Genomic DNA, 141,622 nt, shown 5'->3' on the forward strand with positions numbered 1-141,622 from the left:
CTACACGCTCCACAAACCTGCTTTCCCAGCGCCCTCTCCACCTGGGGGATGTCACCCCTTCCAGGGGCTCTGGTCCTAGAGCTCTGAATCTTTCCAGTACTTTCCAATGAATCACAACTTTCACCGAGAGCTGAGCCACTGAGAGGCCAGCCCGGTGGATAAGGGAGGGATAGAGCTGACGTGCCATGGGGCAGAACCAGGCCTAGCTTTCCTAGCGGGGGTGGATCTTCTTTTCTGGGGTTCAAAAACTGCTTCTGATGCAAAACACGCGCTTCCCAAGCTTCCGAGAAAGTGACCTTCATTTCAATCAGAATTTTTTTTTGTTGAGATGGAGTTTTCTCTGCCGCCCAGGCTGGAGTGCAGTGGCGCCATCTTGGCTCACTGCAACCTCCGCCTCCCGGGTTCAAGTGATTCTTCTGCCTCAGCCTCTCGAGTAGCTGGGATTACAGGCGCCCGCCACCTCGCCCAGCTAATTTTTGTATTTTTAGTAGAGACAGGGTTTCACCATGTTGGCCAGGCAGGTCTCAAACTCCTGGCCTCAACTGATTCATCTGCCTCAGTCTCCCAAAGTTTTGGGCTCACAGGCGTGAGCCACCACGCCCAGCCTCAATCAGGAGAATGTTGACACAATCATGAATTTGGGGTCCCGGTCAAAGTCAGTGCAATGGGGACGGCAGCAGCTGGCTGAGCATTCAGGTGCAGACGGCACCTCACTCGTCAACGCCTGCTTCCCGTTTCTACCTCAGCAAGCTCCCCCCAGCCCTGGGCCTCTGCAGGGCGCCTCAGCCAGGGGCTGGCCCCTTCTTCCATGTGGGAGACTGTGCTGGGACCTGAGGCCCTTGGGGCCTCCTCCTGCTGCTCCACAGTGCCTCTGCAGCCCCTCAGTCACCCCTCGAAGTGCTTGTCACCGTCACAGCAAGTTGCTTTGATACCATCTGTCAGGTGGGGTCATGTTCTGAAGCATTTTTGCCCCTGCAATTATTTTTTCTTCTTTAAATAAATTATGCAGCTGAAGCAGCTGCCCACCTCGGGGTGAGTGATGATAACTGAGCAGAGAACAAATGCGGCAATTTGGAGCATGGAGTTCCTAAACTGACCTTTAAAACTGATGGCAATTATCAGTCTAAAAGAAAAGGTTTCGGAACAGTCCGTCTACTGAAGGATTCAGAGCACGTTATTCTTGCGGACGCTTGGTTGGGAGCTGATGGAGACTGCCCAGCCCTGCCCTCCCCTATACTCAACAAAGATCTCCTGGCTGGGGCAAGAGGCAGGAGGGAATGTCCCCCAGTGGGGCCCCGCCAGGCCCTGCCCCACTCTTTGTGGACAAAGGGCCTCAGGGCCCCTCCACAGCTCCCTTGGGGTCAGTGAACACCGGTCTCAGTGACCCGGCCCAAACCCCTGCACCAAGTTGGCCCCCAGGCCCAGGGCTCTCCCTGGGCAGGAGGAGGGAGGGAAAAACCAGGATGCAGCTGAGAAAATCCAGACAGGATTGAGTGTCTGTCATCAGAAGGGCCCCCAGGATGGAAACAAGCCAAGTTGCTTTCTGCACCCCAAGTTATAGTCACAAATGTTTTCAGGGTGTGGCTGGCCCCAGGAGAGGACTTGTGACTAGAGTCTTCTGAACCTTTCTGTGGGGCAGTCCCTCTCAGAACAGGGCGTGGAGCAGGTGGACAGGCCCTGCTGGGGACAAGAAAGAAGCTGCACATCACTCATTCTCCTGCTTCATTAGGAGGGACTTTCAGGACCCCACAGGTGAGACCTCAGACAGCAGGAAGAGGCAGAGGGACTCAGGAGCAGCTGGGCAGCCAGCATCCCAGGGTCAGACTTCCTTCCAGAGCCATGTGGCAAGACAGCTAGGACTCCTCCAACCACCACCCTGCCTGGACCAGATGGTTTCAGATCACATCATGCAACCCCAAATATATTCCTGGTCCTGCCTCTCCCCTTCAACCCAAAGAAAAATGTCAGTTCAGCGGGTCGGGGGGCGTGCAGTAGAGATCTGCCTTTGGCTAAGTCTAGAGTTCTTCCTCCTTAAGCTGGGGTGATGGGGCCTGGAGGGGTCCTCCCTCCCTAAGGTGGGTGATGGAGCCTAAGCTCCTGAGACTATAAGAACAGGAACATCAAAAAGCTCAGCCAACCTTGGGCCATGAATGCCTTCCCTTTGTCTTCCCTCCTACCTGACCCTGCCTCCAGGGCAGCCCAAAGCATCTCTGTCATATACGGCAGAGAGGCCTGCCAGGAGGGCCCCAGAGCTGGGGTGGATTAGGGGTGTGGGCAACCCATGTTCCCTTCAAGGGCCATGATGGGAGAGTGGTCAGAGCAGTAAGGGGAAGGGCATAAGGACAAGAAAGTCGTCCCAAAACCTCTCCAAAGGGTAGTGGGGAGGTGGCTGGTTCAAGTTGTCACTTCCCAGTGGGTCAAAAGGAACAGAAGCTGAGGCTCTAACACCAGCCTTCCCCCACAGGGCTCCTGTGACCCTATAGAAACTTGGCCTTGGGAGAAGAGCAGAGGATGGGGGACCCTGCTCTGGGGCACTGGGGCAGGTGCGGGAAGGAGGCACTTGAGAAAGCAGCCGAGTGTCTGGAGCCCATCTCCTAAACCTCACCAACCAGAGCAGGTGGGTGGCCCAAGGAGACCACCACTAAGGCCCATCTCCTAAAGCCTCACCAACCAGAACGGGGAGGTGCCCCGAGGAGACCACTGCTAGGGCCCACCCTTCGAGGCGCAGGCTGAAGTCATGCCATCCTCTGCCTGTCTTCAGTGCAGTGGAACTGCCCCCTTACGAGACCTGAAGCTGGGTCCCAGGGGGCAGACGCTAGAGGGTCTTGAGGCAGGCCACAGCCTTGAGCTACACACGTGAACAGCATTTATTTTTCATGCACTCAACACACGTTCAAGCCTATGGACTCTCTGCTGGGCCCTGAGCAGGGCCCTGGGAACAGAGGTGTGAGAAACCTCTGAGCTGGTCGAGGCCAGGGCCGGTATCGTCCCCCAGCACAGAGCCTGGTGGCCGCTGTCACCTAGTGAGTGTTTGCTGAATACAGAGAAGGTCGTGTGGGGTGAGCAGGTTGGGCAGGGCAGCTGGAATAAGGGGTGCTGCGGCTGAGACCATGAAGGGGGCTCATCCCCACCTGGAAGCACCTCAGTCGCCGGGTTCCCGTCCTCCTTGCTGATGGCTGCAGACTCTGGGAACAGGGAACTCCCCTCTGCCTCAGAGAACTTGCCTAGGGAGTGGAGGGCCACCAGTCCCCTGAACAGTGGCCTCAACTCCTCCCTGTCCTGAGCCCCTGGGCTTCTGGTAGCTTGGAGCCTGCTGCCTGAGGTCAGGCTGAATGGCCTGGGACCACATGTCTATGTCCAAGCGCCCAGAGGGCCCAGCCCTGCCCTGTGATCAGGTTAAGGCCTGGCAGGGCTGGGGAAGGGAAGGGACATGCAGCAGGAGGTCATGGGGCCCAGGAGTCTCGGAGGGACCCCCAGAGCAGCGTACTGGCCCCACAGGCCCCGAGCTGGGAGCCCTGAGGTCAGAGCCCCAGAGGAGCCCGAAGCACAGTCCAGCTCAGCAGGGCCGCTTGCTGTCCAGAATGGCCTTCCAGTCGTCCGCCCATGAGTGTAGCCTGCGGCGAGGGGGCTGCAGCTGCAGGTGCTGGTTGTGGCAGGCGGTGAAGAGGACATGCTCCCAGCTAGGGGTTGGCTCGGCCCCTGTGGGTGGGAAAGCAGCACTCAGCTCAGCAGTGGAGACCTGGAACGCAGCCACCTAGGGTGGAAATGTGGGTAATCCAGGCAGGCATCTGGCCTCACCGAAACCAGTTTCCTCTGTAAAGTGGTGACTGCACGCACGCCTGCCTCGCAGCAGGTGTGAGGATGGCATGAGATGCAGCAAGGAGGCCCTTAGTACGCACAGCTAGCACTCAGTCAACAGGGACTGACTGTGCAGGCCGCCGTCACCACCAGCGCTGCCAAGGGACATGTGCCCCGCCATCCTGATGGCTTATACCACATGGTATTCCAACTTCCCTCTCCGTGCCCCGCCATCCTGATGGCTTATACCACACGGTGTTCCCCCGACTTCCCTCTCCGTGCCCCGCCATCCCGCTGGCCCAGTGTGGGAAGGTCAGGTGGCACTAGCTCTGTAGCTCACCAGCTGCTGACCACAGACCCCCTGCAGCCTTTCCAGGCCTCAATTCCCTCGTGTCCACACTGGTGCTGCTGGTGAGACGCCACCCCTTTGGGTTATACACCCGCCCCCAGCTCCCTGTGGCTGGAGATGGAGGCCAAGTCAGCCTTTGGGCCCTGAAGGTCACGGCCCCCACAGGCCACTGTCTGCCCTGACTCTGGCAGGAATCCACGAGGCTGGGGAGGGTGGGGTGGGGTGGGATGGGTACAGCCATGGAATCCACCCTCTGGACACAGTGACGGAGGTGGGCATGTTTCCCAAGCCAGTGCTAAAACCATCAGGGGAAAAATAGAATGTATATTCCCACTGGGGTGTCCAAAAGACTAGACCTGAAACTACCGATGGCTACGAGGAGGACGTCGGGAAAGCAGGCCAGGGCAGAGCCAGGAGGCAAAGCAACAACACTCACGGGCAGTTTCAACGCCTAGACTTGGCTGGCCAAGGCCCTCCTCAGCCCTCTTTTCAGTTAGGTAAATCATACACTTCCCGTCTCCTGTGTTGTGTTGTGTTGTGTTGTGTTTTGTTTTCTTGAGACAGGGTCTTACTCTGTCACCCAGACTGGAATGCAGTGGTGCAATCACAGCTCACTGCAGCCTCTACCTCCCCAGCTCAGGTGATTTTCCCACCTCAGCCTCCAGAGTCACAGGGACCATAGGCATGTGCCACCACCACTGGCTAATTTTTTGGGGGGTTTTTTTCGTAGAGACAGGTAGTCTCACCAAGTTGCCCAAGCTGGTCTCCAACTCCTGGGCTCAAACAGTCCTTTCACTTCAGCCCCTGGAGTAGCTGGGACTGCAGGCAGGCACTGCCATGCCCAGATAACTTTTGTATTTTTTTGCAGAAACAGGGTCTCGCTATGTTGGCCAGGCTGGTTTCACACTCCTGGGCTCAAGCTATCCACCCGCATCAGCCTCCCAAATTACAGGCGTGAGTCGCCACGCCCGTCTCCCTCTCCTTTCTACGGCAGTTCAAAGTTGACTGGCTTGCATGTTTTTTGGGAGGGGGGTCTTCTGTCCCAACCCACCTTCCCCGCAGGAGCTCTGTTGTGCCCTCTGGGTTTTGCTGCTAAAAACAAACATTTGGAGACCAGAGTTGAGTCCCCGTGTTACATGAGGAAAGCAAGGCTTTGATGCTGAAGGGACTTCCCCAAGGCCACCCCTCAAGTTAACCCTAGAGCTGGCACCCACTCCTCCCAGCTCCCAGGAGCACCAGGCCACAGCCCATACAGAGGGGCCTTGTCTTCCCGAAGGGGAGGGCTCAGTGCCTGGCAAACAGCTGAGGACTAAGTGGGGCAGGAAGCAGCTAAGTGCTCACTGCCCAGGAGAAGGCGGCCAAGGCTCGGGCCCTCCCCATATGCTCCTCACCTGCCGCAGGCCACTTGCCTGTGATGTCCGGCCGGTCGTCTATGAGAAGGTCAGCAGAGACCACGGTCTTGTCTCTGGTGAGCACAATCTGCTCCAGAAAGTCAGGGCCGAAGTGCTTCTCCACCCAGGCGTACTGGACGCGAGCAGGCGGGGGCGGGTGGTGAGAAGAAAGTGACATCAGACCTGGGAGCCGACCCAGAGCCGAGGGTAGGGGTCAGCCTAGACCTCAGCTAACAGGCAGGGAGGGACGGAAGCCTGACGCCAAAGCCCAGCGCCAGGCAGTCAGTGCTGGGAGGGAGTCCAGCCCAGGACGCCGGCACTCAGGGAGCACGCATGGCTGGGCCACACCCCAGTAGCTAGAAAGCAGCAGAGTCATGACAAACGCAGCCCTGTACCCCCTTCACACCCAGCGAACACTGCACAGCACAACCCAAACAGAGGGGGCAGAGGACGGCCGTGTCTGCCACCCCCGCCACCTGCTGGGCCACTGCCACCTCCTGCCCCACATGCATGCGGGCAGTGCGTTCTGTTAGGCACTGAACAAAGAAAACCAAGACGAAAAGCAGCTCCTACCCTCAGGGAGCTTACAGCTGAGGAGACAGCGGTCAAGGCCCTCTTAAACAATGAGTTACATAACACCTGGGACAGGCCTACAAAGAAGCCACAGGCTGCCCAAGGAAGACTTTCTTCAGGACACGCAAGCTGACCACAGGGGCACTCCTAGCACACAGCGCATTCCAGGCGCTGACGGAAATGGGGTGGGGTGTGTCTGGGCCAACGGATAGCAAGCTGGGGTGCTGGTACTCCCCAGGGGCGGGGAGCAGACCGGGGCCTGGCAAGCCACCGGCACCCTGTCGCCACTGGTGGGCTCTCGGCATCTTTTCCCTTTTCCTCGATTCCCTGGGGAAATTGACTTTTTCCTATAGGTTAGCAGGTCCTGGCTGCTCTCACCACCCCAGTGCAGCCAGGGGTGGGCGCGGCCTAAGCATGGCACCTGCTCTGGCCCATGGGCCCCAGGCACCCTGACTGAGCCCTGCCCAGCTCCAGGCTGTCTCTACAGCCACCCAGATTCCAACACCCTTGTTGATTTCTGACACTGGCAACCAACACCTTAACTCACAGACCCTGTTACAACTACAGACGTTAACCAGCAGCAGATTTTAAGCAGAGGACGGGCAGGACTGGATGCACTTTTTCCCAAAGCTCCCCTGGTTCCTGCATAAACAAACAGAAACACTGAGTGGCCCAGGCTGTGCAGGGAGCTCAGTGCATCAGCTGCCAACCTGGGGCAGAGGCGGGCAGGTCCTTGCCCTCTCAGGGACTCCGTTTTTCCCTGTATATGACAAGGGGATGGGACATGGGTGCCTTGGGGTGGCTTTCTTCCAGTTGGAGGTTGCTTCAGGAGCCCCACTTCACGAAGGCAGACACTGCATGACCTTCTGCAACTGGCCAGCACACAGGACATTAGACAAGGGCTGGATGTGCAGAGCAGACCAGCCCTACAGCTGTCCCAGCGCCGCCTTTCCCTGTGGCCACCTCGCTTACCGCGCCCACCCACAGCGACCTCCTCTCAGTGCTTGACCGTATTATGCTTTTTCCTGCTCAGAGCCTCACATGTGCCATTTCCTCTGACTGGAACATTCCTTCATGGACACGTGTGTGCACCCATGCACACACAAGAGAACACGTGCACACACACACATGCACACAGGGCCCTTCTCCTAGCCCAGTGAGCACCTATCCTTCTAAAGCTGTCACCTCCTCAGCCTTCCCACTCTAATTGTCCTTCCTAGCAGTGTCACAGTTGGAGCTATACATCTCTATAACTTACTTCACATCTGCCCCACAGGACTGTAAGTTGCTTGTGAAGGCTGGATGCGGGGCAAGAGCCTGGGGCTAATGTTTTTAGCAGAACTACTCCACAGGCACGCAGTGTCCGTCATCGTATCTAAGCCTCACAGCAACCTTCCAGGTAGCCAAACTTTCCTTACTCGTGGAGTAATTTAGCCAATATTGCATAAGGTAGAGTTCCAGGAACCGGAGAGACGACGGTCAACAGGAGACCTATGGAATGCACATAGCAGGAGGAGGCACACAGGCCACAGACAACCCCAGCCGGGGGGCAAGGGCTCTGCAGTCAGCACAGAGTTCCAGCCTCACACAGAGGCCTCACCATAACGGCGGCATCTGCTCTGGAGCCGACTGACAAGGCGGCTGGCTCTCCGTAGGTTGGCAGGAACATTTCAGGCAGAGGAACAACAAACACTGATGTTCCAAGGCAGGCTGGTGCTCAGGCGTTTGAGGAATGGGGAAACCCTGGAGTGAGGCTGGAACATGGAAAATCTGGGAGTGTAGGAAGAGAAGGGTCAGGTTTTGTTTTTTTAATTTCCACTGCACTGTGACCAACGCTTTTGTAAGATATGAAATCAAATCATGTGGCTGAACACTGCATCACTGTCAAATTGCCATGAACGTTTCCAATCACAAGCACCGAGTTTCTGTTTCATCTTGGACCGGCGCCAGTCTGCAGACAACATACAGAGCTGCTCTGCACAAAGAGTTTGTGTGGGAAAATGATGCACCATGACAGTGGTGACGAGATCCCGTACAGATGAAGAAACAGAGGCTCAGAGAGGGTCGGTGACTTCCCAGGGGTCACACAAGTGGCAAAACAAAGTGGGCTGTTTGTATTGAGTTGTGAGAGTAGTTTATGTATTCTAGAAAAGAGTCCTTTATCAGACAATGCATTTTGCAAATATTTTTTCATGATCTGTGATTTGTCTTTTCATTTTCTGAACAGTACCTTTTGAAGAGCAGAAGTTTTATACTTTTAACTTATACATGTATATATGTATTTATATGTATTTACCCCATTTGGGGCTTTTTTTTTTTTTTTCATTTTTTGAGACAGAGTCTTGCTCTGTCCCCCAGGCTGGAGTGCAATGGCGTGATCTTGGCTCACTGCAACCTCCACCTGCCAGGTTCAAGTGATTGTCCTGCCTCAGCCTCCCAAGTAGCTGGGATCACAAGCATCCGCCACCACGCCCAGCTAAATTTTTGTATTTTTAGTAGAGACAGGGTTTCACCATGTTGGCCATGCTGGTCTCAAACTCCTGACCTTATGATCTGTCCACCTCGGCCTCCCAAAGTGCTGGGATTACAGGTGTGAACCACTGTACCCGGCCAGGGTTAAATTTTATATATGGTAAGAGGTAAAAATAGAAGAGGGCATGGGGTTCCCCCTGAGCCTCCTGGAGCCCAGCCATGAGCACTTATGTGGCCACTACTCATAGATACCACCAGCTTCTCATGTGAGTATCTCTATCCCTCAGCAGGTTGCCCAGTCCCTGTGTGGTGACACAGGGATGAGAACAGCATCTACCTCGTGGGGATTTAGTGGAAAATTGTGCATCAAAGTCTCAGTACTGCACCTGTCACACAGAAAGTCTTCAGAAAAAGGATTCTAGCTTTTTGTCTTACCCTCAAAATTAGGCCCTAAGTCTCCCCTCTTGCCCCTGTGGTTCTGATACATGTGAGCTGGGGACCTTGGGCCAGCCAGTGACTTCCACTGTGAGATCAGTTTCCTCACAGTGTCGCTGGTATGATGAAATAAAACACTGTGAGGACACCTGGAGTAATGCCTGATACAGATGTTACTAAATAAATGTAATTATTATAACTAGACTTTCATAGCCCCAAATTGTCTACATAAAGCAAGTAGAACTATTAATTTGGCAAAGTAACAGGATAAGGTCAATATACAAAAATCACATGTATTTTTGGAATAAAACTAGAAATCAATAAGAGGAATTTTGGAAACTACACAAACACACAGACATTAAACAACATGCTCCTGAATGAAGTGGGTCAATGAAGAAATGAAGGAAACTGAAAAATTTATTGAAACACATGATAATGGAAGCACAACATACCAAAACCTATGGGATGCAGCAAAAGCAGTACTAAAAGGGAAGTTTATAGCTATAAGTGCCACATCAAAAAAGAAGAAAATGCTTTTGTGGGGGCCTGAATTCTAAAAAAATTAAAAAGAAGAAGAAAAACTTCAAGTAAACAACCTAATGATGCATCCTAAAGAAACAGAAAAGCAAGAGCAGGCCGGGCGTGGTGGCTCACGCCTGTGATCCCAGCACTTTGAGAGGCAGGCAGATCACAAGGTCAGGAGATCGAGACCAGCCTGGCCAACATGGTGAAACCCCATCTCTACTAAAAATACAAAAATTAGCTGGGCGTGGTGGTGGGCACCTGTAGTCCCAGCTACTTGAGAGGCTTAGGCAGGAGAATGGCTTGAACCCAGGAGGCAGAGGTTGCAGTGAGCTGAGATTGTGCTACTGCACTCCAGCCTGGGTGACAAAGCAAGGCTCTGTCTCAAAAAAAAAAAAAGAAAAAAAGAAAAGAAAAGAAATAACAAAAACCAGAGCAGAAATAAATGAATATGAAATATAAAAAAATACAAAAATTGGTTTTGTGAAAAGAAACAAAAAGTTGGTTTTTTGGAAAGCTAAACAAAATGACAAACCTTTAGCCAAACTAAGAAAAAAAGAGAGAAGACCCAAATAAATAAAATCAGAGATGACAAAGGAAACATTACAACTGATATTACAGAAATTTAAAGGATCATTGATGGCTACGATGAGCAACTACATGCCAATACATTAGAAAATCTAGAAGAAATGCACAAATTCCTAGACACATGCAATCTACCAGGATTGAACCATGAGCAAATCCAAAACAAACAGACCAATAACAAGTAACAAAAATTGAAGCCATAAGAAAAGTCTCCCAGCAAAGAAAAGGCTGAGACCCAATGGCTTCACTGCTGAATTCTACCACTTACAAAACTAATACCAATCCTACCTAAACTACTCAGAAATATAGAGAAGGAAGGAATACTTCCAAACTCATTCTATGAGGCCAGTATCACCGTGATACCAAAATCAGACACAAACACATCAAAAAAAAAAAAAAAAGAGAGAGAAAACTGTAGGCCAGTATCACTGATAAATATTGATGCAAAAATCCTCAATAAAATATTAGCAAATCGAAGTCAACAACACATTAAAAAAAGATCATCCAGCATGACCAAGGGGAATTTATCCCAGGGATGCAAGGATAGTTCAGCAAATGCAAATCAATTAATGTGATATATCATATCAACAGAACGAAGGACAAAAAACATATGATTATTTCAATTGGTGCTGAAAAAGTATTTGATAAAATTCAATATCCTTTCATGATAAAAACCCTCGGCTGGGCGCGGTGGCTCACGCCTGTAATCCCAGAACTTTGGGAGGCTAAGGCAGACGGATCACAAGGTCAGGAGACCGAGACCATCCTGCCTAACACCGTGAAATCCCACCTCTACTAAAAATACAAAAAATTAGCCAGGTGTGGAAGCACGCGCCTGTAGTCCCAGCTACCGGGGAGGCTGAGGCAGGAGAATGGCTTAAACCCAGAAGGCGGAGCTTGCAGTGAGCCGAGATGGTGCCGCTGCACTCCAGTCTGGGTGATAGAGGGTGACTCCCTCTCAAAAAAAAAACCCCTCAAAAACCTGGGTATGGAAGGAACATACCTCAACATAATAAAAGCCATATATGGCTAGTATCATACTGAATGGGGAAAGACAGAAAGCGTTTCCTCTAAGACCAGGAACATGACAAGAATGCCTGCTTTCACCACTATGATTCAACACAGTTCTGGAAGTCAGCCAGAGCAATCAGACAAGAGAAAGAAATAAAGGGCATCCAAATTCGAAAGGAAGAACTCAAATTATCCTTGTTTGCAGATGACATGATCTTATACTTGGAAAAATCTAAAGACTCCACAAAAAAACTACTAGAACGGATAAAGTCAGCAAAGTTGCAGGATACAAAATCTGAAAAAAACAACAATCTGAAAAAAAAAATTAAGAAAGGAATCCCATTTAAAATAGCTACAAAATAAAATAAAATACCTAAGAATTAACCCAAGTGAAAGAGCTCTACAATGTAAACTATGAAACATTATACAAGAAATTGAAGACACAAAAAGTGGAAATATATTCATTCCATGTCCATGGATTAGAAGAATAAATGCAGTTAAAATGTTCATACTACCCAAAGCAATTTACAGATTTAATGCAATCCCCATTAAAATACTATGACATTCTTCACAGAAATAGAAAAAACAACGCTAAAATTTGTGTAGAACCACAAAAATTCCAGAATAGCCAGAGCTATCCTAAGCGAAAGGAACAAAACTGGAAAAATCCCATTATCTGACTTTAAATTATACTGCAAAGCTACAGTATCCCAAATGGCATATTACTGGCATAAAAATACACATAGATCAGTGGATAAGAATACAGAACCAGGCCAGGTGCGGTGGCTCATGCCTGCAATCCCAGCGCTTTGGGAGGCTAAGGCAGGCGGATAGCCTGAGTCGGTCAGGAGTTCAAGACCAGCCTGGCTAACATGGTGAAATCCTGTCTACTAAAAATACAAAAATTAGCTGGGCATGGTGGCGTACACCTATAGTCCCAGCTACTCCAGAGGCTGAGGCAGGAGAATCGCTTGAACCCGGGAGGCAGAGGTTGCAGTGAGCTGAGATGGCGCCACTGCATTCTAGCCTGGGCGACAGAGTAAGACTGGGTATGGAAGGAACATACCTCAACATAAAAAAAAAAAAAAAAAAAAGAATACAGAACCCACAGATAAATCCATATATCTACCATGAACTCATTTTTGACAAAGGTGCCAAGAACATACATTGGGGAAAGGACAGTCTCTTCAATAAATGGCACTGGAAAACTGGATATCCATATGCAAAAGAATGAAACTAGACCCCTATCTCTTTCCATATACAAAAACTACTAAAAGAAAACATTGGGGAAACTCTCCAGGACCTTGGTCTGGATGAAGATTTCTTGAGTAGTACCCCAAAAGCACAGGCGACCAAAGCAAACACAGACAAATGGGATCACATCCAGTTAAAAAGCTTCTGCACAGCAAAGGATACAGTCAGCAAAGTGAAGAGACAACCCACAGAATGGGAGAAAGTATTTGCAAACTATCCATCTGACAAGGGATTAATAACCAGAATATATAAGGAGCTCAAACAATTCTATAGGAAAAAAAATCTAATAATCTGATTTTAAAATGGGCAGAAAATCTGAATAGACATTTCTCAAAAGAGGACACATGGTGGCTGGCTGTGATGGTTCACACCTATAATCCCAGCACTTTGGGACGCTGAGGAGGGTGGATCAAGAGGTCAGAAGTTCAAAACCAGCCTAACCAACATGATGAAACCCCATCTCTACTAAAAATACAAAAATTAGCCAGGTGTGGTGGTGCACGTCTGTAGTCCCAGGTACTCAGGTGGCTGAGGCAGGAGAATCACTTGAACTCGGGAGGCGGAGGTTGCAGTGAGTAGAGATCATACCACTGCATTCAAGCCTGGGCAACAGAGTGAGACTCCGTCTCAAAAAAAAAAAAAAAATGAGAGCCTGTCATTGGCAACAACATGGATGGCACTGGAGGTCATTATGTTAAGTGAAATAAGCCAGGCACAGAAAGAGCTATATATGTTCTCACTTACCTATGGGAGCTAAAAATTAAAACAATTGAACTCATGGAGAGAGTAGGAGGATGGTTAGTAGAGGCTGGGAAGGGGAGTGGAGGAGTATTTAGAGGGGAAGTGGAAAGGGTTAATGGGTACCAAAAAACAGAAAGAATGAATAAGACCTAGTATTCGCTAGCACAACAGGGTGACTATAGTCAAAAAAAATTTAATTGTTTATGGCCAGGCGTGGTGGCTCACGCCTGTAATCCCAGCACCTTGGGAGGCCAAGGCAGGTGGATCACCTGAGGTCAGGAGCTCAAGACCAGCCCGGCCAACACAGCGAAATCTCATCTCTAATAAAAGTACAAAAATAAGCCAGGCGTGGTGGCACGTGCCTGTAGTTCCAGCTACTTGGGAGGCTGAGGCAGAACTGCTTGAACCGAGGAGGCAGAAGTTGCAGTGAGCAGAGATCACGCCACTGCACTCCAGCCTGAGTAACAGAGCTAGACTCCATCTCAAAAAAAAAAAAAATTGTTCATTTTAAAACAACTAAGAATATAACTGGATTGTCTATAACACAAAGGACTGAATGTTTGAGGTGATGGATACACCATCTGCCCTGATGTGTTTGTTACATGTTGCATGCCTGTATCCAAACATCTAATGTACCTCATAAATATACATACCTACTATGTACCACAAAAATTACAAATTAAAATTTAAAAATCACTTGTATTCCAAAAATTAGCCGGGCGTGGTGGTGGTGGGCACCTGTAGTCCCAGCTACTTGGGAGGCTGAGGCAGGAGAATGGCGTGAACCCGGGAGGCAGAGCTTGCAGTGAGCCGAGATCGTGCCACTGCACTCCAGCCTGGGCGACAGAGTGAGACTCCATCTCAAAAAAAAAAAAAAAATCACTTGTATTCTATACATTTGGACATTGCAATTAAACAAAGTTTATAATAGCATTAAAAATGAAATAAGCTTAACTGTACACTTGATAAATTTTATCATGTGTATTTACCACTATAAAATATTAAAAATCATTTTTATAAAGATAGTCTCTACGCCAAAAAAAAACCACACCATGACATACAGACAAAGTTAACACAATATGTGCAAGACTGGTACACTGAAAGCCACAAAACATTGCTGATAGAAGGTAAAGGTGGCCTACATAAACGAGGATGTGTGTGTGCCTGTGGATCAGAAGAGCCAATATTGTTAAGCTTTCTAGCTACAATGCACTTGGAATCAAATTCTCACCAGCTTCTTTGTAAAAACTGACAAGCTTGTTCTAAACATTCTATAGAAATGCAAAGGCCCCAGAATAGCCAAAACAATTTTTAAAATGAAGAATAATTTTGGAAAACTCACGCTGCTTTCAAAAGTTACTATAAAACTACAGTGGCCAGGCACAGTGGCTCAGGTCTATAATCCCAGCACTTTGGGAGGCCGAAGTGGGCAGATCGTGAGGTCAGGAGATCAAGACCATCCTGGCCAACATGGTGAAACCCCATCTCAACTAAAAATACAAAAACTAGCTGGGTGTGGTGGCGCGTACCTGTAATTCCAGCTACTTGGGAGGCTGGGGCATGAGAATCACTTGAACCCAGGAGGAAGAGGTTGCACTGAGCCGAGATCACACTACTGCACTCCAGCCTGATGACAGAGGAGACTCCATCTCAAAAAAAAAAAAAAAAAAACTACAGTAACTGAGACAGTGTGGTATTTACATTAGGTGGGACACTCAGATCAGAGAAGCAGGATACATTCCAGAAATGGACCCCAGGCTACCACAACACTTCAGTGAGAAAAGGTGGCCTCTCCAACAGAGGCACAACTGGATCTATATGCAAAAAAAACCCCTCTATTTTCACCTCCTACCATATATGATAATTAACTCAAAAGGAGCCAGGTACGGTGGCTCACGCTTGTTGTAATCCCAATACCTTGGGAGGCCAAGGCAGGTGGATCACCTGAGGTCAGGAGTTCGACACCAGCCTGGCCAACATGGTGAAACCCAATCTCAACTAAAATTACGAAAAAATTAGCTGGGCATGGTGGTGGGTGCCTGTAATCCTAGCTACTTGGGAGGCTGAGGCAGGAGAATGGCTTGAACCCGGGAGGCGGAGCTTGCAGTGAGCCAAGATCACACTGTTGCACTTATCCTCTTCTAAAGACTCTGTTGAGAAAACTCACCTGTAATCTCAGCACTTTGGGAGGCTGAGGCAGGAGGATTGCTTGAGTCCAGGGGCTCAAGACCAGCTTGGGCAACATAGCAAGACCCCATCTCTAAAAAAAAAAAAAATTGTTTTAAAAATTAGCTGGGCATGGTGGCACACACCTATAGTCCCAACTAGTGAGGAGGCTAAGGTGGGAGGATCACTTCAGCCCAGGGGGTCACAGCTGCAGTGAGGCGTGATCATGCCATTGTGAAGTGACAGAGCAAAACTCTGTCTCTCAAAAAAGAAAAACAAAAAGAAAAAGAAAATTAAAATACAAATCACAGACTGGGATAAAATATTTGTAAAACACATTATCTGATAAAGAACTTGTTTCTAGCATATCTAAAGAACTCTCACAACTCACAAACAACTCAATGAGAAAGTAGGCAAAAGGCTTGAACATTTCGTTACAGAAAATATATGAAGGGCTACTTGCTTAAAAAGATGTTCAATATCATTAATCAAGGAAATGCAAAGTAAAACAACAAGACACTGCTACATGCCTATGAGAATGGCCAAAATCCCGAGCCCCGACAATACCAAATGTTGACAAGGATACGGAGCAAGAGGGACTCTCATTCGCTGTGGATTTTTTTTAAGACCCTTTATTTTTTAGAGCAATTTTAGGTTTACAGCAAAATTGAGCAGAGGTACAGAGTTCCCATACACCCTCTGCTCCCACACAACGCACAGCCTCCCCAATCATCAACACCACAGAACGCAGGATACCGGGAGTGAACCGTGACGTAAACTATGGGCTCTGAGTGACCATGGTGCATTGAGGTAGGTTCATCAGCTATAATCATATGCACACTGACACTGGTGGGGGTGTTGTGCCTTCAGCTCAGATTTGCCTGACAAGGGTAGGCTTGGACAAGGAACTGTCTGTTAAGTTTATCAGCAGCTATTTGGAAGAAGGGCTGTTTATCACCTGATCACCATTTTGGTTCCTGAAAGCTCTGGGGAGAAAATAGTTCAGCCCAGATTAATGTAAAGGTATCCAAGCATAAAGCGGTGCTGTGGTTCTAAACCAGAATCAGGAAAAATGCCTGCCATGGAACCTAAAACTACATGTAGCTAAAGAATTACTGGCAGGACTCCCAGGGGAGGCCCTCTCTCCAAGACCTAGGAGTGCAGGCAGGAAGTCTATGAACCACCTGGAGAGCAGAGTTCAGTGATTACCAAGAAGACACAGGAGTAAAGGCGGATGCTGGCAGAGGACAGTGCTGGAAAAGATCAGAGGGGCAGATGGCTGGCAGCTCTCGACCCCACCTCCCTGCCTTTCCTGTGCCATGTGGCTCACAGGCCCACGACCAAATGCACACATCAGAAATAGAGATCTATGAGCTAGACACGGTCCCTGGCAGGCAAAATGTTGGAAGGGACAGAGTCCTGCTCCACTCAGCTGAGCAGATCCAAGATAGGCCTTAAATCAAGGAGGGTGGGGTATGCAGGTATGGGAGGTGGGTGAATGACACTCTTAGAAAAATAATACCATAGGCCGGGCACGGTGGCTCACACCTGTAATCTCAGCACTTTGGGAGGCCGAGGTGGGCGGATCACGAGGTCAGGAGATAGAGACCATCCTGGCTAACATGCTGAAACCCCATCTCCACTAAAAATACAAAAAAATTAGCCCAGCGTGGTGGCAGGCGCCTGTAGTCCAAGCTACTCGGGAGGCTGAGGAAAGAGAATGGCATGAACCCAGGAGGGAGAGCTTGCAGTGAGCCGAGATTGCGCAACTGCACTCCAGCCTGGGCGACAGAGAGAGACTCCATCTCAAAAAAAAAAAAAGAAGAAGAAAAAGAAAAAGAATACCATAAAACTGGAGGTTTTCAGAATGAATGGCTTGATCTAGGACACTTGAAAGGTATTATGACCAAGCACGATGGCTCAGGAGTTAGAGGCTGCAGTGAGCTATGATCATTCTACTACAATCCAGTCTAGGCAATAGAGCGAGACCCTGTCTTTAAAAAAAAAAAAATTACATAAATAAATAAAGGGATCATGCACTTTTGTCTACAATCCCTATTACAATGATAAAATGGCCAGATCTAACTAGGAGTGAGTTAGTTTGGGAATTATTAGCCATCTGAACAGCCAATTTTATTTTTTTTTGGAAATGTAATTCACATACCATAAAATTCACCAATTTAAAGTGTACAATTCAATTGTCTTTCGTGTGTTGACAATGTTACACAATCATTACCGCTATCTAAATTCCAGAATGTTTCCATCACCCCTAAAAGAAACCCCATGCCAATTAGCATTTTTGGTAATTTTTGAATAGACTATTTTAAAAATAAACACTGGTATGGGACAGAAACACGCCAAGAAACACCATGAGCCCCACTGGGGTTCAGGAGCTCCAGGGAAAGCTCCTGAATGCTGGCAGTGTGGCCTCCATGCCACCCCCAAAAGAACCTAGGGTTTCTTTACGTGCCAAGAGAAAGTGCCGAGCCTTTTAGCATAAGTCCTACAGGGAGTAACTGGAAAATGTACTGGGAGCAACTGGAAATTCAATGTAAAATATGCAAAGGCCAGGCGCAGTGGCTCACGCCTATAATCCTAGCACTTTGGGAGGCTGAGGCAGGCGGATTGCCTGAGCTCAGGAGTTCGAGACTAACCTGGGCAACATGATGAAACCCCATCTCTACTAAAATACAAACAATTAGCCGGGTGTGGTAGCACGCACCTGCAGGCCAAGCTACTTGGGAGGCTGAGGTAGGAGAATTGCTAGAACCCGGGAGACAGAGGTTGCAGTGAGCCGAGACTGCACCACTGCACTCCAGCCTGGATGACAAAGCGAGACCCTGTCTCCAAAAAAAAAAAAAAAAACAAACAAAAAAAAAATATAATTCATTATCTTAAGTTTAAAAAAATATATATATATATGGTCTATGTTGGCCAGGCATGGTGGCTCATAACTGTAATCCCTTTGAAGGGCTGAGGCGGATGGATCACCTGTGGTCAGGAGTTCGAGACCAGCCTGGCCAATGTGGCCAATGTGGTGAAACCTCGTCTCTACGAAAAACACAAAAATTAGCCAGGCATGGTGGCAGGTGCCTGTAATCCCAGCTAGTCAGGAGGTTGAAGCAGGGGAATCACTTGAACCCAGGAGGCCGAAGTTGCAGAGAGCTGAGATCATGCCATTGCATTCCAGCCTGGGCAAAAAGAGCAAAATTCTATCTTTAAAAAAAAAAAAAGTCTACATTTTTACATTTTTATTTCAGGTTAGAGGAAGAGGCTCAATTAAGGAGTGGGTTTTTGTTTTGTTTCTGTTTTTGTTTTTTGAGAAAGGGACTTACTCCCAGGCTCAAGCAATCCTCCCACCTCAGCTTCCTAAAATGCTGCAACTACAGGCACACATCAGCATGCCCGGCTAATTTTTTTTTTAGTAGAGATGGGGGTCTCACCATGTTGCCCAGGCTGGTCTCGAACTCCTGGGTTCAAGTGATCCTCCTGCCTCAGCCTCCCAAAGTGGTGGGATTACAAGTGTGAGCCACTGTACCCGGCCTGAAGGGGGAATTTTTGACATTTATTCTAAAAATCAGTGCTGAATCGGGCAGACATATCATCTGGAAACCAGACTTCGAATCAGAAGAGCACAAACCCCTTCGCACCCAAGCCCCTCCCTTAATTTGGCTTGTGATTACTCCCCTTGTTGAACTGGAAAATCTCAGAGTAAAATGTCATGCCTGTGCATGAAGAACCTGACATGGATTTTCAAATCTCTCTGCGGGGTGAAAAGGTACAGGTCATGCTGCTTAAGTTCCGAGTCAGGGAGTCCGAGAAGAGACAGCAAGGCTGAGGAGCAGAGCCCGGGCTCTGAAGTCCGACTCCCCACTTTCTGGCCACTGACCCTGTACTTCACCTCTCTGTGCCTCAGTCTGCCCATCTGTAGAACAGGGATGATAAAAACACATATTTTGTAGGGCTACTATGAAGGCTAAATGGATCACTACAGGGAAAGCCCTTGGAGATGTATACTACCAACCTGGCTACTGTTAACTATTACTGAGTGATTTGGGTTCAGAATGTTGGGAAACCTTCTTTCCAGCCAGAAAGAAGGTTCTGGCAACCTGAATGTAACCCAACTCAACTCCCTCTGTGTGGTGATAAAGCGAGACACCTCATAGCAGTCAGGTTTCCATCCTCTGACTGGGTCTTGAAAGAAAATCAACCAAGGAGAAAAGTTTCCACTTCTGGCAACAAAGGCTGATCCTACTTGTGGACAGGAGCTGGGGAAGGAACTGTGAGTGCTCTGGGGCCTGAGCCTAGACCAGGGCTACCGTGGAGGAGACCTCTGTCCTGTGCAGACATATCCTGAGACCCACCTCCAGCCCTTCCTTGCCTCCCCCAGGCATGGAGCAGAGGAACCATTAATACCTGCCCACCCTCAGCCAGGGAAGAAGTACCAGTCTGTAGGGGTGGGAGAGGCACAAACGGTGGGCGAGGGGGTGCTCGGGGCAACCTTCACCTTACTCACTTCTCACCCACACTTCTCCCTTTGTCTTAGTTCTAGGTTTAAAGGTGGTGGTGTGGCTAAACCATGAGGACAGCTGGGAGATTTGGATAAACTAATCCATTTCACCCGGCCCAACTCCACTCCCAACCAGCCCCTGTAGCTACCAGCCAACTAAATTCACCTCGAATTCCTCAGATCTGCTGCGCACTTTACTGTCTTCGTGTGTTTGTTCAACGGCCCGCTTCCTCTATTGACTGACCCTATGTGGCCCAGCCTAGACCCCGGCAGGAGGAAAGGGCCCTGCCCACGGTGGGTACAGTGGAAATGAATACAAGTTTCTATGTGATACATACCCGAACCCTACCTTTCCTCACATGACCCAGGAATTGTATTTCTTGGAATTCACCCTAAGAACATGACCATACAGAGGCTTACTCACAAGACGTCTTCAGCTGTTAACAATATCATGTTTCTGGCCGGGCACGGTGGCTCACATCTGTAATCCCCGCACTTTGGGAGACCGAGGCGGGCAGACTACTTTGAGACTAGGAGTTTGAGACCAGCCTGGCCGATATGGCGAAACCCCATCTCTATTAAAAATACAAAAAATTGGCCAGGCGTGGTGGCTCACGCCTGTAATCCCAACATTTGGGAGACCGAGGCGGGCAGATCACAAGGTCAGGAGTTTGAGACCAGACTGACCAACATGGCGAAACCCCGTCTCTACTAAAAATACAAAAGTTAGCTGGTCATGGTGGCACGCACCTGTAATCCCAGCTACTCAGGAGGCTGGGGCAGGATAATCACTTGAACCCGGGAGGTGGAGGTTGAAGTGAGCTGAGATCACGTCACTGCACTCCAGCCTGGGCAACAGGGCGGGACTCTGTCTCAACAAAACAAAACAAAACAAAATACAAAAAATTAGCCAGGCATGGTGACACACACTTGTCATCCCAGCTGCCTGGGAGGCTGAGGCACAAGAATCACTTAAACCCAGGGGGCAGAGGTTGCAGTGAGCCAACTTCAGCACTGCACTTCAGCCTGGGCCACAGAGCTGGACCCTGTCTCAAAAAAAAAAAAAAAATCATGTTTCTGAAGAATGTTTGATGACAGAAAAAGGCTAAAAATATATTAATAAGCAGAAAAGGATAACTATATTGGATGAAAGATTTGTTAAAATCTGTGTATTATATTTAATACACATCAAAGAAAAACGAGGGCTGGGTGCGGTAGCTCACCTGTGATCCTAGCACTCTGGGAGGCCAAGGTGGGTGGATCACGAGGTCAGGAGCTTGAGACCAGCCTGGCCAACATGATTAAACCCTGTTTCTACTAAAAATACAAAAAAAAGTAGCCAGGTGTGGTGGCGCGTACCTGTAATCCCAACTACTCAGGAGGCTGAGGCAGGAGAATTGCTTGAACTTGGGAGGCAGATGTTGTAGTGAGTTGAGATCACGCCACTGCACTCCAGCCTGGGTGACAGAGCGAGACCCTGTCTCCCCAACTCGCCCCAAAAAAACTAGAAAGAAACAGATCAAAGTGCTAAGAGCATCTCTCTCCAGGTGGTGGGATTGTAGATGTGGATTCTTGTTGCCTTTGCTCTTTCGTTTAGTTTGATCAGGACATCCACCATCAGTGTGCCCCTTCTTCTGGCAACAGCACCTCAACTCCTCTGGGAAGCCACGCCTCTGCCACCAGCTGCAGCCTTTTAGGACAGTCCATCAGGGCGCCCAGGTATGGGTGTGGGACCCAAGCTCAGCTGATGGGCCTCCCTCTCCTGGGGACTAGGAATCTTGGGCAATGAAACCCAAGGATGGAGAAAGGGTGCTCCAGCATCTTGGGCTGTTTGCTGGAGAGACGGTCTGCGGGCTCTGCCCCCACGGCCTCAGGCCTGCTTCCTCAGGCTGCCCTTTGATTCCCTGAGCAAAGCAACATCCTTCTAATCAGTCCCGCCTTTGTTCAAGTGAGCCAGAGACTGTTGATGTTGCTGTGAGTGGGGTCCTGACATCCCCTTCCTCTTAAATGTGAGCTGTTTCCAAATCCTCTCCAGTGAATGCACGCTACCTCCAGGGGAAGACACTGGCAGTGGGCACAGGCTCTAGAAAGGCAGACCCAGAGCAGGCCTCACTGGCTGGCCAAGCGTCAGGCCTGGTAAATGAGCTGCCTCATCCCTCTAAGCCTCAGTTTCTTCATCTGTCAAATCAGAAGAGTTTTCTTGTTTCACAGGCAGCTGTTGTAAACCTCAAAAGTGATAATAAAAGGACAGTGCCTAGCATATCAAAGGTGTCAAATGAATGGCAAGCACTGTTACTTGCAGGTGTTTAATAACTCTGCTGGACAAATGAATCTACTCATTTAACAACAAACACCGAGTCCTCCCAGCGTGCCACCCTATGCTGGGTGCTGGACTTGACAGTGGGCAGGAGGGTGAGAGCCCAGCCTGCACAGGTCCCAGCCCAGTCAGGAGATGGACCAAGAATAAGCCACAGATGAAAACACAAACCCATTTCAAGTGGTGGGAAGTGTTATCCAAAAAACAAGATGGAGAAAGAATATATTTCAAATATGACGGTCACAAAATGTGGGGAGACTTCTGGGCTGAAGCCTCGTGGACAAGAAGGCACCAGGCCTGGGGGTGGGAGAACATTCCAAGCCAAAAGCTGCTTGAGAAGCACACAGAGAGGGGGGCACAGTGGGTGGAGAGGCAGGCAGGCCCTGCAGGTCATGCTCAGGAGGGTGTACGTGGTTTTTATAGGGAAACCATTCAGAGGTCTCAAGTCAGGAGGTGCCATGATCTGCTGTGTGAGAAGCCTTGTCAGCCTGCGTGGGACCAAAAGGAGCAGGCAATTTAGGAGGCCCCGTCAACTGTCCTGGGAGGAAATACCAAGGTGCTGGCAATGAGAAGAGAGATAAGCAGACAGGTGCCAGGCACGTTTTCGAAATCGGTCCCACAGGACATGGGACTCACCAACAGGCTGGAAGTGAGGGCTTAGAGGAAGACGTCATCAGGACAGCCCCTGATTTCTGACCTGAGGCCGCCAGACAGCACTGCCATCCACTGGGAGGGAAGGAAGGACATGCACAAGGAAACCAGCACCCCAGGGACAGATACGTCGGGTCTGAGTGTCTGGAGCTCAGAGGGTAGTCCCAGGCCGAGGCGACACAGGTGGGACAGCCGGCACAAAGACGGTATCTAAATCTCCAGGAACGGATGAATGAGGCCATGTTGTTCATCTCACTCCCACAACTGCTGGTCAACCACCATGGCCACCCAGTGAAACTCCAGCTAAAATAGTGACTCCAACCCCACAGTCCTCAAACTTGAGGGTGTATGAGAATCACCTGGCAGGCTCGTTAGGCCCACGTTGCTACTCCCAGAGTGTCTGATTCGGAAGGTCTGGGGTGGAGCTGCAAAATGTCCACTCTTAAGGAGTCTCCAAGGGATGCTGACTGTGGTCTGAGGACTCACTTTGGGATCACTGCTCGACCAGAAACGGTGGGCCTGGCCCTCACTCTGACTCCACATTGACTGGCTGCAGGTAAGACACTCCTGTCTCCTGAGTGTAACTGAACTCGTGCTCCTCGCGTGTTAAAAGGGGGTCAGCAAAAGCCAGCCATGGTGGTGCGTGGTGTGCGCCTGTGTTCCCAGCTACTCAGGAGGCTGAGGTGGGAGGATTACTTGAGCCCAGGAGTTCAAGGCTGCAGTGAGCTGGGATGGCACCTGTGAGTGGCCACTGCACTCCAGCCTGGGTGACAGAACAAAACCCACTCTCTAAAAACACGAGGGATGTCAGGGTAACTAGGGAATAAGGTGTCATGAGGACATGATGAAACAGTGGGCACCAAGCACCCATATAATGCCAGATCTACTGTTCAGCAAGTGTAATTCCCACTGAGCACACAGAGGGCACGCTATGTTGGCCGAATGTGTGAATTTCTTTTTTTTTTAATTAAATTTTTTTGTGGGGGGAACAGTCTTGCTCTGTCACCCAGGCTGGAGTGCAGTGGCACAATCTCGGTTCACTGCAACCTCCACCTCCCAGGTTCAAGCAATTCTCATGCCTCAGCCTCCTGGGCAGCTGGGACTACAGGCATGCACCACCACACCCAGCTAATTTTCGTATTTTTAATAGAGACAGGGTTTCACCATGATGGCCAGGCTGGTCTTGAACTCCCAGCCTCAGGTGATCTGCCTGCGTCGGTCTCCCAGAGTGCTGGGATTACAGGCGTGAGCCACCGCACCTGACCATGAATTTCATTTAAATATGGAATCCAGGCCAGGCACGGTGGCTCACGCCTGTAATACCAGCACTTTGGGAGGCCGAGGCAGGCAGATCACCTGAGCTTGAGTTCGAGACTAGCCTGGCCAACACGGCAAAATCCTGTCTCTACTAAAAATACAAAAAAAATTACCCGGATGTGGTGGCAGGCACTTGTAATCTCAGCTACTCAGGAGGCTGAGACAGGAGAATCACTTGAACCCAGGAGGCGGAAGTTGCAGTGAGCCGAGATCGCACCATTGCACTCCAGCCTGGGCGATGACAAGAGCGAAACTCTGTCTCAAAAAAAAAACGGGAAAGGGTCATGTGAAGAACAAGAAAGAACTCATGCCTGAAGGTTTGATGCCCCCAAAGCAGGAGGGGCTCTGGGCTGAAGATCTTGCCTTCCTCGGCTTGGGAAGAGCTGTTCTGATGTCCCCAAGGAGGGCCGGCCCTGACCCCTCCGGCACGAGTGCCCTCCTCCAGGGCCACAGACCTTTCCTCTAGGTTTGGCAACTGCAAGTTCCCAATTTCCAGAAAGGTCTCAATGTCACGCAATTCTAATTCTTTTCAATAAAGACAATAAAGTGAGTACATAGAAAAATGAACTTTACCCACCTCACCTTTTTAAGACTTTTCATGTTAATGCATCCACGTGCCTCCCCAGGCATGATTCTCATCCTTTAAAGGCCTGCTCTGGGCCAGGCTAACCTGACACAGTGACAGACACCCTTCCCGGAGAACCTGTGTCATAATGAGGCTCCATCTAGAGCCTCGGGCTGGGGCTGGAGAGGGCCTTGGGGAGCAGGAACCGCTGTCACAGAGGTGGGGGAGTGCTGTGAGGGTCCATCCCCTTTCCACAGGCAGGCTGAGCCTGTACCCCTCACTATGATGCATGGGGTAGGGCCCAGCGGAGCAGACACACGCCTTACCTTCTCATAGGGACAGTACTTGAACATCTTGATGGGGCTTGTGCAGATGAAGACGTCAGTGCTGTCAACAAGAGAAAGGGGGTTGAGCCTGCAGCACCACGACTTCACCACCCCGAGGCCTTCACCACCTGCCCTGCCTTCACAGGGTTGGGCCCTCTGAGTCTGAACCCCTCACCTGCTGTGGGAGACCCACTCCCCTGTACTACCTCCACACCAGAGGCGTCGGCCTCACGTGTCTGCCCTATCCCATGGCCCTGGGCAGCCAATGACCCTACCCTGCCCATGGGCAGCCAGCTCTGGACTGGACATCTGACTGAAGGGCCTCCTGCAATGCAGAGTGGTAAGTCGAGAAATCTATGAGGAAGAAGGATTCTGGTGTGCAAGTCCCCTGGCCTGGGGAACACAGAGAAGGAGCCTACTCCACGCCGGGCTGAGCCCCGCAGTGATCGAGTCCCTGAAAGACACGATTGGCTTGGCTCCGTGTGCTGAGCACCACGTCCCGGCGTCGCAGTGCTGTGCTGGATCCATGGGGGAGCTGACCCAAACGGCCTCCCAGGTGCATGCACCCTCATACCCACAGGGCCCCAGCCCTCACTAATGAGGCCACCTGGTCCCAAACACCCTCATGAGGCTGGCATTTGCCACTGGAGCCTGTGCCTCCTGTGCGTCTTGCTGAGCCTCTGGAAGACGGCACTTTGCTGACGCTTTCTCTCTGGCAAACGCGTCCCCCAAGAGGCAGAGGTGAGACTGCCGCATCCCTGGGCACAGGGTATGCCCTCTCGTTTCCTGATACTTGGCACTACTTCCACCAACCGCGCCATCCCCTCTCCTAAAGACTCAGCCTCTCCCCAGCATCCTCACTCCTGCCCCAACCAAAACTGGCCTCACACAAAGGACGCACCTCCCCAACTCGCCTCTGAGTGACAGCTGCCTCTTCCTCACCCCCCACAGACTTTAGAGATGGCAGGTGAGGATGGCGTCTGCCTTCTCCACTGCTCCTTCCAGCTCCCTGACGCCAATGCCCACACCCTACAGCACACCCCTGCAGCCCTTCCTGGCCACTGTCACCTACCGTTGCCAGTTACCGTCCCTCATGCACCTCACTCGCCGGCTGGCCATCCTCTCCACTCCTGCTCTATCACCACCCTCAGTGACCTGACACACATGTTCACATATATGTGTGTGCATAGGTGCAGATCCGACACCTTGTCGCTCAGTTCCTAACCCTCTCCACCTCCAAACACCTTCCCCTCCACCTCCAAACACCCAACCTCCAATACCTCTCCTACTGTCATCCCCGGAGCTTGAAATCACTTCCCCCTGAATCCTCGTCTCAGGCTTTGACTCCCTGGCCACCACCCACGATGCTTCAGCAAATGCGTTCTCTCATCCTGCACTCAACTCTTCAGCCTCGTGGAGACACCCTCCTCGTCCCAGCTTGGCGGCCTGCCTTCATCCAGCTGAGGCCCAACCTTCGCTGCCATCCTCTGCTTGTGCTTCTCGTCCTCCACCCAGGCCTGTCTCGCCAGGCCCTGAAGGAGCCCAGCTATCCCACTGCTCCCACCTGCACCCAAGCAACTGAATGTTGCCAGAAAAGAAAATTCACATCATCAGTTGGACCCGTTTCACCTTCACTTCCTGACCCCAAGCCAGGGCCTGCAGCTACCTGGCAGCTCTCTCCAATGCCCTCTCTGGTGCTCTGGGCACAGCCAGGAACCACCCACCCCATTTCCTCAACCTTCTTGTGGGCGAGACTCCGAGCGCACCTCATCATGGATCGGGAGACTCACCTGCCACCGGGCTCACTTCCTCCTCCCTTCCTGCTGCACAGGAGGAAGCCATACTGCTCCCCTCTCCTGGGTTCCACCTGTGCCCTGGATCCTCCCCCTCTGCCCTTCACAGACACTATGCCCTGCAATACGCGCTTGCTATCCTCCTCCACAATCCTCATTCAAACGTATGCTGGCACCTCCCAAATACCTGCTTGCTATCCTCCTCCACGATCCTCATTCAGACGCATGCTGACACCTCCCGCCTTAGATATATACACACACAACCTTGACTCCCACCCTCCAGCTGCCCCCTTTGCAGCAGAATGTCCCCAACAAGCCGCCTCCACCTGCCAACCCCACTCCCTCACCTCCTGCTCCTGCTTCAACCCACTGTAGACTGGGCCCGCCCCTTCACTCCACAGAAATTGCTCCTTGTCACCAAGGACCCTTGTATCCCTCTGTCCAATGCCCACCTCGCCATCTTCACCCACAGGCACTCAGCCCAGCCGGCCACACCAGCTCTCCTGGGCTCCCCTATTCTGGGTCCTGGCCTGTGCTCCTGGCCTCCTTCTCCTTGCTTCCCAGCCCAGACTCCCCGTCTACTCCTCTTCTGACCGCTCCAGGTTGGGTCTAGGCCCCCAGGGGCTCTCGGCCTGCGCTCCTGCTTTAAACACCATGTGCATGCTGATGCATCCCAACCTCTCTCAGCACCAGGTTTCCACCCACCTGGACGCTTCACACACCTCGCACAGGACTTCCAATGTGGGACACAAAATCCCCTACTCCTAGAGCGTGTCCCTCCCCGAGTCTTCCCTCAGTTCCTAGACTATTTTAGATAAGCAGAGACTATATAGACGGAGCTCTGCTCAAGCAAAACACCTAAAACTCACCTATTTTTCCTAGCTTTATTCCACCCCCAATATCAGATCCATCCCCAGGTCTTATGGGTCCCACCAAAGCACATGTCATCTACCAGGCTCTCTCCACAGACCTCACCCCAGTCAAACTGAGCCATCTCCCACTGAGCAGCTGCAACCACCTCCACTGACTCCTCAACTTCCAGTTCTCGCCCCTCCGAGCCATTTCCACCCAGCATCCAGACTGACTCTTTTTAAACAGCTTTACAGAGGTATAAATAATCAACATGCAATAGACTGCACATATTAAAAGGGTACAATTCAATGAATTTGAACATAAAGACACACATGGGAGGCTGGGCATGGTGGCTCACACCTGTAATCCCAGCACTTTTGGCGGCCAAGGCAGACAGATCACCTGAGGTCAGGAGTTCAAGACCAGCCTGGCCAACACGGTGAAACCCTGTCTCTACTAAAAATAGAAAAATAGCTGGACGTGGTGATGAGCACCTGTACACCCAGCTACTAAGGAGGCTGAGGCAGGAGAATCACTTGAACCCAGAAGGTGGAGGTTGCAGTGAGCCAAGATCACACCACTGCACTCCAGCCCGCCGAGAGAGCGAGACTCCATCTCAAAATAAAGAAATATGAAATAAGTAAAAGACACACATGGGAAACCCAGATCACCACAATCAAGAAATAAACACACTTGCCACCCCCAAAGGTTCCCGTTATCTCTCCCAGCTGCCCCTCGTGTCCCTCCCTGCCCCTGGGGCCCCAGGCAACCACCCATCTACTTTCCATCGGTATAGATTGGATAGTATTTTCTAGAATGTTACATAAAAGAAAGTATAGTCTATACTCTGTTTTGCCTGGCTTCTTTCATCCAGCAAAACTATTCTGATATTCATCATATTGTTAAATAAATGGATCAAGAGTGTGTCCTAATTGTTAAATAAATGTATCAATAGTTTGCCCTAAATTTTTAAATGTTTGAGTAAACACTTCTTAAAAGTTTTATTGAGATAGAATACATATATCCTAATATTCACCTATTTTAAGTGTATAATTAAATAAACGTTAGTATATTTACAGGGTTTTACAGCCATCACCACAATCAAATTTAAGGACGTTTCCATCACCCCAAAAAGAAGCCCCATTCCCATTAAGCACTCACTCCCATGGCCCCTCCCCACAGCCCGGGGAACCAGAGGCTGCCTAGCTGTAAGGATTTGCCTCTTGTTCAGAATTTTTTTTTTTTTTTTCTCTAGAACAAGTTCTCACTCTTGCCCAGGCTGGAGTGTAATAGCTCGATCTCAGCTCACTGCAACCTCCACCTCGTGGGTTCAAGAGATTCTCCTACCTCAGCCTCCCAAGCAGCTGGGATTACAGGCACCCACCACCATGCCCAGCTAATTTTTGTATTTTTAGTAGAGATGGGGTTTCACCATGTTGCCCAGGCTGGTCTCGAACTCCTGACCTCAGGTGATCCACCTGCCTCGGCCTCCCAAGGCGCTGGAATTACAAGTGTGAGCCACCGCGCCCACCCCAGAATATTTCATATAAATAGAATCCTACAATATGTGGCCTTCTGTGTCTGGCTTCTTTCACTCAGTATCATGTTTTCAAGGTTCATTTATGTTGCCACATGAATGGGTAGGTAGGTCACTCCTTTTTTTTTTTTTTTTTTTTTTTTGAGACAGAGGTCTGCTCTTGTTGCCCAGGCTAGGGTGCAATGGTGTGATCTCGGCTCACTGCAACCTCCTCCTCCCAGGTTCAAGGGATTCTCCTGCCTCAGCCTCCCAAGTAGCTGGGATTCAGGCATGTGCCACCACGTCTTGCTAATTTTGTATTTTTAGTAGAGACAGAGTTTCTCCATGTTGGTCAGGCCGGTCTCAAACTCCAGACTTCAGGTGATCCACCCGCCTCGGCCTCCCAAAGTTCTCGGATTACATGCTTCAGCCACCGCGCCCAGACTTTTTTTTTTTTTTTTTTTTGAGACAGAGTCTCACTTTGTTGCCCAGGCTGGAGTGCAATGGCACAATCTAGACTCACTGCAACCTCTCGTTTCCCTGGTTCAAGTGATTCTCCTGCCTTAGCCTCCCAAGTAGCTGGGATTACAGGTGCCTGCCGCCAAGCCTGGCTAATTCTTTTTGTATTTTTAGTAGAGACGGAATTTCGCCACATTGCCCTGGCTGGTTTCGAACTCCTGAGTTCAGGCAATCTGCCCGCCTCAGCCTCCCAAAGTGCAGGCATTACAGGCGTGAGCCACCATGCCTGGCAGTCATTCCTTTTTATAGCTGAAACATATTCCATTGTGTGGCTACCTCATATTTTAAATATCCATCCATCACTGAGTGGATTCTCGGGTTGTTTCTACTTTTCAGTTGCTGTGAACAGTGCTGCTGGAACATTCGGGTACTAGTATTGGTTTGAATACCTGTTTTCAATTCCTTTGGGTATATACTTATGAGTTGAACATACAGTAAGTAAGGCTCATACAGTAAGTCTATGTCTTTCTTTTTTTTTTTTTTTTTTGAGATGGAGTCTCAGTCTGTCACCCAGGCTGGAGTGCAGCAGCATGATCTCAGCTCACTGCAGCATCCACCTCCCAGGTTCAAGCGATTCTCCTGCCTCAGCCTCCCGAGAGCTGGGATTACAGGTGCCCACCACCCATGCCCAGCTAATTTTTGTATTTTTAGTAGAGACAGGGTTTCACCATGTTCGCCAGGCTGGTCTCAAATTCCTGACCTCAGGTGTTCCGCCCTCCTTGGCCTCCCAAAGTGCTGGGATTACAGGCCTGAGCCGCCGTGCCCGGACTAACATTCCGAGGAAATGTTTTTCAAGGTGTTTTTCCATACTGGCTGCACTGTTTTATATTCACACCCACAATGTGAATTGTGGTCTTTTTAGAGACAGTCTCACTATGTTGCCTAGGCTGGCCTTCCGGCCTTCTGTTGCCCTCCTCAGCCTTCTGAGTAGCTGGGAGCACAGGTGAGCACCACTCACTCGGCTCCCTCCTTGTGGTTTTGACTTGCATTTCCCTAATGACTGACGATGTTTTCATGTACTTACTGGCCATCTATATATCTTCACTGGAAAAATGTCTATCCAAATTCATTGCCCCAAATCCACATTTTAAAAACCTAAGTTATGGCCGGGCACGGTGGCTCACACTTGTAATCCCAGCACTTTGGGAGGCCGAGGTGGGCGGATCACGAGACGAGATCAGGAGATCGAGACCATCCTGGCTAACACGGTGAAATGTCGTCTCTACTAAAAATACAAAAAATTAGCCAGGCGTGGTGGCACATGCCTGTAGTCCCAGCTACTTGGGAGGCTGAGGCAGGAGAATTGCTTGAACCCGGAAGGTGAGGTTGCAGTGAGCTGAGATGGCTCCACTGCATTCCAGCCTGGGTGACAGAGCGAGACTCCGTCTCAAAAAAGAAAAAAAAAAAAAAACAAAAACCTAAGTTATGGCCGGGCACGGTGGTTCACACCTGTAATCCCAGCACTTTGGAAGGCCAAGGAGGGCGGATCACCCGAGGTTAGGAATTCAAGACCAGTCTGGCCAACATGGTGAAACCCCATCTCTAATAAAAATACAAAAATTAGCCAGGCGTGGTGGTGGCTGCCTGTAATCCCAGCTACTCGGGAGGCTGAGGCAGGAGAATCGCTTGAACCCGGGAGGCGGAGGTTGCAGTGAGTCAAGATCACACCATTGCACTCCAGCCTGGGTGACAAGAGTGAAACTCTGTCCCAAATAAATAAATAAATAAAAACCTAAGTTACAGTTGGGCATGGTGGCTCATGCATGTAATCCCAGCACTTTGGCAGGCCAAGGTGTCAGGAAGTCAAGAGGTTAAGAGGTCAAGACCAGCCTGGCCAACATGGTGAAAACCCATCTCCACTAAAAATACAGAAATTAGCCAGGCATGGTGGCGCACACCTGTAGTTCCAGCTACTCCGGAGGCTGAAACAGGAGAATTGCTTTTACCCGGGAGATAGAGGCTGCAGTAGTGGGTTGAGATGGCACCACTACACTCCAGCCTGGGCAACAGAGTGAGACTCTGTCTCTTTTTTTAAAAAAAAAAAAAACAAAAAAAAAACCCAAGTTAGATCACATCAATCTCTCTTCAACCTCACCCTCTGCCCCACCCCCTACCACTCCCGACATGCCCGACATGCTTCCTAAGTTCCAGTTCCAGCTGTCCAGTTCCTTTATGTTACTCAGACAAACAAAGGCCTGGCCTGGCTCAGGCATTGGCGCCTGCTCCTCTCCTGGCCTGCAAGGCCTGTCCTGACTCCTCACTGGCCTGTTCATTCTTCCTCTTCAGGTCTGAGGTCAATTCTCAGCTCCCTAGAGCCAGTTTCCCACCCCACCCAAAGCAGCCTCTTCCCTGTTTCCTCTGTAGCACAGCCCCCTGTTTAGTTCCTTCACTAAGCTTATCGCAATTGGAAATTATTTTAGTTTATATGTTGTCATCTTCCCTGCTGTGATATAAATTCCCTGAAGCCTGAGACCTTAGGTGTCTTATTTACAAATATATCTCCAGTACTAGCATAGTACTGGGTGCATGTTAAGTCGTAAAATATATCTATTTAATCAACCCATGAATAAACTGCCTCTTACTCTAGGCTCCACAGCAGTGAGCACCATGTTAAAATCAGGTTTAAGTTCTTTTTTTTTTTTTGAGACGGAGTCTCGCTCTGTCGCCCAGGCTGGAGTGCAGTGGCGCGATCTCGGCTCACTGCAAGCTCCGCCTCCCGGGTTCATGCCATTCTCCTGCCTCAGCCTCCCGAGTAGCTGGGACTACAGGCGCCCCACAACCGCGCCCGGCTAATTTTTTTGTATTTTTAGTAGAGACAGGGTTTCACCGTGGTCTCGATCTCCTGACCTTGTGATCCGCCCGCCTCGGCCTCCCAAAGTGCTGGGATTACAGGCGTGAGCCACCGCGCCCGGCGGTTTAAGTTCTTATCCTTCTAAATGAGTGGTTTCCTCCAAAATTGTTTTAAAAAAATGTTTTTAAAAAATCAAAAATTACTATGGGATTATGCACATAAAGCTATTCATTTGGCAAATACTTTTGAGTGTGTGATGTGCCAGGCATCATTCTAGGAACTGAGTGAGAAGAGTCAGAACCAAGACAATCCCTGACCTCAGGGAGATGACATTGGAAAGAGGAAGGGACAGACACAGACGTGCAATTTCAGCTTAGAGGACACACTCAGGGTCATGGGACAGAACGACCAGGAGGGGAGGGCAGAGATCTCAGCTGCAGTGGTCAGGGAAGGCCTCTGTGAGGAGGCAACATGCAAGGTTCTCAGTTTGAAAGAGAAAAACAATCTGGCTGTGTAAAGAACTAGGGCAGAAACATTCTGGGAAGATGTAACAAGAACAAAGGTCCTAAGACCAGAAACACACGTGGCACATCTAAGGGGCAGGAAAGAAGCCAGTGTGACAGGAGCAGAGGAAGACAGAGGTTGGAAGGGAAGGCAGGGCCAAATGGCAGACAGCCTTCCCAGCCTGGCCGAGGGAGAGCAGGATTTTAGCACAGTATGAAGCCAGCAGAGGGCTTTAAGCAGTGGGGCTAACATCATCTGAATTTGGTTTAAAAAAATATCACTCTGACTGCTGGGTGGAACATATAGATTTGTAAAACTATATCTAAATATGTAGGGGGGTGCACTTCAAAAGGTTTGGAAGCATACACACCAAATTCTTAACTAGAGCAGAAAGAGTGGGCCAAGGCGGGTGTATGCACGGAGATAGGGCAACTGACAACTTTCACACATGCTCACACTATTTGAGTCTTTTATAAGAATATATTCGGCCGGGTGCGGTGGCTCATGCCTGTAAGCCCAGCACTTTGGGAGGCCAAGGCGGGTGGATCACCTGAGGTCAGGAGTTCGAGACCAGCCTGGCCAATGTGGTTAAATCCCGTCTCTAATAAAAATGCAAAAATTAGCCGGGTACAGTGGCAGGTGTGTGTAATTTCAGCTACTTGGGAGGCTGAGGTAGGAGAATTGCTTGAACCCAGGAGATGGAGGTTGCAGTGAGCCAAAATTGTGCCACTGCACTTCAGCCTAGGTGACAAGAGTGAGACTCCATGCCAAAAAAAAAAAAAAGAAAGATAAAGAATATATTCATGGCCGGGCACAGTGGCTCACGCCTGTAATCCCAGCACTTTGGGGGGCCGAGGTGAGCAGATCACTTGAGGTCAGGAGTTTGAAACCAGCCTGGACAACATGGTGAAACCCCGTCTCCACTAAAAATACAAAAAAATTAGCCAGGCATGGTGGTGGGCACCTGTAATCCCAGCTACTCCAGAGGTTGAGGCAGGAGAATCGCTTGAACCTGGGAGGCGGAGGTGGAGGTTGTAGTGAGCCAAGATCGCGCCACTACACTCCAGCCTGGGCGACAGAGCAAGACTCCATCTCAAAAAAAAAAAAAAAGAGAATATATTCATGTATTCCTGAACAATAAAAAGAATGGTCACCCTGAAGATATTCCAAACCAAGCTCCTCAGAACCTGAGGCTCTGCCCAGGGAAACCCTATCTCACACACAGAGCTGCCAGAACAGGGCAGGACGTGCGACAGACGCCGTCTCAGGAGAGTCCCCTGGGTGTCTGCTCAACTGTTCCCCTCCTACCTGGAGTCCCCTTGCCCTTCACTACCTGGCAGGTTCCTTTTCATTCCTCAAGATGGCAGCACAATGGTGCAGCCTCCCAGGGAGAAGCAGCTCCTGCCTGCCTGCCTGCACCCCAACGCCACGATTACTTTGAGAGCTATGTTCCAATGCCTGTTTACCAGGGAACTCTTTGAAGGTAAGAACTCTCTTATTTGCGTGTCTGCAGTCCCTGGGATGAGGCCGAGCATGCAGCAGGTGCTGGATAAACAGTCATGAGGGTGACTGATCAGCCTTGGTCTCTACTGCTGGGCCCACATCTCTTGTACTCAGAGTGCCCACTTCAGCACCAGATACACAGTTATCCACTCAGTTACTGACGAGTCCCTTCGCTTTGTCTCGATACTGGGCACAAACTGACCATAGGAATCTTCTAGCAAGTTAAGAGCCAAATGGAGATGAAGGACCACTGGGTATGGTCTAGATTTGCCTTCCCAAACTGGAATTTCTGCAAAGGTGTTAATCGAGAAGCTATGAAAAAATGATCCAGGCTAGAATACCTTTTTTTTTTTTTTTTGAGACAGGGTTTTGCTCTTGTTGCCCAGGCTGGAGTGCAATGGCGCAATCTCGGCTCACTGCAACCTCCGCCTCCAGGGGTTCAAGTGATTCTCCTGCCTCAGCCTCCCAAGCAGCTGGGATTACAAGCATGCGCCACCACGCCCGGCTAATTTGTTTGTATTTTTAGTAGAGACAGCGTTTCTCCATGTTAGTCAGGCTGGCCTCGAACTCCTGACCTCAGGTGATCTGCCCACCTTGGCCTCCCAAAGTGCTGCGATTACAGGTGTGAGCCATGGTGCCTAGTCGTTAGAATACTTTTGAAGAAAGCTGCATCCCTTACTACCCCAATGGAGTGTAACAAAGCACACAAGCAGTTAAAAGCTCTGAAAAGTTCTATGGTGAAGAAGCCAATCCATTGTTTCCCATACTGTGGTGAATTAAGGATGCATTTCTTGTGATATGCCTATTAAATGTAACAGAACAGCAATAGCAGCAGCTAGCATTTGCTGAGCACCTGCTATGTGCCAGGCACTATACTGAGGACTTTCTCATTATCTCCATTTTACTGAAACCCAGAAAGTTTAATAACTTGCCTGACATCTGGGAATGAGATTCTGGGGAAGTGAGGATGTGAGCCTGGGCAGCCAATGTCCAGAACCCCACTCCAAACCACCGTGCCCTGCAGCTCCCCAGGATACAGCCATGTGGCTGCAGGTCAGCACGTGCTGATCCAGGCCGTAAGCAGGGTTTTGAAAGCTTACGTGTAAATGCTGTACACATATTCTTTGCCTCTCAGACTCTTGCTACAGGAACACTACACATCAAGTTCATACCATAAGCCAGAACAAAATTCACTACTCTGCAGGACTTGGACTCACATCCAAAGATAAATTACTACCAAATAAGGTCTACGATTCAACTCAAACTCTGTATTTTATGTTTCTCTGACACCTACTTATCATATTAGAACTTTGAAAGTTGACAATTTTTTGAGGCATTTATATGACATAATGAAGGCCAAACCATACCTTACGTTTGATTTGTCATTCAGGTTGCTAAATTCAAGCAAAAATGTGGCCGATAAAAGTTATCCAAGTCTAGAAATAAATCCTTGTATTGATGGTCAATTAATTCTCAGCAAGAGTGTTAATACAATACAGTGGGAAAAAAATGGTCTTTTTAATAGATGGAACTGGGACAACAGGATATCTATATGCAAAAGAATGAAGTTTGATCCCCTACCTCATACCATATACAAAAATTAACTCAAAATGGATCATAGGCTTAAATGGAAGAGCTAAAACTAAAACTCTTAAAGAAAACACAGGGGCAAATCTTTGTGACCTTGGGTCAGCAACGGCTTCTTCATATGACACAAAAATACAAGTGACAAAAGAAAAATACAGATAAATTGGACTACGCCAAAAGTAAAAACTTCTGTGTGTGTGTGTGTTTTTTTTTTTTCTTTTGAGACGGAGTCTTACTCTGTTGCCCAGGCTGGAGTGCAATGGTGCAATCTCGGCTCACTGCAACCTCCGCCTCCCAGGTTCAAGAGATTCTCCTGCCTCAGCCTCCCGAGTAGCACGGATTACAGGCGCCTGCCCCCACGCCCAGCTAATTTTTGTATTTTTAGTAGAGATGGGGTTTCACCATGTTGGCCAGGCTGGTCTCAAACTCCTGACCTCATGATCCGCCTGCCTCGGCCTCCCAAAGTGCTGGAATTATAGGCGTGAGCCACTGCACCTGGCCTGTATGTCATTATTATATGTCTATAAGGCTGTTTTAAAAAAGCTCTCAGGGAAGCACATCCTCTGTAATTGTCAACAGGTCACTGAGTGGGGGCTTCAGTCCATAGAACTACTCATTTCACCAGAACAAAACAGATATCTCAAGCAATACCACTTCTCTTTCCTTAAACGCTTTTTCTAAATGAGGTTTCCCACTGAACCTCTTTTCCTTCAGCTCTTTGGACAATCTGAGATTGTCTTCATTTTGTGATTCTTTTTTTGAGATGGAGTTTCACTCGTTGCCCAGGCTAGAGTGCAATGGCACGATCTCGGCTCATCGCAACCTCCACCTCCTGGGTTCAAGCGATTCTCCTGCTTCAGCCTCCTAAATAGCTGGGATTACAGGCGCCCGCCACCACACCCAGCTAATTGTTTGTATTTTTAGTAGAGACAGGGTTTCTTTTTTTTTTTTTTTTTTTAGAGATGGAATCTCGCTATGTTGCCCCGGCTGGAGGGTAGTGGTGCGATCTTGGCTCACTGTGCAACCTCTTCCTCCCTGGTTCAAACAATTATCCTGCCAGGTAGCTGGGACTACAGGTGCATGCTGCCACGCCTGGCTAAGTTTTTGTATTTTAGTAGAGATGGGGTTTCACCTTGTTGCCCAGACTGGTCTTGAACTCCTGAGCTCAGGCAATCCACCCACCTCAGCCTCCCAAAGTGCTAGGATTACAGGCGTGAGCCACCGCGCCTGACTGAGACAGGGTTTCATCATGTTGGCCAGGCTGGTCTTGAACTCCTGACCTTAGGTGACCCACCCACCTTGGCCTCCCAAAGTGCTGGGATTACAGGCGTGAGCCACCAAGCCCAGCCACTTTGTAATTCTTTTTTTTTTTTTTTTTTTTTGAGACGGAGTCTCGCTCTGTCGCCCAGGCTGGAGTGCAGTGGCCGGATCTCCGCTCACTGCAAGCTCCGCCTCCCAGGTCTACGCCATTCTCCTGCTTCAGCCTCCCCAGTAGCTGGGACTACAGGCGCCCGCCACCTCGCCCGGCTAGTTTTTTGTATTTTTTTAGTAGAGACGGGGTTTCACCGTGTTAGCCAGGCTAGTCTTGATCTCCTGACCTCGTGATCCGCCCGTCTTGGCCTCCCAAAGTGCTGGGATTACAGGCTTTAGCCACCGCGCCCGGCCGCCACTTTGTAATTCTTTAATGTCTGCTCTGTCTGAACTGGAAGCTCCATGAGGGCAAGGACTATACTTTGCTCGTTGCTGAATCACTGGGGCCTGCACTATCTAGCAGAGTCAGTACTGAGATATTTGCTGAATAAATGAGCTTTGAACACCCAGGGAACCAGATCAAATTAAACTGGGTATTTCCTCAAGTTCCTGGATCAAAACATCACAGCCCACAAACCGAGATCATTGTATTCAGTGGTTTTCCCCAGGCTCAGCAATGATGAGGCAAGTGCAACCTTGTGCAGGGCCAAGGGGAGAGAAAGGAGAAGGCAGAGAAGGGAAGAAGCAGGAAGGAGGTACAGGGCTCAGTGGCCCGGCTGGGCAGGGCTGGGAGGACAAACTTACTTTTGTAGGTTGGCCATCTCCTTCACAGCTTCCACAGCCCCTGGCAGGGGCTCAAGTTCAAAAAAGAAATTCTTTGACTCCCAAATGCTGATGGCCTTCTCCTGAGAAGTTGAGAAAAGCAAGTTACTTCTAGGGTCCTCAGCACCTTACTGCCCTCATCTTAGGGAGTATATCCAGGCTACAGGGGAAGTGGTTCTGCATTCCTCACTCCCCCAAACACACACCCAAGGACGTATTTCCTGGGGGAAGTGCAGAGAGTATGTGGGCTTCGAACACCTTTCCAGAAAGGACCTGACTTCGTCGGGATCCAGCAGAGACTAGCTAAGGTGTCAGGCCCATGGACTCCTACACCTGCCGGAGCTCTCTGGGACCTGAGGCCAATCGTCAGGAACTGCGTGCTTGCTAGGCTGGATTCGAGTGGCCAAAAGAACTGTGGAAACTGAGGCTGGACCAGCTCTTACCATGGCAGTAGAGTCCTTAAACTTGAGAACTGGAGGGACTCAGAGATCTTTAAGGGCACTGCTGTGTCATGAGGGATAAGTGGGAGGGGAAGACAGGGTAAAAGGACAATTCAGGGAGCTCTAGGATCCTCCCCACATTAACCAGAAGAGCTCTGCTTTTATCTGTTTTACATGTTGAGGTGCCAGTAAGTACATTAAAAAAAAAAAAAAAAAAAAGGATTTCGCTGCTTTTAGAGTTGCAAAGCAAAAATGCAGATCCTCATTTTACATGTGAGAAAACTGAGGCTCAGAATGGGGAAGAGATCCACCTGATGTCACATAGCAAAACAGCAACTGAGCCGGGAGGAGAACCCCCAACACCAACCCTCTCCTCCCCACTCCCCAACCCCCGCTGCCTTTCTCCTTCCCCTGTTCTGCTGCAGGGCCAGAATGCAGCACCTTTTCTAGGGTCAGGCAAGGGGAAAGTGACAACCAGAGGGGAGACACATTTCTGCCTAGGAGAAGTAGAAACCTAAAGCCCATAAGTGCAGTGCAGGCAGTGGCGCTGCCAGCCGTTCGGCATGCTATAGAAACAGTCACCCTGTCACATGGATGGACGGAGGACGCTCTGACAGCACACCAGCAACTCTCAGGAACCACAGGGACTAGGCAAATGCGTGCTTATTACTGAAACACATTTAATCCTCACATCCCACATGGGGTACTGTGAAGATCAAAGGGAATACAGATAGAGCAGAATTTTGAAAAGTAGAAATGCCTACATACACATAAGGAGCCACGTGTGGGGGAGGTTTGTTTTAACCACTTGGTTAAACAAGTGGTTTAACCAAGGGACCAGCTTGGCCAAGGGATGTCCGCAGCAGCAAGCCGTGCCTGGGGAAGGGAAGTAGGGGAAGCCAGCAGATCACTCCCAGGGCACCCTCCTTATTTTGCCTTGTGCTTGGAAACCAGTAACCCTGCACATACAGAGCCTACATATTTGCACAAAGAACTGGAAAAGCTGCTGCACTTTTCAGAATTGGGGGTGGGCTTGGTTTCCACGTTAATAACACTCCTGGGCAGATATATGGTGTCCAGACTCCCGATGCCGAGCGCTGTCTATAAATGAACACTCGCGGCACACTGGAGCCTATTCCTGAGGCTGCAGAAAGTACTAGGGCATTTTCTCCGGTTTAAAGTTTATCATTAGGCATTGGCCCTGGAAGAGCTCAGCACACTGGGCTCTGTGAAAGTCACCTTCTGAAGTGCCTGGTGTTGATGGAGACAAATGGTACTTGGTTTCCTTTTGTTATTAACACGTGTCCCTCAACAAACCACATTACTGATGAAGTATCTTTCCGAAGTCAGAAGAAATGTCACTTGTTAGAGACAGCAGGTGAGAAAACAGGACTTTGGAGTGGGGAGCACTAACTGTGCTTGGGAGGCAGACAGACTTGGGTTTGAGTCCTGACTGAACCCCTGAGCAGCATGTGACTTGGGGCAAGTTTCCTCATCTGGAAAACAGAGATAATAATATCTACCTAACAAAAAAGAGGATGCAGTGAACTTGTGGCTAAAAAACGGGCTCTTGTAACTTCCTTCTCCTCTTTATCAAACCCTCCGGCAGCAACCCTAGGTGACCAATCAAGGGATGCCAGAAAACAGCCTCTTTAATTTTGTGCATACCAAAATCCCCTGTTCCTTTTGCAAAATACTTCAAATTTACCAACCAAGATCTGTGTGTAAACGTCCCTCCTTGGATCTTTCCCCTCTATCCATCCTGGACAGAACACCTCGGGAGTCGGATGGTAGGGGTTGAGCTCAGGTGTTCAGGAAGGCCAGCTCTGCAAGGGGATAAGACATGAGGTGGATCCCACCTCACCTGGACCAGACTCACTGTGTGACCCCCAGAAAGTCACACAACCTCTCTGGGCCTCAAATACCCCTGGAAGCTATGCTTTGATGGACAACAGCAAAAAAGATGGGTAAAGACACCCATCAAAGCCCTGGGGACAAAGAAGTGGGAATGTGATTGCGGTCGGGGTGAAAGAGGACAACTTATAACGTTTATTTTTCTAAAAATTTAACAAACGACTTGAGGCCAAATATGCCACAAATTTTAAAGTCATCTTTAGATGGAGAGTTAGGTATATTAACACTTTGTACTCTCCCGCATTTTCAGAAGCTCTGGATGGCAGCCAATAGATCTTGAGCGCGGGGCCGCGTCTTCCCGGCTCGCTGTGGCCCCGGTACCCCCGCCCCAGACCCTATTCTACCAGAGGGCCACCCCGAGGCTGGGGCGCTGACCGTCCAAGGTCACCCGCGCAGGGGCGGGGTCTGAGGCTCGGGGAGAGAAGGGGGCCCGGCGCGGGGCGGGGCGGGGACGCTCACGCTCAGCCCTGGCCGCAGGCGGCCGTACTGCTCCGACACCCAGAAGCCGCGCCGGTCCTCCAGCGCGATGAACGGCTGGTCGGGGAAGCGCGCGCGGAACTTCCTGAGGAATCCGCCCTCGAAGTCTGCCAGCACGCCGTCCATGTCCACCAGCACCCGCAGGGCGCGGCCTCCCGCCAGGCCCTGCCCGCCCGCCGCCCCGCGCCGCCCCGCGGGAACCGCCGCGCTGCAGAGCCGCCGCGCACACCAGCCGCCCGGCTGGATCATGGCCCAGCACGCTGGCCCGCAGGGGGCGCGGGGACCTGGGTCGCGCCGTGCTGCCGGGGCCGGCCGGACATGCCAGACGCGGAGAAGACCCCAACGCTGGGCGCGCGCAGGGCGCGGGGCGGGAGGCGCGGGGCGGGGAGCGCGGGGCGCGGGCGCGCAGGTACCAGCCCCAGAGCGAGGCCGCGGCGCGCGCGGTCCTTAAAGGAATACGCGCCGGCGGAGGCGGAGCCCCGGGGCGGGGCTTCGAGGACGGACAGCGGTGGGCGCCGGGCGCCTCTAGAAGGTCCGCGCTCTCGCGCTCTCCATTTGCGTCTTCTCAGTGGACCCTGGGCCCGGGCTGCCTCCTCCCACTGCACAGACTACCGTGGAGGAGCAGTGCAAACCGAGAAGCAGGCCTGTGTCGTTAGACATTTTTGAGCCCTTACTGTGTCGAGTGTGAACCAAATAGACAAAGTTCCTGCCGTCCTGGAACTTAGGTTTTAGAAGGGGAGCCAGACAACAGGATGGAGGAACCAAAACGGTGCACTCTGAAAGCCTCTCTGCTTTATTTACAGCAAGTGTCCGCGGAGAGATTGATAGAACCAATATCGTGCTAACATATACAGCCTTAGTAAAACTGATGATACTCAAGTAAATACATGAATAAATATTATGTACCCCTGTATAGTCTTTTTTTTTTTTTTTTGGAGACAAGGTGTTGCTCTGTTACCCAGGGTGGAGGCAGTGGCGTGATCTTGGTTCACTGCAGCCTTGAGTTTCTGGGCCCAAGGGATGCTCCTGCTTCCGCCTCCTGAGTAGCTGGGACCACAGGGGCCTGCCAGCACACCCTGGTTTTTTTTGTTTGTTTTTGTTTTTGTTTTTTTTTTTGAGACAGAGTCTCGTTCTGTCTCCCAAGCTGGAGTGCAGTGGCACAATCTCGGCTCACTGCAAGCTCCACCTCCCGGGTTCACGCCGTTCTCCTGCCTCAGCCTCCGGAGTAGCTGGGACTACAGGCGCACGCCGCCACGCCCGCCTTTTTTTTTTTTTTTTTTTTTTTTTTTTTGTATTTTTAGTAGAGACAGGGTTTCACCATGTTAGCCAGGATGGTCTCGAACTCCTGACCTCGTGATCCGCCCGCCTCGGCCTCCCAAAGTGCTGGAATTACAGACGTGAGCCACTGCGCCCGGCTTTTTTTTTGTTTTTAGACAGAAGTCTTCCTATGTTGGGTCAAACGATCTTCCCACCTCAGCCTCCCAAAGTGCTGGGAAAACAGAAGTGAGCTACCACGCCCAGCCCACTTTTTTTCTTTCCAAGAAAAAAACAAAACAAAACAAAAACCACATGGCGATGGGATGGTGGAGAGAGGTGGAGGGATTAGCAGGGGTGGGCAAGGAGGGCGTCTCCTAGGAAGTGATGATGGAACAGAGACATGAGGAGGAGAAAGAGCAGACAAGAACCAAAGAGATTGGCCGGGGCGCGGTGGCTCACGCCTGTAATCCCAGCACTTTGGGAGGCCGAGGCGGGCGGATCACAAGGTCAGGAGATCGAGACCATCCTGGCTAACACTGTGAAACCCCCGTCTCTACTAAAAATGCAAAAAATTAGCCGGGCGAGGCGGCGGGCGCCTGTAGTCCCAGCTACTCGGGAGGCTGAGGCAGGAGAATGGCGTGAACCCGGGAGGCGAAGCTTGCAGTGAGCCGAGATCGCGCCACTGCACTCCAGCCTGGGCGACTAAGCGAGACTGTCTCAAAAAAAAAAAAAAAAAAAAAAAGGAACCAAAGAGAGACAAGAGGCCCCATCCACAAGGGCAGCAAACTCAAAGGCCTGAGGGCTCAGGAGGGAGAGAAGGCCAAAAAGAGCATAATTTTCTTTTCAACTTTTATTTTAAGTACAGGATACACGTGCAGATTTGTTATATAGATAAATTGACTGTCTTTGGGGTTTAGTGTACTGATTATTTCATTACCCAGGTAATAAGCATGGTTCCTGGTAGGTAGTTTTTCCATCCTCACCCTCCTCCCACTCTCCATCCTCAAGTAGGTCCCTGTGTCTGTTGTCCCTATCATTACGTCCATGTGTACTCAATGTTTAGTTCTCACTTTTAAGTGAGAACATGAGGTATTTAATTTTCTGTTCCTGTGTTTGCTTAGGATAATCGTCTCCAGCTCCATCCATGTGGTTGCAAAAGACATGATCTTATTCTTTTTTATGACTGTGTAGTAGTCTATGGTGTATATGTACCACATTCTCTTTTTTTTTTTTTTTTTTCTTTCTTGATATGGAGTCTTGCTCTTATTGCCTAGGCTGGAGTGCAGTGGCAGGATCTCGGCTCACTACAAATTCCACCTCCCAGGTTCAAGCGATTCCCCTGCCTCAGGCTCTGAAGTAGCTGGGATTACAGGCGCCCACCACCACACGCAGCTAATTTTTTGCATTTTTAGTAGAGACAGGGTTGCACTATATTGGCCAGGCTGGTCTTGAACTCCTGACCTCATGATCTGCCTGCCTCGGCCGCCCAAAGTGCCGGGGTTACACGTGTGAGCCACTGCACCCGGCCGATTTTGTATTTTTAGTAGAGACAGTTTTACCATGTTGGCCAGGCTGGCCTCGAACTCCTGACCTCAGGTATTCCGCCCCCCTCGGCCTCCCAAAGAGCTGGGATTAAAGGCGTGAGCCACTGCACCCAGCCTGTGTTACAACTGTTTTAGCCCCACCATTTGGCAGGTACCGAATTCTTGTCCTGCATCCAGGAAGAATAAGGTAGGCAGACAAGTGGAGATTGAGCAAGAGGAAGAGGAGCTTTATTAAGCAACAGAATTGTTCAGAAGAGACCCGCAGTGGGCAGCTCCTCTCCATAGCCAGGGTTTCCCCACAAGTGTTCAGCTTTCTGCAGAGAGGATAGCTCCTCTCTGGCAGGCAGGTCATCCCAACAAATGTCCAGCTCTCAGCAGAAGGGGTACTTCCTCTCTGCAGTTGGTTTTCTCCCCATCTCCCCTCCTCTCTTTAAGTCTGGCTGAGTCCAGTGTTTTTTATGGACCTCAGAGGGGAAGAAGTAAGTGCTGATTGGTTCATGGGCGGCCATTGGTGGCCATAAGCAGGCCTGGGGAAAAGCATCACAAGTTCCTCCCTCTGGTATGGGGAATGGTGGCCTGGCCCCCAGGCTTCAGGCCCTTCCAGGATTAAAGATGGGGCTTCACCAGCGACCCGCCCCCTTCCACCGAGGAGCTGTCTGCATCCTGCCGCTGTTCATGGTGCCCAGGCTGTTCATGCCAAGGGGTACCTGCAGGCCAGCACCAGGCTGTCCTCATACCCACCTCGGCCTCTCTCCGGTGCTTGTTGGCGCCCAAGTCCGGAGGGGACCAAGGAGTCAGGGGGCTGGCGTGTCGGTGGTGCCCCGAGCGTGTGCACACCCGGCCAGGCTGTGACAGCGCCCAGGCTCAGCCCGACTTTGCTCCGAGATTGGAGCAGGCACCAACAGCAGGGAGAAGCCACGCAGCAGGAGCAGGCACTTCCGAGCCTGCGAGGGGCAGTGGAGCCTTCCCAGGTTCCCAAGAGCACAGAGATGCCGGCCAGAGCCGCAGCAGGGTGACTGCAGCTGCACCTGGGGAACTCCGGCCCCGCCAGCTCAGAAGGGGCGGGGCTCCTGCTGTGCCTTCTATATTGAGTTGCCTTTGCAGTTTTTTAAAAACTCCATCCAGGCCGGGCGCGGTGGCTCACGCCTGTAATCCCAGCACTTTGGAAGGCCGAGACGGGCGGATCACGAGGTCAGGAGATCGAGACCATCCTGGCTAACACGGTGAAACCCCGTCTCTACTAAAAAGAAGTACAAAAAACTAGCCGGGCGAGGTGGCGGGCGCCTGTAGTCCCAGCTACTCGGGAGGCTGAGGCGGGAGAATGGCGTAAACCCGGGAGGCGGAGCTTGCAGTGAGCGGAGATCCGGCCACTGCACTCCAGCCTGGGCGACAGAGCGAGACTCCGTCTCAAAAAAAAAAAAAAAAAAAAAAAAAAAAAAAACTCCATCCATCAGACCGCGCACGGTGGCTCACCCCTGTAATCCCAGGATTTTGGGAGGCCGAGGCGGGCGGATCACCTGAGGTCGGGAGTTCGAGACCAGCCTGACCCACATGGAGACACCCTGTCTCTACTAAAAATACAAAATTAGCCGAGCATGGTGGCGCATGCCTGTAATCCCAACTACTCCGGAGACTGAGGCAGGAGAATCGCTTGAACCCGGGAGGCGGAGGTTGCAGTGAGCCAAGGTCACGCCATTGCACTCCAGCCTGGGAAACAAGAGCGAAACTCCGTCTCAAAACAAACAAACAAACAAAAAACAGAAAAAAAAAACTCCATCATGTTTCTGTGAATCTATTTCTAGACTCTCCTATTCTGTTCCATTGATCTATATATTTCTCCCTTTGCTATTAGCAAACTGTCTTGATTACTTTAGCTTCATAGTAAGTCTTTTTTTTTTTTTTTTTTTTTTTTGAGACGCAGTCTCATTCTGTCGCCCAGGCTGGAGTGCGGTGGCGCGATCTCTGCTCACTGCAAGCTCCGCCTCCCGGGTTCACGCCATTCTCCTGCCTCAGCCTCCCAAGTAGCTGGGACTACAGACGCCCGCCACCACGCCCGGATAATTTTTTGTATTTTTAGTAGAGACGGGGTTTCAGTGTGGTCTCGATTTCCTGACCTCGTGATCCGCCCGCCTCGGCCTCCCAAAGTGCTGGGATTACAGGCGTAAGCCACCACGCTCGGCCATAGGAAGTCTTAATAGTAAGTATTGTAAGTCCCACAACTTTTTAGTAAGTCTTAATATTAAGTATTGTGAGTCCCACAACTTCTTTCTCAAAATTTTTTTTTTTTTTTTTTTTTTTGAGACGGAGTCTTGCTCTGTCGCCTAGGCTAGAGTGTAGTGGCGCGATCTCGGCTCACTGCAAGCTCCGCCTTCCGGGTTCACGCCATTCTCCTGCCTCAGCCTCCCGAGTAGCTAGGACTACAGGCGCCCGCCACCACGCCCAGCTAATTTTTTGTATTTTCAGTAGAGACGGGGTTTCACCGTGTTAGCCAGGATGGTCTCCATCTCCTGACGTCGTGATCCGCCCCCTCGGCCTCCCAAAGTGCTGGGATTACAGGCGTGAGCCACCGCGCCCAGCTCAAAATTGTTTTAACTATTCTAGCTTAATTGACTTTCCATATAAATTTTAGAATGAGCTTATCTATATCTACACACACACACACACACACAACTTCCTTGGTTTGGTTGGAAGTGCACTAAATCTGTAGATCAATTTGGAGTGACTTGACTTCTTAATTAGGTTGACTATTCCAATCCATGAACACAGTATATCCCTCTTAAGTTTTCTTTGGCTTCTTACACCAATGTTTTGTAGTTTTCAGTATACAGATCCTGCATGTGTTTTGTTGATTTATACCTAAATATTTCACTTTTTGTTTTTTTGGTTTTTGAGACGGAGTTTTGCTCTCATTGCCCAGACTTGAGTGAGTGCAATGGCACAATCTCAACTGACCGCAACCTCCCCATCCCAGGTTAAAACAATTCTCCTGAGTAGCTGGGATTACAGGCATGCACCACCACGCCCGGCTAATGTTATATTTTCTTTAGCAGAAACGGGGTTTCTCCATGTTGGTCAGGCTGGTCTCGAACTCCCAACTTCAGGTGATCTGCCGATCTTGGCCTCCCAAAGTGCTGGGATTATAGGCGTGAGCCACTGCACCCGGGCAGTATTTTTTAAATTTAAATTATTTTGGTTGGGAAAACTAAGACACATCATAATCAAATTGCTCAAAGCCAGAAATACACAGAATCTTAAAAGCATCCAGAAAAATCAAGAAACATTATACACAAAGGAACAAAAAAAGAAAAGGATGGGCCGGGCGGAGCTTGCAGTGAGCCAACATCGCACCACTGCACTCCAGCCTGGGCGACAGAGCAAGACTCCATCTCAAAAAAAAAAGAAAGAAAGAAAAAAAGAAAAGAAAAGGATGACAGCAGACTTTTTGTCAGAAACAATGCAAATTACATTAAAAATGAGCAACAAGGCTGGGCACAGTGGCTCACACCTGTAATCCCAGCACTTTGGGAGGCCAAGGCAGGTGGATCACCTGAGGTCAGGAATTCAAGACCAGCCTGGCCAAGATGGTGAAACCCCATTTCTACAAAAAAATACAAAAATTAGTCAGGCATGGTGTTACATACCTGTAATCCCAGCTACTTGGGAGGCTGAGGCAGGAGAATTGCCTGAACCCGGGCAGTGGATGTTGCAGTGAGCCAAGTTTGCACCACTGCACTCCAGCCTGGGCAACAGAGTGAGACTCCATCTCAAAAAAAAAAATGAGCAACAGATTTGGATAGGCATTTCTCCAAAGATATACAGATGGCCAATAAGCACACAGAGAGAAACTCAACATCACTATTAACTAGGGAAATGCAAATCAAAATCACAATGGGATACTACTGCGTACCTATTAGGATGTCTATTACAAAAAACTAAAATAAAACAGAAAATAACAAGCATTAATGAGGATGTGAAGAAATTAAAACCTTTATGCATTCTTAGTGGGAATGTGTATGGTACAGCAACTGGGAAAAACAGCATGATGGTTCCTCAAATAATTAAACATAGCATTACCGTTTGATCTACAAATTCCACTTTTGGGTATCTACTCAAAAGAATTGAAAGCAGTCTTGAAGAGACATTTCTATACTCATGTTCATACCAGCATTTTGCACCATAGCCAGGAAGTAGAAGCAACCCAGTGTCTATGAATGGATAAATAGATAAACAAAATATGACATACATAATGGAATATTATTTAGACTTAAAATAGAAATGAAATTCTGACACATGGTACAACATGGATGAACCTCAAGGATGTTATGCTAAGTGAAATTAACTACTCACGAAATGACAAATACTATATGAGTGTTAGATGAGGTATTTAGAGTAGTCAAAGTTATAGAACTAGAAAGCAGAATTGGGCGGCCGGGCGCGTTGGCTCACACCTGTAATCCCAGCACTTTGGGAAGCCAAGGTGGGTGGATCATGAGGTCAGGAGATCAAGACTGTCCTGGCTAACACGGTGAAACCCCCGTGTCTACTAAAGATACAAAAAAATTAGCCGGGTGTGGTAGCGGACGCCTGTAGTCCCAGCTACTCAGGAGGCTGAGGCAGGAGAATGGTGTGAATCCAGGAGGCGGAGCTTGCAGTGAGCCGAGATCGGGCCACTGAACTCCAGCCTGGGCGACAGAGCGAGACTCTGCCTCAAAAAAATAAAAAAGAAAGTAAAGAAAGTAGAATTGGGAGTCCCAGGAGATGAGGGGAGACGAAATGGAAAGTTATTTAATGGGTAGAGCTTCAGTTTTGCAAGATGAAAAAGTTCTAGAAATAGGCTGCATAACAATGTGAATATAATTACTACTACTGACCTGTATATTTAAAATAGTTAAGATGATTATTTTTTTTTTTTTTTTTTTTTTAAGACAGAGCCTTGCTCTGTCACCCAGGCTGGAGTGTAGTGGCACTACCTTGGCTCACTGCAACCTCTGCCTCCTGGGTTCAAGCAATTCTTGTGCCTCAGCCTCCTGAGTAGCTAGGATTACAGGTGTGCGTCACCATGTCCAGCTAATTTTTTTTATTTTTAGTAGCGGTTTCGTCATATCGGCCAGGCCAGTCTCAAACTGCTGGCCTCAAGTGACTTGCCCACCTTGGCCTCCTAAAGTGCTGGGATTGCAGGCGTGAGCACCTCGCCCTCCTAAAATGATAAATTTTAAGTTATGTCTGTCTTGCCACACTTAAAAATAAAAATTAAAGAATGAAATTCTGACATATGCTACAACATGGATGAACCCTGAAGACATTATGCTAACTGAAGTAAGCTAGTCACAAAAGAACAAACATTATATGACTCCACAATATAAGGTACTTAGAATAGTCATGTTTATAGAGACAAAAAGTAGAACAGTGAATTCCAGGGGATGAGGGCAGGGAGGCATGGGAAGTTATTGTTTAATAGGTACAGAGGTTCAGTGTGTGATGATGAAAAAGCTTTAGAGATGGAAGGTAGTGACAGTTGCACAATATGAATGTGCTTAATGGCACTGAACTATATACTTAAAAATAGTTAAAATAAGCCCTGCACAGTGGCTCATGTCTGTAATCCCAGCACTTTGGGAGGCCGAGGCAGGTGGATCACCTGAGGTCAGGAGTTCAAGATCAGCCAGGCCAACATGGTGAAACCCCGTCTCCACTAAAAACACAAAAATTAGCCAGACACGCATGCCTGTAATCCCAGCTACTCAGGAGGCTGAGGCTGGAGAATCACTTGAACCCGGGAGGCAGAGGTTGCAGTGAGCCAAGATCACACCACTGCACTCTGGGCAGCAGAGCAAGGTGTCTCAATGAATAAATAAATAAATAAAAGGCCGGGTGGGGTGGCTCATGCCTGTAATCCCAGCACTTTGGGAGGAAGACAGACAGATCACTTGAGGTCAGGAATTCAAGACCAGCCCAGCCAACATGGTGAAACCCCATCTCTACTAAAAATACAAAAATTAGGCCAGGCGTGGTGGCTCACGCCTGTAATCCCAGCACTTTGGGAGGCCAAAGTGAGTGGATCACCTGAGGTCGGGAGTTCAAGACTAGCTTGGCCAATATGGTGGAACTCCATCTCTACTAAAAATACAGAAAATTAGCTGAGCATGGTGGTACACGCCTGTAGTCCCAGCTACTGGAGAGGCTGAGGCAGGGGAATTGCTTGAACCTGGGAGGTGGAGATTACTGTGAGCCAAGATAATATCACTGTGCTCCAGGCTGGTGACAGAGTGAGACTCCATCTCAAAAATAAATAAATAAACAAACAAACAAATAAATAATTAGGCCAGGTGTGGTGGCTCACACCTGTAATCCCAGCACTTTGGGAGGCCGAGGCAGGTGGATCACCTGAGGTCAGGAGTTTGAGACTAGCTTGGCCAACATGGTGAAACCCTGTCTCTACTAAAACAATCCAAGAATTAGCTGGGATGGTGGTGGGCACCTGTAATCCCAGCTACTCCAGAGGCTGAGGCAGGAGAATCACTTGAACCTGGGAGGTTGCAGTGAGCCAAGATTGCACCACTGCACTCCAGCAACCCGGGCAACACAACAAGACTGTCTCGGGGCCAGGCGCAGTGGCTCACGCCGGTAATCCCAGCACTTTGGGAGGCCGAGGCGGGTGGATCATGAGGTCAGGAGATCGAGACCATCCTGGCTAACACGGTGAAACTCCATTTCTACTAAAAAATATAAAAAATTAGCCAGGTGTGGTGGCGGGCACCTGTAGTCCCAGCTACTTGGGAGGCTGAGGCAGGAGAATGGCATGAACCCGGGAGGCGGAGCTTGCAGTGAGCCAAGATCGTGCCACTGCACTCCAGCCTGGGTAACAGAGCGATACTGCATCTCAAAAACAAAAAAAAAAATGAGACTCTGTCTCAAAAAATTATAAACAAACAAATAAATAAAATAAGAGTTATAAATTAGCCAGGCATAGTAGTGTATGCCTGTAGTCCTAGCTACCCAGGGGTCTGAGGTGGGAGAATTACTTGAGCCCAGAAATTTGAGGCTGTCGAGAGGTATGATGATGCCACTGCCTTCCAGCCTGAGTGACAGAGTGAGACCCTGTTTTTTTGTTTTTTGCTTTTTTTTTTTTTTTTTTTTTTTTTTGAGACGGAGTCTCGCTCTGTTGCCCAAGCTGGAGCACAGTGGTGTGATCTCAGCTCAAGCTCCACCTCCCGGGTTCATGCCATTCTCCTGCCTCAGCCTCCCGAGTAGCTGAGACTACAGGCACCCACCGCCAGGCCTGGCTAATTTTTTGCATTTTTTAGTAGAGATGGGCTTTCACGGTGTTAGCCAGGACAGTCTCCATCTCCTGACCTCGGTGATCCGCCCATCTCGGCCTCCCAAAGTGCTGGGATTACAGGCGTGAGCCACCGCGCCCAGCCGAGACCCTGTTTTTAATAATAACACTAACAATAATAGACTTCAATACCTTCCTTCAACGAGTGGTAGAACAACTAGGCAACAAGGAAATAAAAAACACAAATAACACTAAACCAACTAAACATAATAGACATCTACATCTATAGAACAATACTCCACCGAACAACAGCAGAATACATGTTCTTCTCAAGCGCATATGGGACGTTTTCCAGGATAGGCCATATGCTAGTCATAAAACCAACCTCTATACATTTTAAAGAACTGAAGTCATGCAAAGTAAGTACTCCAAAACATTGCTTACACTGGAAAGCAATAACAGAGAAAACTTTGGGGAATTCACTAATATGTGGAATTTTAATTACATACTCCTAAATAATAATGGGTCAAAGAAGCAGCCACAAGAGAAATAAGAAAATAATTGGAAAAAAAAAGTAAATGAAAAAACATCATCCCCATATTTATGCAACATAGCCAAAGCAGCACTTAGGAGGAAACTTATAGCTGTAAATGCCTATATTAAATGAGGATCTCAAATTAATAACTTTTCACTTGAAGAATCTAGAAACAACCAAATCCAAAGCAAGCAAAAGGAAAGAATAACAAAGATTAGAGCAGAAATACAGGCAACAGAGACTAGAAAAATCAAGGAAACCAGAAGTTGGTTCTTTGAAAAGACCAACACAAATTGATAAACCTTTAGTTAGACTTACTAGGAAACAAAGAAGAGAGGACTCAAATTACTAAAATCAGGAATGAAAGAGGAACATCCTTACCCACCCTAGAGAAACAAAAAAATATATATGTGAAAATATTATGAGCAATTGTATGCCAAAAATTATATAACTCAGATGAAATGAACAAATTACTAGAAAGATACAAACTACCAAAACCCATGACTCATATTCATATTTTCTTTTTCTATTTCAAGGAGAAATAGAAAAAGAAAATATGAATATGCATATAACCACTAAAGAAGATTGAATGAGTAATTTAAAAAACTTTCCCAAAATAAATGTCTAAGACCAGATGGCTTAACTGCTGAATTGTACCAAATATTTTAGAAGAAATAGTAGCAATCCTTCGCAACTCTCCCAAAAAATCGAACAGAAGGGAACACGTCTCAACACATCCTGTGAGGCCAATTTACTCTGACACCAAACCAGAGAAAGATATCATAAGAAAAGGAAATCACATAGTAAGATCTCATTTCTAAAAAAAGATTTTTTGGCCAAACTTCATGGCTCATGCCTGTAATCCCAGCACTTTGGGAGGCGGAGACAGGCAGATCACCTGAGCTCAGGAGTTCAAGAGCAGTCTGAGCAATATGGTGAAACCCTGTCTGTACTAAAAAAATACAAACATTAGCTGGGTATGGTGATGGACATCCGTAGTCCCCGCTACTCCGGGGACTGAGGCAGGAGAATCGCTTGAACCTGGGAGACGGAGGTTGCAGTGAGCTGAGATTGTGCCACTGCACTCCAGCCTGGGTGACAGAGGAGACTCTGTCTTTATAAAAAAAAAAAAAAAATGTCCGGGTGTGGTTGTTCATGCCTTTAATCCCAGCACTTTGGGAGGCCGAGGCAGACAGATCACAAGGTCAGGAGATCGAGACCATCCTGGCTAACACAGTGAAACCCCGTGTCTACTAAAAATACAAAAACAAAATTAGCCGGGCGTGGTGGTGGGCGCCTGTAGTCTCAGCTACTCAGGAGGCTGAGGCAGGAGAATGGCATGAACCTGCACTCCAGCCTGGGCGACAGTGAGACTCCGTCTAAAAAAAAAAAAAATTAATTAGCCAAGTGTGGTGGTGCACACCTGTAGTCTCAGCTACTTGGGAGGCTGAGGTGGGAGACTCACTTGAACCTAGCAATTAGAGGCTGCAGCCAGCTATGATTGCCCCACTGCACTCCAGCCTGGGTGACAGAGCAAGACTCCAGCCTAGGTGACAGAGCAAGACCCTGTCTCAAAAACAAACAAACAAACAAAAAGGTGCAAGCAACCCATTCTTGATAGATGAATGGATAAACACAAAGTGGTATGTACATACAATGGCCTGGAAAAGGAAGGAAACTCTGGCACATGCCACAACATGGGTGGACCTTGAAGATGTTTTGCTAAGTGAAAGAAGCCAGTTACAAAAGGCCACGTATTAAAAGATTCTGTTTATATGAAATGTACAGAATACAGGCAAATCTACAGAGGCAGAAAGTAGATTAGTAGTTGCCAGGTGTTGTGGGAAGGGTGAAATTGAAACTAACTGCTAAGAGCCTGGACAACATGGTGAAACCCCGTCTCTACAGAAATACAAAAATTAGCCAGGTGTGGTGGTGCACACCTGTGGTCCCAGCTACTTGAGAGGCTGAGGTGGTCAAGGCTGCCATGAGCCATGATTGTACTACTGCACTCCAGCCTGGGCAACAGAGTGAGACCACACCTCAAAGAAAAAAAGAGAAGGGGAACGGGCGCGGTGGCTCACACCTGTAATCCCAGCACTTTGGGAGGCCGAGGCGGGTGGATCACGAGGTCAGGAGATTGAGACCATCCTGGCTAACACAGTGAAACCCCGTCTCTACTAAAAATACAAACAAAAAATTAACCAGGTGTGGCAGCGGGCGGCTGTAGTCCCAGCTACTCGGGAGGCTGAGGCAGGAGAATGGCATGAACCTGGGAGGCGGAGCTTGCAGTGAGCCGAGATCACGCCACTGCACTCCACCCTGGGCGACTGAGCTAGACTGTCTCAACAGAAAAAAAAAAAAAAAAAAAGGAAAAAGAGAAGGGGAGGGAAGGGGAGGGGAGAGGACAGCTAATAGGTATACTGTTTCTTTGGCAGGTGATATAAATGCTCTGGAATTAAATGGTGATGGTTGCACAACACAGCTTTAACATGGGTGAATTGTGTTATGTGAATTATATATTTAAATTTAAATAGTACTGTATTATATGGACGTATATAGTATATTCACACTTTAGCATGGTGAATTTTGTTATGTGAATAATATATTTTAAATGACTATAAAAGTGGAATAAAGGGAAACATCCTTTTATAATATATAAAACTGCAAAGGGAAATAGGCAAATTCACAATTACTGTCAAATATTTTAATATTCCGGCCGGGAGCGGTGGCTCACACCTGTTATCCCGGCAGGCATTTGGGAGGCCGAGGCGGGCAGGTCACTTGAGGTCAGGAGTTTGAGAACAATCTGGCCAACAGGGCAAACCCCATCTCTACTAAAAATACAAAAACTAGCTGGGCATGGTGGTGCATACCTATAATCCCAGCTACTCAGGAGGCTGAGGCAGGAGAATCACTTGAGCCTGGGAAGCAGAGGTGGCTGTGAACCGAGATCATGCCACTGCACTGCAGCCTGGGAAACAGGGCAAGACTCTGTTTAAAAAAAAAAAAAAATTAATATTCCTATCTTAATAACAGAACAAGTAGACAGAAAACAAGTAAGGATATAGAAGCCTCAAAGAACACTGTCAACCCACTTGACCTAATTGACACTTCTATAACATTCATACAACAGCAGAATAGACATTCTTTTCCCGCGCATATAAAACATTTAAAAAGATAGGCCATAATCTGGGCTGTAAAAAAATCCTCAACACATTTTAAAGGATTAGGAGTACACAAAGTATGTTCTTTGATCACAGTGGAATTAAATTAGGGATCAATAACAGAAAGGTCTCTGAAAAATTCCCAAATATTTGTAAACTAAAACGCACTTCTAAATAACCCACAGATCAAAGAAGAAATTAAAGGAAACATTAGAAGGTGATTTGACTTGAATTAAAATAGAAATACGGAAAAAAAAATACGGCAGGGTGTGGTGGCTCATGCCTGTAACCCAGCACTTTGGGAGGCCAAGGCGGGTGGATCACTTGAGGTCAGGAATTTGAGACCAACCTGCACAACATGGTGAGACCCCGTCTCTACCAAAAATACAAAAATTAGCTGGGCATGGTGGCACACTCCTGTAATCCCAGCAACTCAGGAGGCTGAGGCATGAGAATCGCTTGAGCCCAGGAGGCAGTGTTTGCAGTGAGCCAAGATGGCGCCACTGCACTCCAGCCTGGGCGACAGAAGTGAGATTCTATTTCAATAAATTAATAAATTAAATATAAATATAATACATCAACATTTGTGGGGTATCATTAAAGTAGTGCAGACATTTCACCAAAGAAGATGTACCTATGGCCAGTACACACATGAAAAGATGCTCAATATCGTTAGTCCAATGAAATGCAAATTAAAACCACAGTGTGATACCACTTCACACCTACTAGGAGGATTAAAATTAAAGAAACTTCCCATAGAAAATGCTGGCAAAGATGTGGAGGAACTGGAACTCTCACACACAGCTGGTGGGATGAGAAATTAATTGTGCAAACACACTTTAGAACACATGTGGATGGTTTCTTAAAAAGTTGAAACAGGCCAGGTGTGGTGGCTCATGCCTATAATCCTAGCACTTCCGGAGGCCGAGGTGGGCTGATCACGAGGTCAGGAGATTGAGACCATCTTGGCTAACACGGTGAAACCCCGTCTCTACTAAAAATAAAAAAAATTTAGCCGGGCGTAGTGGCGGGTGCCTGTAGTCCCAGCTACTCAGGAGGATGAGGCAGGAGAATGGCATGAACCCAGGAGGTAGAGCTTGCAGTGAGCCGAGATTGCACCACTGCACTCCAGCCTGGGTGACAGAGCAAGATTCCATCTCACAAAAAAAAAAAAAAAAAAAAAAATTGAAACATATACCTACTGTGGCCGGGCGCGGTGGCTCAAGCCTGTAATCCCAGCACTTTGGGAGGCCGAGACGGGCGGATCACAAGGTCAGGAGATCGAGACCATCCTGGCTAATCCGGTGAAACCCCGTCTCTACTAAAAAATACAAAAAAAAAAAAAACTAGCCGGGCGAGGTGGCGGGCGCCTGTAGTCCCAGCTACTCGGGAGGCTGAGGCAGGAGAATGACGTAAACCCGGGAGGCAGAGCTTGCAGTGAGCTGAGATCCGGCCACTGCACTCCAGCCTGGGCGACAGAGTGAGACTCCGTCTCAAAAAAAAAAAAAAAAAAAGAAACATATACGTACTGTATAAGCTGGCTATTCTACTCCTGGATGTGTACCCAAGAGGAAAGAAGATATGTTTATATAGAGACTTGTACACAAACGTCCTTAGAAGCTTCCTTTGTAAAGAGCTAAAAAAGGCCGGGCGCAGTGGCTCAAGCCTGTAATCCTAGCACTTTGGGAGGCCGAGACAGGTGGATCATGAGGTCAGAAGATCGAGACCATCCTGGCTAACATGGTGAAACCCCGTCTCTACTAAAAAATACAAAAAACTAGCCGGGCGAGGTGGCGGGTGCCTGTAGTCCCAGTTACTTGGGAGGCTGAGGCAGGAGAATGGCATGAACCCGGGAGGCAGAGCTTGCAGTGAGCTGAGATCCGGCCACTGCACTCCAGCCTGGGCAACAGAGCGAGACTCTGTCTCAAAAAAAAAAAAAAAAGAGCTAAAAAGTAGAACAACCCAAGTGTCCATCAACATGTGATAGTTAAACAAATTGTGATACATCCATATAACACAATACTATTTAACAATAAAAAAGGAACAGGCAGCCAGGTGTGGTGGCTCGCGCTTGTAATCCTAGCACTTCGGGAGGCCAAGGTGGGTGGATCATTTGAGGTCAGGAGTTCGAGACCAGCCTGGCCAACATAGTGAAACCCCGCCATACTAAAAATACAAAAATCAGCCAGGCGTGGTGGCAGATGCCTGTAATCTCAGCTACTTGGGAGGCTGAGGCAGGAGAATTTGCTTGAACTCGGAAGGCGGAGGTTGCCGTGAACCCAGATTGCACCACTGCACTCCAGCCTGGGTGACAGAGCGAGACTGTCTCAAAAAAAAAAAAGGAATACCAGGCGCCGTGGCTCATGCCTGTAATCCTAGCACTTTGGGAGGCCAAGGCAGGCAAATCACAAGGTCAGGAGTTCAAGACCAGTCTGGCTAACATGGTGAAACTTCTTCTCTACTAAAAATACAAAAAATTAGCTGGGCATAGTGGCAGGTGTCCCTAATCCCAGCTACTTGGGAAGCTGAGGCGGGAGAATCACTTGAACCCGGGAGGCGGAGGTTGCAGTGAGCCAAGATCGTGCCACTACACTCTAGCCTGGGCGACTCCATCTAAAAAAAAAAGGAACAGGCACAGTGGCTCATACTTGTGATTCCAGCATAGCATTCTGGGAGGTTGAGGCAGGAGGATTGCTTGAGCCCAGGAGTTCAAGGCTGCAGTGAACAGTCTTAACTGTGCTTTCTGCCACTTGCAACTGAGAGTCCTGGGTAGTACAGTCCAGATGTCCGAGGGGTTGAGATGGAGGCTAGAATGGAAGTTGTGTGGGGGTGCAAGGAATCAGAGGCTTTACATATCTTAAAGGTAGAAGTGACTGGGCATAGTAGCTCACGCCTGTAATCCCAGCAATTTGGGAGGCGGAGGCAGGTGGATCACAAGGTCAGGAGTTCAAGAGCAGCCTAACCAATATGGAGAAACCGCGTCTCTACTAAAATTACAAAAATTAGCTGGGCATAGTGGCTCACCCCTATAATCCCAGCTATTCAGTAGGCCAAGGCAGGAGAATCGCTTGAGCTCAGGAGACAGAGGTTGCAGTCAGCCAAGATCGTGCCACCTGCACTCCAGCCTGGGGGACAGAGCGAGACTCTGTCTCAAAAAAAAAAAAAAAAAAAAAAAAATGGTAGAAGTGGCAGGAAAGGATAGCAGATCCTCCAGACAATAGGGAAAAGGGCACTCGCTCGGCCTCCCAGCTGTGGGCAATGTGCTGCTCATATGGATGCACCAGTGTTGTTGGCCTATGAAGGATGTGGATACCTGCTTGGTTGCCACATGCTATCATGAAAAGAGGTTTGGATGGGGACGCTGGCAATGTAGTCCTACCTCTGCCACTGTTTGCTATGTGACCTTGGGTAAGTTGCAGTCTCTCTGGCCTTGAGGGAATCAATAGTCACAGGAAGGGGTTGACAAATGGCTTCACACACATTGTCGCTGGAATGTATCCATCCTCCCAAGAAGCAGATTCTGCATGTGGCTGTGGATGGAAACATGGACCGGCTAAGCTAGTAGAACAATTATGAATATATCTGGGAATGTGGCTATATTGCAGGAAATGATTACAAGATTGTGGGGTGTGTCCTTGTCTATCTCATCCTCTCATCCCACACAGTCAATGGGCCCTATCACGTCAAAATGTATCACATTTTATCAACAGCTACTATGAAATGTTGCTACTGTCCCATGGACTGAAATTGAATAATTTTCCTATCCTCACATTTCCCATACAGTGACTAAAAGCTCAGGACCTGGAGGCCAGGCACGGTGGCTCACGCCTATAATCCCAGCACTTTGGGAGGCTGAGGTGGGTGTACCACTTGAGGCCAGGAGTTCAAGATCAGTCTTCTTGTGAGCTGAGATCATGCCACAGCACTTCAGCCTGGGTGACAGAGTGAGACTATGTAAAAAAAAAAAAAAACAAAAAAAAAAAAAAAAACAATGCAGGGCCTGAGGTCAGACAGACATAGGTTTTTTTTTTTTTTTTTGAGAGGGAGTCTCGCGCTGTCGCCCGGGCTGGAGTGCAGTGGCCGCATCTCAGCTCACTGCAAGCTCCGCCTCCCGGGTCTACGCCATTCTCCTGCCTCAGCCTCCCGAGTAGCTGGGACTACAGGCGCCCACAACCGCGCCCGGCTATTTTTTGTATTTTTTAGTAGAGACGGGGTTTCACTGCGTTAGCCAGGATGGTCTCGATCTCCTGACCTCGTGATCCGCCCATCTCGGCCTCCCAAAGTGCTGGGATTACAGGCTTGAGCCACCGCGCCCGGCCTTTTTTTTTTTTTTTTTTTTTTTTTTTTTTTTTGAGACGGAGTCTCGCTCTGTCGCCCAGGCTGGAGTGCAGTGGCGCAATCTCGGCTCACTGCAAGCTCCGACTCCCGGGTTCACGCCATTCTCTGGCCTCAGCCTCCCGAGTAGCTGGGACTACAGGCGCCCGCCACTGCGCCTGGCTAATTTTTTCTATTTTTAGTAGAGACGGGGTTTCACCATGGTCTCCATCTCCTGACCCTGTGATCCGCCCGCCTCAGCCTCCCAAAGTGCTGGGATTACAGGCGTGAGCCACCGCGCCCGGCCCAGACATAGGTTTTAATCCTAGTGCTGCCAGTACCTGCTATATATCTTTGGCCAAATCCCTTAATCTTGCTGAGCATCAGTTTCTGAACGATGGGAGGTAAACATTGTGTCAGACGACAGGCTAGGTTATGTGGCAATACCAATGCCAAAATCTCAGTGGCTTAACAATAGTTTATTTCCCACTCATTGTGGTAGGGGGCCTCTAAAATGGCTCCCAGAATCACTTGAACCTGGGAGGCAGAGGTTGCAGTGAGCCAAGATTGCGCCACTGCACTCCAACCTGGGTGATAGAGCAAGACTCAGTCTCAAAATAAAGAAATAGCTGAGTGCAGTGGCTCATGCCAGTAATCCTAGCACTTTGGGAGGCCAAGGCAGGCAGATCACCTAAGGTCAGGAGTTCGAGACCACCCTGACCAACACGGAGAAACCCTGTCTCTACTAAAAATACAAAACCAGCTGGGCGTGGAGGCACATGCCTCTAATCCCAGCTACTCGGGAGGCTGAGGCAGGAGAATCACTTGAACCCTGGAGGCGGAGGTTGTGGTGAGCCGAGATCGCTCCATTGTACTTCAGCCTGGGCAACAAGAGCAAAAACTCTGTCTCTAAATAAATAAATATGGTGGCTCATGCCTGTAATCCCAGGACTTTGGGAGGCTGAGGTGGGCGGATTATGAGGTCAGGAGATCAAGACCATCCTAGCTAATACGGTGAAACCCCGTCTCTACAAAAAAAAAAAAAAAAAAAAAAAAAAAAAAGATTAGCCAGGCATGGTGGCACCTACCTGTAGTCCCAGCTACTCAGGAAACAGAGCCAGGAGAATCATTTGAACCAGGGAGGTGGAGGTTACAGTGAGCCGAGATCATGCCACTGCACTCCAGCCTGGGCAAGAGAGTGAGACTCCATATCCAAAATAAATAAATAAACAAACAAAATAAAAAATAAAATAAAATGACTCCCAATAAGCCCTACCTCCTGTCATGCTTTTGGAACATCCTTGCTCTTGATTATCAGCTACACCTAGCAACTCACTTCTAATGGATACACTATGGCAAAAGGGATGGGACATCAATTCCAAGATTAGGTTACAAAAAACCTATGACTTTAGCATTACTTCTCTTCCCTTTCCCATCCCCTTCTCTATCCTCCTCTCCCTGCCCTCTTCCCCGCTCCTCCCCCTTCTGTTTTCTCTCTCTCTGAGAATCCATCTGCCATGTTCTGAGCTCCCTTATGGAGAAGTCCATGTGGCAAGCAACTGGGCAAGGTCCCTGGCCAATAGCCAGCAAGCAACTGAGGTCCTCAGTCAAACAGCCTATGAGTAGCTGAATCATTCCAGCAACCATGTAAATGAACTTGGAAACAGACTATTCCCAGTTGAGCTTTCTGATGAGACCACAGCCCTGGATAATATCCAACTGCTGCCTTGTGTGAGACCTTGGGGCACAGGCACCCAGCTAAGCCATGGAAGAATTCCTGAAACACAGAAATTGTGTCATAATAACTGTTTGTGAAATAAAAAATGTTAAGCCTCTATGTTTGGGGGTAATTTGTTATACACACACACACACACACACACACACACATATATTCCAGTGTGGGTTCAGAAGGGTGGCCCATCCTATCCTGGTGCCCTGACACTTAAAGCTCTCACCCAAAAGTGAAACATGCCCCTTCTACTTGTGTTTCAGTGGTCAAATAAAGTCACATAGTGATAACAACATTCTAAGGGGGGTGAGAGGAAAATAAATGGAATATTTGTGAACAGCCTGGAGGATTCTACAATAGCACCTGCCTAGAAGGATTATTGTGGAGACAAGGCCTACAAACTGCTGTAGAGCCAGCTGTGGTAACTCACACCTGTAATCCCAGCACTTGGGGAGGCCAAGGCAGTCAGATCACTTGGGGCCAGGAGTTTGAGACCAGCCTGGCCAAAATGGCAAAACCCTGTCTCTACTAAAAATACAAAAATTGGCTGGGCATGGTGACTCACGCCTATAATCCCAGCACTTTGCGAGGCTGAGGTGGGTAGACTGCCTGAGGTCAGGAGTTTGAGACCAGTCTGGCCAACATGGTGAAACCCCGTCTCTACTAAAAATAAAAATAAAAAAAATTAGCCGGGCATGGTGGTGCATGCCTGCAATCCCAGCTACCTGGGTGGCTGAGGCACGAGATTTTCTTGAACCCAGGAGGTAGAGGTTGTAGTGAGTCAAGATCGTGCTACTGCACTCCAGCTGAGGCAACGAAGTGATACCCTGTCTCAAAAGAAAGAAAGGAGAGAGAGAGAGAGAGAGAGAGAGAGAGAGAGGAAGGAAGGACGGAAGGAAGGAAGGGAGGGAGGGAGGGAGGGAGGGAGGAGGGAGGGAAGGAAGGGAGAAAGAGAGAGAAATGGAGAATGTAGAAGGTGTTTACGACAGTGCCTGACACTGTTCCTGCCCCTCCCCAAGTGCTATCTACTATTCCTTTTTTACAAGTCATCACTTGAAAAAATTTGTAGACATTACTGAATCCGAAAATGCTTTGCATTTAAAAATCTGGACAAATCTGGGATTGCTATAGACAAGCATTTCTCAAGTGAGACACACCAGGATCCTCCTCATTCACTATTTTCTAGCTGCACTGGCATTTTTTTTCTTTTCCTGAAACACACCAAGCTTGTTTGGATTTTAAGACCTTCGCCCACCATGCATATCCGTCTGTCTCCAACTCTGGCCCCACATCTCTCTTTTTTTTTTTTTTTTTTTTTTTTAATTTATTTATTATTATTATACTTTAAGTTGTAGGGTACAAGTGCATAACGTGCAGGTTTGTTACATATGTATACTTGTGCCATGTTGCTGTGCTGCACCCATCAACTCGTCATTTACATCAGGTATAACTCCCAATGCAATCCCTCCCCCCTCCCCCCTCCCCATGATAGGCCCTGGTGTGTGATGTTCCACATCTCTCTTAACTGGCTCTTTCTCATCCTTGAGGGCTCAGAGAAGCATTTCCTGACCTTCCTATACGCCCATCACCATGCTTTATTTTCTTCATAACACATATTACTATCCAAATTATGTATTTGCTTGCTTATTATTTTACTCTCCAAACCAGAACTTCATGTGACCCGGGACTTTCTGTCTTGTTCACAGACACATTCCCAGCATCTGGCAAAGCCTTGACACATACTTGATACAAAGTAAATGTGTGTTCAAAGAATAAAAGAACAAAAGAGTAAATGTATCATCTCCACCCACCGCTGAGCCATCATTCCTTGTGAGGCGTTCTCAAGTAATTGCCAGATTTTACAAAAGTCTGGCTTTAAAAAAACTACAGGTTGGAGGGCTGGGCCTGGTGGCTTAGGCCTGTAATACCAGCACTTTGGGAGGCCGAGGCAGGTGGATCACGAGATCAGGATATCAAGACTATCCTGGCTAACATGGTGAAACCCCGTCTCTACTAAAAATACAAAAAAAACATTAGCCAGGTGTGGTGGTGGACTTCTGTAGTCCCAGCTACTCGGGAGGCTGAGGCAGGAGAATGGCATCAGCCCAGGAGGCGGAGCTTGCAGTAGGCCAAGACTGTGCCACTGCACTCCAGCCTGGGCAACAGAGTGAGACTCCGTCAAAAAATAAATAAATAAATACAAGTTAGAGGCCAGGCACAGTGGCTCATCCCTGTAATCCTAGCACTTTGGGAGGCCGAAGTGGGCGGATCACCTGAGCTCAGGAGTTTGAGACCAGCCTGGCCAACATGGTGAAACCCCATCTCTACTAAAAATACAAAAATTAGCCAGGCGTGGTGACACACGCCTGTAATCCCAGCTTACTTGGGAGGTTGAGGCAGGAGAATCACTTGAACCTGGGAGGTAGAGGTTGAGGTGAGCCAAGATCACACCACTGCACTCCAGCCTGGGTGACAGTGAGACTCTGTATAAAAAACAAAAAAACAAGTTAGAGGCTGGGCACGGTGGCTCACGCCTGTAATCCCAACACTTTGGAAGGCCGAGGCGGGTAGATCACGAGGTCAGGAGATCGAGACCATCCTGATTAACACGGTGAAACCCCATCTCTACTTAAAAAAAAAAAAAGAAATTAGCCGGGTGTGGTGGCAGTTGCCTTGTAGTTCCAGCTACTCGGGAGGCTGAGGCAGGAGAATGGCATGAACCCGGGAGGCAGAGCATGCAGTGAGCTGAGATCGCACCACTGCACTCCAGCCTGGGTGACAGAGCGAGGCTCCATCTCAAAAAAAACAAAAACAAACAAACAAAAAAAACCAAGTTAGAATATATTCAGGTTTATCCCTATAATCACATCTCTTTCAGTCATTTGTTTTTGAGAGGAAAGAGAAAGGTGGAATTACTTTTAGCTGTTTTGAAATGAGTGTTGTTTGTATGCTGGCTCATCTGGAGCCCACAGTCCAGATGCTCTCAGAATTTAGCATCATCAGAATTACCTGCAGGCTTGTTAAACTCAGATTGCTGGGAATCAGGGAATCACTTTTTTATTTTTATTTTTTTTTGAGACAGTATCTCACTCTCTTGCCCAGACTGGAGTGCAGTGGCACGAGCTCAGCTCACCGCAACTTCCACCTCCCTGGCTCAAGCGAGTCTCCTGCCTCAGATTCCCAAGTACCTGGGATGACAGGTGTGTGCCACCACCGCCCGGCTAATTTTTGTATCTTTAGTAGAGATGGGGTTTCGCCATGTTGGCTAGGCTGGTCTTGAACCCCTGACCTCAAACAATCCACCCGCCTCAGCCTCCCAAAGTGCTGGGTTTATAGGCATGAGCCTCCGTGCCCAGTTTCAGAGCTCTTGATATAGGAAGTCTACAGTGGGGTCCAAGAACGTGCATTTCCAAGGAAATCCCAAATGACACTGATGCTGCTGACTGGTGGAATCACACTTCGAGAGCAGCTGCCAATAAATAAATAAATAAATAATCAAAGTATTATTAGTAGCTGTGACTACTTTGAATCATTGTAGTTCTTTTTTTTTTGAGACAGAGTCTCGCTCTGTCACCCAGGCTGGAGTGCAGTGGCCGGATCTCAGTTCACTGCAAGCTCCGCCTCCCGGGTTCACGCCATTCTCCTGCCTCAGCCTCCCGAGTAGCTGGGACTACAGGCGCCCGCCACCTCGGCCAGCTAGTTTTTTGTATTTTTTAGTAGAGACGGGGTTTCACCGTGTTAGCCAGGATGGTCTTGATCTCCTGACCTTGTGATCCGCCCGTCTCGGCCTCCCAAAGTGCTGGGATTACAGGCTTGAGCCACCGCGCCCGGCCGAATCATTGTAGTTCTTTATTTATCTTCAACATTTTTGGCTTTCACCAAAATCCACATATATCCAATGGAAATTTGTCCCGTAAGTCAAAATGTCTGTCTTGTGTGTTGCAAGTGATCAAAGATTAAGGACCAATTGCTTCCATAGAACATTCAGGAACATTTCCATCTTAGAGTACAAGTGCTATAGTTATTCATCTAAACATGTCTCAAGTTCACCAATTTATCCTGGTGAATTTATCTACACTTTCAAGAGAACTATTATTATTATTATTTATTTTAAAGAAACAGGGTCTTACTCTGTCACCCAGGCTGGGGTGCAGTGGCAAGATCATAGCTCAGTGCAGCCTCAAATTCCTGGGCTCAACTGGTCCTCCCACTTCAGCCTCCAGAGTAGCTGAGACAACAGTTATGCACCACCACAACCAGCTAGTTTTTTTAAATTTTTTTTTGTAAAGACAAAGTCACGCTCTGTTGTCTAGGCTGGTCTCAAACTCCTGGCAAGAGTATAATTATTAGCATTCAAGGTATAACTATTTAAGGTATAATTATTACTGTTATATTTCATGTTGACTACTGCAATAGCTTCCTGTCTCCCAGGTTATCCACATGAAGCCAGATGAATCTTTTTAAAATGCAGTTTTTGTTGTGGTGGTGGTTGTTTTGTTTTTTGAAGTTGAGTGTCTTTTTGTTGCCCAGTCTGGAGTGCAATGGCCTGATCTCAGCTCACTGCAACCTCCGCCTCCCAGGTTCAAGTGATTCTCCTGCCTCAGCCTCCCGAATAGCTGGGATTACAGGCACACGCCACCATGCCCGGCTATTTTTTGTATTTTTAGTAGAGACAGGGTTACATCTTACTGGCCAAGTTGCTCTCGAATTCCTGACCTCGTGATCCAACCACCTCAGTCTCTCAAAGTGCTGGGATTACAGGCGTGAGCCACCACATCTGGCCTTAAAATGCAAATTTGATCCTGCTACCTGCTTGCATAAAACTCTCCAGTCCTCCCAATCTTCTCAGGAAAAAGTCCAGTACCTTTAACACAGCTTACATAACCCGGCCCCTGTCCACCTTACAAACCACTCCCCTCCAACCACAAAGACATTCTTTCAGTTCTTCATTCTCAACTAGGATGCTCCTTTCACATGCAGGGTCTTAGCACCATACTGTCCTCTCACTCAGAAATATTTCTTCCCCCTTATCTTATTAACTCTTCCTCTTTTGGCCGGGCGCGGTAGCTCACACCTGTAATCCCAGCACTTTGGGAGGCTGAGGCGGGTGGATCACGAGGTCAGGAAATCAAGACCACGGTGAAAACCCATCTTAATAAAAATACAAAAAATTAGCCAGGTGTGGTGGCGGGCGCCTGTAGTCCCAGCTACTCGGGAGGCTGAGGCAGGAGAATGGCATGAACCCAGGAGGCGGAGCTTGCAGTGAGCCGAGATCACGCCACTGCACTACAGCCTAGGCGACAGAGAGAGACTCCGTCTCAAACAAACAAACAAACAAACAAACAAACAAAAAAACTCTTCCTCTTTCTTCGGAGCTCAGTTTATGCCATTTCCTCAAGAAAGCCTTCCCTGTTTCTCCCAGGCCAGGTCAATATCCTCTGTGACATGATTTTATAGAACCATGTTCCATTCCTTCGGAGCACTAACTCCTTTTCTCTAGGGTCTTCATGTGTTATCTGCAGGAGAGAAGGACCGAAACTGTTTTGTTTTGTTTGGTTTGGTTTTGTTTGAGACAGATTCTTGCTCTGCCGCCCAGGCTGGAGTGCAGAGGCACCATCTCGGCTCACTGCAACCTCCACTTCCCAGGTTCAAGTGATTCTCCCATCTCAGCCTCCCAAGTAGTTGGGAATACAGGCTACCAAGCCCAGCTATTTTTTGTAGTATTTTTAGTAGAGATGGTGTTTCACCATGTTGGCCAGGCTGGTGTTCAACTCCTGACCTCAAGTTATCCACTTGCTTCAGTCTCCCAAAGTGCTGGATTACAAGCACGAGCCACCGCGCCAGGCCCCAAGACTGTTTTTACTACCAGTGTATTTCTAGTGCCTGGTACAACACTTTGTGTCAGTAAACAAATGTTGGATAAAATTTTTAAATGCATGTTTGTTTCCTCAGTCCCTACTATGCAGCAAATCTTACACTGGGCCCTAAAGGGGAATCAAGGTTAGTAAGAGAGATCCTTGACCTTAAGGAACTCCATGCCAGTTAGAAGCAATGGATCTGTAAACCAAAAGTACCTGAGACCAGTCTCAATCGAGAAAGTTTATATTGCCAAGGTGAAGGATGCGATGATGACACGGCCTCAGGAGCTCCTCAGGACATGTGCCCAAGGTGGTCAGGTACAGTTTGGTTTTATACATTTTAGGTAGACATGAGTCATCAATCAATACATGTAAGATGTACATTGGTTAGGTCCGGAAAGACGGGCCAACTCGGGGCAGTTGGGGGGCTTCCACCTTATAGGTAGACTTAAAGATTTTTTCATTGGTAATTGGTTGAAAGAGTTATTATCTAAGGACCTGGAAGTAAATAGAAAGGAATAGCTGGTTACGATTATAAGGGGTTGTGGAGACCAAGGTTTTATCATGCAGATGAGGCTTCCAGGTAGCAGGATTCAGATAGAATAGATTGTAAATATTTCTTATCGGTCTTGAGTCTACCAGTCTTAAGGTCTCTGTGTTGATGTTTGTGAGGCATGTCTGACTACCACTTCCCCTCATGGCCTGAACTAGTTTTTCAGGATAAACTGGAATGTCCTTGGCTTAGGATAGGGTCCACCAGTCAGTTGGGGGCTTAGACTTTTATTTTTGGTTTACAGTTATGACATGGACTATAGAGACACATTTCTACAACACAGTAGAAGTGCAACATGAGAAGAACAAAGTGCTTTAGGGGACAAGTGGAGGAGGGAGACATCAATCCCAGATGGGGAAAATCAATTCACTTTCTTTTTGTGTGTGGTGTTACTTTTTTACTTCAACGTACATCTTGAATGAATAACTATAGTTCTCCCTATGTGCTATGCGCTGTCCTGAGTGTTTTACGTAGTTAAGGACATTGAGATTTTACAGATGGGGAAAACAACGCTCACCACGCTCAAGTGACTTGCTTAAAGTCACACAGCTACTAAGTGGTAGAAAAGGCAGTTAAACCTAAGCTGCTTGGCTCCAGAGTCTAATATCACGCGGAAAATCTCATGGGAGACGTAGCAACTAAGTCGTGCTTCATTGAAGTATCTGTCCAGGTGGAAAGCCGCAGGGCCTCTCTAGCAAAATCCAGAACCAGAAAATACTTGCTTAATTATGAGTTTCGTTCCTTCCTTTGCCCACTATCCCCATTTAACGTGCGGAGGGATTTCACAAGTGCACTGAAAGAAGACGCCGGAGACTATGAACTCTAACTTCCGGCTACAGCGAGTAAGGCTGTTTCCATGGAAACAGTAACGGGTTGGCAGCTAGGTAGATTCTCGCGGTGCTTGAACCAGCGGAAGTGACGTCGCCGCTCGCGAGGTCCTCAGGTGGCTTGCCGCGGCCCCTCCTCCCAGAGCGGCAGCCTTTTCCCGCGCGTGGTGCCTTCGGCGCTCGGGCCGCCCGGGGGAAAACATGGCGTCTGCCCTGGAGCAGTTCGTGAACAGTGTCCGGCAGCTCTCGGCTCAAGGTGAGGCCCTAGGTCGCCGGGCTGGGCATGGGCGGGTACCGGGGACGGGCCTGCATCCCCAGGCGACGGGCCTGCATCCCCAGGCGCCAGCACGGATGGCTGGGACGGCCCTTTTAGTCCTGAGCCTATTCTCTGGGGCCGGGGTATGGGTTGCGGCGTTTAGATAAGGGCAGGATCGAGCGCGGCCAAGTGTAGGCAGCCCTCTCGTGCTCCGTTGTCCTCGCCGGCCGGCCTCCCCTCCCTCGGGCCGCCGGGAGCCCCCTCCCCCCGGCCTGGGCCCCTTCAACCGGGTGCTTTGCTTGACAGTTTGGGGGCGTGACTTCCGCCAGGCGACATCTCGGGCGACTATTGGTCCCTTCTGTCTCTCTTGCCTTCGGTGATTGGCGCACCGCCATGTCAGCTTCGCCGCCGCTCCGCCGCCTGCTGACTAGGCCGCCGGGAGCGGGCGGGAGGCGAGTCGGTTCTGGGTGCCTTGGCTCTGCGGCTCGCCTCGGCCAGCTCCGCTGCCAGGCGGCGCACGCTCCGGAACCCGTGCGCCTATTTTGGTCCTACAGAATGCTGCGGAAGCTCTCGCTCGTAGCTCTCCATTTCTTTTTCTTTCTTTCTTTCTTTTTTGAGACAGAGTCTCCCTCTGTCGCCGAGGCTGGAGTGCAGTGACGCGATCTCGGCTCACTGCAACCTCAGCCTCCCGGGTTCAAGCGATTCTCCTGTCTCAGTCTCCCAAGTAGTTGAGATTACAGGCGCCCACCAGCTCACACAGCTTTTTTTTTTTTTTTTTTTTTTTTGAGACGGAGTCTCACTCTGTCTCCCAGGCTGGAGTGCAGTGGCACGATCTCGGCTCACCTCAACCTCCGCCTCCCGAGTTCGAGCGATTGTCCTGTCTCAGCCTCCCGAGTAGCTGAGATTACAGGCGCCTGCCAGCTCACACGGCTTTTTTTTTTTTTTTTTTTTTTTTTTTTAAGACGGAGTCTCACTGTCTCCCAGGCTGGAGCGCAGTGGTGCGATCTCAGCTCACCTCAATCTCCGCCTCCTGGGTTCAAGCGATTGTCCTGCCTCAGCCTCCCGAGTAGCTGGGATTACAGGCGCCTGCCACCACGCCCGGCTAATTTTTGTATTTTTAGTAGAGACAGGGTTTCACCATGTTGGCCTGGCTGGTCTCCAACTCCTGACCTCAGGTGATCCACTGGCCTCGGCCTTCCAAAGTGCTGGGATTACAGGCGTGAGCCACCGCGGCCAGCCCACGCGGCTTTTTTTTTTTTTTTTGTATTTTTTTGTAGAGATGGTTACCCCCAACTCTCCCGCCCCGAGACGGAGTCTTGCTCTGTAGCCCGGGCTGGAGTGCAGTGGCGTGATCTCGGCTCACTGCAAGGTCTGCCTCCCGGGTTCACGCCATTCTCCTGCCTCAGCCTCCCGAGTAACTGGAACTACAGGTGCCCGACACCACGCCCGGCTAATTTTTTTTTTTTTTTTTTTTAAGTAGAGACGGGGTTTCACTGTGTTAGCCAGGATGGTCTTGATCTCCTGACCTCGTGATCCGCCCGCCTCGGCCTCCCAAAGTGCTGGGATTACAGGCTTGAGCAGCCGCGCCCAGCCGAGATGGGGTTTTTACCACGTTGGCCAGACTGGTTTCAAACTCCTTACCTCAAGCGATTCGCCCACTTCGGCCTCCCAAAGTGCTAGGATTACAGGTGTGAGCCACTGCGCCCAGCCAGGACTCCATTTTTAGGGGTAGAATTGTGATGATTTTGCTCTCACTTTCCACGTTGTTTGGTTCATTCATTGCATATGAATTTACCAAGTTCTGAACCCGAAATTAGAATAATTAGATGCTGGCTGTGAAGGCCCCTTTAACTATCCGTGCTTCAGTTTCTTCGTCTGCAAAATAGGTCCCTAGTTTATATAGAGTTGTGAAGATTCAATGAGAGAAGCCATGTAAAAGCACTTGGAACAGTGACTGTCATAAGGGGTGCAATAAAAGCAGCTGCAAATTATTGTTACCGTCATTAATTGTAAAGTTCTAGGAGCTGCATGACCTTGGACAAGTCACGTTTAATCTCTGAGTCTTTTGTATCTCCATTGTAAAAATGGAGGGGTGCTTTTACCTCACTGGTGTAAGACAAATGATCTGATATGGAGCTGCACTTAATAAGAGTTCTTTCTCTTTTTCCTTTTTATTAATAGAAATTAGGTTCACAGGGAAGGCACAGGCTTGCTTTTTCCATGAATAAAGGAACCACTGGTTTAATTTATGCTACAAATACCTAGTGTTCTCCTTCCTGGGGTGTAGTGTAGTTAGAAACTTCAGGTTGAAATCCTGTCTCGGTCACTTCTTGTGTGAGCCACTTAATTTCCCTGGGCCAATTTTCTTAATTATAAAACAGAACTAGGGCTGTTGTGGGCATCAGGTTATAGGATGCTATAGGAACAGTTTGCTAGACAGAGATAAAGATGGTAACTTTCATTGCTGTTGGCTGCTGTGCCTCACACTCACTGCATAGGAAATCTTTGAGTTTCAGGCCAGGCGGGTGTGGTGGCTCACTTATGTAATTCCAGCACTTTGGGAGACCAAGCTCACTCATGTATTTCCAGCACTTTGGGAGACCAAGGCGGGCAGATCACCTGAGGTCAGGAGTTGGAGACCAGCCAGGCCAACATGGTGAAACCCCATCTCTACTAAAAATAAAAAAATTAGCCGGGCGTGGTGGCGGGAGCCTGTAGTCCCAGCTATTCGTCAGTCTGAGGCAGGAGAATGGTGTGAACCTGGGAGGCTGAGCTTGCAGTGAGCCAAGATTGTGCCACTACACTCCAGCCTGGGAGACAAGAGCGAGACTCTGTCTCAAAATAAATAAATAAATAAAAGAATTTTATTGCCCACATCTCTGGTTGGACTGATTTCAGATGCACTCTGTGACACTTAAGCTTTTTTTTTGACTCTGCCCTTGGCCCTGCACTAATTAATTATCTAATGATTCTATAGTGACCCAGCTTTTATTTCAGTCTCAACTTGGCACTGATTGTTAACTAGTAGAGAACTAATGGATTGCAATGCTTATTTCTGGGTGCTACAAATTATTGTTAATATATTTAGAGTAATAGGTTAAAAGGCAAATTATTCAACTAGAAGAAGTTACTTCATACCTACCAGTGAGATCTGTAATACAATGAAGATGAGTTGGTATTTCCCAGTTAAATCTGTGTGATCTCAAGAGGTGATACCTAATAAGATCACAGCTGTTTTATTTTTGTTTTGTAATGCATGTGTGTAATATGTTTCCTTTGCTTTCAGTAAAACGTATCAAATTGAAAAGTGTTAAATTATCAAAAGTACCTAGCTATAGTCACTTGTATTTTAAACTTTATACTATGTTGTATTCTTTTAGTAAGGAAAAGATTATGCAGTTGCTCTGCAGAAATAGAGAAGTTGGAAACTTGAGGTTAATGCCCATGGTCTTAAATGTATCCCTGCTGTTACCAGAAAGACAGCTAGAGTGTGACCATCCTATCTTCATGAGAGTAATTGTCAAAATTGATGGGTCTACTTCGAGGTACCAATTTAGGCCTAATTTTTTTTTCCCCCGAGACAGAGTCTTGCTTTGTTGCCCAGGCTGGAGTGCAGTGGTGCAATCTCAGCTTACTTCAGCCTCCGTCTCCCGGGTTCAAGGATTCTCCCACCTCAGTCTCCCTAGTAGCTGGGATTACAGGTGTGTGCCACCACACCCAGCTAATTTTTGTATTTTTAGTAGAGACGATTTCTCCATGTTGGCCAGCCTGGTCTTGAACTCCTGACCTCGAGATTTGTCCACCTTATCCTCCCAAAGTGCTAGGATTATAGGTGTGAGCCACAGCACCCGGCTGAGGCCTAATTATTAATAGATTCTGTACCTTAGTTGTTAAAGTGTAGCATTGCAGGCTGGGCATGGTGGCTCACGCCTCTAATCCCAGCACTTTGGGAGGCCAAGGTGGGAGGATTACTTGGGCCCAGGAGTTAGAGACCAGCCTGGGCAACATAGCGAGACTCCTGTCTCTACAAAAAAACTTAAAAAATAAGATGGACATGGTGACGTACACCTGTAGTTCCAGCTACTCAGGAGGCTAAGGTGGGAGGATTGCTTGAACTCAGGACGTGGAGGCTGCTTTGAGCTGTGATCACACCCTGCACTGCACCCTGGGCGACAGAACGAGACCCTGTCTCAAAAAACAAAACAAAACAAACATACTATTGCAGTATAGGGGAAAAATAGATCAATTAGGAGATTAATTCAACAAGTAGCTGCTTGATGAGCTGCTAAGCAAGTGTTGTATTCTAGAGCTGGAGAGAGGGACAGTCCCTCCACCTGAGTTTACTGAATTACCTAACCACCGCAGTCCCATGCGAGGCAGAGAGGGCAGATACCCAGCTTAGCCATGAGGAAGGGAGCTGAGATGAGGGTCCAGAGACGCCGCAAGTTGATTGTTGAATGCTGGATGAGGCTCAGTTCATAGCAGAGGATGTGGGGGAGAAGGACAGAAAACAGCCATGTGTAGAAGCATAAAGAGGAGAGAAGATAGAATGTTGATTTTCTGAGCTTGCTGTAATCAGAGAGTAGGTGTGTGAGGGGAAGTAGCAGGAGATAAGGCTGGAAAGATAGCAGGGACCAGTTACTGAAGGACCTTAGTCCAGGCTGAGACGTTTGCACTTCTTAAAGTCATTGGAGTAACTTGATTGAATGCACAGTTTAGAACTGACAGTACTAATATGGAGTGTGGGTTGGAGGAGAGAAAGATCACAGTAGGCAGACCATTTAGAAGATTTATAATGTAGGCCGGGCGCGGTGGCTCACGCCTGTAATCCCAGCACTTTGGGAGGCCGAGGTAGGTGGATCACAAGGTCAGGAGTTCAAGACCAGCCTGGCCAAGAAGGTGAAACCCCGTCTCTAGTAAAACTACGAAAAATTAGCCAGGTGCGGTGGCAGGCGCCTATAATCCCAGCTACTCGGGAGGCTGAGGCAGGAGAATCGCTTGAATTCGGAGGCGGAGGTTGCAGTGAGCCGAGATTGCGCCACTACACTCCAGCTTGGGCGACAGAGTGAGACTCCGTCTCAAAAAAAGAAAAAAAAAATTTATGATGTAATCCAGAGAAAAAATGATGAGGATCTGAATTAGGGCAGAGAGGGGAGAGAGAAAGAAATGGAGCTGAGAGACCTAGGAAGAAAAACTAAATCATTTGGATGCAGAGAGCTGTTAATAGTAACATTTGCATTTTGGCTTGGGAGACTGGAAAAGAGAATAGAGAAAAAGGTGAAACATTCAGAGTCAGAGAGAAGTGGGAGGTCCAGGTAATCTCTAACTCGTTTTGAGACCATGGATAGGTTGATTCACCCCTCCAGTCCTTCAGGATCCTCATCTGAAATGAAGGAGATGTAAGAATCCTTTTTGGGCACTTCAGGCTCTGAAGCACAAAGTTGTGGTTAGAGTTCCATTAGTTTAGTTAGTGCTGTAGCTAAAATGCAATAGTGTTGTTTCTGTTTTCCAGGGCAAATGACACAGCTTTGTGAACTGATCAACAAGAGTGGGGAACTCCTTGCGAAGAACTTATCCCATCTGGACACTGTGCTCGGGGCTCTGGATGTACAAGAACACTCCTTGGGCGTCCTTGCTGTTTTGTAAGGGGCATCTTCTTTTATAGTTTTGTGCTTGTTAAAACCGAACATTCTGCACTTTCTGGCTTTATTTTTATTTGTTTATTTATTCAAGACGGAGTCTCAGTCTTAGTGGCGCAATCTTGGCTCACTGCAAGCTCCACCTCCTGGGTTCTCACCATTCTCTTGCCTCAGCCTCCCGAATAGCTCGGATTACAGGCGCCCGCCACCACGCCCGGCTAATTTTTTGTATTTTTAGTAGAGACGGGATTTCACCATGTTAGTCAGGATGGTCTCCATCTCCTGACCTTGTGATCCGCCCTCCTCAGCCTCCCAAAGTGCTGGGATTACAGGTGTGAGCCACCGCGCCTGGCCCTGGCTTTATTTTTACTTATTTATTTATTTTTGGTATAGAAAGTAAACTATTGTAAACAACATTGAGCTCTTTTGCAAAACTGAAATTATAGCAGTTACAGTTTAATCATTCCAACTAATCATTGCTTGTTATATTTTGTTCAATTTTATCTTTTTTTTTTTTTTTTTTTTTTTTGAGACGGAGCCTTGCTCTGTCACCCAGGCTGGAGTGCATGTGTCCGGGCACAGTGGCTCATGCCTATGATCCCAGCACTTTGGGAGGCCGAGGCGGGTGGATCACCTGAGATCAGGAGTTTGAGACCAGCCTGACCAATAGAGTAAAACCCTGTCTCTACTAAAAATATAAAAATTAGCTGGGAATGGTGGTGGGTGCCTGTAATTCCAGCTACTCAGGAGGCTGAAACAGGAGAATTGCTTGAACCTGGGAGGTGGAGGTTGCAGTGCGCTGAGATCGTGCCACTGCACTCCAGCCTAGGTGACAGAGTGAGACTGTCTCAAAAAAAAAAAAAAAGAAAACCTTTATGTTTATACAAATTCTGAAAATTTGTTTTAAAAAATGGCCATCTGAATTGTGGGGAGTATAGTTTGCATTTATCTGAGTACTTTTATTCATGTAATCCATAGGATTGTCCACATTTTCTAAATTAAAAAGAAATTCGGAAGAGTACTGCCACAGGGCACGGCAGAATACATTGAATGAAAATATCAGCTGGGCACAGTTGCTCATGCCTACAATCCCAACACTTTGGGAGGCCAAGATGGGAGGATCATTTGAGGCCAGGAGTTTGAGACCAGCCTAGGCAACATAACAAGGCCCTATCTCTGCAAAGAATAAAAAAGTTAGCTGGGTGTAGTGGTACATGCCTGTACCACTGGGTGTAGTGTACATGCCTAGCTTCTCAAGATGCTGAGGTGGGAGGATCGCTTGAGCCCAGAAGTTCAAGGCTTCAGTAAGCTACAGTTAAGCCATCGCACTCCAGCCTGCATGACAAAGTGAGACCTTGTCTCAAAAAAAGAAAAAGTATGAAAGGTCCAAAGCAACATTGCTTAGAATTCCCTTCAAACAAATTTAAGCTATTTAAGACCAAATTAAATAGACCTTATTTTAATTGGGGTTCTTTGTAACTGTGTACTTGACAGTAATTCTCTTGATGTTATAGTATTATAAATTGGGATATTGTGGTTGTCATGACATTTGAAATGATATAAATAAACTGAGAAGAAATTGACTTAAAGTGAGAGTCTGGCTTCACTTACACTGGGATTCCTGAGACAAAGGTATGTGTCTGGAGCAGAGTTTAGAGAAGAATCTTTGTCAGAATGGAAGGATCTAGAGTTATGCTCTGCAATATGGTGGTGGCCACTAGCCATATGCAGCTATTTAAATTAAAATTAAAGATTCGAGTGCACTTGCCATGTTTCAAGTACCCAGTAGCCACATGTGGTCACATGTCCTTGTCTTAGCACAGATCTATAACATTTCCACCACTGCAGATAGTTCTATTGGACAGTGCTGGTAAGGATTTCTACTGTCTGTATTTTCTTATTTATATAAAAGAGCAGATGCTGGGCACAGTGGCTCACACCTGTAATCCTAGCACTTTGGGAGTCTCTGTTTGAGACCAGCCTGGGCAACATAGCAAGACCCCATCTCTACGGAAAAAAAAGTGGCCAGGTATGATGGCTTATGCCTGTAATCCCAGGACTTTGGGAGGCTGAGGTGGGCAGATTGCCTGAGCTCAGGAGTTCGAGACTAGCCTGGGAAACATGGCGAAACCCTGTCTTTACAAAAAGTACAAAAATTAGGCAGGCGTGGTGGTGTACACCCGTGGTCCTGGCTACTCAGGAGGCTGAGGTGGGAGGATCACTTGAGTCCAGGAGATTGAAGCTGCAGTGAGCTGTGCTTGTGCCACTGCACTTCTGCCTGGGTGACAGAGCAAGACCTTGTCCCCCACCCCCGCCCCCCAAAAAAAAGCCGGGTGTGGTGGCACATGCCTGTGGTCCCAGCTACCCAGGAGGCTGAAGTGGGAGGATTGCTTGAGGCTGGGAGGTCAAGGCTACAGTGAGCTATGCTTGCACTAGTGCATTTCAGCCTGAGTGACATCAAGACCCTATCTCAAAAAAGAACAGACAGCATGCATTTTTTTTTTTTTTTTTTTTGAGACGGAGTCTCGCTCTGTCGCCCAGGCTGGAGTGCAGTGGCCGGATCTCAGCTCACTGCAAGCTCCGCCTCCCGGGTTTACGCCATTCTCCTGCCTCAGCCTCTCAAGTAGCTGGGACTACAGGCGCCCGCCACCTCGCCCGGCTATTTTTTTTTTTTTTTTGTATTTTTTAGTAGAGACGGGGTTTCACCGGGATAGCCAGGATGGTCTCGATCTCCTGACCTCGTGATCCGCCCGACTCGGCCTCCCAAAGTGCTGGGATTACAGGCTTGAGCCACCACGCCCGGCCAGCATGCGTGTTTTATACACACATAAACTCACATATATGTATGTATCAGGTGAGTAATGGACATGAAAGCATTTTGAAGCTGTAAGGTGCTTTACCATTGTATGTGTTAGGTAAGGTATGGAAAGAACCCTGAGATTCTGGCTGAGGACCCTGGTTTTGAATCTGTATATTCTTCCAATTTTGAGTTGTGGGGCCCAGAGCTTCATATTTTTTATTTTTATTTTTATTTTATTTTATTTTATTTTTTTTGAGATGGAGCTTAGCTCTGTTGCCCAGGCTGGAGTACAGTGGCGCGATCTCGGCTCACTGCAAGCTCCGCCTCCCGGGTTCACGCCATTTTCCTGCCTCAGCCTCTCGAGTAGCTGGGACTACAGGCTGAGTAGCTGGGGCTACAGGTGCCCGCTACTATGCCCGGCTAATTTTTTGTATTTTCAGTAGAGACGGGGTTTCACCGTGTTAGCCAGGATGGTCTTGACCTCCTGACCTCGTGATCTGCCTGCCTAGGCCTCCCAAAATGCTGGGATTACAGGTGTGAGCCACCGCTCCTGGCCCTGAGCTTCACGTTTTTATTTATAAACTGGCAGTTGCAATGCCTCACTGACCTATTGTGAACCCCAAGTGAAATTGTTTCTCATGTGTCTAATAATTACACAGTGTAAATACGGATGTATGGTGACATTGTTAAGTCAAATAATGCAGTACAGTTGGAAGTAGACAAACCAAAAGATGTAGGAGAAATTACGGTTAGGTAATATCCATTTAGTTTTTCTTTTCTTCTTTCTTTCTTTTTTTTTTTTGAGACAGTCTCACTCTGTCATCCAGACTAGAGTGCAGTGGTGTGGTCTCAGCTCACTGCAACTTCCGCCTCCCAGGTTCAAGCAATTCTCCCACCTCAGCCTCCCAAGTAGCTGGGACTACAGGTGCATGCCACCACACCCAGCAAATTTTTGTATTTTTAGTAGGGAGGGGGTTTCACTGTGTTGACGAGGCTGGTCTTGAACTCCTGACCTCATGGTCCGCCCACCTTGGCCTCCCAAAATGCTGGGATTACAGGCGTGAGCCACTGCACCCAGCTTGCTTTTTTTTTTTTTTTTTTTTTTTCCTTTGAGACACAGTTTCACTCTGTCCCCCAGGCTGCAGTGCAGTGGCGGGACCTCTGCTCACTGCAGCCTCTGCCTCCTGGGTTCAAGTGATTCTCCTGCCTTGGCCTCCCAAGTAGCTGGGACTATAGGCGCATGCCAGTATGCCCAGCTAACTTTCATATTATTAGTAGAGACCGGATTTTGCCACGTTGGCCAGGTTGGTCTTGAATTCTTGACCTCAAGTAATCTGCCTGCCTTGGCCTCCCAAAGTGCTGAGATTAGAAGTGTGAGCCACGGTGTCTGCCCTGATTTTTCTTGAAATTATGTTTCAACAGTACTTTTTTTTTCTAGAAAAGAACTTGAAATTTCTGGCCGGGCGCTGTGGCTCAAGACTATAATCCTAGCACTTTGGGAGGCCAAGACGGGCGGATCATGAGGTGAGGAGATCGAGACCATCCTGGCTAACCTGGTGAAACCCTGTCTCTACTAAAAAATACAAAAAAACTAGCTGGGCGAGGTGGCGGGCGCCCGTAGTCCCACCTACTCAGGAGGCTGAGACAGGAGAATGGCCTAAACCCGGGAGTCGGAGCTTGCAATGAGCTGAGATCTGGCCACTGCACTCCAGCCTGGGCGACAGAGCGAGACTCCGTCTCAAAAAAAAAAAAAAGAAAAGAACTTGAAATTTACTTACAACCATTGCCTTAATAGTGCTAGTTTACATGATTTCTCTCCTAAAACCTATCACCAGCGCCGCCTTGGAGTGTTTCTTATGGCAGTTGATGGCACCATCTGCCGAGTTACTTGGGAAGGATCACCTGAGTCCTCCTCCTCACCACTCCACTCCTCCTGTCCTGCCCATCAGTTGTTCTGTCAGTGTTATTCCCAAGTAGACCACACAGCTGCTGATGGCAGCATCTTTAACCTAAGCCTCTGCCCACCTCCAGCCAGCCCATAGCTCTCACTCTTGTTCCCCCTTAGTATGTCCTCAAAACAGGAAAAGCAACAACAGTTTTCTGTTTTTTGTTTTGAGACGGAGTCTCCCTCTGTCGTCCAGGCTGGAGTGCAGTGGTGCAATCTCGGCTCACTGCAGCCTCTGCCTTCCAGGCTCAAGCAGTTCTCATGACTCAGCCACCACACCTGAGTAGCTGGGACTACAAGTGTGCGCCACCACACCTGACTAATTTTTATATTAGTAAAGACGGGGTTTCAGTGGATGGCCAGGCTGGTCTGGAGCTTCTGGCCTCAAGTGATCCACCTGCCTCTGCCTCCCAAAGTGTTGGGATTACAGGCAGGAGCCACTATGCCCACCTGCAACAACTGATTTTTTGTTTGTTTGTTTGTTTGTTGAGACGGAGTCTCGCTCTGTCGCCCAGGCTGGAGTGCACTGGCGCGATCTAGGCTCACCTTAAGCTCTGCCTCCCAGGTTCACGCCATTCTCTTGCCTCAGCCTCCCGAGTAGCTGGGACTAGAGGTGCCTGCCACCATGCCTGGCTAATTTTTTGTATTTTTAGCAGAGACGGGGTTTCACCGTGTTAGCCAGAATGGTCTCAATCTCCTGACCTTGTGATCCAATCACCTCGGCCTCCCAAAGCGTTGGGATTACAGGCGTGAGCCACCACGCCCGGCCTTTTTTTTTTTTTTTTTTTTTTCTTTTTGAGACAGTCTTGCTCTGTCTCACAGGCTGGAGTACAGTGGCACGATCTCGGCTCACTGCAACCTCCGCCTCCTAGGTTCAAGCAATTCTCCTGTCTCAGCCTCCTGAGTAGCTGGGACTACAGGCATGTGCCACCACGGCCGGCTAATTTTTGTGTTTTTAGTAGAGATGGGGTTTCACCACATTGGCTAGGCTGATCTCAAGCTCCTGACTTTGTGATCTGCCCACCTCGGCCTCCCAAAGTGCTAGGATTACAGGCTTGAGCCACCATGCCCAGCCTATTTGGCTTCATTTAGTGGAATTTTTCATCTTGAAAGTTGTTCCTTATTAAACATATATATATATATATATATTTTTTTTTTTTTTTGAGATGGAGTTTTGCTCTTTTTGCACAGGCTGGAGTGCAATGGCACCATTTCAGCTAACTGCAACCTCCACCTCCCCCATTCAAGTGATTCTACCTCAGCCTCCCAAGTAGCTGTTATTACAGGCATGCATGCACCACCACGCCCCGCTAATTTTTTGTATTTTTAGTAGAGACGGGGTTTTTCCATGTTTGTCATGCTGGTCTCGAACTCCTGACCTCAGGTGATCCACCCGCCTTGGCCTCCCAAAGTGCTGGGATTACAAGTGTGAGCCACCGTGCTGGGCATAAACATTTTTCTTTTTTCTGGGGTTTTTTTTTTTTTTTTTTTGAGATGGAGTCTCGCTCTGTTGCCCAGGCTGCAGAGTGCAGTGGCACAATCTCGGCTTACTGCAAGCTCAGCCTCCCAGGTTCATGCCATTCTCCTGCCTCAGCCTCCCAAGCAGCTGGGATTACAGGTGCCCACCACCACGCCCGGCTAATTTTTTGTATTTTTAGTAGAGATGGGGTTTCACCGTGTTAGCCAGGCTGGTCTCGATCTCCTGACCTCGTGATCCACCCGCCTCGGCCTCCCAAAGTGCTGGGATTACAGGCGTGAGCCACCGTGCCCAGCCACATATTTTTCTTAACCCTTATTTGTGTCTGTTCTGTATCTTGATTGTGCAAAATAATCAGGTCAGGAAAATCTCACAGATTCTAGTTCTTATTTATTTGCTTTTTAAAACTGGATCTTGCTCTGTCACTCAGGCTGGAGTGCAGTGGCATGATCATAGCTGACTGCAGCCTCAACCTTCTAGGCACAAGTGATCCTCCAGCCTCAGCCTCCCAAGTATCTGCAACTACAGGTATGCACCTCCACGCCTGGCTAATTCATTTTTTGTAGTAGAGACAGGGTCTTACCATGTTGCCCAGACTGGTCTCAAACTCCTGGCCTTTAGCAGTCCTCCTGCCTCTGACTCCGAAAGTGCTTGGATTACAGTCATGAGCCACTGTCCTGGCCTAGTTCTTAATTCTAAAAAATACTGTTGCTCATTTAATTTTACAGAGTATCAGAGGCAGGATGGATTTCTTGGATACGTTGCTTCTGTATTTTATCCCATGAACTATCAGGGTAATTTGATTATTTTCTCCTTATTCTAGGTTTGTGAAGTTTTCTATGCCCAGTGTTCCTGACTTTGAAACGCTATTCTCACAGGTTCAACTCTTCATCAGTACTTGTAATGGGGAGCACATTCGATATGCAACAGACACTTGTAAGCTAAATAACATTTTATTCTCCATTGAAAATATTTTGCCCTTGTGGTTATATTTATATTTTCAATATTTTGTTATTGTATCTAGTTGCTGGGCTTTGCCATCAGCTAACAAATGCACTTGTGGAAAGAAAACAGGTAAGAAATACTATTCAAGTATTCCTAGTTTTGTTAAAATATGTAACTAGCTTACACAGTGAACTACTTTATTAAGATTCCGGTTAGTACTGAGCATCCACCACCTAGATATCTGTGGTCACTTGAGAGCACTCACAGTCATTGCTGTAAGCACAGGAAGCCCCCACGTCCCCTGAATGAGGTGGGGGCATGGGGAGGTGTGGCGCCTCAGGGAGGCTGCTGCTGGAACCAGCAAGTAGTTGGAATTACCAAGCTAGTACCGTGTGTTTTTTTGTTGTTGTTTTTTTGTTTTTGAGACAGAGTCTCGCTCTGTCACCCAGGCTGGAGTGCAGTGGCACAATCTCGGCTCACTGTAAGCTCCGCCTCCTGGGTTCACGTCATTCTTCTGTCACAGCCTCCCGAGTAGCTGGGACTACAGGCGCCTGCCACCACACCCGGCTAATTTTTTGCATTTTTAGTAGAGATGGGGTTTCACCGTGGTCTCGATCTCCTGACCTCATGATCTGCCCGCTTCGGCCTCCCAGAGTGCTGGGATTACAGGTGTGAGCCACTGCAACCAGCTGCTAGTTCCCTTTATGTTGTAATATGCTGGGTTTTGTCTGTTACATTTTTTGTTTTAACTTTTAATTAGGACATTATTTTAGCCTTACAAAAAGCTTTAAGAATAACACCACAAATCCTCATACATTTCACCTAGATTCTCCAAATGTTAACATTTTATCACACTTATTCTTTTTTTTTCTTCCTCTCTCTTTTATTCTGAGCCATTGGAAAGTAAATTGCAGATATGCTATTGCTGTTCTTTATCCCTAAATACTTCAGTGGGTAAAGCCTAAAAATTAGGACATTCTCTTACATAGCACAGTGTAATGGTCAGCATCCAGAAATGAACTCTTACTTTTTTTATTTTATTTTTTTTTCGGAGACAGAGGCTCGCACTGATGCCTGGGCTGGAGTGCAATGGCACCATCTCTGCTCACTGCAACCTCTGCCTCCCAGGTTCAAGCAATTCTGCCTCAGCCTCCTGAGTAGCTGGGGACTACAGGTGCATGCTGCCACGCCCAGCTAATTTGTTGTATTTTAGTAGAGACTGGGTTTCACCATGTTGCCAGACTGGTCTTGAACTCCTGAGCTCAGGCAGTCCTCCCGCCTTGGCCTCCCAAAGTGCTAGGATTACAGGCGGGAGCCACCACGCCCGGCCCAGAAATGAACGTTAATATAATTCATCAACAAATTGACGGACCCCATTTAGATTTTTGGCCAGTGAAAAGGACTGTCTTTTGCTATAAAAGGACATTAGCTGTTCAGACAGTGTACCATATAGCAAAAGAAAACCATGGACCATGGATTGCATTACATTGCTTTGTCTCTTTAGTGTCCCTTAATCTGGAACAGTGCTTCAGTCTTTATCTTTTATAATATTAACACAATTTATAATATGGGTTTTTTTTGTTTTTTTGTTTGTTTTGAGACAGAGTCTCGCTCTGTCGCCCAGGCTGGAGTGCAGTTGTGCAATCTCGGCTCACTGTAACCTCTGCCTCCTGGGTTCATGCCATTCTCCTGCCTCAGCCTCCCGAGTAGCTGGGACTACAGGCACCCACCACCACCCCCGGCTAATGTTTTGTATTTTTAGTAGAGACCATGTTAGACAGGATGGTCTTGATCTCCTGACGTCGTGATCCAACCGCCTCAGCCTCCCAAAGTGCTGGGATTACAGGTGTGAGCCACCACGCTCATCCTATAATGTGGGTTTTTAAAGTTTTTATTTAGTTATTTATTTTTTTGAATTGGAGTCTCATTCTGTTGCCTAGGCTGGAGTGCAGTGGTGTGATCTCAGCTCACTGCAACCTCCACCTCCCGGCTTCAGGCGATTCTCGTGCCTCAGCCTCCTGAGTAACTGGGACTACAGGCATGTGCCACCTTTCCCAGCTGATTTTTGTTTTGTTTTTTGAGACAGAGTCTTGCTCTGTCACCCAGGCTGGAGTGCAATGGCACAATCTCGGCTCACTGCAACCTCTGCCTCCTGGGTTCAAGCAATTCTCCTGCCTCAGCCTCCCGAGTAGCTAGGATTACAGCTACCATGCCCGGCTAATTTTAGTAGAGACAGGGTTTCACCATGTTTGGCCAGGCTGGTCTCGAATTCCTGACCTCAGGTGATCCGCCTGCCTCAGCCTCCCAATGATTTTTGTATTTTTAATAGAGATGAGGTTTTGCTGTGTTGGCCAGGCTAGTCTCTAGAACTCGTGACCTCAGATGATCTGCCTGCTTCAGCCTCCCAAAGTGCTGAGATTACAGGTGTGAGCCGCTGCACCAGACAGTTGTTTCTTTTTAACTTGAAAGTGAATTTAAGATTAGTGGTTTGAAAGAGGCTGAAAATAGAACCAGTTGTTATTTTGTAGTACTAAGTAACTGTGTTTGAAAGAGATGGTTAAGAAAAATCATGAGTTTTTGAAAAAGCTGTAAATTATTGAGCTATTTTTAGTCTCTTCATATATATATATATATATATATTTTTTTTTTTTTTTTTTTTAATTTTTATTTTTTTTTGAGATGGAGTCTTGCTCTGTTGCCGAGGCTGGGGTGCAGTGGAACGATCTCAGCTCACTGCAACCTCTGCCTCCCTGGTTCAAGCGATTTTCCTGCCTCAGCCTCCTTAGTAGCTGTTACTACAGGCGCATGCCACCATGCCCAGCTAATTTTTGTATTTTTAGTAGAGACGGGGTTTTGCCACGTTGGCCAGGATGATCTCAATCTCCTGACCTCGTGATCCACCCACCTTGACCTCCCGAAATGCTGGGATTACAGGTGTGAGCCACCGTGCCCAGCAATTTTGGAAGAGACTATATTTTAGTCTTTCAAAAACAGATTATGCCTCATTTGACACTTGGTCTTGTTATTTATAATCAGGGCAGGAAACAGTCCTTTTGAAATCTATGGTATTAGTTTTGGTAGTAATTTACTACCAGTTAAGGGGTAGACTGCCCTATGGGAAAATGCCAACACCCTTATCCACAAGTAATTTTCCTAAACATAGGCTGTTGTCTCTTGTATAATAAGTGATTTGGAAAGTTTTCGTTTGTTTAGATGTTAATATAATGAACTGTTCAGAAAGTAATACTGTTTTTGATTATTGATCTTCATTGTAAAAATAAAAGCTTTTTATGATTTAAAAAATGGTGCTGAGTTATCTAAAAATTCCAAGAAACAGCTTAAGAAAACATTTTCTGACTTAAATGGTACAGAAATTTCCTGAAAGAGTATGGAAACCTCATATTGCTATTTAAAGGAACCTATCAATTAGTGTTATTTTTTATTTGTAAGTGACAACATAAGATCCAATGTGCTGCCATCTTTGAGAACTTATCTGAAAGAGATGTCATTTCTGACAGCCCCTGCGAGGAATTGGCATCCTTAAGCAAGCCATAGACAAGATGCAGATGAATACAAACCAGCTGACCTCAATACATGCTGATCTCTGCCAGGTAAGCAGCCAAAGTGTGTGATTCACACCAACTCAGAGGTGTAGGTTGTTGATGGGCTTGCTCAACATTGGGTTTGATAAACGAAGGCAAGTTGGCGGATATTGTGATGTGTTATAGAAGTCAGAATATGTAGGTACATCTGTTACATTCAGGCGGGTGCTGGATGCAAACTCTAGGATAGGGCTCAACTAGTAAGCTTGTTGAACAGATAGGATAATTAATTCTTGTAACTTTTTTTTTTAGACAGATTCTTGCTTTGTCATCCAGGCTGGAGTGCAGTGGAACGATCTCAGCTCACTGCAACCTCTGCCTCCGGGGTTCAAGCAATTCTCCTGCCTCAGCCTCTTGAGTAGCTGCGACTACAGGCACCCACCACCACACCTGGCTAATTTTTGTATTTTTAGTAGAACAGGGTTTCACCACGTTGGCCAGGCTGGCCTCGAACTCCTTCCTGACCTTGCGATCCACCCGCCTCAGCCTCCCAGAGTGCTGGGATTACAGGTGTGAGCCACCACGCCCAGCCCTAGTTGTAACTTTTTTAAAAATCCTGAATCATTCTTTTAAAATTGTGAACCTGCTGGGTGTGGTGGCTCACACCTGTGATCCCAACACTGGGAGGCTGAGGCTGGTGGATCACCTGAGGTCTGGAGTTCTAGACCAGCCTGACCAACATGGAGAAACCCCGTCTTTACTAAAAATACAAAATTAACTGGGCGTGGTGGCACATGCCTGTAATCTCAGCTACTTGGGAGGCTGAGGCAGGAGAATTGCGTGAACCCAGGAGGCAGAGGTTGTGGTGAGCCGAGATTGCACCATTGTATTCCAACCAGGGCCGTAAGAATCAAACTCTGTCTCAAGAAAAAAAAAAATTGTGGAACCTGAGACTGAACATATCTAACTTCTTACACCATAAAATGTAACTCGTTTATCTTTTTTTTTTTTTTTTTGAGATAGAGTCTTGCTCTGTTGCCCAGGCTGGAGTGCAGTGGCACGATCTAGGCTCACTGTAACCTCCGCCTCCCAGGTTCAAGCAATTCTCCTGCCTCAGCCTCCTAAGTAGCTGGGATTATGGACGTGTACCACTACACCTGGCTAATTTTTGTATTTTTGGTAGAGATGGGGTTTTACCGTGTTGGCCAGGCTGGTCTTGAACTCCGGACCTCAAGTGATCCGCCTGCCTCAGCCTCCCAAAGTGGTGGGATTACAGGCGTGAACCACCATGCCTGGCCTCATTTATTTATCTTATTTTGTGAGGAGGGCAGGTATATAATGAAGTCTCCTTTCCATTCTGTTTGCTAGCCATCTATTTCTTCTCTAAAAGGAAACTATGTTAGTAATTTTTTGTGTATCCTTCCAAAGACTTTTTATGGACATAAAAGCAAATATGAATATATATTTTCTCATTTTTTACACAAATTTTAATCTATGCAGACTCTTCTGTGGCTTGCTTTTTGTATTTAACGTATCTTGGAGATGATTCCGTAGTGGTACTCTACAGGTACGGAGTAGTCTATAATATGAGTATGCCATGGTTTCACAAGTCTGCATGGGTATTTACATTGTTTCCTTCAAGAATAACATGGTGTGTGGATTATTTCAAACACATGTTCTAGTTTCATATGAAGATGTGTCTTTTTTTAATGTTTTAAAAAAATTGTGATTGAGGTACAACATACAGACAGTAAAATACTAAAGTGTATAGCTCAGTGAGTTCGTATGCATGTCTACACTGCGTCTCCATTAGCTAGATAACTGTTCTAAGGGCTTGGTTTGCTGAGTTGCACAATTCCCTACATTTACCTAAAGGATTAAAACACTGGAAAGGATTAATTAAAGGAAGCACTTCTACTTACACCATGCTGGTCTCTTTCCATTCCACTAGTTCAGTAAAGAGAAAGAGGACACACTCTTTTGCCCTCTAATCAGATGGGTAGGGATAGGTTAAGGGATAACTGAGTCTTGTCTGTAGAATTCTCTATTTAAAATCGTCTATAGCATGCTTGGCCTTATAGCTGTTTAGCTTTTTATAAAGAAATGCTCCACCAGGTGAGGTGGCTGACGCCTGTAATCCTAGCACATTCGGAGGCAAAGGTGGATGGATCACTTGAGGTCAGGAGTTCGAGACCAGCCTGGCCAATGTGGTGAAACCCCGTCTCTACTAAAAATACAAAAATTAGCTGGGTGTGGTGGTGCACGCATGTAATCCCAGCTACTCAGGAGGCTGAGGCAGGAGAATCACTTGAACCCGGGAGGCAGAGGTTGCAGTGAGCCGAGATGTGCCACTGCACTCCAGCCTGTGTGACAGAGTGAGACTCCGTCTCATTAAAAAAAAAAAAGTAATGCTATTTTATTCTGAATGGCTAAGAAAATGGAGTACAGGTTGATTAGTCCTAATCTGAAAATTTGAAACCCAAAATGCTCCAAAATCTGAAATCTTTAGAGTGCCAACTTGGCACTCAAAGTGCTCATTGGAGCAATTGCATTTCAGGTTTTCAGATTAGGGATGCTTAACTGGTATGTATTCTGCAAATATTCCAAAATTTGAAACACTTCTGGTCCTAAGCATTTCAGATAGCAGATACATGAAATGTGTTGACATTTAGATCATTTTAGTCAATAAAATGTAAAACACAATTACATTATTTGGAAATTTCTGGAATCTATGAATTTTCTTCTTCTGCTAATACCTGCCTAAGTAAAATTAAAGTGATGATTTAATATCAATTTGTTCACAGCTTTGTTTGCTAGCAAAATGCTTTAAGCCTGCCCTTCCATATCTTGATGTGGATATGATGGATATCTGTAAAGAGAATGGAGCCTATGATGCAAAGCACTTTTTGTGTTACTATTATTATGGAGGAATGATCTATACTGGGCTGAAGAACTTTGAAAGAGCTCTCTACTTTTATGAACAGGTAATCATTTCTCTAAAAATTAGCTGAGGTTGTTCTGAACTCATGTGATCAAAAAAGTGATCCCATAGGTTTGTGGCTAGAGTGGACTGATCCCAGGGCCTCCGTTTCAGGTGGTGGTCCTTTCAGAGACTGCTTCTCTGTCATCAGGTAAATGGTGGTAACCTGATCCCTAAGTTGAGCAGCAGTGCCAGTGCATAGAAGAGCACTTGTGGGTGGGTTCTAATCTAGGCTTGCACTTATATCTTATCTGATTTGGGATAAGTTATGACATCTCTTGACCTTTATAGCTTCCTTTGCATATAAGGAAGAGATTGAACTGAATGATCTTGGATGTGTCTTATTCTAAAACCATGTGTGGTATTTTGTTAAGTTTTATTTACTCAGTGAAACATTCTCTTGATTCAAAATTTAAAGGGTATAGAGGAGTACACAGTAATAGTCCCTCCCACCCTTTCTGTGTCTGTGTAATGAAACATAGTACACAATTTGGTAGACTATTCTGGAGCTTTACTCAGACTTTGAAAAAGAGATACACAATATTGATTAATAAACCCGTTGTCTTAAGGTAAATTAGCTAGATGTTCATACTTTCCTTTTTAGTTCATAGCATGTATTAATAAAGGATATTTAAAACCTTCAGGGAGCTCAGTTTAGTTGGAATTCTAATACATAATACACACACGTACACACATCCGTGGCTCTGAACCATACCATAATGAGTGGTTGATGTGCCCTGTTGAGGGGACCTGAGAAGGGCCACCATAAGGTGCCAGTAGGCGGAAATGGTGTCATTAAAGCATGTGTCTAGTCAGGTCAAATCTTCAAGGTGACTTCTCTTTAAGACTACAGATTCAGAAAATTATAAAAATGTACTTCATAGCCACTCGATGCATTATCATTGCTGTAGCCAAATATAGTAATTCATGAGCAAACTGGTCTTGAAATATCAAGATGATGTGTGTTTTAAAAAGGTAAGAAGGGGAGGGTGCGGTGGCTCATGCCTGTAATCCCAGCACTTTGGGAGGCCAAGGCGGGCGGATCACCTGAGGTTGGGAGTTGGAGACCAGCCTGATCAACGTGGAGAAACCCCATCTCTACTAAAAATACAAAATTAGCCGGGCATGATGGTGCATGCCTGTAATCCTAGCTACTCAGGAGGCTGAGGCAGGAGAATTACTTGAACCCAGGAGGCGGAGGTTGCAGTGAGCCGAGGTCACACCATTGCACTCCAGCCTGGGCAACAAGAGCAAAACTCCGTCTCAAAAGAAAAAAAAAAAAAAAAAAAAACAGAGCAAGAGGCTGGGCATGGTGGCTCACACCTGTAATCCCAGCACATTGGGAGGCCGAGGCAGGCAAATCTCCTGAGGTCAGGAATTCAAGATCACCCTGGCCAACGTGGTGAAAATGTCTACTAAAAATGCAAAAATTAGCTGGGCGTGGCAGCAGGCACCTGTAATCCCAGCTACTCGGGATGCTGAGGCAGGATAATCTCTTGGACCAGGAGATGGAGGTTGCAGTGAGCCAAGATCACACCACTGCACTCCAGCCTGGGTGACAGAGCAAGACTCCACCTCAAAAATAAAAAGAAAGTGGCCAGGCGTGGCGGCTCATGCCAGTAATCCCAGCACTTTGGGATGCTGAAGTGGGAGGACTGCTTGAACTCAGGAGTTCAAGACCAGCCTTAGCAGCATAGTGAGACCCCCATCTCTACAAAAAATTTTCTTTTTTTTTTTTTGAGACGGGGTCTCGCTTTGTCACCCAGGCTGCAGTACAGTGGCGCGATCTCGGCTCACTGCAAGCTCCACCTCCCGGGTTGATGCCATTCTCCTGCCTCAGCCTCCCGAGTAGCTAGGACTACAGGTGCCCACCACCATGCCTAGCTAATTTTTTATATTTTTAGTAGAGATGGGGTTTCACCATGTTAAACAGGGTCGTCTTGATCTCCTGACCTCGTGATCTGCCTGCCTCAGCGTCCCAAAGTGCTGGGATTACAGGCATGAGCTACCGTGCCCGGCCAAAAATTTTATTTTATTTTATTTTTTATTTTATTTTATTTTATTTTGAGACGGAGTCTCGCTGTGTCACCCAGGCTGGAGTGCAGTGGCCCGATCTCAGCTCACTGCAAGCTCCGCCTCCTGGGTTTACGCCATTCTCCTGCCACAGCCTCCCGAGTAGCTGGGACTACAGGTGCCCGCCACCTCGCCTGGCTAGTTTTTTGTATTTTTTATTTTTATTTATTTATTTATTTTTTTTTTTTTTGAGACGGAGTCTCGCTCTGTCGCCCAGGCTGGAGTGCAGTGGTGCGATCTCGGCTCACTGCAAGCTCCGCCTCCCGGGTTCACGCCATTCTTCTGCCTCAGCCTCCCGAGTAGCTGGGACTACAGGCACCCACAACCGTGCCCGGCTAATTTTTTGTATTTTTAGTAGAGACGGGGTTTCACCGTGGTCTCGATCTCCTGACCTTGTGATCCGCCCGCCTCGGCCTCCCAAAGTGCTGGGATTACAGGTGTGAGCCACCGCGCCCGGCTTTTGTATTTTTTAGTAGAGACAGGGTTTCACCATGTTAGCCAGGATGATCTTGATCTCCTGACCTCGTGATCTGCCCATCTCGGCCTCCCAAAGTGCTGGGATTACAGGCTTGAGCCACCGCGCCTGGCCCCAAAATTTTAAAATTAGTCAAGCATGGTGGCCCATGCCTGTAGTCCCAGGTACTCAGGAAGCTGAAGCAGGAAGATCGCTTGAACCCAAGGAGTTTGAGGGTGCAGTGAGCCATAATTATATCACTGCACTCCAACCTAGATGACAGAGCGAGACCCTGTCTCTAAAAAATAAATAAATAAAAATAAAATAAAATGAATTATATCTCAAGACTGTTATAAAAATAATGGGACGTTTAAAAAGTATTACTGATTTATAATTAATGTGATACATGTGGTTGATTGCTGTTTGCTACTGTGGTATGTTCTCTTTACAGTAAGCATTTTTCTTTTGCCTAGGCTATAACTACTCCTGCCATGGCGGTCAGTCATATCATGTTAGAATCATATAAAAAGTATATTTTAGTGTCTTTGATATTACTTGGCAAAGTACAACAGCTACCAAAATACACATCTCAAATTGTGGGTAGATTCATTAAGGTAAGTTTTTTGTTTTTTTTTTTTAACATAAAACTGATTTCTTACGTGAGCATGTTGAGTATATCAAGAAATTGCAATGATACAGTTCTGTAACTTGGTTTTATAGTGATTTAGTTCTCCTAACAGCTTCAGATTAGGAGACATTCTCATTGCCTGATTGGGATGGAATATTTCTCAGGAACCCGTTTTCAAACTTGTGCTCTATGTACTTACAGCTATAGATGTTTAAGCTCCTGTAACAGTTGATTTTTTTTCCCCCAGAGACAGAGTCTTGCTATGTTGGCCAGGTTGGTCTTGAACTCCTGGCCTCAAGCAGTCCTTCTGCCTCTGCCTCCCAGAGTGCTGGGATTTCAGGTGTGTGCCACTGAGCCTGGCCTTTATTTTGTTTTCTTTCTTTTTTTTTTTTTGAGATGGGGTCTCACTCTGTCACCCAGGCTGGAGTGCAGTGGTGTGATCTCGGCTCACTGCAACCTCTGCCTCCCTGATTCAAGTGATTCTCCTGCCTCAGCCTCCTGAGTAGCTGGAACTACAGGCGTGTGCCACCATGCCCAGCTAATTTTTTGTATTTTTAGTGGAGACAGGGTTTCACCGTGTTAGCCAGGATGGCCTTGATCTCCTGACCTCGTGATCCACCCGCCTCAGCCTCCCAAAGTGCTGGGATTACAGGCATGAGCCATGGCACCTGGCCCCGTCTTCTTTCTTGCTAGCAGAAGTAGCAGATTGTCCCATTGCATCTGGTGAGGTGTGAGAAAGAGAGAGGGAGAGTTGGGAATGATGAATGTTTTGACGCCTTCCTTCTCTATATGATTTATCAGTAGAAAAACAGAACCACTGATAAAGATGTGTGCCTTCACTAAATTCAGTGGGTTTTCACCTACTGTGTTACTACTTGATCTGTACTACAAAATTTTGTTGAAAATAAATTACTCCAGGCCGGGCGCGGTGGCTCAAGCCTGTAATCCCAGCACTTTGGGAGGCCGAGGCGGGTGGATCACGAGGTCAGGAGATCGAGACTATCCTGGCTAACATGGTGAAACCCCGTCTCTACTAAAAATACAAAAAACTAGCCGGCGTGGTAGGGCATGGTAGCAGGCGCCTGTAGTCCCAGCTGCTTGGGAGGCTGAGGCGGGAGAATGGCGTGAACCCGGGGGGCGGAGCTTGCAGTGAGCCGAGATCGCGCCACTGCACTCCAGCCTGGGAGACACAGTGAGACTCCGTCTCAAAAAAAAAAAAAAAAAAAAAAAAAAAAAAGAAAAGAAAAGAAATTACTCCATTTGGTCTTAAAAACCAGGCATTTGCTTTGGGTAAATTATAATTTGTAGGGTAACAGTGTGTTGTTACCTGACAACATGGGATGTACTTGTTTTTTTTTTTTTTTTTTTTTTTTTGAGACGGAGTCTCACGCTGTTGCCCAGGCTGGAGTACAGGGGCGCGATCTCGGCTCACTGCAAGCTCCGCCTCCCGGGTTCCCGCCATTCTCCTGCCTCAGCCTCCTGAGTAGCTGGGACTACAGGCGCCCGCCACCGCGCCCGGCTAATTTTTTGTATTTTTAGTAGAGACGGGGTTTCACTGTGGTCTCCATCTCCTGACCTTGTGATCCGCCCGCCTCGGCCTCCCAAAGTGCTGGGATTACAGGCTTGAGCCACCGCGCCCGGCCTGATGTACTTGTTTAAAAAATAATATGTAAGTGTGTTTTTGCTTCCTATACACATTTGAGTCTTCGGAAATTTTTTTCTTTCTTTTTTTTTTTTTTTTTTGAGGCGGAGTTTTGCTTTTGTCTCTCAGGCTGGAGTGCAGTGGCATGATCTCGGCTCACCACAACCTCCACCTCCCATATTCAATCGATTCTCCTGCCTCAGCCTCCCAAGTAGCTGGGATTACAGGCATGTGCTACCATGCCTGGCTAATTTTGTACTTTTAATAGAGACGGGGTTTCTTCAGGTTGGTCAGGCTGGTCTTGAACTCCTGAACCTCAGGTGATCCGCCTGCCTCGGCCTCCCAAAGTGTTGAGACTACAGGCGTGAGCCACCACGCCTGGCCTCTTCTGAAGTTCTAATCTGATTTTTTCCCTCCTTTGCATCTTTAGCCTCTTAGCAATGCATACCACGAGTTAGCACAAGTGTATTCAACCAACAACCCCTCAGAACTCCGAAACCTGGTGAATAAGCACAGTGAAACTTTCACTCGTGATAACAACATGGGACTGGTGAAGCAATGCTTGTCATCTCTTTATAAGAAGAATATTCAGAGGCTAACAAAGGTGAGGAAAGCGCCACCTTCACAGGGCAGCTCCTGACACCCTGGGGGCCATGTTTCCCTTTCTCTCCGTTTTCATTTTTTTTTTTTTTTTTTTTTTTTTTTTTTTTGAGACGGAGTCTCGCTTTGTCGCCCAGGCTGGAGGGCAGTGGCCGGATCTCAGCTCACTGCAAGCTCCGCCTCCCAGGTTTATGCCATTCTCCTGCCTCAGCCTCCCGAGTAGCTGGGACTACAGGCACCCGCCACCTCGCCCAGCTAGTTTTTTGTATTTTTTAGTAGAGACGGGGTTTCACCATATTAGCCAGGATGGTCTCGATCTCCTGACCTCGTGATCCACCCGTCTCGGCCTCCCAAAGTGCTGGGATTACAGGCTTGAGCCACAGCGCCCGGCCTCTCCGTTTTCAGAGCTAAGGAAGCAGGTACAGGGATAAAGCATGGCAGGATTTCTGTGCTGAGAGAGAACTCTCTTGTAATTGGCTTCTTAGAAAGAATTTGATTTATACCTTTGGTCTTTTCAGGGCTAGAGCAGGGTATTTGGAGCAGGTGAAGAGGAAGAAAGGTAGGAGACACGGCTACATTGGGAGACAGTGAAAGGCAGCCTCAGAGAGGTCAGCAGCTCCAGCAGGGCAGATGAGGGATGCTAGTGATGCAGACCTCAATGCATTGTGACCAGCCTTGCAACCTGTCTGGCTGTGCTGATCTCTATAAGAAATCTTTTTTTTTTTAATCCCCCGTGACACAGTGCCTTGCTCTGTTGCCCAGGCTGGAGTGCAGTGGTGTGATCTTGGCTCATTGCAACCTCTGCCTCCTGAGCTCAAGTGATCTGCCCGCCTCAGCCTCCCAAGCAGCTGGGACCACAGGTGTGAGCCACCACGTCCAGCTAATATTTTGTATTTTTTGTAGAGACAAGGTTTCACTATGTTGGCCAGGCTTGTCTCGAGCTCCTGTCCTCATGTGATCCACCTACCTCGGCCTCCGAAAGTGCTGGGATTACAGATATGAGCCACTGCGCCTGGCCAATGAGAACATCTTATGTGAACATAGTACTACTTGGACATTACCATTTAGGCCAGGGTTGTACAAACTTTGTGCAATTGACTTCTAGGATGTAAGCCAATTATATAATTTTTATTTTCAAGATGAAAATAACGTGCTGGGTTTTGACTATAGAAAATGTGCTTAATATCAAATATTCAAACAGTACAGAAAAATAATGAAAAATGAAATATTTTGTGTTTTAGGAAGGTATAGGCTGCAAGTGACAGGAATCCTATAGCTCAACAAATAGAGGATTGCTTTTTTCTCTTGGGAAGTCTGACTAGAGATGCACAGTTCACAGCTACTGAGAACACGGCACATCTGTTCCTGTGCACATCCTTTGCCTTGTGTCAGCCATGGTGATGGATGGTTGGGGAAAAGCCAGGGAACCAGAATAGGGGCTGTTTGTTGCTAGGCTACCCAGCAATGGAAAAGGCTGATGGATTTGGCTATGTGAGGACTTAGGGGAGAGGTGACTTCCCCTAGCCCAGTGGCTGTTGAGGTGAGCAGACCTTATACAAGGATAAAGGATCCTAAGGAGAAGAGGAAGGAAGGTGAGGAGAGGGTCAATGGCCAAGAAATAGAATCCTTCCAAATGCTCTAGAAAGACTAGCCATAGCTTCCTAACAGAAGGAAATCAGTAGTGAATTTGTAAAAAGTTAATTTATGAGAGAAAAATGAAGAACATGAAAGAGAAATCAACTCAAAGATCAAAACCAGTGTAATTTGTGAGCCAGAAAAACCAACTTGACCTACAGGTTTAAAAGACCAGGATCTAAGAGACTTAAATAACAAGCAGCCTAATTCTCTCTGTGAAATTTTCTTTTTGGCCCAAGTGCCAACAGAACCATTCTAAGTACATTTCTGTCTTTCCTTACCAAGAGGTAGCCATTAAAAAACAGCTGCACTCTGTTTGTGACTAGTAATTGAGGTTTAGATAAAAGAACCCAAATGCTAACAAACATAAAAGATAGTACATGTTACAAAAGATGTTAAATTGCAAAATAGCAAATGAAAATTAAATAACAGTTTCAAAAGTGTGGTGGCACGTACCTGTAATCCCAGCTGCTCGGAAGACTGAGGCAGGAGTATCATTTGAATTTAGGAGATAGGGGTTGCAGTGAGCCAAGATTGCACCACTGCACTCCAGTCCAGGCGATAGAGTGAGACTCCATCTCAAAAAAAAAAAAAAAATTTTTTTTTTTTGATCAAACAGGAAGAGTCTCAACTTGAAATGGTCTTTCCAGGGCTGGGGCAGTGACTTACAAAGTCATCAAGGTCCTGGGTCCTTTGTGTGTTGACACGAAGTGGTGTATTGTGGTACACTGAGCTCACAAGCACTGCCTGCTGAAGGGACCTGGGAAGGGCTACCATAAGGTATGGTGGGCAGGAACCGTGTCTTTAAAGTACATAGCTAGTCAGAAGGTTATATCTGTGATAGTGGCTGCTCCATTTTTGGCATGATGTCCCAGTGCTAGAATGAAAAGAAGGGGGAAACATCAAAGGATTTTTCTAGCCAAGTTTTCTTACTAGAAAATCCAAAGAAGCCTCAACAGGTAGACTGTATCAGTAGGTGATGGCATGGCTGGGATGGAAGGCAACTAGGGGTGGGTTAAATCTGCCACTTCTGACATTGAAATATTACTTTGTGTTAACATTTTAGTAGATGTTTTTCTAGGTTCCTCTTCTCTGTTTCTTTTCTATGTGTATGCATAGAGTCTCCCAATTATATGTAACTGGGGTCATACTCTATGTTCTATTCTTGAACCTGCTTTTTTTTTTTTTTTTTCTGAGACCGAGTCTCGCTGTATTGCCCAGGCTGGAGTGCAGTGGTGCGTTCTTGGCTCACCACAGCCTCCACCTCCTGGGTTCGAGCGATTCTCCTGCCTCAACCTCCCAAGTAGCTGGGACTACAGGTGCACACCACCACACCTGGCTAATTTTTATATTTTTAGTAGAGACGGGGTTTCACCATGTTGGCCAGCATGGTCTGGAACTCCTGACTTTAAGTGATCTGCCCACTTCGGCCTCCCAAAGTGCTAAGATTACAGGCATGATGAGCCACTGCGTCTGGCCTACTTTTAGATTTTTTGTATAGATGGGATCCCACTGTGTTGGCCAGGCTAAAATGTTGACTTTTGAGTCTTCATTTGCGTTAAACTACTTGTATACTTATTAAAGTTAGCAATAATTACAGTTTCTTGGGTACTGTTCTCTGAACTAAAGTATATGTAGGTTTTTAAATTATTGGCTCATCAAGAATTTATGGCCAGGCACAGTGGCTTACCCCTGTACTTCCAGCACTTTGGGGAGCTGAGGCAGGAGGATAGCTTGAAACCAGGAGCTCGAAACCAGTCTGAGCAACTAAGTAAGATCCCGTCTCTACAAAAAATAAAAAAATAAAATAAGCTGGGCACAGTGGTGCACACCTGTAGTCTCAGCTACTCAGGAGGCTGAAACGGGAGGTTCCCGTGAGCTGCTGTGAACTACGATTGCACCTCTGCACTCTAGCCTGGGCAACAGAGCAAGACTCCATCTCTTTAAAAAAAAAAAAAAAAGGAATTTTCAAGATGAGGGTTTTAATATGCCCATCTCTGAAAATGCCATTGTTGTAAATATTGCCAGCTGCCATTAAGAATAGAGCTCTTTTAATGTGTTTCTGAAAGGGGTCCTTTTCATGAGATCCTGAGAGAGCAGTGGTAAACACTGTTTTCCCTCACGTACCACAAGTGTGTAGCCTCTTATTTAATTCCCCCATTTGTTTAAAAATGTTTACTTTGAATTTTGAATGATGAGTGTTTTTTCAATTACATTTAATAGATGATACGTTTAATACAAAATTCAAAAGATGAAAATCTTCATAATGATGTACATACCTAGGATTCCTTTCCAGTTTACATATATATATAAAATTAATCCTTTTTCATTACTTCTCTAGGAAATTGATGACAAACCACTGGATTTATCAGTTTTTATTCTTTTTTTTTTTTTTTTTTGAGATGGAGTCTCACTCTGTCGCCCAGGCTGGAATGCAGTGGTGTGATCTCAGCTCACTGCAACCTCCACCTCCCAAGTTTAAGCGATTCTCCTGCCTCAGCCTCATGAGTAGCTAGGATTACAGGTGCCTGCCACCACGCCCAGCTAATTTTTGCATTTTTAGTAGAGGTGGAGTCTATGTTGGCCAGGCTGGTCTTGAACTCTTGATGTCAAGTGATCCACCCGCCTTGGCCTCCTAAAGTGCTGGGATTACAGGCGTGAGCTACCATGCCCGGCCCATCGGTTTTAAGTCATCTCCACAAATTTATTCTGTACATCAGTGGGAAGAGCTCTGTACACTTTTTTTTTTTTTTTTTTTGAGATAGAGTCTTGCTCTGTCGTCCAGGCTGGAGAGCAGTGGTGCAGTCTCGGCTCACTGCAACCTCCGTCTCCTGGGTTCAAGCAATTCTCTGATTCTCTTGCCTCAGCCTCCCGAGTAGCTGGGACTAGAGGCATGTGCCACCATACCGGCTAATTTTTTGTATCTTTAGTAGAGACGGGGTTTCACCTTGTTAGCCACGATGGTCATGATCTGCCCAGCTTGGCCTCCCAAAGTGCTTGGATTACAGACGTGAGCCACCACGCCTGGCCCCTCTTTTTTGTATTTTTAGTAGAGACGGGGTTTCACTGTGTTAGCCAGCATTGTCTCGATCTTCTGACCTCGTGATCTACCTGCCTTGGCCTCCCAAAATGCTGGGATTACAGGCATGAGCCACCGCACCTGGCCGCTCTGTACACATTTTAATAAAATGTCTTTCCTTCGTTGTTCCTACCTGTGACTAATTCTGCTTCTGACTTTCAGACCTTTTTAACTCTGTCATTACAAGATATGGCAAGTCGCGTGCAGTTATCTGGACCTCAGGAGGCAGAAAAATATGTTCTGCACATGGTAAGTGTATTTTCTTTTTCCTTTCTTTTTTTTTTTGAGATGGAGTCTCGCTCTGTCGCCAGGCTGGAGTGTAGTTGCACAGTTTCGGCTCACTGCAACCTCCACGTCCCGAATTCAAGTGATTCTCTTGCCTCAGCCTCCCGAGAGCTGGGACTACAGGCATGCACCACCACGCCCAGCTAATTTTTTGTATTTTTAGTAGAGACGGGGTTTCACCATGTTGGTCAGGCTGGTCTCAAACTCCTGACCTCATGATCTGCCTGCCTCGGCCTCCCAAAGTGCTGGGATTACAGGCATGAGCCACTGTTCCTGGCCTGGATTTTCATTTCTTTAAAAATTAATTACTGGATTTTTGTTCCTGTAACAGATGTTCATTGTGGAAACTATTTTAAAAGGAGAAAAGCTGGGCAACCTCCAAAGTCAACCACTATTGACAATTTGGTCTATTTCCTTATAGTCTATATGGTTTCTAGTTTTGGTGTGCTCATATGATATACATACCAGGCTTGTGTCCTATTTGTGCTCCTTTTTTTTTTTTTTTTTGAGATGGCTTCATTTTGTTTCCCAGGCTTGAGTGCAGTGGCACAATCTTGGCTCACTGCAGCCTCAATTCCCTGGGTTTAAGTAATCCGCCCATCTCAGCCTCCCAAGTAGCTGGGACTACAGGCATGTGCCACCATGCCTGACTAATTTTTGTATTTTTTTTTTTTTTTTAAGAAATGGGGTTTCTCCATGTTGCCCAGGCTGGGCCTGAACTCCTAGGCTCAGTCTGCCCTCCTGGGCCTCCCAAATTGTTGGATTACATGAGTCACTGCACTCAGCCCTGTACTCCTTATTATTTTCTATTTTATTTTATTTTGAGACAGACTCTCACTCTGTTGCCCAGGCTGGAGTGCAGTGGTGTGATCTCAGCTCACTGCAACCCCTGCCTCCAGGGTTCAAGCAATTCCCCCGTCTCAGCCTCCCGAGTAGCTGGTATTACAGGTGCCTATATTTACATATTTTGATTATCAGAATTTTTGTAAACCTTATAACACTCATGAAATATTTTGGGTATACAAAGAGGTATGACGTAGGGCTACTTTCTCTGCTTATCTGTGATGAGATCACAAGCTTTTGCCAGTACGTACATCAGCCAACTGCTGCAGCAAGAAATCTTGCTGAACAGTGTTTGCTGAACTACAGTGTGCTTAGTGACATCATTGACTAACATTCTGACTCAGCCTCTTCCCTCACTAAGGGTTTTGGTCCATGATGATTATTACACTGAACAGCACTGACATAAAGGAGGCCAGAGCACACACCCATGGACTTACCACCCAGCTTAGGAAATGAAATAGCACCAGCGCCCTGACATTCCCTCTTTATCACCTCCCAGTTGCATTTCCCCACTCTTAGCCCCACCCCAACCAGGCATCCACTCCTGATTTGGATAAGCATCATTTAAATGACTGTATGATAACCCGCCACAGTGATGTATTGTAATCTACCTACCTATTCAGTTACATAAGTATATAGTTCTGATCTGGTTTTAGTTCACTGAAAACCTGTGTCCTCAGCTCAGGACAGGCAAAGCTTCATATGACCCCCTGTATGATTTCAGAATTAGGAGTAATAAAACTAGTTTCCCTTGTGATAACAGAATACCGTATTTTGATTGATTGATTTATTGAGACAAGGTCTTGCTGTGTTGCCCAGGCTGGAGTGCAGTGGCGTAATCATGGCTCACTGCAGCCTTGACTGCCTAGGCTTAAATGATCTTCTCACTTCAGCCTCCCAAGTAGCTGGGGCTACAGATGTGTGCCACCACACCCAGCTGATTTTTAAACTGTTTATAGAGACAGGGTCTTATTATGTTGGCCAGGCACAACTTGAGACTTCTGGCCTCAAGTGACCTTCCCACCTTGGCCCCCCAAAGTGCTGGGATTACAGCTGGATCCAGCCACTGCACCCAGCTGAGTATTTCATTTTGATAGTTCAATTTACAAGTGTTCTAAAGGTTTTTTGCTTCAACCTACCACTCAAAACATGTACACACCAAACAAAATCATACCTCTATGACTTGTGTCTGCTAAGAGCATCTTAGTAATCCCACAGGGCTTGCACAGAATAAGTAAGCTATAGACTCTTTCCCCAAGAAATTCCCTCTTCAGTGTGAGTGAGAAGAAACACATGAGTGGTTATGACACCAGACAGGACATGCAAGCTAGCAATGCATTGAGGGGTCAAAGTGGTTGTGAGTTTTGAACCCTGCTTAACCAGCCCAGACACGCTGACAGGCTCTGGAGCAGTGGTTTTCCTCTGAGGGTGATTTTGTCTGCCAGGAGACATTAGGCAACATCTGGAAGCAGTTTTGGTTTTCATAGATGGGGGTGCTACTGGCATCGAATGGATACAGGCCAGGGATGCTGCTAAACATCCTACAGTACCCAGGACAGCCCACACACCAAAGCATTATATGCTCCCAAATGTCAGAACTGCCAGGCTTTAGAAACCCTTCTCCTGGAATGAAAGGTCTGTGAGGGCAGGTTTTTTTTTTCTTTTTTTAAAGTAAACATTGGAAAAGTACACTTAACTGTACGACTAAACACATTTTCACAAAGATTCCAACACCTAGAAGGAACAGAATATGACCAGCACCTGGAAAATGATCCCTCATGCCTGCTTCCAGCTCTGTGCCTCTCTAGAAAGGTCGTTCCCATCCTGACTTCTAACATCCTATTTTAGTTGTGTTTGTTTCTGAGCTTAATGTAGAAGGAAACATACAGCACATACTTTCTGGGGATCTGGTTTTTTTGGCTCAGCATTGTGAGAGTCATGTGTGATGCTGTATGTAGCCGTAGTTCATTCATTTTCAAGGCTGCAATGTTCCAGTGTTTGATACGCCTTTCCATTTTAATTAGTTGGACAGGGTGGGCGTGGTGCCTGTAATCCCAGCACTTTGGGAGGCTGAGGCAGGCGGATCACCTGAGGTCAGGAGTTCAAGATCAGCCTGGCCAACATGGTGAAACCCTGTCTCTACTGAAAATACAAAAAAAAATTAGCTGGGCATGGTGGTGGGTGCCTGTAACCCCAGCTACTTGGGAGGCTGAGGCTGGAGAATTGCTCGAACCCAGGAGGCGGAGGTTGCAGTGACTGGAGATCATGCCATTGCACTCCAGCCTGGGTGACAAGAGCAAAACTCTGTCTCAAAAAAAAAAAATAGGCCGGGTGAGATGGTTCACACCTATAATTCCAGCACTTTGGGACGCTGAGGCGGGCAGATCACGAGGTCAGATCAAGACCATCCTGGCTAACACAGTGAAACCTCATCTCTACTAAAAGTACAATTAGCTGGGCATGGTGGCAGGTGCCTATAGTCCCAGCTACTGGGAGGCTGAGGCAGGAGAATGGTGTGAACCTGGGAGGCGGAGCTTGCATTGAGCCAAGATCGTGCCACTGCACTCCAGCCTGGGCGACACAGCGAGACTCGTTCTCAAAAAATAAATAAATAAATAGTTGGACATTGGGGTTGTTTCCAATTCTGATTTCTTTATTATGAATAGTGCTGCTGTGGTGAAGGTAACTCCAAATTTTGCTTAGGTACATTTCATCTGCTTAAAGCAGCAGCTCTCTGTGATCATATAGAGAACTATGCATTTTATATAATATGTATTGGGCTGGTTGCTGTTTTACTAACTGGCATCTATCCCTTCCAAAGCTAGAGAGGAGTAGGCCAGCAGTTTCACTGCTAACAAATGGACAAGTGATTATCACCGTGTGGAACATCTTGTTAGAAATTAAATACCTGTTTGGCACTTTTATTGGTATCTCACTTTTTGACTTCATGGGCAAGATTTGGCTTTGAGGATCAGTCAAATAAATCCCCAGTAACTGATGCAAATAAATGATATATAGACCTTGAATCTATCTTGGAATCCCCAGTGGTAGTGAAGTTATCTTGAAGAATCAGAGGATAGTTTCCACTGGGATAAAATGAAAACCTGTCAGGCTTTACTTTTTAAAGTACAGTGGCCCAGCCTGGCCAACATGGCAAAACTTCATCTCTACTAAAAGTACAAAAAATTAGCTGGGCATGGTGGCATGCACCTGTAGTCCCAGCTACTTAGGAGGCTGAGGCAGGAGAATCCCCTGAACCCAGCAGGTGGAGGTTGCAGTGAGCAGAGATCGAGCCACTGTACTCCAGCCTGGGCGACACAGCGAGACCCCATCTCAAAAACAAAAGGCAATGTAAATTATATCTCAATGCAGTTGATGTTGAAAAATGCAAGGGCACCTCAAACACATCATGCTAAGGGAAGCCAGACCACAAAAGATTACATAGTGTATGATTCCATTCATATATCCAGAAAAGGCAAATCCATAAGAGACAAGAACAGATTGGTGGTTTCCAGGGACTGGGAGGAAGAGGAGGGAATGGGGAGGGACTGCTGATGGGCCTAGGACCTCTTTCTGGGGTGATGAAAATGCTCCAGAACTAGAGATGGTGGTTGCACAACATTGTAGAATGCATTCAGTGCCAATTAATTGCTCACTTTAAAATGGTAGGCCAGGCGTGGTGGCCCATGCCTGTAATCCCAGCATTTTGGGAGGCCAGGGCGGGTGGATCACTTGAGGTTAAGAGTTCAAAACCAGCCTGGCCAACATGGTGAAATCCCGTGTCTATTAAAAATAGAGGCCAAGGTGGGTGGATCACTTGAGGTTAAGAGTTCAAAACCAGCCTGGCCAACATGGTGAATCCCATGTCTATTAAAAATACAAAGAAATGGCCAGGCGCGGTGGCTCATGCCTGTAATCCCAGCACTTTGGGAGGCCGAGGTGGGTGGATCACCTGAGGTCGGGAGTTCAAGACCAGCCTGATCAACATGGAGAAACCCCATCTCTACTAAAAATACAAAATTAGCCAGGCGTGGTGGCGCATGCCTGTAACCCCAGCTACTCGGGAGGCTGAGGTAGGAGAATCGCTTGAACCCAGGAGGCGGAGGTTGCAGTGAGTGAAGATTACGCCATTGCACTCCAGCCTGGGCAACAAGAGCGAAACTCCATCTCAAAAAAAACCAGAAGACAAAAAAATTAGCCTGGCATGGTGACAGGCACCTATAATTCCAGTTACTTGGGAGGCTGAGGCAGGAGAATTGCTTGAACCTGGGAGGCAGAGGTTGCAGTGAGCTGAGAACGCACCACTGCACTCCAGCCTGGGGGACAGAGCGAGCCTCCATCTCAAATAAATAAATTAAATTAAATGGTTAATTATGTTGTGTGAACCTCACCTCAATAACAAAAATGCAGGGGCAGGGATTTTGTGTGTGTGTATCAGTTTTACACCTCTTAGCATCGATAATGCTGCCTAGCAAATAGTAGGTATTTAATAAATACTTGGATAAACATGGCACTTAAAAATATACAAGTTTGTTTATATCCATGTTGCCTTCTATGCTTCTCTCTGATTATACTGGATGACTATTCATATAGCATTCAGATCTAAACTGCTTTCTTGTTTTGTTTTGTTTTGTTTTTTGTAGATAGAAGATGGTGAGATTTTTGCAAGTATTAACCAGAAGGATGGTATGGTCAGTTTCCATGATAACCCTGAAAAATATAATAACCCAGCCATGCTTCATAATATTGATCAGGAGGTAAACATGAATGCCAGGTTTTTATTTTTTTAATTGATGGTCGAGATGTATTTGAAATACTGCTTCTATGTTCCAGGATAATTTTAGTTTTAAGTACAGGTAGTTCCCAGTCTATGAACATCTTAGTTACTAGAAAGTTAATTTCAAAATGGGCTGCTTAAGGACAATCGCTTGAACCCTGGAGATGGGGGTTACAGTGAGCCAAGATTGTGCCACCGCACTCCAGCTTGGGTGACAGAGCAAGACTCTGTCTCAAGAAAAGCAACAACAAAATAAACCCAGAACGGGCTGCTTAAAACTCTTCCAGGCTGGGTGTGGTGGCTCACGCCTATAATACCAACACTTTGGGAGGCTCAGGTGGGTGGATCACCTAGGTCAGGAGTTCAAGACCAGCCTGGCCAACATGGCAAAACCCTGTCTCTACTAAAAAAGAATAAAAAATAAAAAATGAGCTGGGTGTTGTGGTTTGTGCCTGTAATCCCAGCTACTCTGGAGGCTGAGGCAGGAAAATCTCTTGGAACCTGGGAGGCAGATGTTGCAGTAAGCTGAGATCGAGCCACTGCACTCCAGCCTGGGCAACAGAGGGAGACTGTCTCAAAAATCAAAACTCTCCCAGATTGTATGGCTATAAATAAATGGTGGGTTAGATATCCCAGCTAGCTCATCAAAACCTCCCTTAACTCTGAAAACACTTAAAGGCCCTAGTATAACTTTATCTATTCACAGCTGCCACTTACAACATAGAGCCTTGTGTTTTTGCTGAAATGTCTGGAGTTCCAGGTTGGGAGATCAGGAAACATCTCTGGAGCTATGTGAGAAGCAGACCCGGGGTGGCTGGAGGAGAAGAGCAAAGCCCTCCCTGACAGTCCCCTTCAGGCAACACTGGGCTGCAGCCTGTCTCCTGAGGGCATGCTGTCCTGATTCTGGGGGCTGAAGGGGGCGTTTTGTGGGTGGTCTCTGTTTTTTACCTCTGAGCAGTGAAGTGAACTGAATATTAAATCTCAGAAAACTTTTTTTAAAACAATTTGATCGCAAAATGTCACCTGAAATGGTGTCTAGTCTTCAGTGATCTCAGTGTAAATATACTCCAGTTTCCCTGCAAAAGATACTATGTGTTTGATTATGAGGTTTGCCTAGATCCTGCTGGGTGGGATGTTGGGTATTATATGGTACATGTATTAGCTTTCTGAGTCCAAAATACGCTGGCTCCAAAACCCATGTGGCCCCAGGGGTTTCATGTCAAGAGATTGTGAACCTACAGCGCCCTTGTGAACAGTCGAAGTTAGAAAGGATGCAGCTGACCTAAACCTGCTGCTGACCACCTTCTAATGTGCCTGTCATGCAGATGCTGAAGTGCATAGAGCTGGATGAGCGGCTGAAAGCCATGGACCAGGAGATCACAGTGAACCCTCAGTTTGTACAAAAGGTGATGAGGGTTCCCCTTGTTATAAGAAGTAGGCTGGGTGGAGAAGGAGGGGCGTTGTCACATCAGGCACAGGAATTAAGTTTCAGGTTACTAAATATTTCTTGAAACCCTTACCAGTACGGTCATGGAGAAATACTAGTTGAGAGCATTTTCAAACAATGGCCTGGAAGTACACTTAGGGGTGCTTAGGGTGGTTCCTGGAATTGCCTGCCCTTGTTCACAGGGTGGCTTTGTTCTGGGAGGGACAGGGTAACTGGTGTGCTTATTGGGCTGCTGGGGAACCCTCGATAAAAGCAAACATAAATACATAACTTCACTTTCCCTTTACAGAGTATGGGCTCACAAGAAGATGATTCAGGAAACAAACCATCCAGTTATTCTTGAAACTAACATCCATCCTGAGCTAAACAAGAGAAACTACCATCTTGGCCAGTGGCAAGTGTTCGGAGGGCAGCAGAGAGGACCAAGCCTGTGTCACCTGGAGACTAAGAAATTAAGTTTTGTTTTGACATCTTCAGTCCTATGTGCTTTCAGAAAACCATTTTCTCTGCAAAGAAAGGAAACAGATTTGCAAACTTTAAAGTCTGTCGTGGATTTATTTATCCTCAGATTATTGTTATTGCATTAAATCTACCTTTTTGTTTTAAGTTGCTTGAACATTAATGTTTCTTCTGCATCACTTTTTTGTCCTCTGAAAAGTTTTTAATAAGTACATTCATTGTGAACAGAAATAGTTGGATTTTAGGAATTTTTGGAAGATTTGAATCTGAAAGTTGTTTTATTCATTGACAAATTTGTATCTTAAAAAAATATAAAAGTTGTCATCACTGTCTTCAGAAAATAAAAAGAAAAAAAGTCCAGACAGGCCGGGCGCGGTGGCTCAAGCCTGTAATCCCAGCACTTTGGGAGGCCGAGACGGGCGGATCACGAGGTCAGGAAATCGAGACCATCCTGGTTAACACGGTGAAACCCCGTCTCTACTAAAAAAATACAAAAAATTAGCCGGGTGCGGTGGTGGGCGCCTGTAGTCCCAGCTACTCGGGAGGCTGAGGCAGGAGAATGGCGTGAACCCGGGAGGCAGAGCTTGCAGTGAGCTGAGATCCGGCCACTGCACTCCAGCCCGGGCGACAGAGCGAGACTCTGTCTCAAAAAAAAAAAAAAAAAAAAAAAAAAAAAAAAGTCCAGACAGACAGACATAGTGGCTCCCACCTGTAATATCCTAGCACTTTGGGAAGCCGAGGCAGGATTGCTTGAGGCCAGGAATTCAGACCACCTTGGTGAACATAGTGAGACCCTGTCTCTATTTACGAAAAAAAAAAAAGAAAACAAAGGATAGCGTCCCTGAGGCATAAGTTAATTTTTAAAATTAAAATTAACATGCATATTAGTAAGAATATGAGTTGTGGATTATGAGATGCCATTGGTGCTTCACTTTTTTTTTTTTTTTTTTTTTTTTTTTTTTTTTTTTTTTTTGGAGACAGGGTCTCTGTCACTGAGGCTGCAGTGCAATGGTGCCATCACGGCTTACCTCAACTTCCCAGGCTCAGGTGATTCTGCCACTTCAGCTTCCAAAGTAGCTGGACTACAGGCAAGCACCACCACAGCCAGCTAATTTTTTTTTTTTGTAGAGATGGGGTTTTGCCGTGTTGCCCAGGTGGTGTCAAAGGTGGTTTCCAACCTTTAGTGTGCACTACAATTTTGTAGTCTTGAAAATGGCTTTTTTCCCCCTGTTGACTTAGAGTTTTTAAGAGACAAATGGCAGGCTTTCCTACTTTTTCTTCTCAAAGCATTTCAGGTAAACTGATCGTTTCATTTTGATTATATCCAGGGCCTCTCCTATAACAGGAATTTGGACTAGGATTTACTGATTTAGCCCTGGAATCGTGTGGAGCAGAATAAAGTGTGGTCAGGTTAAAACACATCAAATTTGGTCCTTAAAAAACATTTCTCTCAGCTGGGCGCGGTGGCTCACACCTGTAATCCCAGCACTTTGGGAGGCCGAGGCAGGTGGAACACGAGGTCAGGAGATCAAGACCATCCTGGCTAACACGGTGAAACCCTGTCTCTACTAAAAAATACAAAAAATTAGCCGGGTGTGGTGGCGGGCGCCTGTAGTCCAGCTACTCTACTCTGGAGGCTGAGGCAGGAGAATGACGCAAACCCAGGAGGCGGAGCTTGCAGTGCGACTGCCCTCCAGCCTGGGCGACTCAGCAAGACTCCGTCTCAAAAAAAAAAAAAAAAAATTACTACAAACTTCAATTCTTAAATGTTTCAAGTTGTCTGGTAAAGCATATTTTCATTATTTAAAAAAGAAACCTCAGCTGGGTGTGGTGGAATGCCTGTAATCCCGGCACTTTGGGAGGCCGAGGCAGGTGATCACCTGAGGTTAGTAGTTTGAGACCAGCCTGGGCAACGTGGTGAAACCCCGTCTCTACTAAAACTACAAAAAAATTAGCCAGGCATGGTGGTGGGTGCCTGTAATTTCAGCTACTCTGGAGGCTGAGACAGGAGAATCGCTTGAACCCGGGAAGCGGAGGTTGCAGTGAGCCAAGATTGTGTCATTGCACTCCAGCCTGGGTGACAAGAACAAGACTCTGTATTTAAAAAAAAAAAAAGAAACCTCATGAGTCACATAAAACGTTACCTTAGAAGAGTCCACACTTAGGCTTTGGAGGTCATATGGCCTGTTGTAACTCCTGTGTTGCTGCAGGGAAGTGTAAAGCTGTACATGAGCGACTGTGGCTATGTTACTAGTAAAACTATAAAAAGTAGGCAGTGGCCGAGTACGGTGGCTCACGCTTGTAATCCCAGCACTTTGGGAGGCCAAGGTGGGCGGATCATCTGAGGTCAAGAGTTCGAGACCAGCCTGACCTACTAAAAATACAAAAATTAGCTGGGCATGGTGGCAGGCACCTGTAATCCCAGCTACTCAGGAGGCTGAGGCAGGAGAATTGCTTGAACCCGGGAGATGGAGGTTGCAGTGAGCCAAGATCACGCCATTGCACTCTAGCAAGGGCAATGAGCAAAACTCCCTCTCAAAAAAAAAAAAAAAGAAACCAAAGTAGGCAGCATGCTAGGTCTGACCTGAAGCCTGTAGTTTTCTGACCCATCAACTAAACTATCAAATTCTCTAGCACTTGAATTAGGACTATTTGTGGGTTGCATCACTTTCACTTGTTTACATATACCTGCACTTAGGAAACAAAATATTTAATGGCAAATGATCTTTTATCTGTGTAATGAATTACAGACCCTGTTTTTTAAAAAAACGAAATTAGCTTCTCATCTGAATCTGAAATCAAAATCACTTAAAATGTGTCTGTGAACTGCTAGTACTCATCAATCGTGACTATGTAAGTGAAAAGTAACTCTCTTGTGAGCTGCTAATGATGTGGACGCTATTATAATTTTTTTCCCAAGGTGGATTCATTAAAATACTGCATTTTTTTTTTTTTTTGGAAACTTTGAACTGAAAAGGGACATATTATTTAGAACCTCGTCCCAGTACCTGCAAACCCTGAGTCAGTGTTTGAGGGGAGTGCTGGTCACCATCGTCTCAGCTTTGAATCCCCTGTTCTGTGTTCTGCGTTGTGATTCTTGGGCTAGACCCTCTGCAAACCAGCAGGAAGGGGATTACAGCTTGGAGGAGAAAGCGACAGGCTCCCTGCATCTGCCTCTGTTGAGCAGTATTGTCCAGGCAAGTCTGCTTCCAGTGTGCAGTTTCCCCCATGCTCCTAGAATCAGCCTCAGCACAGCCCCTTAGAGATACAAAGGCCGGAGGCAGGCCTCCCCCATCTTCCCACTGTGCCCTCCTTCAGAATTCTAAATTCTATTCATCCCAATCTTTTCCCTTTGTTCCCCAACCCCTAAGGGATGGTATCTGCTCACTGTAGCTACTACCTCAGTGAGACTCCTGATTTTTTTTTTTTTTTTTTTTTTTTGAGATGGGAGTCTTGCTCTGTTGCCCAGAGTGGAGTGAAGTGGTGTGATCTCAGCTCACTGCAACCTCCACCTCCTGGGTTCAAGCAATTCTCCCACCTCAGCCTCCCTAGTAGCTGGGATTACAGGCACCTGCCACCACACCTAGCTAACTTTTGCATTTTACTAGAGACAGGGTTTCACCACGTTGGCCAGGCTAGGCTGAAACTCCTGACTTCAAGCAATCCACCCACCTCGGCCTCCCAAAGTGCTGGGATTACAGGCGTGAGCCACCGTGCCCAGCCAATTTTTTTGTTTCTTTTATAGCAGTACTTTCATTTTTCCTTACACAATGACATGTTGCCGGGGCCTGATGTTCTCACATAACGGTAAAAAAACAAAATGTGTTGTCATCTCAAAGAATCGAGAATTGCGTACAAGAAAACCTTACATAAATTAAAAGGATGAATACATTTACAGGTGGAAATGCAGACTGCTTCCAACTCAAGACAAGTAGCAGCTCATGGTGTTCTGGCAGGAAAACATCAGCTAAGAAAGGAAACTGGGTCCTACGGCTTGGACTTTTCTAACCCAGATAGACCGGCAAGATAGAAACAATTGGTTCAGGAGCCCTTTCCAGGTTCTACAGAAATCCCAGAATACTCAGCTCTGACACATTAATACACTGCACAGATCGGAGACTGCTGGCCACACAGACTCACCAAGCCACCGACCTGTCTTCCACAAGCCAGTTCTTACCTTGGCCACGAAGTCACCAAGCCACATGTACTAAGGGTTGAAATCAAAGATATGTATAGGGTATTAAACAAATACCAAGGAGAACAGTTAACTTGAATACAAGGTCAAAATCAGCAATAAGTTTTACAATCCAGTGCTGATACTGGATACAAACCTTAAGGACAAATTTCTTTTCGAAGGCTTATTCCAGTTTCGTGAGGCTAGTATGAGGTGTGTGCATTTGCCAGGGACACGTTTTTGTTTTTGTTTTGAGATGGAGTTTCGTTCTGTTGCCCAGGCTGGAGGGCAGTGGCACGATCTTGGCTCACTGCAAGCTCCACCTCTTGGGTTCACACCATCCTTCTGCCTTAGCCTCCCAAGTAGCTGGGACTACAGGCGCCCACCACCACGCCCGGCTAATTTTTTTGTATTTTTAGTAGAGAGGGGGTTTCACCATGCTAGCCAGGATGGTCTTGATCTCCTGACCTTGTGATCCGCCCACCTCAGCCTCCCAAAGTGCAGGGATTACAGGCCTGAGCCACTGCGCCCGGCCTCAGGGGCAAATTTATACTTCAGAATTAACCTATGCAGCAAAAGCTACGCATCGGCTCACAGTCCGTTTAGAAGCATTTGTGGTAGACAATGGAGGGGCCCGACTCGTCTTACTCCTGCTTGCTGATCCACATCTGCTGGAAGGTAGACAGTGAGGCCAGGATGGAACTGCCGATCCAACCGAGTACTTGCGCTTGGGGCGGGGCACAATGATCTTGATCTTCATGGTGCTGGGTGCCAGGACAGTGATCTTCTGCATCCTGTCGGGATGCCCTGGTATATGGTGGTGCTGCCAGACAGCACGTGTTGGCATACTGGTCTTTGCAGATGTCCACGTCACATTTCATGATGAGTTCAAGGTGGTCTTGTGGATGCTGCAAGATTCCATGCCCAGGAAGGAAGGCTGGAACAGTGCCTCCAGACACTGGAACTGCTCGTTGCCAATGGCGATGACCTGGCCATAGGGCACCTCACAGCTCTTCTCCAGGGAGGAGGAGGATGTGGTGGTGGCCATCTCCTCCTCAAAGGGCAACACAGCTTCTTGTCACGCACGATCTCTTGCTCGCCCGTGGTGATGAAGCTGTAGCCGAGCTCGGTGAGGATCTTCGTGAGGTAGTCAGGTCCTGGCCAGCCAGGTCCAGACACAGGATGCCATGGGGGAGGGCATAGCCCTTGTAGATGGGCACCATGTGGGTGACCCCATCTCCAGAGTCCAGGACGTCAGTGGTATGCCCAGAGGTGCAGAGGGACAGCATGGCCTGGATGGCCACATACATGGCCCGGGTGTTAAAGGTCTCAAACATGATCTGAGTCATCTTCTCTCTGTTGGCCTGGGGGTTCAGGGGGGCCTTGGTCAGTAGCACTGGGTGCTCACCAAGTGAGGCCACATGCAGCTCACTGCAGAAGGTGTGGTGCCAGATCTTCTCCATGTCATCTGTATTAGTCTAGTCTTGTGCTGCTGATAAAGACACACCTGAGACTGGACAATTTACAAAAGAGGCTTAATGGACTTACAGTTCCAGGTGGTTGGGGAGGCCTCATAGTCATGGTGGGAGGCAAGTCACGTCTTACATGAATGGCAGCAGGCAAACAGAGAGCTTGTGCAGGGAAACTTCCATTTTAAAAACCATCAGATCGGCCAGGCACAGTGGCTCACGCCTGTAATCCCAGCACTTTGTTTGGGAGGCCAAGGTGGGCAGATCATGAGGTCAGGAGATCAAGACCATCCTGGCTAACATGGTAAAACCCCATCTCTACTAAAAATATGAAAAATTAGCCGGGCGTGGTGGCATGTGCCTGTAGTCCCAGCTACTCGGGAGGCTGAGGCAGAAGAATCGCTTGAATCCGGGAGGCAGAGGTTGCAGTGAGCCGAGATCGCACCACTGCACTCCAGCCTGGGCAACAGAGCAAGACTCCGTCTCAAAAAAAACAAAAATCACAAAACAAAAATGAAGTTTTGAGTTTGTAAGTCCTAAGTTTCTGGGTTCCAACCTGAATTAGTACCCACTTTGTGGAAGGTGATGTTATTTGCACCAAAGTCTGAGCAGCTGCAAAGGGGCCAGAGAAAATGACTAGGTAAATCAGGTATCTGTGAATAAGAAAATGTGATGGCTTTTTAAGTAAATTGAATTACTTAACGATAGTGAACAAAGACAAAATCCTATCTGTATCCTTTCCTGACATCAAAGGCTGAAATCAGAGAACTTTAATTGCAAAAACATTTAATAAGTCTGAATCCATAGACTGGCTCTATAGTTGACTGTTAAACTTTCTACACTTGGTATTTAATAGGCACCTAGCAGTAGATTAAAACACAAAAGGCATAGCAGATGAATTCTAATTGGTGGAGAGAGGTTAATTTTTAAAAGCTTACAGAAATTGCTATGGTAAGAAATATTAAATTAATACTAATCGCCTTTATTGGACCACTAATAATTCATACCTCACAACTGACCAGACGCCTTATGTGCAGAGTTGATTGTCTAATTACCTAAAACCTGAATTTAGAAATTGTGCATGGGCTGGGTGCAGTGGCTCACGCCTGTTATCCTAGCACTTTGGGAGGGCAGATTACGAGGTCAGGAGTTCGAGACCAGTCTGACCAACATGGTGAAACCCCCATCTCTACTAAAAATACAAAAATTAGCTGAGCCTGGTGGCATGTGCCTGTAGTCCCAGCTACTTGGGAGGCTGAGGAAGGAGAACTGCTTGAACCCAGGAGGCAGAGGTTGCAGTGACTTGAGATCATGCCACTGCACTCCAGCCTGGCAACAGAGCAAGACTCCATCTCAAAAATATATATATATATATATAAAAGAAATTGTGGCCGGGCGCGGTGGCTCACGCCTGTAATCCCAGCACTTTGGGAGCCCGAGGCGGGCGAATCACGAGGTCAGGAGATCCAGACCATCCTGGCTAACATAGTGAAACCCCGTCTCTACTAAAAATACAAAAAGAAATTAGCCGGGCGCAGTGGCGGGTGCCTGTAGTCCCAGCTACTCGGGAGGCGGAGGCAGGAGAATGGCTTGAACCCGGGAGGTGGAGCTTGCAGTGAGTGGAGATGGCGCCACTGTACTCCAGCATAGGAGACAGAGCGAGACTCTTGTCGCAAAAAAAAAAAAAAAAAAAAAAAAAAATTGTGCATGAATCTCACCTTCTGAGATGTTACTCATTGCTTGCTTCCTTTCAGCAGCTGACCAGACTCCTAAACTGTTCAAAACATCTAAAAACGGAATGTTTTCTCAGTCGCTGGAAGAAACAAAAGCTTAGATCACAGTTTTTGTAACAGGGAATCTATTATAGTCACTTTAAAATGATGAGATGTGATTAAAAATATTAAATTGAAATGCTTATAAATGAAATACACCCTTTCTTCCTGAAACTGGAAACTAAGAGTCATTGACATGTGGTTTGACTGAAAGATAAAGCCCAGGTCTATCCTACAGCTACATGAGAGCTCCTGTGGCTAAGGGTACATATAAAAAACTCTAAAAGAAATTTCTGAATGAGATGTGACTTTTTCCCACCACTTGGCTCTATGGTACTGGCAACTGATGGCTTACAAGTGATTGATCAGTTTGGATACTTAGCTGTAATGAAGCCTCTTGGTTTAGCAGTAGTAAGAAGACAGAAAAGCATCAAGAAATCTTAATTCCGACTGAGCCTACTTCAGTGGTGGAAAAAACACGTTCTGGATTGTATGTGTGCCAGGCAGTAACATATCCAGAGCTTCTGGAATCATTTCATACAATTTCCACTATGGGATAGAAGCTTTGAGATTAGCATTGCATTTCATTTGGTTGTGAATGGTTGAACATTATTGATATCTGTGCTTTCTGAACATTACTGCTGAGTTTCGATTCTTTCCCATGAGAATGGGTACATTTTCCTACTTCTAAGATGTCCCTTTTGTTGCATGTCCTTGAAAGTTTATACCCCATGAGAGCCCAATTTAACTAACCTTTAGTACAATTCACTGAGGCAAAGATTTGGCAGTTGTTAATTTTGTTTTTAAGATTTATAGGTTTGTGAAAGTACCTCCAAAAGAGGTAGGTGGCTGAAGCCAGTGGTGTTGGGAAAGATGTTAATGGCCTAAATTGAGCCCAGCTGTGGTGAATGCACATTGCCTTTTACTGAAAATGCAGTGGTTGAATAACCTTACTCCAGTAGCCTATCACCATGGAAATAAGGATAATCTGAGCAAGGTGGTGACCTCCACTAACAAACTGAAAATAAAATAAAAATAAAATAAAGTAAAATACAATACAATACAATAAAGTAAAATAAAATAAAATAAAATCACCCTGTAGTAACTTACTACCTCCTCACAAATTAAGTTTGCACTGTCCAACAGCGGGAGGAATTCACTTGGTAAGAATAATTAAACACATAAAGGCAATGCCTAACCTCGTAACGCCACCTCATATTCCTTAATCTTTACCCGGCTACTATAAGACGGCAGAAAACACAAGCTGCAATTTCGTTATTTTCTCGTGTCCCTTTTTCAACAGAACATGGAATTTTTTTTTTTTTTTTTTTTTTTTTTTTGACGGAGGCTCGCTCTGTACCGGGCTGGAGTGCGGAGACGCGATCTCGGCTCACTGCAACCTCTGCCTCCCGGGTTCAAGCAATTCTCCTAACTCAGCCACCCGAGCAGCTGTGACTACAAGCGTGCGCCACCACGCCCAGGTAATTTTTTTTGTATTCTTAGCAGAGACGGAGTTTCACCTGTTGGCCAGGACGGTCTCGATTTCTTGACCTCGTGTTGACCTCGTGACCCGCACACCTCGGCCTCCCAAAGTGTTGGGATTACAGGCGTGAGCCACCGCGCCCGGCCAAAACAAGGAAATTTAAAAGGAAAAAAAAAGTGACCTCTGTGATTTCAAAAACACAACCACCCATTTTTCTACTGTATTCCTGGTAAGCACACTCTGGAGACCTTGTGGCAACCACAGCCTCTGCCGCGGTGGAAGGCTCCCAGGCGGCCGCACCCCAGGGGACAGCGCGCGCAGGCGGGTCAGGCTCCGATTCCCATCTCCCTCCGGTCTTCGCTGGAACGACCCACACTACATCACGAACTAATGTCTTTCCAATTAACTTCTAAGTAGATAAATTTAGTAATAGGCGCTCAAGTTTTAAAAAATATTATTCAGGCCGGGCGTGGTGGCTCAAGCCTGCAATCCCAGCACTTTGGGAGGCCGAGGCGGGTGGATCACCTGAGGTGAGGGGTTCAAGACCAGCCTGGCCAACAGGGTGAAACCTCGTCTCTGCAAAAAATACAAAAAAATTAGCCGGGCGTGGTGGCGGACGCCTGTAACGCCAGCTACTCGGGAGGCTGAAGCAGGAGAATCGCTTGAACCCGGGAGGCGGAGGTTGCAGTGAGGCGAGGTCGCCCCGCTGCACTCCAGCCTGGGCAACAAGAGCGAAACTCCGTCTCAAAAGAAGAATATTATTCAATAACTGATTTTCACATTTTTAAGAAAGACGTACTGAGGGAGGAAGACCGAATACCAAACACGCGCGCGCACACCGATCCCGAGTTCCGCAACCAACCTCCCCCGGGCGCCGCGCCTTCCCCGCATCACGTGACGGCTGTCGCCCGCACCTTCCATACTCTCAATATAGGGAGAGGCTGGGTTCCATCAGCAATGTAATAAAAACCATTGGTGAAGCAAAAAAAAAAAAAAGGCCTGACAACCCCTTATAACGTTTTTTCTTTATTTTTCTCTTTTATGTGGACAGGGAGGCTTACGTTGATTATATTTACCCTCAAATCTCTTTTCGAAATGCTTTTTAAGTTTCAGCATACTCCCGCGCTTAATGAAATGGTTTCCCCCAGCATCCACAGCCGGTGCGGTCTGAACCATTGGGAACTTCCCCGAGGGGGGCACCGGAATAGGGGCGGCGGAAAAGGGTAGTTGTCGGGCAGCGGCCCCTGCTTCCCCGTCAGACCTCGGAGTTGCGGTACTCGGACTGTGTTCCTGGGCTTGCGGGAGCTGGCGAGGCTCGGCTCTCCCCGCGGTGCAGGACGCGCTCGGACGGCGCCTGCACCCCCACCGCAGAGCTGGGTGGTGTTACGGCCCAGAGAGTCACGCGCCAGGGTCTCGGCGGGGATGTGGGGCCGCGAGTGAGTGTGGTAACTCTTGGTTCTGCCAGCTCCCCGAGAGCCCGAACCGGGGCTTGAGAGCCTCGCCACCCCGGCTGACGTTCCGGCCGTGGGCTCGGGGGCTCTGTGTGTGATCCCGCCTGTCTGGGACCCGCAGCGACCACCTACCCAGCGCAGTCAGGGGCGGGGCTGAGACCCGGAGCGGGACCCCGGCTGCCGAGTCCAGGTGTCCCGCGGGCCTCGATTCGGGGAGCAGGTCGGCGGGGGTCTGAGGGTTTGGCGGAGGGGCATGTCCGAGTTTGCGTTGGTCCCAGGTGGACCAGTAATGGGGGAGGGTTTAGGGCCAGAGTCCAGGGCGTCGCCGAGACCCTGAGATTTGAAGATAGGTTGGGGGCACGCCCATTAACCAAGTTTCTGGGGATGAGGACTGTGACCTGGGTTCAAACCCCGGGTTAGGGTCGTTGATTTAGTCTCATTTGATCTTGCCATGAAACGGGACTGTTTCCCATTCCTTCTCCCAGGTTTTGTCTTCGTTCTGGAGGAGAGGGTGTGTGATTTCCTCTTCTCTCAGTTTGGCGTTCAGGAGGGTCCTCTGATGAGCTAATAGGGTAGCACCGTGTCCTCCAGGGAGGGTGGAAGACCGCGCTTCTCTCCAGTGGAGAGTACTGTCAGATGCGTCCTTGTCACCTGGAAAGAATGGATTGGCTTGTGGATTGACGTCCAAGGTGTGGTTAGCAGCAGTCTCTTCAAATGGGGACGCAGGGCAAGGAGGAACTTGCTGGAAGTAGGTTCTGGCTCTCCAGGCTTTGGCCACAACCAGTTTAGTGCCAGATTATCACCGTGGTCATCAAGTAATTGAGTAATAGTGGCAGGTGACACTGTGTTTGCCCTTCTAGTGTCCTATGTCAGGGAGCTCTGTGAATGGAAATCCAGGGAAACGGTGGAAATAGAGCCACAGTGAGAGTGGGTCTGAGCTGGCAGTCATCCCCTGCAGAACTTTTCACCCTGGGCTTGTTGGGATCCCAGCTGCTGACTTAATGAGGCTCCCCAGTGGGAGACTAGTTTTAGAAGCTGTGTGTCCACTGCTGGTTAAGATCCGTTATAGTGCCTTGTTTATCTACAGTGCCCTTACTTAGTGGCCTCTAATTCTCCGCGGTGCTATGAGAAGAGCATAGGAAGTAGGGGTGAAATGGGCCAGGGTCAGGGCGCACCACGGGTGGTGGTGAGGTCACTGTCCAGGTCTGGGACTCAGCTATTGTGGGAGGAGGACATGGACAGACACTCTACCACATCAGGGAATTTGAATACTGTCTTTGGGTGTGATGATGAAGAGACTGTCACCCAGGGGATTTCGGCTTCCCCTGTGGGTTCTGGAAAGCTTGCTGGAAACAGACTCGTGAGACATATTCAAATCAGTTTGTTTTCTTAAGCAAACACCTCCTAGAGATTGGGATTGACCAGTGAGTAAAGAATGACCTCATGCTGCCCAGAATTCTGATTCCATGTGTAATGCAAATCTTGAGAGGCGTCTGTTTCTCAGCTCTTGGGTGGTATTCAGAGAGGTCTAGTAACATTTGGTGTCACCTGGCTGGTGGGGGCAGGCCCCAGTGACCGCAAAGCTAAATGTTCTCTAGGGCATCTCCCTCTCTTTCAGGGGCTGCCTGGGTCTCTGGCGTGCGTGATCCATGGAGTCAGAGTCGGAGCTCTTGTCTGACAAGTGCTTTTTTCTTTTTTTTTTTTTTTTTTTTGAGACAGAATCTCACTCTGTCACGCAGGCTGGAGTGCGGTGGTGCGATCTCGGCTCACTGCCACCTCTGCTTCCAAGTTCAAGCGATTCTCCTGCCTCAGCCTCCTGAGTAACTGGCACTATAGGCATGCGCCACAAGGCCTGGCTAATTTTTATATTTTGTATTTTGTATTTTTTGAAATGGAGTTTTGCTCTTGTTGCCCAGGCTGGAGTGCAGTGGTGCGATCTTGGCTCACTACAACCTCCGTCTCCCAGGTTCAAGCAGTTCTCCTACCTCAGCCTCCCAAGTAGCTGGGATTACAGGCACCCACCACCATGCCTGGCAAATTTCTGTATTTCTAGTAGAGATGGGGTTTCAGCATGTTGGCCAGGCTGGTCTCGAACTCCTGACCTCATGGTCTGCCTGCCTTGGCCTCCCAAAATGCTGGGTTTACAAGCATGAGCCGCCGCACCCAGCAATTTTTGTATTTTTAGTAGATACAGGGTTTCACCATGTTGACCTGGCTGGTCACGAACTCCTGACCTCAGGTGATCCCCCCATTGGCCTCCCAAAGTGCTTGGATTACAGGCTTAAACCACCGAGCCTAGCGAGTGCTTTTCATTAAAAGGAAAAACGAATAAGAGTAGCCTATGTTTTGACCTGACATGGTGGCTCACGCCTGTAATCCCAGCACTTTGGGAGGCTGAGGCGGGAGAATTACCTGAGGTCAGGAGTTCAAGACCAGCCTGGCCAACATGGCGAAACCCCATCTCTACTAAAAATACAAAAATTGGCTGGGCCTGGTGGCGCGTGGCTCTAATTCCAGCTACTCGGGAAGCTGAGGCAGGAGAATCGCTTGAACCTGGGAGGCGTAGGTGGCAGTGATCCGAGATTACAGCACTGCACTGTAGCCTAGGCAACAGAATGAGACCCTGCCACAAAAATAAAAAATAAAAAAGAATAGCCCATGTTGGTGCTGAATGCTGGGAAGTGGCTTGTCAACATTGCCTCTGGTTTCCCTCTCCTGCTTGAGAAGGAAACTGCCAGGCCTATGGCCTGAAAGGTAAGTTGGTGTGATACAGATGCTGCCAGAGCACACCCTTATAACCAAGAGTAAGAAAGATGGGGACTTGGCTGGGTGCAATGGCTCATGCCTATAATCCTAGCACTTAGGAAGGCCAAGGTGGGTGGATCACCTGAAGTCGGGAGTTTGAGACCAGCCTGGCCAACATGGTGAAACCCTGTCTCTACTAAAATACAAAATTAGCTAGGCATGGTGGCAGGCACCTGTAATCCCAGCTACTCGGGAGGCTGACACAGGAGAATCACTTAAACCCAGGAGGCAGAGGTTGCAGTGAGCTGAGATCGCGCCATTGCACTCCAGCCTGGGCGACAAGAGTGAAACTTGGTCTTAAAAAAGGGAAAAAAAAGAAAGATGGGGACTTGCTCGGTCATCCAGGCTGGAGTGATAAAGTCACGGCTCACTGCAGCCTTGACCTCCCAGGCTCAAGTGACCCTCCCAACTTAGTCCCCCAAGTAGCTTGGACTAGAGGCATGCCCGGCTAATTTTTTTTTTTTGAGATGGAGTCTCGCTCTGTCGCCCAGGCTGGAGTGCAGTGGCATGATCTTGGCTTACTGCAAGCTCTGCCTCCCGGATTCACGCCACTCTCCTGCCTCAACCTCCCGAGTGGCTGGGACTACAGGTGCCTGCCACCATGCCTGGATGATTTTGTTTTGTATTTTTAGTAGAGACGGGGTTTCACTGTGTTAGCCAGGATGGTCTTGATCTCCTGACCTCGTGATCCGCCTGCCTGGGCCTCTCAAAGTGCTGGGATTACAGGCGTGAGCCACCGCGCCCGGCCCGGCTAATTTAAAAAAAATTTTTTTTGCAGAGACAGGGTCTCACTTTGTTACCCAGGCTGATCTCGAACTCATGGGCTGAAGCAATCCTCCTGCCTTGGCCTCCCAAAGTATTGGGATTACAAGCATGAGCCACTGAGCTGGCCTCAAGACCCTATCTCTGAAAAAATAAATACAGAGATCCTTGATCAAATACTGGGTTAGAGTGCTTCAGAGGTGCAAGAGTCATCTAAAATATCAGCTCCTGCTCAGAAGATGAGAGGCCTGCTAAGCCATTCAGAACCCTGGGGAGTGTCTACATCCTCATCGGAGATATACTTACTTGAGACTGGCTGTAAACTACTCCCATTATTTTTCATGCTACGAAGGCCTCTAATCTTAGAATTAGCTCTTTTTTTTTTTTCTCTTACCTAGAAAACGCCAGGTCTTCAAGGATGTCTGCCGCCACCATGCCTGACCCATTTGGCTGCAGCCTCGTGTGTGCTGATCTGGTGTGGACGGTGGAAGTGTGATTCTGCTGAATGTCAGGTTAGTGTGGGTGCTCTGCAGGTGGGCTGAGACTTGGCCCAGGCTTGCTGTCCTGTGCATGTCTTGCTAGAAGGAACCTTGTTTCTCTTCCCTGATGCCTCTCAGAGGAAGGCGTGGCCTCCTTTTTCGGGATTTAATGCCTTTACCTTTCCTTTGGGTCCTGCTACCCCTTATTCCATCAGTGGTTGCCCCATCTCCTCTTGAGCAGTAGATTGTTAAGCCACTCACCATAGTGAGCCCTGTGGGCCCTTTATTGAAACTCCATCTGTTTGGTTCCTGTGCCACTAGACTCGGGCTCCGGCCTACCCCACAGCTGTGGCTCCTGAACCTCTGCCACCTCTAGATTCTGTCCCTTTCTTGGCAACAGCTCTCATCTTTCCGAGGGCAACTTCTCAGTCCTCTCATTTAACACGTGAATTTGGTGCCTCCTGTGTGTCAGGAAGGCACTTTGGAGGCGCAGTTCTGCGATGAGGAGCACTACGACTCAAAGCAGGGCCGGGGAGGATGGAGGGGTAGAGGGGAACTCTTCTGGTGGGCTGGCAGGGGGTCCTCTGAGCAGGGGACCTGCAAGTGGAGGCCGAGTGGTGAGGAGTGAGCCAGGTGAAGGTGTGTGGAGCATTCCTGACCTTTGTCCCCAGCCCTGCCCTCTCCTGTCCTGCAGCCTGCATCTTTGCTGAGTCCTCAGGGCCTTCCAGCTAGAAGTTCTGCTGTCTGTTAAATGCTGTACGTCTCCTCTCCCGCTGCCTGCCTGCCTCCCTCTCAGAGTGCACCTACAGAGCACCAGCCCTGCGTTCCCTGCCAGCCATACTCAGGGTCTCTATCTCTGACTCCCACACCTGCCTCACTGCCAGCCCAGCTAAGGTTCTCTTCAAATGTCTGTTTTCTGTCTGCCTCTGCCGTTCCCAGTGTGACCACTCGTGCTCAGCTGTATCTCAGGGAGGAGGACAGGTGCTGGAGCAGCTCGTGCCAGCTGAGCAGCCAACTGCAGAAACGTCAGGTGGGTGGCAGCATTCATGGGCACACTGGAGAAACAGTTCCAGGCATGGGCCACTGGCAGGGAGGCTGATGGCGGCCCCCCCCCGCCCCCCACACTGTGCACATTCTGACTTCGCTTCTTCCTAGAGTTAGCAGTTTTGGCAGGCCATGTCTTGTTTGTGTCCACAGCCTGCCTGTCAGGAGTGAAGACAGAACATCTGACTTTTGGATCCGTAATGGGGGTGGGGGCTCCCCAGAAGAGAAGAGGCTTTGAGTCCTGGCCAGTGTCCACTACTCAGTCAAACATTCAGAAACTTACATGATTCTTCATCATCCCAAGCAAGTCTGACTGACCAATGGGGCTTTCTGTGAAGGCAGAAATATTCTGTGACCTGGGCTGTTCAGAGGGGTGACATGAGTTGCGTGTGCCTAGCAAACACTCAGGACATGGCCAGTGAGACAGAAGGGCTGAACTTTTGTCCTATTAATGTATTTATTTATTTTATTTTATTTATTTATTTTTTTTGAGATGGAGTCTCGCTGTCGCCCAGGCTGGAGTGCAGTTGCACAGTCTTGTCTCACTGCAACCTTCACCCCCTGGGTTCAAGCAATTCACCTGCCTCAGCCTCTTGAGTAGCTGGGACTACAGGTGTGCGCCACCATGCCTGGCTAATTTTTTTGTACTTTTAGTAGAAATGGGGTTTTGCCATGTTGGCCAGGCTGGTCTCGAACTCCTGACCTCAAGTGATCTGCCCACCTCGGCCTCCCAAAGTGTGGGATTACAGGCATGAACAACCACACCCGGCCTTTTATTTAAATTTTTTGAGATGAAGTCTCATTCACTCTGTTGCCCAGACTAGAGTGTAGTAGTACAATCTCAGCTCACTGCAACCTCCACCTCCCAGGTTCAAGCGATTCTCCTGCCTTGGCCTCCCGAGTAGTTGGGACTACAAGCATGTGCCTCCACTCCAGGCTACATTTTTTTTTTTTTTTGAGACGGAGTCTCGCTCTGTCATAAAGCCTGGAGTGCGGTGATGTGATCTTGGCTCACTGCAACCTCCATCTCCCAGGTTCAAGCAATTCTCCTCCCTCAGCCTCCCAAGTAGCTGGGTTTATAGGTGCCTGCCAACACGCCCAGCTAAGTTTTTTGTTTTAATTTGTTTTGTTTTTGTTGTTTTGGGGGTTTTTTTTGAGACCGAGTCTCAGTTTGTTGCCCAGACTCCAGTTCAGTGATGCGATCTCGGCTCACTGCAACCTTGCCTCCTGGGTTCAAGTGACTCTCATGCCTCAGCCTCCTGAGTAGCTGGGACTACCAGTGCACACCACCACGCCTGGCTAATTTTTGTATTCTTAGTAGAGACAGGGTTTCACCGCTTCGGCCAGGCTGGTCTCAAACTCCTGACCTCAAGTGATCCACCCACCTTGGCCTCCCAAAGTGCTGGGATTACAGGCGTGAGCCACTGTGCCGGCCTCTCCTAGCTAATTTACATTTTAAATTTAAGTTGTCACACATGGCTGTGGCCACCATATGGACAGTGTGGGTCTGGCTGCATGTGTCAGGCTGTGTCACATGTTAGGCTGTTGGCTGTGGCTGTCCCCACTGTGCACCTTTGCTTCTGCGGTCTCGTTTCCCGAACTTCTCTGCCTGTCAGAACCCCATGACACACCCCCATTGTAAAGCCTTCTCTGGCTTTCCTGCATCCGTTAGGAAGGTATATGGATGCCGCCGCGGCCAGCCCTCTGCAGTGTGTGCATGGTGTCCCTCAGACTTTGTGCCTGTAGCTGCCCTTGGCCTTTGCATGGCTCCGCCAGCATCCCAGCCATACTGTGGCCAAGCTTGGGGCTTCCCTTGACTCCATGTCCGCACCAGGTGTCCCATTGCTGGCTCTGCCACAGAAACTCTCCAAAGGGCTCTTTCTACCCACTCCTGTGAGCTTTTTCTCCACCGGAAACTGTGTTAAGGTCACCTTTGACCTCATCATTGTTCTGCAGGTTACCATTCCCCCTTTTTAAAAGATTGTGGTGAAATAATACATGACCTAAAATGCGCCATTTGAACCACCGTTGGGCGTGCAGTGCCGTGGCATGAAGTATGTTCACAGTGCTGTGCAGCCATCGCCACCTTCCATCTCTAGAACTGTGCCCTGCTCTTCCCTCTCCGCCCCTGGCAGCCGCCATTCCGCTCTCTGTCTCTGTGGCTTTGAGGGCTCTAGGTACCTCATATTTAAGTGGAATCCTACAGTGTTTATCTGTTTGTGACCAATGTAGATCACTTGGCGTAATGTCCTCCAGGTTCAGCCGTGCCATAGCTGTGGCAGGGTTTCCTTCCTTTTTAAGGCCATGGGACATTCCAGTCCCACCTTGCTAAAGTAGTTTGTTCACCTGGTCACTGGGGTGACCCTGGAGCTCCCTTCTGGCCTCACTGCCTGAGCTTGGTCACCTTGGCTAGCTGCCCTCCCTTCTCCACCTCTGAGCCTGCAAGGGCTGTACTCCACAGAGGTCCCATGTGCCATCCCTGACCGCAGCGCTTGGCTCTGCTGCAGTGGCCCGTCCCCGTGAAGGCTTCGCAGGCACTCACTGAGCCTCCTTTCCTCCCCTGCTCACTCCTCCTCTGCACTCTGCACCCCCACCCGCACTGTGCCGCTTCACCATCTGCCACCCTGGCCCGGGCCACTGTCCCTTCCTGTTCAGATCAGTCAGCAGGGTGCCTCAGTCTGTTCCCCACCTCCACCCTGGCCCCCGCCATCTTTTCTGCACATGGGCATGACTGAACATTTTCAAGTGAAATTCACATTCTCTCATGTCTCATCAGAACCCCCAAAGCCTCCCCAGTCTCTGATAACATATCCAGGGTCTTTTGGTGGCCTGGAGGCGCTGTAAGATCTGCTTCCTAAAGCCTCCACCCTGTCTGCTGCTCCTCTCCAAACACCGGACCCTACACGCCCCTCCGGCAGTACAGCACCCACCCTGCCCTTCATCTCTTGCTTGGCCCGTAAGCCAGTCCTTCCAGGCTCCTCTGGTCATTCCCCACGCGGGCCTCTCGCAGGAAGCAGTTTTCCTGTGTCCGCCCCCCACCCCCTGCAGGAGGTAAGCTGCGGAGGGAAGCGTTGTGTCACCTAGTGCCTCGCCTCACACGGAGCAGGTGCCCAGCAGATATGTATTGGGTGGAGGACCCTCTCCCCGTGGCCTTTTATCTGTTTGTTCCCACGGGGTTTGCCATGTTTGGCTGCAGTTCATGTCACTCGAGGACATTCCTTCCCTGTGCCATTGGCTTTTCGACTCTGGCTCTGTCACAACTCCAGCTGTGCTATCACTGGTCCACATCGTCCCCTCCCCTGTTTGCTGTGACTCCGGTGGGCAGATCCTGTCTCTGTTCCTCTCCTCTCGCCTGCATCCAGTGCAGCACTGGGGCACAGCAAGGGGATGGGGAACTGGCGGCTGGCCTGTCCTGGGCAGGCAACCATGGCACCCAGGTGCTCCCTGTGCTCCAGAGGGGCTGGGGAGGTTTCATGGGGTGAACAGGCATTGGTGAGCTGACATGTCCCCTGTCCTCTGCAGGCCTCTCGCAGTCTCCAAGGCACCATGAATGCCATCGTGGCTCTCTGCCACTTCTGTGAGCTCCACGGCCCCCGCACTCTCTTCTGCACGGAGGTCCTGCACGCCCCACTTCCCCAAGGGGCTGGGAATGAGGACAGTCCTGGCCAGGGCGAGCAGGCGGAGGAAGAGGAAGGCGGCATTCAGATGAGCAGTCGGATGCGTGCACACAGCCCCGCAGAGGGGGCCAGCGTTGAGTCCAGCAGCCCAGGGCCCAAAAAGTCGGACATGTGCGAGGCAAGTGTCTTTGGGGTCTTCGTTTTGCGATCCCTGCGGTAGGTGTGGGATGGACGGGAGGACCTGAGAGCAGTGGATGGAGCCTCCCAGGGTGACACAGACTGCTTCTCAGGGGCCCTTCAGTTCCTTCTGCTTGTCCTGACTGTAGCTTTTTTTTGTTTGTTTGTTTTTGAGACAGAGTTTTGCTCTTGTTGCCCACGCTGGAGTGCCATGGTATGATCATGGCTCACTGCAACCTCCGCCTCCCAGGTTCAAGCGATTCTCCTGCCTCAACCTCCTGAGTACTGGGATTACACGTGGCTGCCACCACGCCCGGCTAATTTTGTGTTTTTAGTAGAGATGGGGTTTCACCATATTGGGCAGGCTGGTCTTGAACTCCTGACCTCAGGTGATCCACTTGCCTTGGCCTCCCAAAGTGCTGGGATTACAGGCGTGAACCATCATGCCCCGCCTGTGTTAACTTCTTTAGCCCACTCTGCCTCCCTGCCATGGCCTTCATGTTTGTATTCACACACTCCAGCCTGTCCTGGAGGCAGGTCCCCAAAGACCCCTGTTCCCAGCGGAGTTTCCTGCTCCCAGCGGAGTTTCCTGCTCCCAGGACCCCCAGTGTTCTCGGCGGGTCACTCCATCAGCTCTCGATCTCTTGGGAATGAGTGAGTTTTCCCCCGTGGGCCACTTGTTTGTGTGGAGGACCTGGGTCAGGGCCCGAAATCAGGGCTGAGTGTCGGACCTGTCACTGCAGTGCAAACAGGAACCCAAGCTTGTTCTTTTGGTTCCGCTGCAGAAGCAGAGGACGTGTGAGAGCTGCGTCCATTGCTGGAAACGCCTGTGAGGAATGGGGGGTGGGGAGCACCTCAGACCGGGGAAGGAGGGCACTGCCAGGCCGCTGGGGCGTCCTTGAGCTGGTATTGGGGTTGCCCTTGGAGGAATCCTGTGACATTGTGGGGAGGGGCTTGCCTGACGCACTGCCACGCAGTCTTGGGGTCGGGGCAGCTCCAGGGCGTGCAGCCTCAGCACCGGAGTGACGGTGGCTGCAGCGGGGCAGCGAGGCAGTGGGGCTGCTGGGGTGAGCTGCCACACCAACATCCTGGAGCTTGGTGCCCGGCCTGTTCTTTATTAGGCCTCTCGCCTGTGCTGAGGCCCCTTCCAGGTGTTATTTCAGAGCCAATGACAGAGGCTGGGGGGCAGTGGGTAATGCTACCACCACAGAGCCCCTCACCCTCCGGCCAGCTGCTTCTCACCTCAGCCTCAGTTTTGTCTTCTGTAGAATGGGGCTTCTCACAGACGTTATCTCAGAGGGTGGCACTTGGGATTGAATGAGATGGAGCATGCAGGGCCCTTTTCATGTTGTCTGCTTTGTAAGCGCTCAGCAAGTATCTGTTGGGAACAGCCTCTGGCAATCTCTGTGATCTCTGTGTTCTGTTTTCCTCTTTAGGAAACATTTAAATCTTCAGATAAGTATAAATCTGGAAGCCAATTATTTTTATACAAAAATAGCTTGAGTTTTCCAAGCTCAGATTTGCATAAACCTAAGAGTTTGTTGCCCTGCTTTCCTTAACTAACAGATTTACTTTTCCTTTTCATGGACAGGGCTGCCGGTCACTTGCTGCAGGGCACCCGGGGTATATCAGCCACGATAAAGAGACCTCCATTAAATACGTCAGCCACCAGCACCCCAGCCACCCCCAGCTCTTCAGCATCGTCCGCCAGGCCTGTGTCCGGAGCCTGAGCTGTGAGGTGAGCCTCGCGATCACAGAACCTGTCTCTGTGGGAGCCCACATGCTCCCAGGTGCTCTGGATGGGCTCGGAGTCAGCACTGCACAGGGAGGCGGGCACTGGTCCTCTCTAAGGGCAGACCCGCAGATCAGCACAGCACAGGGTACAGGATGCCTCCGTTGTCCAAAATTGCAGAAGAAGTCATGTTGGACTTGCCGAGCATTTTCTGAATGGGTGCTAGCTTTTGCACTTTAAGCACCAAACTTTTATTATTTGTCCTTTTATTATTAGTGTTTTCTTTTTTCCTTCTTTTGTGGCAGGGTCTCGCCCTGTCGTCCAGGCTGGAGTGCAGTGGCGCCGTCATGGTTCACTGCAACCTCAAACTCCTGGGCTCAAGCGATCCTCCAGCCTCAGCCTCCCAGGTGGCTGGGACCACTGGTGTGTGCCACCATGCTCAGCTGGGGATTTTTTGTTGTTTCTGTTAAGACAGAGTCTCACTCTGTCGCCCAGGCTGGAGTGCAGTGGTGCAATCTCACTGCAACCTCCACTCCAGGTTCAAGCGCTTCTTCTGCCTCAGCCTCCTGAATAGCTGGGACTACAGGCGTGCGCCACCATGCCCGGCTAATTTTTTGTATTTTTAGTAGAGCCGAGGTTTCACCGTATTGGCCAAGCTGGTCTCGAACTCCTGACCTTGTGATTCGCCTGCTTCTGCCTCCCAAAATGCTGGGATTACAGATGGGAGCCACTGTGCCCAGCCTTTTAAAAATTTTGTTTTTTTGTTTTTTGTTTTTTGTTTTTTGAGACGGAGTCTCGCTCTGTTGCCCAGGCTGGAGTGCAGTGGCGCGATCTCGGCTCACTGCAAGCTCCGCCTCCTGGGTTTACGCCATTCTCCTGCCTCAGCCTCCTGAGTAGCTGGGACTACAGGCGCCCGCCACCGCGCCCGGCTAATTTTTTGTATTTTTAGTAGAGACGGGGTTTCACCGTGGTCTCGATCTCCTGACCTTGTGATCCGCCCGCCTCGGCCTCCCAAAGTGCTGGGATTACAGGCGTGAGCCACCGCGCCCGGCCTAAAAATTTTTTTGTAGAGATGAGGTCTCACTATGTTGCCCAGTTTGGTCTCAAACTCAAGCAATCCTCTGGCTCATCCTCCCAAAGCACTGGGATTACAGGTGTGAGCCGCCACGCCCAGCCCTGTGTGTCCATTCTTGATGGATGTATTCCTAAGATAGGAAGCATTTTTGGTTAGGTGGTTCATTGCATCAACATCACCTTTTTTTTATTATCTCAGTCCTCATTCCAAGTCTCGGTGATGGTCCCCTGCTGCTCTCAGCCTGCTGAGGTGTGGATGATTTGTTCCTAAATTACGTCGCTGCTGCTGTTGCTCTTGACCCTTAGCTCTTAGGTCTTTGTCTGTTACAAAGAATTCGTCGGCCGGGTGTGGTGGCTCACTCCTGTAACCTCAGCACTTTGGGAGGCCGAGGCGGGCAGATCACAAGGTCAGGACATCAAGACCATCCTGGCTAACATGGTGAAACCCCGTCTCTACTAAAAATACAAAAAATCAGCTGGGCGTGGTGGCAGGCACCTGTAGTCCCAGCTACTCTGAAGACTGAGGCAGGAGAATGGTGTGAACCCAGGACGTGGAGCTTGCAGTGAGCTGAGATTGCGCCACTGCACTGCAGCCTGGGCAACAGAGCAAAATTCTATCTCAAAAAAAAAAAAAGAATTCATCGTTCAGTTACTAAACTTCCTTGTTATCGGTTTCCACCCAGTCAGACACACCGAGCTCCCTTGCTGTTCTCATTCAGTGTGGCTGTGTGCCTGCCCTCAGCTGTCTTCTCCTTTTAATTTGCTACCTCTGGTCTGCTAGCAGGCAGCTCAGCATGTCTTAGAATTGTGTGTTAAGGAAGAGTAAGTATGTTGTGAGGAGGGACCGAAGTCCTCTTAGAAGAAGAAAGTATGTGGGGCCGGGCATGGTGGCCCACTCCTGTAATCCCAGTACTTTGGGAGGCTGAGGTGGGCAGATCACCTGAGGTCAGGAGTTCAAGACCAGCCTGGCCAACATGGTGAAACCCCCTGTCTCATAAAAATACAAAAAAATTAGCCAGGCGTGGTGGCACACACTTGGAATCTCAGCTACTCTTGAAGCTGAGGCAGGAGAATTACTTGAACCCAGGAGACGGAGGTTGCAATGGGCCGAGATCATGCCACTGCACTCCAGCCTGGGCGACAAGCGAGACTCCATACTGCCTCCCTCCCCCCAAAAAAAAAAGAATAAAATGTGCAGATTTCAGTGCAGGGAGAGTGCAGTGGCTGCTTTGACCTGCTGGTTCTTCTGCATGCTCCGGGTGAGTAAGCTGGTACATTTGAGTCTGGGAGAGGTGTGACATATGCATGGGAGTTATTTCTGGCTCAAGGTGGAAAAAAAGCAGTGAACCTTGTTGCTGGCCCTTGCAGTCCACGATGACAAGTGGTGTTGGCAGCCTGACCACAGGAGCAGAAGAGGACAGTCTTCAGCTCTCATGGTCCCCACCGTGCCACTCTCCCCTGTTATTAACGCTGGCTGATTTGTGCCAGCTGACTGAGAAGTCTGAAGAAGAGGCTTTGATTTGGTACAACTAAGTGAGGAAAGGGCTATCTGAGTCGCTGGTGTCCCTCCAGGTCTGCCCTGGCCGCGAAGGCCCCATCTTCTTCGGAGATGAGCAGCACGGCTTTGTGTTCAGCCACACCTTCTTCATCAAGGACAGCCTGGCCAGGGGCTTCCAGCGCTGGTACAGCATCATCACCATCATGATGGACCGGATCTACCTCATCAACTCCTGGCCCTTCCTGCTGGGGAAGGTCCGGGGAATCATCGATGAGCTCCAGGGCAAGGCGCTCAAGGTGAATGCAGAGGCGAGATGCCAGGGTGGCAGGGGCCCCTGCACTGCAGGAGTCGCTCTGTGCTGAGGTTAAAGCCTGGAGCCCGGGTGGCGTCTTCCTCTCTGCTTGCAGCCGCTGCACTGTGTGAATTGTAGTCTCTCGGCTTCAGGGCTGGAGGTCGTGGTGAGGAGCCTCCCAGGCCATCCTGCCTGCTTTACTGGTCTCTCCTGCCCCCGCTGTCCTGGTTCTAGCTGAGCTCTGGTTTCTTTGCTGCAGTCAGACCTCTGGTATCTTTGTTTCCTCTGGCCTTTGTCTCAGGGATGTCTATTAATCCCATTGAGTTGCACCACCGAACGTAGGCTCGGTGGAGCTGTGGAGCTGCGGCTCAGGCCAGGCCAGGTCATGCTCTGGTAACAAACAGCCTCCGGATCTCAGCACCTTCAAGCCACAGGGCCTGTTTCTTGCTCATGCTGTGTGCTTTCCAGGAGAGCGGGGCTCTGCTTCCTGTGATTGTCCTGGCAGGCAGAGTGGTAGCTGTATGAAAATGTCGCCCCTAGGCTGGGTGCGGTGACTTACGCCTGTAATCCCAGCACTTTGGGAGGCTGAGGTGGGCAGATCACCTGAGGTCGGGAGTTTGAGACCAGCTTGACCAACATGGAGAAACCCCTCTCTTCTAAAAATACAAAATTAGCCGGGCATGGTGGCACATGCCTGTAATCCCAGCTACTTGGGAGGCTGAGGCAGGAGAAACGCTTGAACCCGAGAGGTGGAGGTTGCAGTGAGCTGAGATCGCACCACTGCACTCCAGCCTGGGTGACAGAGTGAGACTCCATCTCAAAAAAAAAAAAGAGAAAGAAAAAATGTTGCTCCTTCTGCCCTCCAGAAGCATGGACGGTACTAGGAGCCTTGTTTCTCTCAGCTTGTTGGCCAGAGCCAGTCACGTGTGCGTTAGCCAAATAGTGTACCCAGAAGGGGAGGCGGAGACAGGTGGGGAGCAGCGCAGATGGCCACTCACGAGAATCCCCCCGGCTGCCTTGGGTCGCTCATTAGGAAGGGGACAGGAGAAGCTCAACTGATTCCTGTGCTCAGGTGGCTCCTGATCTAGCCGGGGGCGGAGCTATGCTGTTGGGAACGATCGGACTGGTGGCACCGTGTGTGCTCTGCACGGAGAGAGTGCAGTGGGACTCAGCCTCCAGGAGTCAGGTCCTGGAGGTGGCTGTGAATGAATGGGGGTCCGGGCTGCCGGCAGCTTTGGCTAAAAGAGGCCGTCCCTTCCCTTTGCATTTCAGGTGTTTGAGGCAGAGCAGTTTGGATGCCCACAGCGTGCTCAGAGGATGAACACAGCCTTCACGCCATTCCTACACCAGAGGAACGGCAATGCCGCCCGCTCGCTGACATCGCTGACAAGTGATGACAACTTGTGGGCGTGCCTGCACACCTCCTTTGCCTGGTAACGGGTGCCTCCGCTTTTGGCATATCCGTTAGTGTAGAGCAGTCACGATACATTGGTTGGCTTGTATCTGTTCTGCCACAGATTTGGGAGAACAGTGCTTAGCCGAGTTTTCTTGCTGCCTCTGCGAGGAGCGCTGGCCTGTGGGCACTTGTCAGTGAGCACAGATCTGGGCCGAGAGTCCTTGTTCTCTGGGCCTCTTCCCCTGAGTGTGCAGAAAAGTTACTGAGGTGGAACTCGCTTCTTCTTGGGTTCAAGTTATTCTCCTGCCTCAGCTCCCAAGTAGGTGGGACTACAGGCGACTGCCACCACATCCAGCCAATTTTTCTATTTTTGGTAGAGACGGGGTTTCACCATGTTGGCCAGGCTGGTTGCAAACTCCTGATCTCATGTGATCCACCCGCCTCAGCCTTCCAGAGTGCTGAGATTACAGGCGTGAGCCACCGCGCCCGGCCTATTTTTTTTTTTTAAAGCAAATCTGAGTTGTATCGTTCCAGCCATAAATATGATCATAATACCGTGATCATGTCCAACAAAATGGACAGACTCCTGAGTGTTCTCCAGGCTGCAGGCCCTTGTGCAGTTTCCCTTTTGTCTCACAAGTGACTGCGCTGGCATCGGAGCAGCACCCCAAGTCTCTCTGGTTTAGAACAGCTCCCCCTTGCATCCCCTCCTGTCCAGGTTCCTCCCATCTGTCTTTTGAAGGACCTTAGTCATTGGCTTATGGAACTGCCTGCATGCGGGATCTGGCTGCTTGTGCCCTGGTGGTGTTCTTTTATACCCATGTTTTCCTTAAACTGGTAGGATCAGGGGCTGGGTGAGCGTCAGGTTTGCTTTGTCCTTTGGCGAGAAGGCTCATAGCTGGCGCTGTGTTCTCCAGGCTCCTGAAGGCGTGTGGCAGCCGGCTGACCGAGAAGCTCCTGGAAGGTGCTCCGACCGAGGACACCTTGGTCCAGATGGAGAAGCTCGCTGGTGAGGCGGGGTGCTGTTGCCGGGGCCTTGGCCCAGATGGCCGTGGGGCGGTACCAGCTCTCTGCTCTCCTGGCAGGAAGAGCTGAGGGAGGGAAATGCGGCTCTGAATCAGCCCAGGAGGAGCCTTCGGGGAGCTCACCCTCTGATCTCGGTGTGATGGTTGTGATTTCCTGTCTCATTTGCCTTGACCGCTGTGTGAAAGAATCTGTTCCCCAGCTAGGTGGGGAAAATTCACAGGTGGGCTGTCCCTAGAGAGAACTGGCTGATTGAAGGCTTCTCATCCCGATTTTGTGATAGCCAAGTGCTTGGCCTGGTTGGACCCAAGTTTTCCATCAAGGGCAGTGGTTCCCTGACCTCCCAGGTGCCTGGGCTTCCCCAGATTCCTGATCTGGGGCTCTGGGTCCTGTGTCTGGGGATCCTGGCACTGTGTCGCCAGCCCAGAAGCACTGGGCCAGTCTTGGCCAAGCTTTCCATCAGGGATGATTTGATCTTGGTGCAACAGATCTGTGGTTACGACCATTGTTGCACACCGTGAGTCATTAATAATGCTTCCCATGCTTCTGCTTGCAAATGACCGGCCTTCCAAACAGCTGGAGCTATTTCGAGGTGTTTCTGCAGGCGTGCCCTCAAATAAGCTTTGCCAGTGGACTCTTAGCAAGAGTAGAACCCGGTCAGGAAAGACAAAGCCTGGGAATCCACCCCCATGCCCTGTGGGTTGGCTGGCCCTGGAGCCATTTATTATAGTGCCAGTCATGTTTCTAGGCAGGTGCAGATGGCAAGGGCAGTGTCTTGGTGAGCTTTTTAGCACAAAGAGCTGGGTCTGTCGAAGCCTTTGTGAGAGCTGGAAACGCAGGTGTGCTGGGCATGCGAAGTGTGGGGTTTCGGGCTCAGGGCCTCAGACAGACCTGGCTTCGCATCCTGGCTCTGCTTCTCACGTGCACCCTTCCCTTTGGGTCTCGTGATATGAAATGGAGATGTCGTCATTTGTGAGGGCTCCATGAAGATTCATTGAAATGGCAAATACTCATTTCTTCATCTGCGAAATGGAGATAATAGTGCTGACGTCAGAACAGCTGAGAGGACTAAATGAAATGATGTTGGATGCAGCCATAAAGAAGAGTGAAGTCGGGCACTGGTGCATGCCTGGAATCCCAGCACTTGGGAGACCGAGACAGGCGGATTGCTTGAGCTCAGGAGTTTGAGACCAGCCTGAGCAACATAGGGAGGTCCAGCCTCCACAAAAAATATGAAAAGTAGCTGGGCATGGTGGCACATGCCTGTAGTCCCAGCTACTTGGAAGGCTTCATTGGGAGGATCACTTGATCCCAGAAGATTGAGGCTGCAGTGAGCCGCGATCGTGCCACTGCATTCCAGCCTGGGCAACAGAGCCAGACCGTGTCTCAAAGAAGATGGGAATAGTAGACACTGGGGACTCCAGAAGGAGGGAGGGAGGGAGGGAGGGAGGGAGGGGAGCAAGGGCTGAAATACTTTCTATCGGATACTATCTGGGCATATTACTTCCTATGGTTCACTGTCTGGGTGACAGGATTCATAGAAGCCCAGACTTTAGCACCACGCAGCATACCCTTGTAACAGCCGCACACGTACGCCCTCAATCTAAAATAAAAGTGGATTGGGAGGCTGAGGCAGGCGGATCATGAGGTCAGGAGTTCGAGACCAGCCTGGCAGATATGGTGAAATCCTGTCTCTACTAAAAATACAAAAATTAGCTAGGTGTGGTGGCAAGCGCCTATAGTCCCAGCTACTCAGGAGGCTGAGGCAGAAGAATCACTTGAACCCGGGAGGCAGAGGTCGCAGTGAGCCGAGATGGTGCCATTGCATTCCAGCCTGGGCGACAGAGCAAGATTCCGTCTCAAAAAAAAAAAGTGGAAAAAAAAGAAACAATGTGTAGATCCTCAAGAACTGTGGCCGACTGGGTGTGCTCCGTAGACACACTGTTGGCGTTTTTCTCACTGGTTTGAGTTTTCTCACCAGCAAAGAACAGCTGACGGTCTTTCCGTAGGTGCTTCTAAGAGAGATGTGTGGTGCCCTGGGCTAAGTAGACAGCAACTGAGCCCTCCCTCCCACCCCAGGGCTCCCAGAGCAGCAGGGAGCATGGGACCTGGCCGCAGCCAGGAATCTACACTGACTGGCTCAGCCCACCATGTGCCTTGGGCTGAAGTCAGGGGACAAGACTGTTTGTATTTGTAACTGTCCGTGTTGTCTGTCTTGCAGATTTAGAAGAGGAATCAGAAAGCTGGGACAACTCTGAGGCTGAAGAGGAAGAGAAAGCCCCTGTGTTGACGGAGGGTGTAGAAGGGCGGGAGCTGACCCAGGGCCCAGCAGAGTCCTCCTCTCTCTCAGGCTGTGGGAGCTGGCAGCCCCGGAAGCTGCCAGTCTTCAAGTCCCTCCGGCACATGAGGCAGGTAGGCAGCAGGGGCAAAGCACATCAGGAACTCGGGAGGAGAGCCCAGCCGTCCCTGCCCACACGCCTTGCCTCTGGTCCTGCATCTTCAAAACCCTGCAGGAAGTGACTGACAGCCTCCTCGGTGGGTGGCTGGGGGCACGGGGCGTCGGGGGTATTAGCCCTAGGATCAGTGCTCACCTTTCAATGATGACCTAAGTATCTTCAAAGAAAAGCCCACATAGTTGGCATCCCATGGTCCTCTAATCCTCTAAGAACCTCCTAAAGGCATTGAACAGCACCATAATTGGTTTGGATGCAGCCTGGACCCTGCCCATTGAAAGTCATGGTCATTCTTGGCTGGGTGCAGTGGCTCACACTTGTAATCCCAGCACTTTGTGAGGCCGAGGGGGACGGATCACGAGGTCAGGAGATCGAGACCAGCCTGGCCAACATAGTGAAACCCCATCTCTACTAAAATATAAAAATTAGCTGGCCATGGTGGTGTGCACCTGTAGTCCCAGCTACTCGGGAGGCTGAGGCAGGAGAATCACTTGAACCTGGGAGGCAAAGGTTGCAGTGAGCCGAGATTGCGCCACTGTACTCCAGCCTGGGTGACAGAGTGAGATTCCATCTCAAAAAAAAAAAAAAAGAGAGAACCTGCATACAAACCATAGTAGTAAACAGCAGCCAAACCATGGAATATGATTAATTAGAAGAAATAGGCAGTGTGTGTTTAGGGTGATGTATGTACATGTGTGCCTGCCAGACATGACAGAATCTAACAGCGTTGCCTCCAGGTATAGCGAGTCAGATGCCGGGAGAGGGGTGCGGGTTGCTGGATTACAAGGGCAGGCTGCCTTCTTACAAGATTCTCCTGTGTGTGTTTTTCCAATGAGCACTGATTCATCAGAAGAGAGTTACTTGTTTTGGAAAATGGAGTGAGACTGATTTCATGGCAGATGTCCTTGGGGCTTCTGGATGAAAACACTCATTCCATCAAAATCCTGCATTCGGCTGAAACCTTCCTTGTCCATTGCTTATGTCGATGAAGGTTGGAAGGGGTCTGGAATTCCTCTGGAGGTGGGACTGCGTTGAGGCTGTTGGGGTTTGGTGAAACGTGGTATTGTGGTCTCTCTCTTACACTGTGTTTCAAAGCTGTGTTTGTCTTCTTAGAAGCCATGAGACAGCAGGCTGGACTTTCCTAAGGTGTCAGTGTCACGGAAGTTAATAATGGGGTGTGGGAAGAGGCTGTTCTAGGTTAAAGAGTAAGGACAGGCCGGGTGTGGTGGCTCACGCCTGTAATCCCAGCACTTTGTGAGGCTGAGGTGGGCGGATCATGAGGTCAGGAGGTCGAGACTATCCTGGCTAACACGGTGAAACCCCATCTATACTAAAAATACAAAAATTTAGCCGGGCGTGGTGGCAGGCGCCTGTAGTCCCAGCTACTCTGAAGACTGAGGCAGAAGAGTGGCGTAAACCCGGGAGGTGGAGCTTGCAGTGAGCTGAGATCGCACCACTGCACTCCAGCCTAGGTGACAGAGCAAGACTCCATCTCAAAAAAATAGAAAGAAAAAGGGGCTGGGCGCGGTGGCTCACTCCTGTAATCCCAGCACTTTGGGAGGCCGAGGCAGGCGGATCACAAGGTTAGGAGATGGAGACCATCCTGGCCAACAAGGTGAAACCCTGTCTCTACTAAAAATACGAAAACAAAATTAGCTGGGCGTGGTGGCGGGCGCCTGTAGTCCCAGCTACTCAGGAGGCTGAGGCCAGAGAATGACGTGAACCCAGGAGGCAGAGCTTGCAGTGAGCCGAGATTGCACCACTGCACTCCAGCCTGGGCGACAGAGCGAGACTCCGTCTCAAAAAAAAGAAAGAAAAAGAAGGAAGGAAGGAAGGAGAGAGAAAGAGCAGGGAGGAAGGAAAGAAAGGAAAAGAAAAGGAAGGAAAGAGAAAGAAAGAAAAAGGACATGGCAACGAAAAGCAATCATGGTCCTGTAGTAGCTCCTGGATCCAAAGAACAGCAGCCGTCAAGCAGGCAGGTGCCCCGGGCTTGAGCACGCGGCTGGATATCAGGTGCATCCGTCCGGGCCCTCCTGGCTGCAGTCATGGTCTCAGCTGTGGAGATGCCCTTGTTCTCCTGGGTGCTGCCATGTCGAGGGCCCTATAGCTTGCTTTCAAATGGTTCAGCAGAAAGTGTCTGTAGAGAGAAGGTGAATATTGCAGAAGGTTAACATTTTTTTGCTGCAAATTTTTAAAAACAAAATTGGGAGAAAGATCTTGGAGCCAGAGCTTTGAAATCAAGTTTCAGTGCAAACCTGGAGCTTCTGTCTCTGCCCCTTTAACCCTGGGCTGGGCATCCTGGGCTGGGGATCCTGGCACTGTGTCACCAGCCTGGAAGCACTGGGCCAGTCTTGGCCAAGCTTTCCATCAGGGATGATTTGATCTTGGTGCTACAGGTCTGTGGTTATGACCATTGTTCCACACCGTGAGTCATTAATAATGCTTCCCATGCTTCTGCTTGCAAATGACTGGCCTTCCAAACAGCTGGAGCTGTTTCGAGGTGTTTCTGCAGGCAAGTGCAGGCGTGCCCTCAAATAAGCTTTGCCAGTGGACTCTTAGCAAGAGTGGAACCTGGTCAGGAAAGACAAAGCCTGGGAATCCACCCCCATGCCCTGTGGGTTGGCTGGGCACCTGCCTCCCTGAGAAGATGAGTGGCTTTTTCCTGAGCCCTGTCTTTGCTCTACAAAGTTTTATGAACACGCAAATAAATAACTTAATGGGAAGGGAGAGAAAAACCATTTCTGCTAGTCACGCCGAAAGCCCTGCACTCTCTTGTTTAGGTCCTGGGTGCCCCATCTTTCCGCATGCTGGCCTGGCACGTTCTCATGGGGAACCAGGTGATCTGGAAAAGTGGAGACGTGGACCTCGTCCAGTCAGCTTTTGAAGTGCTTCGGGTGAGAACGTCTTTTCCTTAGGTGTGCGGTGCAGGGCAGTACTGGCCTGGTGCCTGGTGTCGGGTGGGGATGCTAAGCTGCACCGACCGTCCAGCGCAGAACCGCGTGCACCACGCCGTCTCCACCTGGAGAACAGTGGGTGTGGAGACCCGGGTCTGGCCTGATGATGTTTAAATCATCAGAAGGATGAGTGTGCCTAGGCCTGAGAGGGAACAAAAATGCATATGACACAGTCTTGGAAAAAGCTTCTTTGTGGGATGTGGTAAGAGACAAACATCTGTGCAGGCAAAGATTAATATAAGAGTTAACACCACAGAGCCAGGGGCGGTGCAAGCTGGTGTGTGACTGGCGGTCCAGACAAGAGTTAGGGACCTGGTGGTGGAGGACCACCCCCCTCCGCCCTCTAGTGGGCTGAGAGTCTGGGGACTCCTCTGGCAGGAGGGAGGGCTTGGACTGGGCTGCAGGAGGCGTGTGGGGTTTGGGTAATGGAGCATGGACAGCTGGGGCTGAGGGCTTCCTCACATCCTTGGTCTGAGTCCTGTTGTCCTCCTCAGACTATGCTGCCCGTGGGCTGCGTCCGCATCATCCCGTACAGCAGCCAGTACGAGGAGGCCTATCGGTGCAACTTCCTGGGGCTCAGCCCACACGTGCAGATCCCCCCCCACGTGCTCTCCTCAGGTGCGTGCCACCATGGGCTGTGGGGCCATGCCCTGCGCTGAGGGTCCCCATGCCTCAGGCCCAGAGTGGAACCAGATCTCTGTCATGGGTTGTGGAGAGGAGGCCTCATTGCAGGGCCAGCTTCCCCCATGGCTCTGGGCCTCCGTGTTCTGTCTTCACACAGGCAGCAGTGGGTGAGTGGACCTGATGGGAAGGGTGGCTGGCAGGGACTGTCGTCAGTGGGCTGCAGGTCACCATCCTGGGGTGGGAGGATGTGTCCCTGGCTGGAGGATCCTGGTTGTCCTGGTGAGTGGGTGCCCATGAGACAGAGGCCTGCTGAACGCTGGGCGTGAGCCGCCTGCTTCTGTGGGCCCCACCGTCCTCTCCTTACTCTTCTACTGTTCCCCTGTCCAGCCTTCTGCTCTCTTCCAGCCTTTTTCCTCCTCTATGTGCCCGAAGTCTTCCCGGCCTTCACTGGTGCGGTCAGGGCTCAGCAAACCCCTGGTCTTTTGGTTTGGGGATATCCAGGGGGCAGCCCCCAGGGGCTCGCCAGTGACTTCCTCCAGCACAGCTGTACGCAGCAGCTGCTGACTCACGCGTGGTCTGAGTGGAGCTGCCCTGAGCCCCCGATCAGCACCCAGGCTGGGTCCTGACTCCCTGCAAGACAGTGTCTTTTTTCTGGGTAGCATTAGAAACACAGGCTCTGGTTTCAAACAGACTTGAAATTCTTACCACTACCAGCAGGTTATTTAACATCTCCAGGCCTGTTTCCCCATCTGTAGAATAGGGTCATGGTGAGACCACCCTCGTAGGGCTGCCTAGTAAGAGGTAAATTGATGTATATAAAGTACTTTGTGATTATTGTAATATAATAAATTATTAGTTTAACTGAGGCAAACGTTAACCCTTAACTATACACAAATAACCTGAAAGGTTTTTAATACCAAAGTGTTGATCTGGGCCAGCCTTTTCACCGGCAGCCTTTCCCACCGACCTGAGATGAGCCGAGTGGGGCCTGTGGTGGGCGAGCGCAGGGGAGGTGAGGAGCGCGGGGGAGGTGAGGAGCACGGGGGAGGTGAGGAGCCATGGACCTTATGTTGTTACAGAGTTTGCCGTCATCGTGGAGGTCCATGCAGCCGCACGTTCCACCCTCCACCCTGTGGGGTGTGAGGATGACCAGTCTCTCAGCAAGTACGAGTTTGTGGTGACCAGCGGGAGCCCTGTAGCTGCAGACCGAGGTGGGTGCCCCCAGGCAGAGTGTCCTTTTTGTGAGAAGATGCTCCCGCCCCGCGCTGACGCCTGCCCTTGCTCTGCCCCTGCCCTTCTTCCCAGTCGGCCCCACCATCCTGAATAAGATTGAAGCGGCTCTGACCAACCAAAACCTGTCTGTGGATGTGGTGGACCAGTGCCTCGTGTGCCTCAAGGAGGAGTGGATGAAGTAAGCGACAGTGTGGGCGAGGCCCCTTTGCTTGTGACCCTGGAGAAAACCTGGAGCTGTTTCCGAAAGAGGAGCTGGGCCATGGCCACTGAGGGAGGAGCTGAGAGAAGAGGTTGGGGGCGGGGTTCCAACTCCAGGTCTGCCCGTCACTTCACGGTGGCCTCGGGAAGGTGGCCTCGGGAAGTGGTCGTCATCTCTGCCCCTGGCTCCTGCATGGGGAGGTGGGGGTGGCGCTTGCCTCAGAGAACGGTTGAGTCTTGGGCAAGGGCTCTGAGCTCACAGGAGGGTTCGTAATGGAAGCTGTCATCTGCTGTGCAATTAACTTCAAAACCTGAAAGCCCAGTAACCCATGCCCCGCTGGTTTTTTTTGTTTTTTTGTTTGTTTGTTTGTTTGTTTGTTTGTTTTTGAGTCAGAGCTTTACTCTTATTGCCCAGGCTGGAGTGCACTGGCATGATCTTGGCTCACCACAATCTCTGCCTCCCGGGTTCAAGCGATCAAGTGATTCTCCTGCCTCAGCCTCCTGAGTAGCTGGGATTACAGGCATCCACCACCATGCCTGGCTAATTTTTGTATTTTTAGTAGAGACAGGGTTTCAGCATGTTGACCAGGCTGGTCTCGAACTCCTGACTTTGTGATCCGCCCACCTTGGCCTCCCAAAGTGCTGGGATTACAGGTGTGAGCCACTGCACCTGGCCCCACCGCTTCTTTTTTTTTTTTTTTTAAAGCAAATTTATTTCCTCCTGCCTCGATTCTTGGTAATTTTTTTGGTCAAATTTATTAATCAAACATTGTCTTGATTTAAAATCAGGCAGTGAAGCTTAGGAGCAACCAGTGTCTTCCGTGAGGTTAAGGAAGGTTTTTCTTTCTTTCTTGGCATCTTGACAACAGCTTGAGGGAGGGTGTGGGAAGCGCACAGGCCCCATACCCGACAGAGGGCCGAGGGCCGAGCCCAGCCCCGACAGCTTCCCTTCCTTGCTGGGACATAGCTCCTTTCAGCAGTTCAGGAGCCGAGCCCACTGCCCCGAGCATGTGGATTCCAGCTCTGCCTGCACAGCTCCTGCTGGTGCCAAAGCCGCGTCGCCCCCGGTGGGGCCCCGTGACCAGGGCTTGGGGGATTGGGCTGTGGCGTCTGAGTGTTTTGTTTTCGTTCTCTTCAGCAAAGTGAAGGTGCTTTTTAAGTTCACCAAGGTGGACAGTCGACCCAAAGAGGACACACAGAAGCTGCTGAGCATCCTGGGTGCGTCCGAGGAGGACAACGTCAAGCTGCTGAAGTTCTGGATGACTGGCCTGAGCAAGACCTACAAGTCACACCTCATGTCCACGGTCCGCAGCCCCACGGCTTCGGAGTCTCGGAACTGACCCGCCCCACACACCTGCCCGAAGACGGGGATGGCTGTCCACAGACTCCTCCAGCCCCACGAGAGGAACTGTCCCTTGAGTTTCTGAACTGCTGGGAGGAGCTGTGTCCTGGTAAGGAAGGGAAACCGTCCGGGCTTGGCTCGGCTCTCTGTCAGGTTTGGGGCCTGTGTGCTTCCCACACCCTCCCTCAAGCCGTTGGAATCGCTGAAGATGGCAGTGAAAGGCGGAGGGATGGTGGACTCTGTGTTCAAACCCCTTGGAGAGACGCTTAGGAGGATAGCTTGTCTCTCAGGCCCCTTGTGGACTTAGATCTCAAAACCTGTTGGAGAAACAGGTCCAACTCGGCATGCAGTCGCAATAACATATCCTCTCCCGAGGTTAACATTCAAGCGTTTCTATTTTGAAATTCAGCAAGAGTTTCTGGGCCTCATGTTTGAGTGTACATTTTGCTGCGTTGTGAATATTCAACACATTGCCAGCTCTTGGTCACTGAGTGATTGAGTTAGGGCTCCGCGAGAGACTTTGGGGAGTGAAGTGGACCTGTTCCGCATCTTCCGGTCCTCTGAAATGTGTGTTCTGAAGCCATGGGCTCATCTTCTGGGGTGTTCCCCTGCAGGTACTGGTGAAGGTAACCTGGGGCTTAACAATGGAGCCCCTGATGGTTTATTTTGCTCAACATAGGTTGCTGAGGGGTCAGAGCAAGCATCTGACTTGTGCAGTCCCCTGGATATGGTGAGGCCCACCATGCTTTTATTCTGTATCGCTTTTGTCTTTATTGTGGCTTTCAACATTTACATTTGGCTACCAATAACTATTTTCAGAGGGTGGTGATTGAAAACAATTTCATCATCCCACTGTACTTTTTTGTTTCTGAGACGGAGTTTCACTCTTATTGCCCAGACTGGAGTGCAATGGCACAATCTTGGCTCACTGCAACCTCTGCCTCCTGGGTTCAAGCGATTCTCCTGCCTCTGCCTACAGAGTAGCTGGGATTACAGGCGCCCACCAACACGCCCAGCTAATTTTTATATTTTTAGTAGAGACAGGGTTTCAC

General features: G+C 48.6%; 3 protein-coding genes and 1 pseudogene across 18 annotated transcripts in view; 2 read left to right on the forward strand and 2 right to left on the reverse strand.

Moving 5' to 3' along the window:
* Positions 1-2,843: 2,843 nt before the first annotated feature.
* Positions 2,844-41,415, reverse strand: NT5M (5',3'-nucleotidase, mitochondrial). 6 transcript variants are annotated; one of them, XM_050763463.1, is made up of 6 exons: positions 40,935-41,367; positions 38,104-38,204; positions 24,984-25,044; positions 15,299-15,391; positions 5,557-5,671; positions 2,844-3,699 (listed from the first exon to the last, which is right to left on the reverse strand). In XM_050763463.1, exons 1-6 carry the CDS (start codon positions 41,199-41,201, stop codon positions 3,557-3,559), a joined length of 780 nt encoding a protein of 259 aa, XP_050619420.1. In that variant the 5' UTR covers positions 41,202-41,367; the 3' UTR covers positions 2,844-3,556. The 6 variants fall into 6 exon arrangements, with proteins under 6 accessions (XP_050619420.1, XP_050619418.1, XP_050619424.1 ...); XM_050763461.1 differs by having other exon boundaries at positions 5,539-5,671; XM_050763466.1 differs by lacking the exon at positions 15,299-15,391 and adding an exon at positions 7,712-7,881 and having other exon boundaries at positions 3,595-3,699.
* A 26,687-nt stretch (positions 41,416-68,102) lies between these two features.
* Positions 68,103-105,665, forward strand: COPS3 (COP9 signalosome subunit 3). Of its 4 annotated transcripts, none has more exons than XM_050763438.1 (12): positions 68,103-68,268; positions 73,781-73,910; positions 80,953-81,065; positions 81,154-81,203; positions 84,593-84,685; positions 87,421-87,600; positions 90,597-90,737; positions 92,824-92,997; positions 97,870-97,956; positions 103,479-103,592; positions 104,938-105,018; positions 105,349-105,665. In XM_050763438.1, exons 1-12 carry the CDS (start codon positions 68,214-68,216, stop codon positions 105,400-105,402), a joined length of 1,272 nt encoding a protein of 423 aa, XP_050619395.1. In that variant the 5' UTR covers positions 68,103-68,213; the 3' UTR covers positions 105,403-105,665. The 4 variants fall into 4 exon arrangements, with proteins under 4 accessions (XP_050619395.1, XP_050619396.1, XP_050619397.1 ...); XM_050763439.1 differs by having other exon boundaries at positions 68,203-68,268; positions 73,762-73,910; XM_050763440.1 differs by lacking the exons at positions 68,103-68,268; positions 73,781-73,910 and adding an exon at positions 80,541-80,657.
* Positions 105,666-107,261: 1,596 nt separating this feature from the next.
* Positions 107,262-112,453, reverse strand: LOC126938828 (uncharacterized; annotated as a pseudogene).
* Positions 112,454-115,676: 3,223 nt separating this feature from the next.
* Positions 115,677-141,622, forward strand: part of FLCN (folliculin) — a 26,330-nt gene continuing 384 nt past the window's right edge. Inside the window, exons 1-14 of one of the 8 annotated variants that reach the window (XM_050763419.1) lie at positions 115,678-118,621; positions 119,833-119,946; positions 120,853-120,943; positions 124,480-124,752; positions 126,343-126,489; positions 129,130-129,351; positions 130,620-130,780; positions 131,661-131,752; positions 133,988-134,178; positions 137,000-137,113; positions 137,668-137,791; positions 138,877-139,008; positions 139,103-139,208; positions 140,367-141,622. The exon at positions 140,367-141,622 is cut by the window's right edge and continues 384 nt beyond it. In XM_050763419.1, coding sequence (XP_050619376.1) covers positions 124,504-124,752; positions 126,343-126,489; positions 129,130-129,351; positions 130,620-130,780; positions 131,661-131,752; positions 133,988-134,178; positions 137,000-137,113; positions 137,668-137,791; positions 138,877-139,008; positions 139,103-139,208; positions 140,367-140,568 — 1,740 coding nt within the window. In that variant the 5' untranslated portion in view covers positions 115,678-118,621; positions 119,833-119,946; positions 120,853-120,943; positions 124,480-124,503 and the 3' untranslated portion in view covers positions 140,569-141,622. Of the gene's footprint in view, positions 119,947-120,852; positions 120,944-124,479; positions 124,753-126,342; positions 126,490-129,129; positions 129,352-130,619; positions 130,781-131,660; positions 131,753-133,987; positions 134,179-136,999; positions 137,114-137,667; positions 137,792-138,876; positions 139,009-139,102; positions 139,209-140,366 lie in introns of all 8 variants that reach the window. The other 7 variants (XM_050763420.1, XM_050763418.1, XM_050763416.1 and 4 more) reach the window with 7 other exon arrangements.

Source organism: Macaca thibetana, chromosome 16 (genome assembly GCF_024542745.1).
Source record: "Macaca thibetana thibetana isolate TM-01 chromosome 16, ASM2454274v1, whole genome shotgun sequence".
Lineage (NCBI taxonomy): Eukaryota > Metazoa > Chordata > Mammalia > Primates > Cercopithecidae > Macaca > Macaca thibetana.

Coding starts and splice junctions, on each gene's coding strand:
- NT5M (XM_050763461.1), bottom strand. CDS start 41,201: ATGATCCAGCCGGGCGGCTGGTGTGCGCGGCGGCTCTGCAGCGCGGCG. Junction 15,392..24,983: donor AGTACTGTCCCTATGAGAAG/GTAAGGCGTGTG, acceptor TTTTTTTTTTAG/AGATGGGGTCTTGCTATGTT. Junction 3,700..5,538: donor AGGCAAGTGGCCTGCGGCAG/GTGAGGAGCATA, acceptor TCCCACCCACAG/GGGCCGAGCCAACCCCTAGC.
- COPS3 (XM_050763438.1), top strand. CDS start 68,214: ATGGCGTCTGCCCTGGAGCAGTTCGTGAACAGTGTCCGGCAGCTCTCG. Junction 87,601..90,596: donor CTCTCTACTTTTATGAACAG/GTAATCATTTCT, acceptor TCTTTTGCCTAG/GCTATAACTACTCCTGCCAT. Junction 92,998..97,869: donor ATATTCAGAGGCTAACAAAG/GTGAGGAAAGCG, acceptor TCTGACTTTCAG/ACCTTTTTAACTCTGTCATT.